The sequence below is a fragment of the Rhodamnia argentea genome, chromosome 6, assembly GCF_020921035.1.
Source record: "Rhodamnia argentea isolate NSW1041297 chromosome 6, ASM2092103v1, whole genome shotgun sequence".
In the NCBI taxonomy this organism is placed as follows: Eukaryota; Viridiplantae; Streptophyta; class Magnoliopsida; order Myrtales; family Myrtaceae; genus Rhodamnia; species Rhodamnia argentea.
In genome coordinates this window covers 25894485-26005870 of record NC_063155.1, presented here as the reverse complement: position 1 = coordinate 26005870, position 111386 = coordinate 25894485, and the positions used below count along the sequence as shown (strand labels likewise).

General features: G+C 41.4%; 14 protein-coding genes, 1 non-coding gene and 2 pseudogenes across 25 annotated transcripts; 8 read left to right on the top strand and 9 right to left on the bottom strand.

The window, feature by feature from the left end:
* Positions 1–3873: 3873 nt before the first annotated feature.
* On the top strand, positions 3874–7283 carry LOC115727594. Of its 2 annotated transcripts, none has more exons than XM_030657837.2 (8): positions 3874–4041; positions 4289–4533; positions 5319–5390; positions 5745–5806; positions 6046–6199; positions 6356–6439; positions 6534–6623; positions 6872–7283. In XM_030657837.2, the coding sequence occupies exons 2-8, from the start codon at positions 4306–4308 to the stop codon at positions 6989–6991; spliced, it is 810 nt and encodes a 269-aa protein (XP_030513697.1). In that variant the 5' UTR covers positions 3874–4041; positions 4289–4305; the 3' UTR covers positions 6992–7283. The 2 variants fall into 2 exon arrangements, with proteins under 2 accessions (XP_030513697.1, XP_048136754.1); XM_048280797.1 differs by lacking the exon at positions 3874–4041 and adding an exon at positions 4056–4191.
* A 6656-nt stretch (positions 7284–13939) lies between these two features.
* Positions 13940–17545, bottom strand: LOC115727565 (TATA box-binding protein-associated factor RNA polymerase I subunit B). Of its 2 annotated transcripts, none has more exons than XM_030657802.2 (4): positions 16838–17545; positions 14990–15835; positions 14713–14846; positions 13940–14573 (listed from the first exon to the last, which is right to left on the bottom strand). In XM_030657802.2, the coding sequence occupies exons 1-4, from the start codon at positions 17433–17435 to the stop codon at positions 13965–13967; spliced, it is 2187 nt and encodes a 728-aa protein (XP_030513662.1). In that variant the 5' UTR covers positions 17436–17545; the 3' UTR covers positions 13940–13964. The 2 variants fall into 2 exon arrangements, with proteins under 2 accessions (XP_030513662.1, XP_030513668.1); XM_030657808.2 differs by having other exon boundaries at positions 14990–15829.
* Positions 17546–35248: 17703 nt separating this feature from the next.
* Positions 35249–39704, top strand: LOC115755372. The gene is made up of 5 exons (XM_030694743.2): positions 35249–35916; positions 36016–37301; positions 38200–38589; positions 38866–39083; positions 39176–39704. The coding sequence occupies exons 1-5, from the start codon at positions 35747–35749 to the stop codon at positions 39422–39424; spliced, it is 2313 nt and encodes a 770-aa protein (XP_030550603.1). The 5' UTR covers positions 35249–35746; the 3' UTR covers positions 39425–39704.
* Positions 39705–40970: 1266 nt separating this feature from the next.
* LOC115755472 (60S ribosomal protein L34) lies at positions 40971–42621 on the top strand. The gene is made up of 4 exons (XM_030694887.2): positions 40971–41138; positions 41261–41340; positions 42066–42175; positions 42278–42621. Exons 1-4 carry the CDS (start codon positions 41060–41062, stop codon positions 42369–42371), a joined length of 363 nt encoding a protein of 120 aa, XP_030550747.1. The 5' UTR covers positions 40971–41059; the 3' UTR covers positions 42372–42621.
* A 746-nt stretch (positions 42622–43367) lies between these two features.
* LOC125315641 lies at positions 43368–44155 on the bottom strand (annotated as a pseudogene).
* Positions 44156–44796: 641 nt separating this feature from the next.
* LOC115756306 (protein FEZ) lies at positions 44797–46387 on the bottom strand. Its single transcript, XM_030696021.2, has 3 exons — positions 46067–46387; positions 45433–45782; positions 44797–45231 (listed from the first exon to the last, which is right to left on the bottom strand). Exons 1-3 carry the CDS (start codon positions 46245–46247, stop codon positions 44797–44799), a joined length of 966 nt encoding a protein of 321 aa, XP_030551881.1. The 5' UTR covers positions 46248–46387.
* Positions 46388–49294: 2907 nt separating this feature from the next.
* On the bottom strand, positions 49295–53430 carry LOC115755423. Of its 3 annotated transcripts, none has more exons than XM_048281257.1 (10): positions 52854–53429; positions 52676–52767; positions 52325–52432; positions 51853–51935; positions 51516–51649; positions 51187–51236; positions 51023–51115; positions 49886–49977; positions 49654–49754; positions 49295–49533 (listed from the first exon to the last, which is right to left on the bottom strand). In XM_048281257.1, exons 1-10 carry the CDS (start codon positions 53211–53213, stop codon positions 49492–49494), a joined length of 1155 nt encoding a protein of 384 aa, XP_048137214.1. In that variant the 5' UTR covers positions 53214–53429; the 3' UTR covers positions 49295–49491. The 3 variants fall into 3 exon arrangements, with proteins under 3 accessions (XP_048137214.1, XP_030550685.1, XP_048137215.1); XM_030694825.2 differs by having other exon boundaries at positions 49654–49760; positions 52854–53421; XM_048281258.1 differs by lacking the exons at positions 49295–49533; positions 49654–49754; positions 49886–49977 and adding an exon at positions 50757–50919 and having other exon boundaries at positions 52854–53430.
* Positions 53431–54389: 959 nt separating this feature from the next.
* On the top strand, positions 54390–58380 carry LOC115755431 (aspartate-semialdehyde dehydrogenase). The gene is made up of 7 exons (XM_030694837.2): positions 54390–55131; positions 55630–55716; positions 55810–55854; positions 55948–56043; positions 56194–56295; positions 57764–57918; positions 58024–58380. Exons 1-7 carry the CDS (start codon positions 54565–54567, stop codon positions 58103–58105), a joined length of 1134 nt encoding a protein of 377 aa, XP_030550697.1. The 5' UTR covers positions 54390–54564; the 3' UTR covers positions 58106–58380.
* Positions 58381–59334: 954 nt separating this feature from the next.
* LOC115755458 (sphinganine C4-monooxygenase 1-like) lies at positions 59335–61536 on the bottom strand. Its single transcript, XM_030694867.2, has 2 exons — positions 61139–61536; positions 59335–60073 (listed from the first exon to the last, which is right to left on the bottom strand). Exons 1-2 carry the CDS (start codon positions 61358–61360, stop codon positions 59519–59521), a joined length of 777 nt encoding a protein of 258 aa, XP_030550727.1. The 5' UTR covers positions 61361–61536; the 3' UTR covers positions 59335–59518.
* Positions 61537–61562: 26 nt separating this feature from the next.
* Positions 61563–84678, top strand: LOC115755449 (haloacid dehalogenase-like hydrolase domain-containing protein 3). Of its 2 annotated transcripts, none has more exons than XM_048280397.1 (9): positions 61563–61602; positions 81476–81839; positions 82076–82158; positions 82304–82387; positions 82702–82777; positions 82872–82944; positions 83073–83146; positions 84093–84186; positions 84324–84678. In XM_048280397.1, exons 2-9 carry the CDS (start codon positions 81482–81484, stop codon positions 84385–84387), a joined length of 906 nt encoding a protein of 301 aa, XP_048136354.1. In that variant the 5' UTR covers positions 61563–61602; positions 81476–81481; the 3' UTR covers positions 84388–84678. The 2 variants fall into 2 exon arrangements, with proteins under 2 accessions (XP_048136354.1, XP_048136355.1); XM_048280398.1 differs by lacking the exon at positions 82702–82777 and having other exon boundaries at positions 61575–61597; positions 81467–81596; positions 81720–81839; positions 82840–82944.
* Positions 63828–67156, bottom strand: LOC115755439 (origin of replication complex subunit 6). Its single transcript, XM_030694848.2, has 10 exons — positions 66895–67156; positions 66756–66802; positions 66525–66629; positions 66354–66434; positions 65870–65981; positions 65705–65767; positions 65514–65601; positions 65273–65343; positions 64224–64314; positions 63828–64137 (listed from the first exon to the last, which is right to left on the bottom strand). Exons 1-10 carry the CDS (start codon positions 67012–67014, stop codon positions 64058–64060), a joined length of 858 nt encoding a protein of 285 aa, XP_030550708.1. The 5' UTR covers positions 67015–67156; the 3' UTR covers positions 63828–64057.
* Positions 71033–77132, top strand: LOC115755389 (probable hexosyltransferase MUCI70). Of its 4 annotated transcripts, XR_007198693.1 has the most exons (9): positions 71033–71787; positions 72543–72695; positions 73107–73444; positions 74105–74316; positions 74417–74673; positions 74760–74938; positions 75847–75938; positions 76182–76329; positions 76677–77132. XR_007198693.1 is itself a non-coding variant. In XM_030694782.2 (8 exons), exons 1-7 carry the CDS (start codon positions 71574–71576, stop codon positions 75913–75915), a joined length of 1422 nt encoding a protein of 473 aa, XP_030550642.1. In that variant the 5' UTR covers positions 71033–71573; the 3' UTR covers positions 75916–75937; positions 76180–76485. The 4 variants fall into 4 exon arrangements, 3 of the variants coding, with proteins under 3 accessions (XP_030550642.1, XP_030550634.1, XP_030550648.1); XM_030694782.2 differs by lacking the exon at positions 76677–77132 and having other exon boundaries at positions 75847–75937; positions 76180–76485; XM_030694774.2 differs by lacking the exon at positions 76677–77132 and having other exon boundaries at positions 75847–75939; positions 76166–76485.
* Positions 78803–81239, bottom strand: LOC115755480 (60S ribosomal protein L34). The gene is made up of 5 exons (XM_048280400.1): positions 81121–81239; positions 80935–81090; positions 80720–80799; positions 79273–79382; positions 78803–79175 (listed from the first exon to the last, which is right to left on the bottom strand). Exons 2-5 carry the CDS (start codon positions 81011–81013, stop codon positions 79082–79084), a joined length of 363 nt encoding a protein of 120 aa, XP_048136357.1. The 5' UTR covers positions 81014–81090; positions 81121–81239; the 3' UTR covers positions 78803–79081.
* Positions 84679–85693: 1015 nt separating the features above from the next.
* On the bottom strand, positions 85694–107280 carry LOC115755380 (cullin-3A). Of its 2 annotated transcripts, XM_048280396.1 has the most exons (3): positions 107259–107280; positions 98109–98114; positions 85694–87909 (listed from the first exon to the last, which is right to left on the bottom strand). In XM_048280396.1, exon 3 carries the CDS (start codon positions 87854–87856, stop codon positions 85832–85834), a length of 2025 nt encoding a protein of 674 aa, XP_048136353.1. In that variant the 5' UTR covers positions 87857–87909; positions 98109–98114; positions 107259–107280; the 3' UTR covers positions 85694–85831. The 2 variants fall into 2 exon arrangements, with proteins under 2 accessions (XP_048136353.1, XP_030550614.1); XM_030694754.2 differs by lacking the exons at positions 98109–98114; positions 107259–107280 and adding an exon at positions 88667–89181 and having other exon boundaries at positions 85694–87869.
* On the top strand, positions 97734–97805 carry TRNAM-CAU. Its single transcript has one exon. It is a non-coding gene; the product is annotated as a tRNA-Met (tRNA).
* LOC115755466 (ran guanine nucleotide release factor) lies at positions 97916–101146 on the top strand. 2 transcript variants are annotated; one of them, XM_030694879.2, is made up of 8 exons: positions 97916–98065; positions 98293–98409; positions 98501–98536; positions 98639–98776; positions 99240–99326; positions 99684–99731; positions 99817–99893; positions 100904–101146. In XM_030694879.2, the coding sequence occupies exons 2-8, from the start codon at positions 98335–98337 to the stop codon at positions 101049–101051; spliced, it is 609 nt and encodes a 202-aa protein (XP_030550739.1). In that variant the 5' UTR covers positions 97916–98065; positions 98293–98334; the 3' UTR covers positions 101052–101146. The 2 variants fall into 2 exon arrangements, with proteins under 2 accessions (XP_030550739.1, XP_048136356.1); XM_048280399.1 differs by having other exon boundaries at positions 97994–98059; positions 98287–98409; positions 100904–101124.
* Positions 106212–107264, bottom strand: LOC125315546 (annotated as a pseudogene).
* Positions 107281–111386: the final 4106 nt, after the last annotated feature.

The following is a 111386-nucleotide window of genomic DNA, read 5'->3' as shown; positions in this document are numbered from 1 at the left end:
GCATCCATATTTTCTTTGACCATACCGTTGACCGATCATTTTTGACAACCTAAACGCGTGAGAGTCGAGAAAATTATTTGGCGAAAAATTCTTTTACTTGAATAAAAACACCGTGAAAAAAGTCCTGCAAAAAGTAGCCGGGCCTAGTTTCTCTTTCCTCTCCATCTTATCTCCACAAAGCTTTTATCTTTCATGTCCACGAAGGAAGATTTGAGCTAGATCTCTCCCTCCCCTCCCTTTGTTCCTTTTTTAAAGCTATTTTGGTTCTCTATTTCATTTTCTTGCTTTCCTCCCACTTGAAATTTTTTCTCTTTCGATTTAATCATGCGAAAGCTTCTCTCTCTCATTTTAGGAATATTTCTATCCCAATTTAATATAGATTTGAGATTTTTTGCATGTACATTTTCAAGGTTTTGCTTTTCTCGGGTTTCGTTGGTGAGGAAATCCAGTTTCAAAGGAAATTAGAGAAATTTTGCGAAGGATTCACTCTCACATGTGTTGGAACTATGATAGTTCAACTTTTTTACTCTGCTCGACGATGGTATTAGGTACACCAAATGTAGACACGCATCATCGAAAGGCAAAGCCATAGTAACAGATGTCGATCTTAATGTGTGCTCATCACTAAAGAGTGATTCGATGATTGGTTGCCGATTTTGGTGTGAAGAAGTCATAGATGTACTCTTTGAGTGTGTGACCCATAATCTTATTCTAATGATTCCTCTTATTATTCGAAGCATGTTTTGTTTTGAAATTGTATGGAATTTGTCTTGATTTTTTGCTGACCAGCGATGTTTTTTTTTTTTTTTTTGGTAAGGTAAGTATGAAACGATGTTTCTCTCTTGTATTTTGAAGACGTGAATGAAATATTATTTATTTCGACAAAAATAAAGTCTTGCCAAAGCAAATACGAATATAAAAAAGGAAGAAAACATAAAAGTGTTTGTTTGTTGATCTAGATTAGACAAATTGGTTTGCAGCTACTCAGGGAACAAATGACAACCATTCTCTTTCTGGCTCTATTTCTAACAAGAAATAAAATTTTTTATTGCTATTTCATAGACGAGTTTCTAAGTAGAGACGCACGTTTGGTAACGATACAAAATTTAAGTTCCTATAACATAAATTTGTTTGATAATAACATAGAATTTCTATGGTTGAGTGACCGACGGATCAAAGATCAAAGACTAGTGAAGAGTGGAGGGCGGCCAGAGATTGATGGAAGCAGACTGGCGGCGGGCGAATGGCAGCCGAGGACGGCGATCGGCGAACGGTGACTGACGAACGGCAATCGGGATGAGAGATCGGCAACCAACGAACGACTACCAGCCAACGGTGACTAGCATCGTTTGGCCTGTTCAGCACGTCCTAGGCTGGCCTTGAGTGGTCCTCATGACTAGTGGTCATGTCAGGATAGTTCATGCTTGCTTCGGGATCGAATTTGAGTTCGAGAAAGGGACGAATGCCTGTTATCTAGGCTGAACAGTAGGCATCCAAGCTTTGCTGTAGATCTCATGGTGCACCGTGAGTGATCCTAGACTCTTCTAGTTTTCCATTTTTGAAAATAAGTTTAGATCAGAAATCTATTCAGTGATGTAATTTGATTTTTTTATTTACAGGACGAATTTTTTGCTCAAAAATAAATTTGAAATAAAAATACTTTCTACTTTTCTATTTCCGGAATAGAAACAGAAATAATAATTCTTCTCAATGGTCGTTCCCTCCTAGTATCTCTCTCTCTCTCTTACGTCCCTGCCGCTATTGGTCAGCCACTAGCCGCCGGTTGCGATCCGCCGGTCTCTAGCCACCCTCCGTCGGCCGCCGGTTGCTAGCCGAGACCACGGTAGAAATTTATCCCGTTATTACGCGAACTTCTATTTCATAAATAGATATTTTGCATCGTTATCAAACTTATGTATCTGTTCAAAAACTCGTTTAGAAAATAGAAATAAATATTAAAAAGCAAATGGTTGTCATTCGTGCCGATTCTCTCAAAAAAATTCTTGGTTAGATGATCCCCATCGTCAATTGACTCGCAACTTCTTGAATCATGCCAGGTCTGTCGGGTGTTTTATCTTCAGAAGAGATCCGAAGAAATCATGTTCCATCGTGGTCAAAACACCATCTCTAGATTCAACCGAAGATAGACCTCGCAAATTCAGCCATTTTATCCTCAAACTTTGGGTTATGGCCAACCCCCAACTCCTTGGATTTGCAATCTATTTTGTCCCCATTTCGGCCAACTCCCGCAGCCTTGGAGTCCGATTCAGTTCCAACAATATGACCGGCTCCCGCAATCTTGGAGCCGTGTCGGATCCTACGTCCCTGGAGTTGAAGCCAGTCCGACAATCTTGGAGTCGCAACCGAAATCGTGTTCAAATGACTCGTAGTTTTTGGCCGATGTAAGGGAAAAGGAAAGGGTCCGAAATTTCCAAAGAGGCCAAACTCATGTGAGAGCAGTCCTAGAAATTCAAATGAGTTTAAGGCCCCATCGCCTTTGGCGCGTCGAGCCACCTATTGGGTTAATGAAGATGAAATTCGTAGCATGACACTATGTTCTATTTGGTGGGAATCCAAATGCAGTAAGAAATGCAAATGCGAGACTAGAGGGTCAAATTTTGTCGATATTGAAGAGTTCTTTTTTTTTTTTTTTTTTGTCGAACGAAAGAGTTCAATCCCTAGCTTTCTTACATAATAAATGAAAAAGTTTTCAAGCGAAAATTTAGGTCGCGACAGAATGTTTATGTCATATGTTATGTGATGATTTTTTTTATTGACTAAAAGCTTGAATAAGAGAAGCTCTGTATCGGAACTTTCATTAGAAGATCTTGTTAATCCATTTAGTCATTTTTCTCTCTTTCAATGAAATTACGAGAATCGAAATTGATTATACTAAGAAAGAGTTATTTCCTTAGCTCATTTAGCTTCAGGGAACAGGGTTTTTCTCTTAAGTGATAAAAGCGCCCTTCAAGCTTTGTTTAGAAGTAGAGGCGAGAGAAAAAAATCGACCGGATCGGATCGATTATTTCTTTAATTTCCATTTATATATTTTTACAAATCTTTAAAAAAAATCACCTAAACTCTTAATTATTATGGGTATTTCTGCATAATTAAAATTACATGTGCATTTCAAGCACATAGAACTGATTCCGCTGAAATGAAATGTCCGATCCGTTCCGGGCACCTTCGATCCAATCCCCAATTCAAACGCATGCAATCGATTCTGCTGGATTGTCTGATCCGTTCCAGGCACTCCGGTCCAATCCCTGATTTCAAGGCGGGATCGGACCATCTGTGCAAGGGCCCGACAGAACCTCGTGCATCGTCGGTGGAGACTCCAGGACATAATGGACAGCTGATGAGTGGCTCGTTACCCATACTCGGGATCAGTGTCCCGAGCTTTTAAGTTCACAGTCCGAACATGGGAGTAATGGCGCGGCCGCGGCGGCGGCGGAAGGATCCGACCTTAGGAACCGGAAAAGTCGTCGGACTTTCTGGGTTTAAGACAAAGGCTGGACGATTTGATTTGTATTTCCTCCTTTTTTTTTTTTTTTTTACAAAGCTGGTAGACAGAAATTAAAAAAAAGAAATGGGAAAAGAAAAGAAAAATGTGTACTTTTTAAGAGCGAAACAGCATTCACGATAGCGACCGAACGCGGTGCGACCAGGACCCGAAAAAGGCGAAGCGGTCAAGTGAAACTGGAAGCGCGCCGTGACGTGACGGGGATTGCGAAAGGACGGAAATACCCTCTCCCTCCGGTATCAGAATTCAATTGGAGCCGTTGGACGGACGTCACCGAACACGTCAAGGGATTGTTTTGACGGGGTCCGTATTCTTCACAGAGAAGCGCTCTCTCTCTTTCTCTCTCTCTCCCTCCCTCTAAATTTCCGCTGGAAAAATCATATCATTGCAATCGTCTTCGCTGTTCAATCTCTCTCTCTCTCTCTCAAAGAAGAAAAGCGCGTCCGTCACCTGCTCAGGCGAAAAATCTTCTTTCTCCGGCTGAAGCGACCACCACCGTCCACCCACCGATCTGCGCGGTAGGATTCTGACTCTCTCTCTCTCTCGCGCCCTCTTCTTTTCCATTTTTGTCTGTATAATCCGGATGGGAGATCGATTGCCTGCTTTTCCCGGTGATCTCTGGTTTTGGATCTGCTCTTTCCCCTTTTGGTCGAGGGTCTCGTTCCGCGGTTAGAGCGACTCCCAGGCGTTTTTGCTCAGTTAGGTTTCCCGGGCATTTGTGCGGTGGAATGAGGGTTTTCCGTTTTTTCTTGCTTTTGGTTGCAGTTTGATTTTGGAGGACGATGAGCGATCACGTGGTGCTGTCCGTGGACCGGCTCGTGCGGCCGGTGCCGGCGAGGGATGAGGCCGAGGCTTCGTCGTCGTCGTCGTCGAGCGGGGGCGGCGATGCGGCCGAGGTGGAGGGGAATGAGGCGGAGCCTCTGATTCAGACGGCCGAGTGTCGCATTTGCCAGGATGAGGACAGCGTGAGCAACTTGGAGTCTCCCTGTGCCTGCAGCGGCAGTCTCAAGGTACAATGCTCATGTTTTGTTCGGAGGTCTTTTTGTTGAAGACGTATTGTTGGTGTACATGAATTTTCGTCTTTGCGCGGGAGGCATGCTTCGTGCTGCTTTTCTTCCCTCTCTTCAGCTCGATTTCAAGTTTGTGGAATTTTCTCCGCTGTTTCCCAGAACAAAAATTTACAGTTTTCTTTCCACCCCACCCACAACACCCCACCCCCCCTGGGGGGAAGGGATTAGGGTTGTCGCATTTTCTGCCTTGATTTGAGAAGGGAAAAATTTGAGGTGATCAACTGTTGTAGAAAGTTTAGGCCGTGTTTGGTTTGCAGAAGTTTTTCAATTTCTCTTTTTCTGCTTTCCTTTTCATTTGAGAATGAAGATGGCCTAGAAAATGCGTTTGTAAATAATGCAAAATATTTTTCAATCAGGAAAAAAGACCACAGTAAATAAAGTTCTTTCGGAAAAACCTGCCTGTGGAGGAAGACTTCCGAGGGATAAGAGAACATAGGGCTAAAGAGAGGGCCGAAAAGCATCTTTCTCGTCCAATCCTGTATAAATCTCAAATTCTGTCTGTTAATTTTAAAAGCAGAAGTTATGAGCTGAAAATTACCTGGTGATGTTCTCATTCTATTCATTCTGATGAGAATAGGGAGGTTTGGAATGTCAAGAGCAAAACATCTTTTGCAAATTTGCTGGATCACGGACATATTTTTATTATTTTCATTATTGTAGGATGTGATTTTGTGTGTCGTGCAATATGCTAGATTTCTTTTAGTAACAGTGAATGTGATTTCCAGTATGCTCATAGGAAGTGTGTCCAGCACTGGTGCAACGAGAAAGGCGATATAACATGTGAGATTTGTCATAAGGTACGCTTCAGGTCCACATTGCTTGTTGCCATGCTATGAATTTGGTGAAATTTATGCTATTAATTGCACAGCTAATATCCCACTAAAGGACATCATACATCTGTTCGTGATGCATTCAACTGGAAGGGTTTATTTCGACAATTGGGCAGTGTAAGCTGTCATCTTGTTATTCAGAAAGATCTGATAGAACAGATTCACATTCAGTCAGTCATATGCTTTTCTGTGTTCAAAGAACTTGTTTCGAATATTTGTAATCCCAACTTAAGGACAAGATAAATATTGCTCGAGTTTTGCCTTTTGTCTGTCTGTGTCATCATAGATGGAATCTAACCCCTTTTTGCATCTGTTAAACAGCAATTTCAGCCCAATTATACTGCCCCACCTCGTCCACCTGAAGACGCCACAATCGATATTGGGTAAGTTAGAGCTGTTTTGTAATTTTCTCTGCAAACGCATTCGGGGCTAGATTCCATTTCTCTAAGCTTCTGAAAAAGCAACAAAAAAAAAAATGTATTTCTTTAAAATTTAAAAAATGAAATTATTTAGCGCAATGAAGGACTTTTTGAAGCTAATACAGACCATTCTCTTAGAAATTTACTTCTTGCACTTCTGCGAGTCCTTTTTTTATTTTACTATCTGTGGACTTTCTTTTCAGTGAAGTCTGGACAATATCTGGAGCTTCACTGGACCTGCGAGATCCTCGTCTCGCACTTGCAGAGGCAGAGCGTCACTTTTTGGAAACTGATTATGATGAGTATGCTGCCTCAAATGCCAGTGGAGCTGCATTCTGCCGCTCAGCTGCTTTAATTGTAAGCACTTAAATTTTTTTGTCATGTAGACTATATATTTGCTTCCTCAGATTCTCATCCTGTACAACTATATTACTGATATTTTGGGAAGAACATAGGTCTTATTAGTGCTTGCTCTGAAGTCCGTCATAATTTTGTGACTGTGGTTTTTGGCAGTTAATGGCCCTTCTGCTTCTGCGGCATGCATTGACCATTCCCGATGATGATGGTGGAGATGACAATGCATCGGTTTATTTCTCTGTAAGCTAATCTTAAACACTCTTATAGCTTCTTGATTCCTCTTGTAGTTATAGCCACAAAATGACATTTGGCTTGACCAATTCATCCTTTTCAGCTCTTCTTACTCCGGGCTGCTGGCTTTCTTTTGCCCTGCTACATAATGGCGTGGGCTATCAGTATCTTGCAGCGCCGCAGGCAGAGACAGGCAAGTCTCTTCTTCATACTCTTGTTTTGTTGGTTTTCTGCAGGATTTAACTCTCTTTAACTTATTAGTATGTTGTCACCTGGGAGTATAGTTAAGCAGAACAAATGATCCGGTAAATCCTTAAGATGATGGTTATCCCGGGGTAGACATGGCAGACTGTAGTAGAACTTGGCAATGTTCAAAGATGCAACTAGTTAATGTTGAGCTAGTTTTTTCATATTGCATTGTTGTATTCTGTGGTGAAGCAGGAGGCTGCAGCATTGGCAGCAAGGCAAGTTGCTTTTGTACTCCAATCCGGCCAACATAGGGGACTGCATTTCACGATAGCACCAGTAACCCCAGTAACGGCTCATGAAGAACCTCTTTGATCTGTATTGTGAATTGCGGCACTATTGGCTTCCAATTCACGTGCAGTGAAGAATGTAAAGGAGCTTCTCCATCCCATCGAATGTGTATGCATATGTTTTTCACTAATTTCTGGAAGTGATTATATACTGGGAAAGCCCTGTTAGATACGATGCCTCTCTCGGTTTCTCCTCCTTGTAATTATACTTTTTTATTTTGCATTGTTTTGGCATCAGCCTTTAGTGGTTCATGGAAAACTTCTCAGGTTGTGTACCAAAATATTGGTTTCCCATTGACGAGGCATCCATTTCTTTAGGATGTTATGTTGGCGGATCTGATTGTGGCTCATTTCTATTTTAAGCGCCATCTTTGAAGCTTTTAGAACTACTGTTTCACTGTATTGCTGCTGTAAACTAACTCTTTTAACTTAAAGAAGGGGCAAAATAAGGGTGATGAGACTCAGTCACACGTCCTTCTACGTGCAAACATAGGCGAGACATGGGCGGGTCGCCGGGGCATGGGGTGTCTTATGTAAAAGCAACTAGAAGTACTTAGTCGAATCAATTGGAGAAATGCTGTGAGGCAGGACTTATGCATGGCTTCCCTCAAAAGAGAGGGAGAGAAGAGATTGCCGCCGAGATATTCATGATGGGTCGCCCTTTGCAATTGCAGTTTATCGAGACCGATGTGTTTGAAGCTATAGGACGAACAAACTGGGAGTAAGCATAGGATGGACGAAGTTGAAATGTGCTTTATCGACATGGGAGCATGACTTGTCGTCCTTTCCTTGTAAGCAAGCATGCACCCCAAAGTTTGAACTCCATCAGCATTTTTCGGACTCTGAAAGAGGGCGTTCAAAGATTTTTGGGGGGGAATGTGACAGCCGACTCAGATTTTGACTCTCTGTTTCTTCTCTTCTTTTGATAGCGTTGTGACGCTTTTCTTCTTCGTTTTCCTCTTCCGGCAGATTCGGTCATTGCATTTGCAGTCAAGACTGTCTCGGGTGGACCAACTCAAGTCAATAAGCTCTAGAATAGTCCCCCTCTTTACGACCGACCTACCTCGTGAATCTACAGATGCTACGGCCTTGTCCTTTTCATTTCTCATTTTGCATTCCTGTAGAGTCGATTGAAATGATTTCGAAATACCAAGATTGAACCAGATGGGTAAGTGGGTTACAGGCGCAGGAAGGCCACATCAATAACGGAGATTGATATGGTCTGTGATGTAATCATAAGTAAAGCAAGAAGCTCGCTCAAAGTGAGTGATCCTTTTCAATTTTAGCCTCGGAAAGAAAATAACGGCCCATGTTTAAGAAAAGCGGGATAACTATCAAAAAAGTTATGAACTATTGTGCTTATAACAGTTCATTTCTAAACCTTTCAATTATGTCATTTTAGTCTTAAACATCTTCACGCCTTGTCAATTGAGTTTTTTTTTTTTTTTGTCGGACTTGTCAATTGAGTTCATCCAATCAAATTTGGTTGGAAATCGCTCATTATGAACGCCGATCGTCCTACGTGACATGACAGATGCTAACTTGGACATTTTTATTCTATTTTCTTTTCTTTTCTTTACTTTTTTTTTTTTTACCGAGGGCTGGCAAGGGTTGTCAATCAGCCCAACCGGCATTAGGCGAGGGCGTCACGACCCTCGCTATGGGTTGTGATGCCCTCGCCATTTCTGGAAGATGCAAGGGCACCGCGGCCCTCGTAGGCTCAAGCGAGGGCATTGTTCTGGGGAGGGTCGTCGGCCCTCACCTGTTGTCGGCGACCCTTGCTGACCCTCGGTCCAAAAAGAAAAGTAAATAGACAAGGGAAAAAAAAAATCCACCACATCAATGCCAATCGTGCCACGCAAAATGGCTAGTTTTCACGTTAGCGATTTCCAGCCACAATTGGCGGGATCAACTCAATTAGCAAAACTTGAAAATATTTAGGACTACATTGACTCATTTAAAAGATTTATGATTGAATTGATACAAATGCAATAGTTTTAAAATTTTTTTGGTAATTTCCCCCAGGGAAGTCTCTTCACTTTTCACCTTCTCTTCTCTTGACAATAACAAGAGGAACGTCAACATTGGCTTCTAGTTGAACTAACGGGAGCATCACGAGGTGAAGTTTTAGTCCCGTTAGACTACGATGAGATGATAATCCAGTACCATTCCAATGAATTCAAACCCCACAAGGGTGTGCGACAGCGGAACGTAGCTGTGAAATAGTTAACGCGCGCCCCCGTCCTACCATCATATATATCGCGGAAAGATCTACAGTTTCTCCCTAATTAAGCTGGCGACATGCAGATTATTGGGCATTGCTAGTTTATGGAACTCTTATGGCTGGTTGGCATTCACAACAGATGACTCCAGGCCCCAAACAGAAGAGGAATCACAAGATATGAGTCGAACAGCCAAAAAAATTCTTATTCCTCTATGTGGGGAGATCACCACAGCCCCCTCAAAGCACTAAAATGTTGAGATTGGTGATGGGATTTCGATACATAAAATATCGAAACGAGTCACTTGGACTCTTTCTACGTCAATTGGTGAAGGAAAAGCAGAGAGAATCAGAACATAAGAGACCCATTTAGGAGGTGCTGGTGTTGGTTGGACCAGAACTATTCACCTTTCACCCTTCCCCCTTTGCATGAAATCCTGCAGCCCACATTCAGGAAAAGTGGGGCTACTTATGCTTTCGAATGTTCCCGGTTGCATGTGACACAGAATATCATATTCAAAGTATTGCCAACAGTACAGGAGGAACATATAAAGAGATTGCATCGATCATTGATGTGTCAACAGGAAGAGAAATGGAGGAAACAGAGTAGGAACTTTGTGTTGCAATATGTTTCCAAGCAGTCTAGAAACCAGAGCATAAGGAATTTTCGTTTCTTTTCACTGCTGTTCCATCTCCCTGTGCCATCCCATTTTGATTCTCAATAATGTCTTGCTTGACGTTGCAGTATGACCCCACTTCATCAGATATAAACATAACACACTACCCTTGATGGGGCTAACAACACAACTTAGAGGGGGCTGAATAGGTTGCTTGAGAACTTTGAAAAATATTTTGCGGAAAAAAACAAGTTCAATTTCAAGCAACGGGTCAAACATCTGCAGAGATATTGTAGAGATTAGGTCAACAGATGTTTGAAATACTGTGAAAAGATTGTGTGCTGAAGTGTATGAAAATCACAAGAAATAAGAGCGCACAAAACAGTAGATGATGTAAAAAAATATGGTAAGCAGATGTTTCACAGAACATTTTCTGAACGTGTGCAAGATCGAGTAAAAGATCAAATAAAATGCAAGCATACAAGATATATAGTGGTTCGGCTTTATCCCCAAGCCTACATCCACTCTCAAGACTAATAGCCACAACTTGGGCTAGAATTCACTAGTAATCTGCTCAATAAATTGCAATTGACAAGCACTAATCCTTTTGCTTGATGGATCACACTATCGGGACTCAGCTGCTGCTCTTACTCTTATATACTTGACCTTTAGCACATTTAAAACATCGAAAGATTATCAGAAAAGATCTTTCGGGAGAACCAAGAAACAACAAGAGAAACCTAGCTCATAACAAGTATGCATTTTACATTATGTTCTCTCTCTCACTCTCTTACATTTTGGCCTAAAAAGTCTTTCATTATATAGACAACTCCAATCTATCCGTTGGAGGTGCTGCTGAAGAGAAACTAGCCGTTAGAGACCCATTGAAATTGCTGTAGCTTCTGTTTCGATACTCGTTCTGAAAAATCTGCTGTTCTCACACTGTTGTGAAAAAATTGATAGATGCCAACGGCTATATTTTACCCAATAGACTTCCTAATCTTTCTATGCGGATCTTTTACCCGCCAACGGCTATATTTCTTTCCCAACAAACATTCGCACATGCTTGCTATTCAAACATACCAAGATTTGATATCGACATAAACATTGTCTCACCCGATCTTTTGGTCCTTTGATCCTATTTATAGAAAAACCGTGGAAAAATCTCGTGATCAATTATTCAATGATCCTCTTGAGTATCCCAGCTTCCAAAGACGTTACCTTGATGATAGATCGACTATGGTACCTTCAAGTCATTATAAACACCCGTCATCTTTGACTTGTTTTCGCTGAACTCGGGTAATTTATATCATCACAATATTTGTATCGGTTATGTTCTTCTTAATCAAAGATCCGGTCGATTGATCAAGTGACCGTCACCTTTAAGGAGTAAACATTTGCATGATCCCTTATCTATAATCGGGACGTCCGGATCTTTACTAATCTGTTGATGTTGTTCACCCGATCTATATAAGGCACATTCTCTTTGCTAAAGATTTGATGCTTCGATAATAATCCAATGACCCGATCTTTCTTTTGGTCCTACCAAGCATATTGGCAATTTTAACTCCACCAAGCTGTTCATCTTCGTAGTCCTTCCAAACTTTACCGAACATCACAATTCTAGACTTGTTCACCATCACTACGTCCATCCATTGTTCACCCGATTTTTGTATATCCAAGCTATCACAAACATTCCCATTCTTCTCGGCTTGTTCACCTTGATTAAGGTCATTCCAAATGTTCACCTTATCCGAAGATCATTCCAGCTTGCAGACATCTTCACTACCCAATATCTTGCTCCACTTAGAGATCGGCTACCAATCCAAAAGATCGGCATAACACTCTAAACATTGACAGAGTAGATCTTTGTCTCAAGAGCATATTGTGCTCTTTATCAAATCATCTGCATTTTGACTTGTGCATATATAACCTGGTACAACTCAACCAATACACATATTAGTAGCATTTGATTGTCTTTGTAATCATCAAAATAATATTGAGGATTTTCCAACAATCACCACATTAGTGACATTCCCAACAACCCTTCCTTGGTAAAAAGATATTTCAATCACCAGAAAACATCATCAGCAACCTATGAAAACAGATCCAAGATATGACTCTTATGTCAGCTAATGTCAACCTCAGTGTTTACAAACACATGCTCTTCATCCTAAGAAAAAACATTCCAAGATGTGAGTCTGTATCAGCAAATATATCAACCTGAGCGTTCTTTAAGACATGCTTTTGTAAGAGAGAAAAAGAAACCCTTAGATACAGATTTCGAGCAGATTTGAGTTCCCTCTTTATAAAAATTCCCCGGCGCACCTTACCTGTGTGGCAAAGATGAGTGCTGTCTAAGAGGCATTTGGCCCTTCGCGAAAACATCAAATCAAAGAGAATGACAGATAGATTAGGAAATAATGAAGAAAGATGCTTGGCTTCTCCAGGGTAATGTTCCAAGAGGCTTTATTCATACTTACCCGGATTCCCCATATAGCAGACTTAAATATGCTTATTTGCTTCGATTGCAGGCATGCTAAAAGATTTTTAAGTGATATGAATTCCCTCTAGCTGTTAGGGGGCCCTCCGTACTTTATGCTATTAAGTGCAATATCAAGTCCACTGCTAGATAAACCAAAGGCTTGTATCCGCAGGAGTTGCAGCAGAAAGAAGAGGACTAGGGGTCTCCAAATCACCTACGCTCTTGATATTAGAGGAAGCAAAAAAAGTTTTCGAGCCGTTCTTTCTTCTCCTTCCGCAAACCGCAGTCATGGGCTTCATCTTAAACAGAGCCCTCATACTGCTCGTATTCATCTTCTTCTTAGCATTGGACCCCGATAAAGTCCATGGCGTAAGAACTGGAGAGCTCGGTTTCAAGAGGGAGCAAGAAGATCAGGGAAAACCACCTCAGAGTCGACGCAGTTTGAAGACTACTAGCACAGTGGGCATGAACACAGAGAAATCTACGAGCGTGACGACGACATCTGATGATCCTAACATGTCAAGCAAAAGACAGGTCCGAAGAGGAGCGGATCCCATCCACAACAGGCCCTAAAATCTTTTCAAGTTTGCTCCTTATGACCAGAAGAAACAGTCGAGCAAGTTAATTTGACTAGTTTCCTCGGAGATGTGAAGGCTAGGATTTAAAATTATCCTGGCTTTAAAGGGAGGCTTTGTGAAGGTTGATTTGTTTCTCGGAATATTTTCTTTTTGTCATATATTGTCATAAAGCGACTTGTACAGGCAAGCTAAGCTTTTGTAGGATTTGTATTGAGAGTACAACATCACATTTCAGTTCTGCAAGCATCATAGACCCAAGAGAGGGTCCAGCTTAGAACATGGTGCAAATTCTTCTTCTTCCTTCTTTTTCTTCTTCTCTAAGCAGGGGATGGTGAGAGATAGACAAAGGGAATATGGCAAGCTCTGTTCCTTAAGATGTTTCGAGCCTGAGGAGAGAACCTAGTTTTTTCCGATTAGTTCCTTATATCTGGTTTTTCTGCTAGAAGAATGACATTATATCTAGGAGGAAAAAACTTTCTGCTCAATTAGCAGTACCTCTTAACAGGAGTTCCTTGAAGAGCCTAGCTGAGCTTTTGTTTTAACTTGGGTTATGTCATCCAAGAGGACCACATCGAGGCAATTATACAACATCTAATTTGAACTTCCTCTTGTCATCTCAGTCAACGATCTGAGTCCCTTCCGAATTAACTGTCACAGCTCTTGCAACAGGTAATCATATTCTAAAATTTACCACTATTCCAAGTAACTCCTCCACCTCATAAACTCGGTAAATTTGGCTTCGCTCTGCGCTTTTGTTCGATTATGAGAAATAACCACTTTGCTGGAGATTTATAGCATTACTCAAGTAAATACTGAACGAGATCGTAGAAACATTAGCTTGTGATGGTGAAAAATCACAAGATGAGGTTGATGAGAAAAGACCAGGGCACCTGCTAAAGCAACTCCTATCAGCAATAAGTAAACCATCTCAGCCCCGTAAATTCAAGGAAAGGGGTGCCTCCTCACAAAGGGGGTCGCATGGTCCAAAACCTATGCACAAAATGTCCCATAAACAGTATAATATTCGCTTTGTAAACATAGTAGCCAGGCCGCAATCCACTCTTGAGACGTATGAGACAGCAAATGTTAAATATCTTTTATATATTCAGACTAGAAAGTTTAATCACATCGTCCGCATCTTCTTGAGTCTCATCACTACAGAACTCGCAAGATAATTTAGGAGGAGTTAAATGCAGGCAGTATTCTGTTCTATTTTCCATCCAGGCTAATCTCCTCTCAAAATTCAATACACCCATGTGCATACATCTAATCTCAACCTGAGCTACTCTAGCACAAGCACGAAGCAATATGTAATAATCAGCATGGGCAACATAAGCTAATGCACCATGGTCCCTCTTCCTAACATAATGAAGATAATCAAGTCTCTTGATCTTTACCCTTGGTGGAATGTAGAAGAACCTATTCTCTTCCATGTCTAATTTCAGCTGTCTAATGGCTCTGTCTTGGTAACTTTCCGATGATGCGTGATTGCTAGGTTTCATGTTATCATCTGCTAATGAATTCTGTGAAGAAGCATCGTCATCTGTGCTGTCCAAAAGGTTTTTATTGGTGTCAGAAGTTCCACTATTAAGCCTTTTGTTGCCTATAAAAGAATTCTTTGAACATCCATTAACATTATGTCTAGGCCTCTTTTGGTTCAAAGCACCATCGAAGTCAAGGCCCGGCCATTCCATTTGTCCACCATCCTGAAATCAATCACAAATCCCCATGGATAAGATTAAAGATAAGAGTATCAAATACCAGGACAGGCTTCTATCATGGATCTGTAAAAATTAACTTCACAATCAAAGGAATAATTGATGATGCAATTATATCGTATTTTACCTTGTTTTTCTGATAAAAATCCCATAACTGCTTCATAACTTCTTCTTCCCCGCAGTCCTCAAAAGATGGTTCTAGACCAGCAAAAACAACATCTTTGCAATATTGGAGATAGGTGGGCAAGTCTTTGCAGTACTCTGTTCACATGAAAAGATACAACACAAAAGTACACTAATTATTCATTCATCCAGATCAAAGCCCAAAAAACCTTTCAAACCGTGTTGTGATAGATAAAACATTTTAAAAAATTATCTTAAGTTATCAAAATGCAATTAGGTACCATATGAGTCAGTGAAGTCATTGTATCGAGCATTGAGCTTTTGTAGAAGCTCCGTAGCATCAAGGTCAGACTTATCACCATCTGAGACTTCCGCTTCCAATCTTGTATCAAAATCATCCCCAGCACCAGAACAAAAACCAGAACCATTTCCAACATCTTCCTTCATTCCGGAACTGCCTGTGGTTTTGGATCCAACCTGATCACTTGATGTTGAAGTCATATCTTGCTGATCAGTCAAGCTCTTCTCCCATTCTCCGAAACCATGTATATTATACAGAATTCTTATTGCTACCACGAGTATTGACATAACACATACACGAGTAGGAAGCCTCAACTCATTTGCCGACAACCATAGATCAGGAGGCATCGACCATTCCTGTATTCGGCATGCATGTGGAAAAATCTTCGCTGCTGGTAGGCATAACTGATTGAGATAGCGGGAACAAATTGCGTAGAAATTCACAGGCGGCAATTCCAAACCTAACGACAGAGCAATGGACGCTGCCATAGCTTCTACCTTCTGTGATGGAACTGCTTGAGAAGGCCTAAACATAAGATTGGAACTCAAAGGACAAGCAGCTGATGGTGGACCAATGTTCTTTTCTATGTCAAGGAAAGCAGCGAAATATGGAAGCTTTCCTTCAACTGACCACTTGATTATGTCAGTAGGGAGGATTGGTTCCCTAGCAACATGACAAGCCAGGAAACAAATAGCTAAAGAACAAGATAATGGTATCTTTTTTCTCAAGGTCCTATACCATATTATCACTGCTCGTTTGCCTTGCATATTGTGTGGTTCTGCACTGAACTTAGCACGAGGCCTAAAATCTTTTGGTTCCCCTGTGGCCAAATAGACAAGCATTAAAATTCAGAATCAATTTAAGAGAATAGGGTAATTGAAACTTGAGAATCTGCAGATGAAGGTGTTTCCTCCAAAATGGACATTTTCTCGTGCCAACACCATCCACAATTAGAGGTGTACATATGAAAGAGAGAGCTGATTTTCAAAGTAAATCCAGCTAGCATGAATTTAATTGTCATTCACTCAATTTTACTGGAATTCTATGTTGCAATCCAAATGGGTACTAATGCTAGCAGATGGCCATTAACTGAACTACAGGCTACCAAGTAAAGAGAGTGGTCGCTAAGCAAATAGACAAGTATCTCCATATTTCGCATCCTCTGACCAGTTTGAACTTTTTAATCATCTAGAGTAGGGAAGCCTGTCTATGAGCGATTGAAATCCAACAACCATATCCACTTAGCAGCCAAAAGGAAAGCTCTTTGAACATGAATGAAAATGAACATAAAACAAAAAGGTCTCCGGTGGAAAATTCATTTCTAATTCAAGCAAATTGTTTACAGCAAGATATCCATGCTTACATGACACTATTGATATGAAGAAATATCTTAAAGGGCCATCCAAAGTATGCATCTGCTAAAAAGAAGGCATCCGGACCACTTTCATACTGGATTTCATACTTTCATTCAGTGCTTCCAAGTAGATGCTGTGTCAACGGTCAATGGAATAAAACTAATCACTTCGCTGCTTAATAGAATAAGCAAATGGACACTAAAGTTTCTCTGCACAACATTTTTCCACAAATACTTTCATTCCGCCAAATTTCAATTTTTAGCCAGCCTAAGCTTTGCCACTCCCCCTCGACCATTAGATTATGTGAACGGTAAATTTTCTCAGATTCATGCTCCACACAAACTATCCATGCTAAATTACAGAGCCACGAAAGATTACAATGCAATGTTAAAGCCACAAGTCAATGATCATAGCTTGGATGACACGAATTCTTCAGGGCATGATTAAAATACAGAAAGATGAAATCAGCGCACCTTCTGTCTGCATTTCGGACTCGTTAACGGTCTCGTCCGCCCACTCGTCTGAGAAAACCCGAGTGCTTGCTACGAACCTCAGCCAAATCGGCCCAGCAATCCCACAAATCAGCGGTGTTGCGCCGAACTCCCTCACGAGAGCCTCACACTGGAGCTGCACCATCGTCTGCAGCCCCATCACATACCTGATCCTCACCTCATTGTAGTAATCCTCATAGCCAAGCGCCCTCGGCCTGGCCGACCCCGAATCCCCAAAGTCCCGGGGGCCCGTCGGCCCGATTTCATCATAAGCCACGTCTTCCTCCTTCGTGGGCGTCTTGAGATGAGGAGTTAGGGTTAGCTGGGACCACAGCTGGAATTGGGAGAGATTGGGCTCGGGCTTGACGGCGCGGTGGCGGCGGTGGCTGGCCTGGTAGAGGGCGCCGCGGGCGTCGCCGCCCTTGTCGACGAAATCCCCGTCGGCGACGCCGGTGTCGACGATGTCGTCGGCCTGGGAGCCGCAGTGGACGCAGTAGAAGAAGCCGTCGGAGCCGTCGGCAAAGCCGATGCCGCCGCAACCGTGGCACATGAAGTTGAGCCTCTCGCCTTCTTCTTCCATGGGCGGACTCCGGCTTGACCGCTCGGCGACTAGAACGCGGGAAGGGGTCGAGAACTTCTTCCAACTGATCAAGGCGAAGGCGGCGGGAACCAACGAGAAAAGAAGGAATGGAGGCAAGGCATCATTGATTTCTTATAAGTTCTATTGAAATTCGATAAGTCCTCCTTTTATTTTCTATTTTCTTTCCCTTTTTAAAATTGGGTCTTTCAATGATGTGCATTTTTTTTTTTTAAGATTAGCATAAATATAATGTGGTCCTTTCGGACTTGGATATTACAAGTTCGAAATTTTAACAAGCGTGACCTAAAAATTTCGGACTTGTTTGGTTTATGCTAGGCTTAGCTTTAAACTTTTTCTCAAACAAGGATCCGAAGTGGATCGTGTTTTAAAGAAGGGTTTGAAGTGCCCGGATTATTTCAAAGAAAGGCATGAAGTGTCCTCATTATTTTAAAAAAGGGCTTGACCAAGGGTATTTTCATTATTCTACATTTTCTAATTTTTTTTCTTTTCATTTTTGCTATTTCTTTTTCTTTCCCATTGGGGCCGCCAAGAGCTCGACCACCCTCACCGGCCACTGGGTGAGGCTGGCCCTCGATGGCCAAGGAAGGCCTTGCTTAGGTGAGGCCGCTGAAAAGGAAGGGAAAAAAAAAACGAAAGAGAAAAAGAATAAAAAAGGGAAAATTTCAGAAAATATAAAATGACAAAAATACTCTTGATTAGGCCGTTGCTTGAAATTTTTCCAAAATTTTTAATATTAAATAAGTAACTTTTTCACTTTATTTTTTTGTAGGAAGTAACTTTTTCACTTGTAAAGTTTCGTGTTTTCAAGAATAACATAATTAACTCAAGCGCATAACAAAATAAATAACTCACTTGCAAAATGTTCACTTTTTTCTTTTATGATAGAAAGAATTAATGACACATTGTAAGAAATATAAGAAACTACGCGAAAACTGCAAATTTTAGGCCGGGCAGGGCTTTCGAATTTCCAATTTAAGCCCAACCCCATGTTTTGAAAAATTACACATTACTCCCTTGAATTTTAACATCGTTGCACAGTAACCCTGAACTTTAAAAAGTTACCAATTGCCCTCCTGAACTGTAATTTTTCTTGCAGTATCTAATTCTCTTTTTTTTTTCTTATTTAGAAACTCACCTCTAGGGCCACGACTTTATATGAGCTCGAGTAGGGGATGTTAGATCTCTCTATTATTTTAGAGAGACGTAGAGGTTGCGTGCTAGTTGGGAGCAGACGAGTTGTAGTGGCCCTCGATGAAGACAGCGATGGGTCGGGGCCGAGGCGGTGATGGCATGATGTGGCATTGGGCCGAGTGTGGCGGTGGGCACACACGACGATGAAGGCAGGGGTTTTCCACCTCAGTTTGAAGAAGAAGAGAAAATAAGGATCTGTTTGATGACGATTTGATTCTGTGATTCTGTTCTTCGAAACATAAAAAGATGAAAAGCTTGTGTTTGTGATTATTCTGATTCTCAAATTTTCTGATTTTGTTCTGGAGAATAGATTTGAGGCAGAAATGAGAATAAAAATATTTTGATTCTTTGTTCTAGAATTGCTTTTGAAAAACAAGACCAACGAAGTGAGAATTCTGAAGAAAGGCTTTCACTTTGTTCACTTAACCCAAACAAAAAGAACGAAGCCTCCGAGAAGAACACTCGACCAATCGGCTCCCTTTGCTCGTCTGCCGCTCCCGTTGCTCGACCGCCCAATTCCACCACCGCCGTACGCCGTCGATCGCCGTTGTCGCCGTTGACCATCGACCGCCGTTCGTCGCCAATCGCTGTCTCTAGCTGTCGGAGAAAAAAGAAAATAACATAGAAAATGAAATTAAAATAAGAAAATACATTTTTAATAAATAAAAAAATTATTTTTAAAATTTATTAAAATGAAAATTAAAAAATTAAAAAATTCACTAGAATTGTATTACATGAAAGTGTTTTAGTAATATCATTTTTCTTAACAAATTTTAACAAAACAAATATTCCATTAGTTGGTTAGATATAAAAGTGTTTAAGTAATACGGGTTAGGTCAGATATGAATCGGGTATCGACTAGGTCGGGTATGAATTGTTTGATTTATACTGCATCAAAATGGGTCAATATGGGTAGAACCATATTTAACTCGATTCGACCCAATCATTTGACATCTCCGATCGTCGTTCAATTACATGACTTTGTGCTTTCTACTTTTGTAATCTTGTTTTTTTTAAATACTTTGCAACATTTCCATCTATCATAGCAAGTAATTTAAGTGCAAATTTCGTGTAGCGGCACCATTGAGCTTATGTTTAATCCATCTATACATGATCAGCACCATCGTGGAGCAATCTAGGGGTTATTCAAACTTCTTTTATAAGATAATTTAAGTGCAAATTTTGTGGCAAAAATGTAAGTGCAAATTGCCTATTGAGCTTATATTATCTTACACATGTCTTTATGCTCCACGAAATAAATAAACTAATTATAAACTATGCATTATTTGTATTCATTTTATCAATGATGCTATAGCGATCGACTTTATAGTGATAAGACGTAATTATTCAACTTAAATAAAAAAATAGAAAAAGAAATTGTTTCCGAGAGCATAAATTTTTTGCGCAATTACGAAACTTATTTTCTCCATGATAATAGAAATTATGTACAGTTATAAAAAACGTTCCGATTCTTTAAAACTCGTCTAGAGTATAGAATCAGAAAAAATCAATTCCGAATAGAATTGATTTTTTAGATTAGAATCATTGCCAAACGCACACTAAGGGGGCCAGAGGAGATAAAGAGAAGAATTGATGGCGGGGTGTATTAATTTGAGAAATTTACAGGGTGTTGTAGGATGCACAAATGAACTAATGAAGTGCTAATAAATTGGCACGACCCGACGAGCAGCGGCTAATTCTCGCCCTATTTTTAAAACAATAAAACTCATTTTCAAAATACTCTAAGAATTTATTTTTTGTACAGTCCGAACGTGTATCTACAAAACATATCATCTCTTGAGCAACATTCGAGGGTGTCAATGCCTAAATCTCAAATCAAACCTCGCGAATTTCCAAAGGAAAGGCTTTGATCTCCAAAAAAAATCACTTCGCTCACTTTCAATATGTCTCTAATGTATCGTTACGGCGATGGTGATGAGGAAGTTGAATCTAGACACCCATCGGAAGCCGTTAAGAATAGAGTGGGAGATTTTAGCGTGCGCTGAATTTGAATTTGGTGATCGGCCGTCGAAGTTTTACGGCGACAAATTTGTTATTGAGAGATGAGAGCGTGCTTCTAGCTACAAACCATGCTTTGTTATTTGTTTTATGGCTTTTACTTTGTTGTGCAGTTATTTGGGATTTGCTAGCATTTGACTCTCGAGTATCATTGATTTACGAGTGGCATCTTTTCCATCCACTACTTACGATTAAACAAAAATATCCTATCCGTTTCAAATTGTTAATGGATTTTGGACAAAATTGAGGTTGAAAAGTCGGAATAGCTGAAGATGAAGTTGATTGTTCCGCTATGCAAAAACCGCATAATCGAACGGCATCCAGTCGGACTAGCAAATTGTTTTGATCGACTCGGCTCTCGATTAGATCGCGCGGGGACAACAAACTTTTCTCGTGCGGAGGAAGGAGGATCACGGCACGATCGCTAGTTATTCCTTCCAACCGAACACGAACGCGCCCGACCCCGAACGCGGACCGTGAAGTGGTGGTCCACTCCCCGTCCAAGGCCGGAGTTTTGGATTCCTCGAAAGAGTGTAAGCGCAGCAAAGGCAAAGGCAGGTAGTGGTTGAAGTTGACCCGCCCGTCGTCTACGTAACTGAGGCAAGTCGTCTTTCCCGTCCAAGGATTGAAACGCCCACAACGTGTTTGTCTCTATGTCTCACTCAATCTTTCCAAAGATCCAAAGTATATATAGGACATCGTCGACATGGAATACGTCCTGCCAATCTCTCTGTCCTTTTACCCACGTCACGCCACGAAGCTCGTCCAGAAGCCTTCCTGTGTACAGTTTAGTCCTCCCACTCATCACGGCACGGTTTTGGCCGACCGCAATTTTGGGACGTCCAATCAGATTCCGGCTCAAGGAGAAAGCTTGGTGTATTGATGCGATGTTGTGGAGTCGACTGAGGGCCGCACAAAGGAAATGGTTTCCAATTGGCCATAAGAATGAATACCGCCAAAAACCGGGTTTTTTTCCAATTTAATTTTTTTAAATTAAATATTTACGAAAATATTTTTTAAAAATAAATATTTACCGATTTGGGTCTCGCTCGGCGGTTGGGGTGCCGAGCGAGACCCGCTCAGCCAGCCTAGGCCGCCGAGCAAGGGATCGCTCGGCAGCCTGGGCCGCGAGCTAGGGCGGTGGTGGGCCCCCGCCGGGGCCGCTCGGCGGTTGAACTGCCGAGCGGACGGGTGGGGGGGCCTCGGGCCGGCTCGCCGGCCAGCCACTGGCGAGCGGGCCGGGGCCCCTACCTCCCCGCTCGGCGGACCAGTGCCGCGGGTGCCCGCCCCCCTCCCCCCACGTGTCGCCCCCCCCTTCCCCTCTCTTCCGTGCCCCCCTCCCCCTCTCCTCCGTGCCGCTGTCCCCATTTTCCGTGTGGCGGTCTCCTCGCGTGAGTTTGTGCCGCGAAAGAGTAGGGGCTCTCCTCTCCCCCGCATTTTGCGTCTTGCGGCGTCAGACGCTACAAGACGCAAAATACTCCAGATTTTCTGCTGCTCTTCTCTTCACTTCTTTAAATTCTTTCTTCCTCTCCTTCTCTCATTTCTTCTCTTTTTGGAAACGCTTTGTCGCTCTCCCTCTCTTTCAAACGTTTTTCGTCCGTCTCAAAACATTCTCTCATTTCTTCCCTCTTTCAAACTGTCTCTCTCTTAGACGCTCTTCCTGTCCCGCAAACGCTCTTCCTTAGACACATTTCTTTATAGTTAAGTATGAATTTTTATTTATATGTTGTTAGTACTACGTTTTTATATTAATATTTAAATTAATTCGGTACTTTTTCTTGACAGTTTGAGCTCCTCATTCGGTGCGTGCGCTCTCTCGATAATTTGAGGTAAATTTCTTTTTATTATTTTTTACGAGTTTCGTAAGTGTAGATTTATTTATGTGATTGTTATTTATATCTGAATCATGTATGTTACATATAGGTTATTAGTAAATTTTTTTAAATTGTTGTGAATGTAAATTTTGTTTTAAAAGTTTAAAATAAATTTTTAGGAAAATAACTTAAAAAAGGGTTATCGATAGCCAATACGAGAAGTGTGGACCGCATTTGACCCGATTAAAAAAAAATCAACGAGATTAGGGCGAATTTTTTTATTTACCCTATGTCGAAGTATGTTATCGTGTTCTCCTTCATGATTTTTTGTAGCGCTCTATTTAAAAAAAAAATTAATAGGTAGAGCCGTACTTGGAGACAGGGAAAATAAAAAAGTTTCGCCTAATGTGGTTAAATTTTTTTTGGACTCATTTTCACAATTATGTCCATATTCATTTTTAGGTTATCGAGTGACCCGAGAATTGCATTCCGAATTTGACCCAAGTGCAAAAAAATAATTTTTTAAAATAATTTGAAAATTCGGAAAAAGAAAATAAAAAAATTAAAAATTGATAAAAAAGCATAGAAAAGAAAACAATAGGAAAAAATCATTGAAAATTTGAAGAATTCAATGCTGCAATGGTCACAATGAAATGCCATGGAATATTATGGATATTTGGCCCCCGATTTTAAAAAAAATAAGAATTTTGCGGGTTTCTTTCCAATTTAATTTTTGTAAAAAAGTATTTAGTAAATCAATTTATAAAAAAATATTTACAAATTTGGGCCTCGTTCGGCCGTGGAAGAGTAAATGGCCACAATCAATTTTTTTTAAAATAATTTAGTATATACTTTTTTAAAAAATAAATTAGGAAAAAACCCCAATTTTGCCATTCGGGAAAATCTCTCCCAAAAAAATGAATAAAATTTAGAGAAATCCTGAAAAAGAGTAAATGGCCACAATCTACTGGTGATGGACTATTATTGATATTCGGCTCCCGATTTAAAAGAAAATAACAATTTTGGCATTTTGGGAAAATATGTCCCAAAAAAATAGGTAAAATTTCGAGAAATCCCGAAAAATAGTAAATGGAAAAATCAACTGGCCATGGAATATTATGGATATTTGGCCCCCGATTTTAAAAAAAATAAGAATTTTGCAGGTTTTTTTCCAAATTAATTTTTTTTTTAAAGTATTTACTAAATTAATTTATAAAAAAAATATTTACAAATTTGGGCCTCGCTCGGCCGTGGAAGAGTAAATGGCCACAATCAAATTTTTTTAAAATAATTTAGTAAATACTTTTTTAAAAAAATAAATTAGGAAAAAATCTCAATTTTGCAATTCCGGGAAAATCTCTCCCAAAAAAATGAATAAAATTTCGAGAAATCCTGAAAAAGAGTAAATGGCCACAATCTACTGGTCATGAACTATTATTGATATTCGGCCCCCGATTTAAAAGAAAATAACAATTTTGGCATTTTGGGAAAATATGTCTCAAAAAAATAGGTAAAATTTCGAGAAATCCCGAAAAATAGTAAATGGCAAAATCAATCGGCCATGGACTATTATTGATGTTGGGCTGCCGATTTTAATAAAATAACAATTTTTCTCTTATGGGAAAATTTCTCCAAAAAAAAAAAGGGTAAAATATCGAGAAATCCTGAAAAATAGTAAACGGCCACAATTAACTAGGCAAATCCTTATTTCGGTAATTTGACTGTCCGTGCTTTTGAAAATGAAGATTTTTCCCTTTTTGACAAATTGGCTCTGAATTTTTTTTTTATTTCCCCATGCAAATCATTAGGAATATATGATACATTTATTTCATTTCATTTGATATATTAATTGTTATAATATTAATTTGTTAATGAGCTCGGGACAATGTTTACTGAATTGTATGTGCGAAATAATTTGTAATTTTTTTATTTAGCAGAATGTCATCTTCATTAGTTGCGATTGTATACTTGGGAGGTAGAATAGTGCAAACAGAATATGGACATGATTACGAAGGCGGACAATCTATCATGTTCGAGTTTGCAAACATATCAACATTTGATGAGTTACGTGCTACGATAGAGAGCGCGTTGAATATAACACCCAACCAGTATATTCATAAGCTGATATATAGATTCCCGATTTTAACATCGAATTGTGTCATATACGACATAACGGATGTGCGTGATGATGGTACCGTTAGGATGATCAAGCAATTTGCACTTGAGACCGGTGCTACGGGGTTTTTACAGTTTTATGCAACTATAGCTGAAAACCAAGTGATAAATGATTCAGCTGAGGAAGGTTGTAATATCGATAAAGATGAAGTTGGCGTGCATAATCAGTACTTGGACCCTTATCATAATGATGATAATGATGGAGATGATAATGATGATAATGATGGAGATGATAACGATGAAGAAGATGATGAATGGATAGATAGTGATGACAATGATGAGGAAGATATCGAAGGTGACAATATGGAGGCTTACTACAACACCCATTGTAGTAATCCCATATTGCCGTTGGTACATCCGCCGCCATATTCAGAGATCGACTTTGATATGATGCAAGTCGATATAAGAGCCAAGCCGGGACGTATGTTATTTGATCCATCAAAAGAATTTGATGTTGGCATGTTATTTCCATCACGGGACGCGTTACGGTTGGCTGCGAAAGAGTACTCTCCGATAAGAAATCAGAGCTTTCGCAGCGATGTCACAAATAAGTCCCAATATGTGATAAGGTGCGGTAATTTGAATGGACCATGTGATTGGAGGCTCCGCGCGTCTAATAAAGCGGGTACCCTATTTTGGAAAATAGTTAAGTACAATGGGCCACACACATGTAGTCATCCTCAAATGTCACGGGATCATCGACAACTTGATCAGAGATACATATGCAGCCAGATAAAAGCAATGGTTACCGCCCAACCGGATATCAGAATCAAGGCACTCATGGCGGAGATTCAAGACAAGCTGCATTTCGAACCTACTTATCGTAAAACCCGGGCAGCTAAACAAATGGCGATTGCCGAAGCTTTTGGAGGATGGGATGAGTCGTACGGTATGTTGAGAAAGTTCATGACCGAAATGATGGTAAGGAATCCAGGTTCTTATTTTGTGATCGATGATCACATGAACGTAGATCAAAGCTGCACCGTTTTCAACCGGATGTTTTGGACTTTCAAGCAAACGATTGAAGGCTTCGCAAGTTGTCGGCCCGTGATATTTGTTGATGGTACTCATTTGTACGGGAAATACCGAGGAACACTCATTGTAGCGGCCTCACTTGATGGCGACAACCATATATTCCCGTTGGCATTTGTTGTAGTCGATCGGGAAGATATTGATAATTGGAGTTGGTTTATGACTTTGTTGCGGACATATGTTACTAGTAGGGATAATATTTGTGTAATATCGACAGACATATGGGGATTAAAAGAGCAATGGAGACAAGCAGAGTGGCGTCCTCCATATGGCTACCACGAATATTGCGTTCGTCATCTTGTAAGCAACTATAACAGACAATTCAAAAATGCCGAAGGCAAAGCCCTTATTGAAGCGGCAGGTGAATTTTGAAATTTTAAAATTTGATGAAAATACGTATTGACAATATTTGAGAAGGAAATACTAATTATTATTGTAATATACAGCTTACGCGAATCAACAACGAAAGTTCGTGAGTATCATGAACGAAATTAGGGGTATGGATGCACGCACACCTGCATGGTGTGACCAGATTCCAAGGGACAAATGGACGAAGGCTTATGATGAAGGGAGAAGATATGGAGCGATGACAACAAATTTAGTTGAATCGATCAATGGCATGTTGAAGGGTTATCGTGGTCCGCCAATAAAAGCTATGGTGGAGAAGATATTCTATCGGTTGGTCCACTATTTTGATACAAGAAGAACAAAGTACAGGATGCGAAAGGACCAACAACATGTATTTACACATTTTGCTGGTCAAACACTCGGGGAAAACAGTCAACGTGCAAATAGGCACGAAGTTACATGTTTCGACTACGATGGAGGGATTTTCGAAGTTAAAACTGGACGTGACGGATCAAGAGGATCAGGGGGCCATAAACAGATAGTGCGCCTAGACCTGCGAACGTGCACATGTGGAAAATTTCAAGAGATTAAAATTCCATGTTCCCACGTAATTGCAAGATGTCAAGCATATGGAATTGATTACGAGCTATACGTAGATGAGTGCTACACGCTGGATAAAACTCTTCAGTGCTATCGGTATATGTTTTATCCGTTGGGGCATGTTGAGTACTGGTCCGAACCTGACGCACCGCCATTAGTACCGGACCCGAGACGCATTAGGAATAAAGGAAGGCCCCGTGCATCACGTATACGTAATGAGATGGACTGGAGGACACCGAGTTGTAGCAATTCCCGCATCCATTGCTCGATATGTGGGAAATCGGGGCATAATAGGAGTACTTGTACACACAGGTCGTGTTAACACGCGGGCCCGCCCATCGAGTTGAGAATCTCTGTGACTATCCTAACATTTTATATTATGAACTTATGAAAGTGCGTATTTTAAGCCCGATGCGTGGTTACGCGGGCTAGATGTTTGAGAGGATGTGTTATGAGCCCGAAGCGTTGATACGCGGGCCCGAAAATGGACTACTTGATGTTGATACCACGTGTGATCGAATTGCGGTAATGCCCGAAGTCCAAAGTACCATAGTATAGAAGTTTGACTGCGGGATTAAGAGAGTGTGTGTCGTCAGTTTTGAATTGATTTCATATTGATTTGGGTTGTTTGTGTGTCTTGGATTATATATCTTGGTTTGATTAGCTCGGAGGTACTATACCCTAGGGTCGGCTTAGATCCACCTTCATCGGGATTTTTATCTCACCCCTTCGTGGGACCCACTTTTCGGACCACCGACCACGAAGATGCCGCCGCCGCTTTTTGGGATACCGAGACGGATCGATCGCATAGTGACAAAATATGTATTAGGTGATGGTAGGGTGTACTATAGGAATCTTAGCACCGTGTGGATAGACGTAAGAGGTGGAGCTTGGGAAGAGTCTACCTTTTTGGCCCGGACTAAGGGAGCAGAAGAAGGAATGGGTGGACCCCTTCAAATTTATGGCGTGCCCTATGACGAGGACGAGCAAGGAGACCCCATGGAGTTGGACCCTACCGAGTGCTTGCCCCGAAATGGAGAAGTCGAGAACCCGGACACCGAATCGATGGAGGAGGAGGACGCCGAAGAACCAATGGAGTCCGACCCGGAGCCGATAGAGGAGACCCAAGCAGTAGAGGTTGTAGATGGCGATGCAGAGTCGGAGGAGCCCACCGAGTTCGAGCAGGCATTGATGGACGAGTTCAACGAGCCACTGGATTCCGAGTCAGAGCCCGAGCCCGAGCCCGAGATGGAGCACGAGTCCGACCCTGAAGAAGCTGAAGAGTGAGACGCATTTACGGATTACGACCCGCTAGGCGATGAGGACTTATCCGAGAATAGTGGCCCGACCTCGTTGTGTAGCTATATTATCTACCTTTTTATGCCCTCGTAGGATTGCGTTCGTATTTGGACACGTCTGTGGGATTTCTTTTGGTAGTTTTTTGTTGTAAGCTTCGAACCTCGTACTTCTGTATCCCTTTTCGTTGAACTCGTTGTGTAATTTGGTTTTCGGTTATGTGATGTTTGTTTTTATGATATCCTGGATCATCTTGCTTCGTTGCATTCGAGTTTTGTTTAGGCGTCCGCATGTGCATTTCATTTCGCAATTTCGGATTTTTATATATTAATTTATTGTGATGTTATAATATCACGGTTGCACGATATTTATTCATTGCTTCTGTTCCATATGTACATTAGATATGTCAATTTAATGATGGAGATAATATGACAATTGTAGATATGGCACAAAGGACTCATATTCAGCCGGGACCTCGGGATGATTCACTACTTACACGACAGGCCCGACATAGATCAGAGACCGTATGGAACGCTCGGGTAATTGAGAAATTTAGTAGTTCATTTGCCATTCGTAACCCCAATATCAAAATTGCTACTAACAGTTCATATCACATTTCACAGGCAGATGAAAATGCACTCCTTAGATGTCAGCGATCCATGTTGCACGTAGATGAACTTGATGAACGCATACTCCCGTACCTTCAAGCTTCGAGATTTTATGGAGTTTATATGATGGGGTATTTTCAGTTAGATTGGCATTTGATTACTGCGTTGGTCGAGCGGTGGAGACCCGAGACCCACACCTTCCATATGCCGGAAGGTGAATGTACGATTACGCTTGAGGATATAGCGGTGATCACGGGGCTGCCCATAGATGGACGTGCGATTCATGGCCGTACCGATTTTAACCGGGGCACTCTCTGTGATGATCTACTTGGTGCTCGCCCGCCTAATTTGCGTGGGACGCAGATAAACTTAAGTTGGCTGAGAGAACACTTTGATGATCTCCCTCCGGATGCCGATGACATTATGATAGTACAACATGCTAGGGCGTTCATTCTCCGTTTAATTGGAGGATGCATTTTTTCGGATAAATCAGGGGCACGAGCTAGTTTACTATTTCTTCCACTGTTGGCGGACCTCAACAACCCTACGCAAGTACAGGTTGGGGTTCAGCAGCGCTTGCATGGTTATATCGGGAGCTATGTAGTGCAACCGATCCATCAAAACATCAAATTGGAGGTGCCCTACATGTATTGCGAGATTTGGGCATGCGAGCGCTTCGATGTGTCGCCCCATCCTTGGCGATCGTGATCCTTTAGAAGATGCACCTCTCGGTAGTCGGTAAGTGATCTATTATTTTTTTAGTTCATCAGTCATTAATTTTTTCCAAAGGCGTATAATATATGAAAATCTCATATTTTTTTTTTATGCAATGGAGTCAAGGCCTACCGACAACGGAGGTCCCTACACATACGTTGCCACATTTACGCTATTAACTTGATAGAATGGGATCAGAAGACGTAAGTAATGATAGAAACCAACAAGTTTAATATAATTTTAGCTTATAAATTGATTATTGATTTAATTTAATATGTTTTATTACCATACCAGATTATTTGGGAGCCATACCCCAATGACATTCGGAGGCTCTACCATATTACCGCCGGCGGGGACAAGATAGTTGGAGGGCTCGTGTCCCACTCATCTCATTCTTGGATAGTTGAGTGGTATTATCCAGATCGGGTACTTCGTCGGTTCGGTATGCAGCAGCCAATACCTCGCTCGTCCGCGTGATCATACCGCGTTGCATGATATTGAATTAAGGCCGGTTGGCAAGGATTGGGTAGGTAAACACAGACGGTGCATTGATATGTGGGACCGTCGTGTCGATTACATTGTCAATGGTGATCCCGCAACGGAGGCACTTCACTATCATTCAGGATATATGGAGTGGTACCGTAGACATACCCGGAGGTGGATTTCTATTCCGGGGCCGCAATGGGTGTAACGGTTCGTGCAAATGCTTTCAATTTGATTCGTTAATTATTTTTTAGTAACGTGATCTATTATCATTTCATAACTTTTGATATCATTATCGGGGTGATGGCGTTGAACAAATTTTGCATATCATACATAATGTCAACCCATCTCGTCAATCCTGGGCAGTAGGGGGAATATAGCTAGGGCAATGCTATACGCTCGTAATGAGGAAAGACGGCTAACAATGATGCCACCGCCCCAACCAAGCAACTACAAGAAGACCCGTTGGACCGCAGGATGATGACCCTCCCGAGACCTGTTCAGCCAATGCGGAGGGCTACTCGAGATCATCCAGGTGGTCATGTCGTCCCCTATCCCTTGGAGTATCATACGACGATTTCACTCCGGGGTTCACTCCGGGGTTTGGCGATCAGATTTCACTCCGGGGGTTCACTCCAGGGATTTCGCCGTCGAATTTCACTCCGGGGTTCTCACGGTTTGCAGGCCCATCTCACGGGGGATCCGATTTTCAATATCCCGACAATACACTGCTGCAGACTCCAGCTACTTCTGCCGAGCCTTATGGATCCGATTTCTCTCCTTTTTCTCAATACCCTCATACAGTAGGATATGTACCATCCGGACGGGGCATATTTGCAGAAGATATTCCTTCGTCATCCACACATCCTAGTCATCCGGATTCTCGTCCTCGACGTCCGTACAATACTAGACTTCCCGAACAACGGAGACGACCTACTTGCGGAACAGGAGGTCATAGAGGAGGACAACATCATTAGTATATGTAATTACGGTTGACGATTGTTATATATTATGAAAATCTCATTTTTTTCATATATCTTACCAATTTTATTTTATGAATACTTTCAATTAATTACATAATTACAATATTGTTTATTAATTATATATTTTAATAAATTTTAACATTAATTACAACATATTTTTTTTATATATCTTACCAACTTTTTTTCATTTCGTATTTTTTTAATTATTGATACTTATATTAAGTATTGAGATTTTCATAATTTCTAAAAATCCAAAATTACAAAGCTGCAATTAAAAAATCCCCAAAATACTAAAAAAATAGAAAAACCCATCTAGACAATCCCCAATCGCAAAAATCCATCGTTCATCACCGCCAACGGCAATGTATATTGATTAAGACGCCGTTTCCCTTCAGTCGACCGAATTTGAGCCCGATCTGATATCGTCGACCCTATCCGCCGGTTGTTGACACATCACCATTTCACCTTCCGGTTGGATTTATGTCTGTCCAATATATGAATATATTATGAAAATCTCATTTTTTTTTCATATATCTTACCAATTTCATTTTATGAATATTTTAAATTAATTACATAATTACAAGAAAAACGGCGTTTTTTTAGGAAAAAGCCGGGCTTTTCTTTTTGTGTGGGAAAAAGGCTGTTTTCCTTGTCAATTTTGCATTTTTCTCCCATCGGTGCTACTTCTTGATATCAAATGAACCCTCTTTTCCCTCTTTCCTCTTCTTTCAATCTTTTTAGCCGACTGAATTGCATAATTACAATATTATTTATATGAATATTTTACCAATTTTATATTATGAATATTTTCAATTAATTTCATATATTGTTAAATATGTCTTGAATTTTATGTACCCGGTCCGGTTTATCACCCGACTCGACATATTTTTGTGCGGCCCATAAAGTGGAGGAAAAATTGAGATTTACTTCATCATGCGGAGAATTGGGCCGATAGGCTCAACTCGAGCAAGCGAACAAATCTCCTTTGCGGTGCGAACATATTTGCGTGCGGGTTCGGGGCAACGCCCCGAGAAATTCTTTTTGTGCCCTATTTTTTATACTTTGCAGGTAGAGTTTCTTTTCGTTTGCTATTGAAGATTTTCCTTATGTGAGAGACGAGTGAGCCGTGTACTTTTGTTCGATCGAAAATCGACTTCGTAATCTATACTCTCCTTGATCATAGTGCAATTTCGTTTTGCCTCATCCGTGGACGTAGATCACCTTAATCGAACGACATAAATCCTTGTGTTCCGTGTTCGTTTTCGCATTTGTTTTTTCAACATATATCTTACCAATTTTTTTTATGAATATTTTCAATTAATTACATAATTACAACATTATTTATGAATTATAGATCTTAACAATTTTTTCTATTAATTATTACTAATATAACATGTTAAAAAATATACGATATAAACTAAATATTATAAATATAAATAATTAAAACACTTAAAAAAGGAAAACAAAAAAAAAAAAAGCCGCCGGGGGCGGGGCCCGCCGCACAGCCGCTCGGGTATGGGCTCGCCGAGCGGGCAAAGGGCCCACCGCCCAGCCGCTCGGCGGTTGGGCTGCTGAGCGGGCAGGCCGGGCCCACTCCCGGCCGCTCGGCAAACCCACCGCCGAGCGAGACCCAAATCGGTAAATATTTATTTTTAAAAAATATTTTCGTAAATATTTAATTTAAAAAAATTAAATTGAAAAAAAACCCCCAAAAACCCAAATTTATACACGTATCACATTTACTCGAAACTAATTATCGTGTTACGAAAAATCACAAATCAAAATACTCATGCCACATTTTGCTTCGGGCGTGTCCTTCTCGTTCCATTTGTACATGATTTCTCCTATAAATTCAAGTGGCGTTTTATCATTAGTTCGCATCTAATTTAATAACAAGGTTCCATTTCAAAGTGCTCAAGCTAAACCGAATTATTCTAACGAAGACAAAATCGGACACGAAAGGCGAAGGCGACCTTTGCCTGCGACGACGTCGGAGATGTGAAGATAAGAATTGGAGGGAAATATTCAAGTTCTTCATATGGAGAATCCTAAATTTGAGATCAGCAACTGACATAGGTCCTCAATGTCGAAGTTCCCCGAGCTCCTGAATTGGAACCCAATCTCCATTGCCCTCGAGATCATGAAGATTTGCGCAATTGAAGAAGCAATTGTGATTCAAACGAGGGAGAGAGAGAGAGAGAGAGAGAGAGAGAGAGAGAGAGAGAGAAGTAGTAGCGAAGGTATGATGAAAGTTTTTCAAAAGTTTTAACAAGTAAAAATCAAAGAGCGAGAAAATGGTAGATTTATCAAGGGTGTCTTAATTTGACATTTGGTACATGGAAGTCGGTACGGGGGCAATTATGGCACGGATGCATCAGCTCAAAATTAACCAAGGTTATCATTACAGGCGAGACGGATGAAATCTAGTGATCGATACGATATTTTTCCATTTTGCGGTGGAAACATGAGCAGAATGTCATTTCAGTTTCTATCGCCAAATTAGGACAACTACCAACCGCCCAATCTCTCCATCTCAATGCGGTGGCATGTCCCATCTGGGCAAGCACGATCCATGATGTCTCCATCTTTCATTTCAGGCCCGCGTTTGTGGCCTTAAATCGACTCGCACCAACAAATTCAGACATAAGAAGCAAATTATTTCAAGGCGGAATTACGACCTGGGGGGAAAAAAATTGATTAGCGAGCTTAAACAACCCCATTTTTCTTAACACTCGAAATTAGTCAATTAGGTTAAGGCGCCGCGGCATGATCCGTGACATGTGTTCAATAATGAACGAAGGGGACTAAAGAACCCATCGCGCATGCAATTAATCACACATATTCCTTCTTCTAAACAATATGAAATTGGCTACTTCGAATTAATTTAAAAGTACACGAGCAAGTACGTATGTTAATTTAAGTAGTGGCTAGGTGATGGACGCATGGGGCCACCATGCCGAAAGGACGATGGTCCACGCGCTTCAGTGGGATATGGACGGTAGCCCCATAAGGAAAATGTGAGCTCCCCTTTGTACCAAACTCGTCCTTCCAAACTTGCTATTCGCATCCGACCGAAGGACATTTCGAGTATAGTAATAGACTCTTTTTATTTTTATTTTTATGACATTGTATACATTTTATGTAGCGATCAAGTCGTACTTCGAATCGATTTTCATACGCCCGACTAAGTCTGTCCCTTTGGCGCAAATCAAAGATGGATCATCCACGTCGGAATTAGAGAATTCCAAGAGAGCTACTTCGTGTTATGATAATAGTCTCGAGAGATTGCCTTGAGCACGGATGTAATTCGAGATCTCAATCTTATGAAGGTACAAGGTCCCCATCGTTCACTTGCTTGGCCGAATACGATCTCGAAATAACTTAACGTAACGCATCAAAAGTTTTATCAGCATTAGGTAGGAGTTGTTGAGATGCATGGGTAAATTATGTTAGAGAAGTCCCCACATCGAAGAATTAACATGGTGGGTATTGATTAGTATATCCTAATTGATCCCGCAATTCATTGACTTAGATTTTTGAGTGAAAGCTGGTTTACCTAGATATATTAAACTCGAACTTGTGCTCCCCGATAGCGATCTAGACTTCTGTTGTTGCGCTCCCAACGAGATAGTATCGAGTTGATAGCTTGATATTCAAACTCACAATATGAGGGAGAGATTGTTGAGATAAATGTAAGATGGTGTTGGAACCTATTCCTCAAATTTTTTGAAATCTGAAACTTACCATATATATCTTAAAATTAGACGTGTGAATTTTTCGATTCTCGATTCCATCGTGAAACTATGTTCACTCTTAGCATTAGGCATAGACACAATTAAAAGTTGCTCGATGTGGAGCCTAAAAATCTAACAGGTAAAGATGTAGAACAGTGTCCCTCTTGCCATTAGTGGGAATTCACAACCATCAGTTTGCCTTGGGAAAAAAACCTGAACCACGAACTGGGTTGAGTTGACTCTTTCAATCAAGACCAGAAGATTCGGTGGTTTTGCGCCTAATTTGTTTTGGTTTGTGACGGCATCGCGCTTCCCCATATGTACAGAGAACAATAATTATACGAATATGTCCCTCGTCGACTTTTAAGATGTTGGACCCCCCAAAAAAAAAACTTTTAGGACGTTTAACACGTTTTTGAATTTTAGCCTAATTTACAGTATCATCTTTAGATTTTTAATTTATTCAATATGATTCCTGAACTTTTAGTAAATATTCAGTTTAGTCCCCATATAGTATGAATATTATCCATTAATTTATGCTAACGGGATTTCCTGATTTAGTTTCTACTTCAATAAGTTTAAATGGTGAACAAAAAAAAAAAAAAAACGTCTATCCAACTCAAATTCGGATATAACATTGAACATGTACCGAAAGTCGACGATGGTATTGATTAAATTAAAATTTTAGGAATTACATTATATATTAGATCAAAATTCGTGGAATATTCATGTCGATTTTTACGACATGTATTACATATGCAATTCATTCAATGCAAAGGTAAAAGCCATGGAGCACCCAACACCGACCAGGTCACAGGCAAAGTGCGCATTGCCTTAACTCCCAACCAACACAGTGCAAAAATGCAACCGACATTTCTGACGCTCCCTCGTCCCCATCACTGAAACGTGTCGCTCCCCATCGAATCTTTCCGATCCCCCCCCCGGGAAAAATCCCATTATTCTTTGTTCCTCTTCTTCGGTTGCAAATGCAAAGCGACCCGAAGGAGAAAAGGAGAGGAGGCGCAGAGAGTCCGCGTTTATTTATTCTCTGTTCCTGGGCGAACGGTCCGGGAGTTGAATTGTCCTCCTCTTCTTCTCCCACTGTCTCGCCCAGTTCGGTGGCCTGAAATTCTCGGCGTAAATTTCGCTGTCTGCAAGTGGGGAGTCCACTTCGTTCCACGGAATAAGTAAATGAATTGTAATGGAGAAAGAACCGAGGGGCTTGAGAGTCACTCTTAACTTTGCTTGCGATCGAGAAAAGATGAGAACAACCCGCAGAGGTTGATCGAGTTGATGGGTACCCGAGAGTTGTCTTTCTTGAAAGCCCAAGTGAATTTGTTTGGTAGAGGATTGCTCAACCCGTTCCTGCGCGGAAACATGTCCGGGGTCGTGGCCTCTTTCTGGGTCTTGCTCTCCAACTTCTTGCTCTTCGTCTTTGGATCAGTGGGCGGATACATCTCCAGGTTCGTTCTCGGTTGGTTCTTTTTTTTTGGTGAGTTCTCGAAGTAGGTAATGGTTGAGATAGTTTGTATTAAACTTTGGCCCTTTTTTTGTGTGTTTAGATTTCAAGCAGCTGAAAAGTCCGAGAAGAACGAAGAAAGTTCCTGTTTTGCTGGTTCACAGGAAGACGATGGGATGGATTCGGAGAGTGGAGAGATTGAAAACAGAGAGCACAATGAAAATGTTATTGGAAGTGATGGAGACGAAGAGGGCTCTGTTCTTGTGGAAACTGCGTCGAGCATGTATCAGTTCTGTACTGGGAGAGACATCAGCGGATTTGTGGAGCAACCAGAAATCATGAGTTTCGCTGTCCAAGAGGTGCATGTGGATTCAAGCGATGATTACACAATCCTTAGTAAAGATATTGATGCTGGAAATTGTGGCAGCAAAGAGTTTGGTGAAGAGGAGACTGAAGTTCAAGAGCAAATAGAGGATTCTCTTGAGAAATATGGCTCTGTTCAAAGCAACGCAATGGATGAAGTCCTTGGTGACAAGGTAAGGGAACAATTGATGGATCACCAGCTTACCGGAAAGGCAGAGGTTCTTGAATCAGAAGATGATTTTTTGGATGACGATGCTTTTCTCGATGAAGAGGAAATGATTTTGGATGATATCTCGTCTCAAGCTGATCAAGTTGATCCAGAGTTAGAATCGGTTTGCTCAGATGATGGAATTGCTTTTGGGGCTGATTCAGCCAATACTTTCGATGACCGTGGACAACAGCACTTGGAAAATTCCGAGGTCGACGCTGCCGTAGACTTGAATGGAGATGGAAGAATTCCAAGTTCCGAAGAAGATGAAATGCTCAGTGAAACTACATTAGACGCAGAAGCAGCCTTCGTTGCAGATCAACCTAGTGATAGTGAAACGGAATCTGATGAGGACTACATAGAAGTTAAGTTGCAGAAAACGAATTTCTCCAACATGAATGGGTTGTCCTGCAAAAATTCAGTCGAGGACAATCACAAAGGGGAGGATCCGGCATATGACGACATGGAACCAACAACGGCTAATTCAGAAAATTCCCCAGAACTTGGGCATTTTCCAGGGAATTTATCAGCTTCGGATTCCGATGATAACTGGGACTGGGGGCATGATGACATAGTAGAGCAGCTAAAGATGGAGCTTAAAAATGTCAGGACCGGAGGACTACCCACGATCTTAGAAGAGTCCGAGACGGAGTCTCCAACGATGGTGGGGGACGACGATCTCAAGCTGAAGCCGCTGAAGATCGATCAGAAGCTGGAGCCCAAAGATCTGCTTCAGGAGATTCAGAAAGTGTACAAGAGCTATGCCGAGAAAATACGGAAATTGGACATCTTGAACTACCAGACTCTACATGCTATCGGTAAGTTACTCGACAAAATCTTGATCCTTTCACTCTTGTTTTGCTACAGTTCCCATTCACATAGCAAACAGAACGGGAAAGAGCAAATATTAGCAGTAAGTCACTTTGATTAACCAGTTAATAATTCGGAAGAATCTCGATCCTTTCCCTCTGATTTTAGTACAGTTTTGTTGTTGATACGGTAGGCATGTACAGAGCAGAAGTAAATTTGATTGACCAGTTGATCATAGGATTGAATTTGATTCCTATATCTGCAGTTCCTGATTTTCTATTCTTGGGAATCTATGTGACAATAATGAGAAGCTAATAATGGAAGACTTTTGTCACTGGTGGGATCTGGTGACTTTTTTCCGACTCCGCAATGATCGCCTTTTTTTTCATATTTGAGGTGTAAAAATGGCGACTCTCTTGGCATGAACAAATCTAATTTTGATAAAGTAGGAGCTGAAAAGACCAAAGATGTGCAAATCCTGTGAGGAAGATCTTTTAAAAGAAGCATAGTGGACGGTGGGTCTCCATCCCCTGTTTTGAAATCTTTATTCCGTCTCTGAGTTCTTTCAAATGAACTGATGCTCGTGTAAAGCAGCAGCCCAATCTGCTGTCCACTCTTTAAACCACAAAAGCCACTAATTAGTTAGGAGTCCTTGCCACACACTCTCTCTCTCTCTCTCTCTCTCTCTCTCTCTCTCTCAAATGTCATTTTTCTTCTTTCCCCTCCATTAAATTTTCATGATTCACTTGAATTCCTCTTCATAATGATGCACCATCCTCGTGTAGCAACCTTAATCTTATCGACAGACATCTTGGTCGTAATTAGTATTGCTTGGCTGCAATTTTGACAAGAGGCTTTTTTACTAGTTTCTGGGTTTAGTTAAGATTGTGTCATGATGATCTGCAGGGCTACTCCAACTGAAAGATCCGCTCAACTCGAATACGAACCGTAAAGCCCTCTTCTTGCAGAACTGGACAAACAGATTGAGGAGGCCCAAGGTCGACTCCATGGCGGAGTCCATGGTCGCGTTACACGGCGACCTCGAGATGGTTTATGTAGGACACGCTTGCCTCTCGTGGGGGATCCTTCAGTGGCAGTACGGGAAAGCCCGGGAGTTGAGAGAGTTTGATCACGGAGGGTTTCGCCGTTACAATCAAGTAGCAGGTGAGTTCCAACTGCTCCGAGTGCTTCTCCAGAGATTTATAGAGGACGAGCCATTTCAAGGGCCGAGGATCGAGTATTACGTCAAGAACAGATGCGTCCTGCGTGGCCTCCTCCAGGTGCCAGCCATAAGAGGTAAATTAGAGAATGTGTACCAAACATAACCGAGCCATTCCATGCCTGAATACTGAGCTGAAATCCTTTAGAAGGTTTGGTTAGGTGTGTTGAATGGAGAAACCGACAATAAATTGGAGCAAAATCAAGTTTCAAAACTGATGAAAACCAACTAAACCGCATTCCATTTGGTTCAACAGGGATCTCAGTTTCATTGCCTATACGTAAAAATCGAAATTTGCATGTAAGACTGACAGATTACTAGCTAAGTAACTATTGAACTATTGCAATATGCAGAGGACAGCTCCAGGGATAACAAGGGAAAAGCGGCTGAGGAGGATGCGGTCTCAATCGAGACACTGGTAGAGATCATAGAGGAATCTATGCGAGTATTTTGGGACTTCATCCGTGCCGACAGATATGAACCCGATGGAGGTTTAAAGCAAAGTCAGCTCGACCAACAGGACTCGGCTGATTCGGTACTTATGACAGCTCTCAGGACTCTACTCCAAAAGGTTCGTTGTATTCTGCACACGGGGGCATTTCACATACTTAACGTACATTTCTAACATATCAACTCAGCTAACCGAATCTCTTTCGCTTGCAGAAGGAAAGAAGGCTCAAGGACATAGTGAGGAGCGGGAACTGCATAGTGAAGAGGTTCCAAAAGCCTCGGGACCGGCTGGATCCCTCGATTCTGTTCGCTCAGGTCGAACTGAGACTGGTGTCGAGAGTTCTGAGCATGCGGAGGGTTGCGAGAGATCAGTTAGCGTGGTGTGGTGATAAGTTGGACAGGATCGACATCATTAGCAGGAAGATCTACGTGGAACCGTCTTTTTTGCTCTTCCCCTGTTGAGAGAGGAGGGCGACGTTTTTGCCGCGAGGGTTTCGGTCGCAGACCGGTGACATTCTACAGAAAAAAAAAGAACAGGATTAGGAACATAGGGTGGGACTAGATTGCTGTGTTGCTGGTAGCTATTTTGTGTACCATCAGGATGTATTTTGCACGGTCCCTGGGTTGCACACATGCATCTTTCTCACACTCGTGTAATAGTTAGTGATGTATGTAGAAATAATGATAAAGATGCCAAATCCAATGTACAAAGATGGAAGGGAGAGGGTGGTGCTGTGATGAGTCGTCCGCATTTTCTCGCGTCGCGGTCGGGTCTTCTCGTGCCGTGTTTAGAATTGTCATCCGTCGCTGCCCCTCCCCTCGATAAAGGAAAGATGAAATAAGAATGGAAGAATTGGTAGCAAAGCAACTCCTTTTTCACCTCGCTACTCGCTCTTCGGTCGAGAGGGCCATTTCTCAGGACGAGCTGACTAGTGTTGTTTTACTAGTAAAGCCAGTTTCGATCGACCCTTCTAAGAGATTGATTGAGTGGTCAAACGTTTGTTTCCAACGTGATGTGATGAGTTTCACATTTCTTCGTTCAAAGGGATCTTAGGATCTCGCGCGCCACTTGCTTGGATCCGTAGGGATTAGTCGAGTTGCAAGATTCAAACAACTCTGTATTGTGAAAAGAGAAGCCAATTTCGGCCAGAAAGCAAGAAGGAAAGAACAAATTTCTGAAAACTGAAGGGTTTCTTGGTAAGTAGAGATGAATATCCTTTATAATGCAAAAGGTCCCGAATTCCATGCGCATTCCACCAGACTTTTCGGCATAAAAGCACTGTGAACATTGTTAGGCATGTTGAACTCATTGCGCGATTTAGTATGCCAATTAAAGCAATGGACCGCAAGTGAATGCCGAACATGGCATGCTTCGACGTTCACTCGAAGCCCGTCATATTGCTCTTCTTCTGCACATTAAGTCAAAACCCTCAACCATCTCGTCTTCCTCGAAGTCTAACCGTAACCAGAGTCCATAACCTCGGCTGTCCTGGTCCATAGAGCACGTGTTGTCTATCATTCAATACATAAAAAAGTCAACACACATGCGTCGTCGCATCGGAAGAAGCTAAGACATTTTTTTCTTTTTCTAGATCAATGGCCAATCGGATGTCCCCGACGAATGGCATGCCGACATGTGGGCGAGTGAAGACTACAAGTGAAAAACTAGGTATAATAATAAGCAACGCTATGCGGGCTGTGAGAATGGGGACCATCCCATGCTTGCCCACATGATTTTATCGTTTATTTGCCATAATCTTTTTCCGCATATTGACTACTTCCTAGAAATTTTGATTGATATGAGGGAGAAGCTAAGTTAGAAGTCCGTGAAATGGGCCAGGCTCAGGCCCAGTGAGCTAAATCCATCCAGTAGGCAATGCAGGCCCATGTCATCCACCAACGCATTGCCGTCAGATGCAAAGACGAAGAGTTCATTCCCAGCCGTCGGATCTAGGGCGTCTGTCCATCATCGCTGAGCGAGAGGCTCTCTCATATATCTGCAAACCCTAGCGCACACCGCGACCCCTCTCTGCTGCAACTGGAAGCCGAACTCTCTGCAAAACCCTAAAGGTAATAAAGAGGGAAGAAAAAAAAAAAATGGTGCAGCGTCTCACGTATCGGAAGCGGCACAGCTACGCCACCAAGTCGAACCAGCACAGGGTCGTCAAAACCCCAGGTAATCTCCTCCATTTCCTCTCCTTCCTTTTGTTTTGTTTTGGGTTGTCGTCTCGCGCTGAGAGTTTGATTCGTTCGGGACTGTGAGTTTGAATGGAGTTGCTTGTGATTTTGGGAATGTAGGTGGGAAGCTAGTGTATCAGACCACCAAGAAGAGAGCCAGTGGCCCCAAATGTCCCGTTACTGGCAAGAGGATTCAAGGGGTGCGCTTTCTCTCCCCTTCCTCTTCTTCATTTTCCAATGAACTAATTAGTTTATTGTTGAAATTAGCTGCGGACAGTTTGTATGTAGAGAGGATTTTGTGTTGTGGTACTATGTTTGGGATGATTGTGGTGCACTTGCTGTTACTGTCGGATCAAATTGATGCTCTCGCGAGGTGTTTCTTTGCGTATACGGTCTCTCGACTTAGGGACATTCTTATTGCTAGGTGGGAGTATTGTGGCTGGTTGAGTCGAAAGTGTTTAGTGTGCATCTAGAAGTTCGTTTCGACCATGGATTTTTCCTGGTTTGGTGCTGGGATTACCGAGACCATGGGAGCTGCCATTTGATTAATAAGGCGTGTAGACAATGAGGAAAATGCGAACGCCTGGATCAGGCTGTTGATTATACGTGCTTGACGCAGTTCTGAACTGTTGCATTCTCTACGAGCTGGTGTTACTGGCGAGAGCTCTATGCTCTGGAAATCATTGGCAATGTTTTACCTGATACCATTATTCATGGGTTGTACTTGATCTAGATTCTTGTTCAATGAGGGTGAAGCTGGTGCTTTTAGAAATTCATTCCTTCAATTTGCATCTGTGGTAGTCTAATTTCCTGCTTGCTTTTAAGTCTCGTGTCTTGTAAACATTGTCGATGATTTGTTCAGATAGTCGTCATGTGTTGGGGTCCCTTATGTCACATTCATGGTAGGCCTTGATCATTTGCACAGATTCCTCATTTGAGACCAGCTGAATATAAGAGGTCGAGATTATCGAGAAATCGTCGTACTGTGAACCGTGCCTACGGTGGTGTATTGTCAGGAGGAGCTGTTCGTGAGAGGTCTTTATTCTAACCCCATATCAGTGGATCTTTTTTTTTTTTGGAAATTATCTTCGAAGTTGTGCTTAGGAATGCTTATCTGAGTTTGAATGTTTTTTTTAGGATTATCCGGGCCTTTTTGGTGGAAGAGCAAAAGATTGTGAAGAAGGTGTTGAAGATTCAGAAGGCTAAGGAAAAGCTAGCCTCCAAGAGCTGAGATTTGTAAAACCACAGTGAGTTTGGCGCTTTTGAGAGTAATTTTGGCTTTGAATTCTTGGTAGTAATATGAGTTGCTGGGTTCAAATTTGCTTCTTGGGCTTCTTGGAACATCATATGTAGCGCTCCTTTCATCACTTTGTCGACAAGTCAACTACTTGAATTTTGTCTTTTCCATTTGAATGCTTGCTGATGGCACTGAAAACATCATTTATGATATTCATGATGTAATATTAGATCACGGTTTGACATATTGGTTCAGTTGGAGCTTGGATATCCTTGAGGGTATCTTCCAGTTCGTTTGTGCAATCTGTTCAAAATCTATTATCAACTAAGGAGAATGCATAGCCTCATCTTAAAGTCCGTTAAAATTTAGGTTTCATTCAGAGTATATCCAGAATCTGCTTATTAGTTCAGCTTTCTTTTCTTAGACTCAAGCCCAATTACATCAATTTGTACTTGAGGAGACCCTCAAATCATATTTTAAAGTAAAACTATGTTGCATGACTTATTTTCCCATGAAGTAATGGAGCGATTTACATCAGAAGAAGCTGATTGTCATGCATTTCCTACCCAAAGGAAGACGATCTTTCACTGGTTGAGTTTTGTGTTTCATCACAATGTCATTTGGTTGTACGGATAAGTGGAGCGACAAATCGTGAGATAGATTATGTGCATTTCGCATGAACTGTCGTCTAATGTGTGGAGAGTTTAATATTGTCTTGTGGGAATAATCAATATGCTGAAGTATAATAAAAAGAGGGTGGTTTGGGATGATTTGAAATCTTTCTGCTTGGGAATAGTTCCATTTGCAGAAGATGCACAGGTAGACTTCTGGAAATAGGGTCCCAAGCTAGTTATGATGGCCGCGATTTGTTATGACTATGTCGGGAAACAATACACAATGTAGTATGACTGTCGGGAAACAATACAACAAATCATGCTGCGTAGACTTGTATTCTAGTTTCGACCAAAAAAAAAAAAAAAGACTTGCATTCTAGACCTTTTGAGTTCGGAAGAACTTAGCCTTAAATTTGGCAGCCAGCTCGTCATGAGGTGGGAGATTGTCTCTCATCAAAGGGTGTGCCTTCAACTCATCCACCCAAGAGAAGAACAATGCATTGCTCTCTGGTCGGTGATCTTTCCAATGGCCTCTTCAAAGGCTTGGCAGTTGCAGGCATTTGTACCGACCACTATGCCTAAAAAGCTCAAGTTCTCACCATTGAAGGATGGAGATTTCATGGGAAGTCCCTCTGAATGCCCTCCTCGAGCACCCTCAGTAGGTCGATGAGGTCTTCTCGTGCCTTAGCTTGATCCTTCCCTTTGGTCTTGAGCGATTGCTCGCCTCGTGCTTCTTATGACAGAAATCGTGGTTATTGAGTTTTTGAGTCATGCGATTAGAGAGTAAAGTTCCCAGTACTTTGGTTAGAATCATTAGAGCTTGTGTTTTCCTTTGGTGATTGCCGGATTTAGCCTACCGCTGATCGTAGAAGTCTGCCCAAAAGCGGATTGGCCACCTGGTGTAGGGATCCTCAGGGAGGAGTTTGGGGCTGTGGCTCCAGTACTCGTCGATGTATTCGAGGATGAGAAGCGACTCGCAGATCAGATGACCATCGTGCTTTCTGGTGGACGGGGTTGGAGCGGAGCAGCAAGTCACTCTTGTTCGTCAAGTCTACCTGCACGTGCGCGAAAGCAATGCCCTGAAGTTTTGAGGGCGAGCTCGACCCGCTTGCAGTAGCAACTTCCAAACGTCCCTAGCAATACAACCTCGCTACTCTCTCCCATCTCTCTCTCTCGGTGTGTTATGCCTAGAGCAGATGCAGCAATTTATATTCTGAGCGAACTCTTCCTTCTAAGGTGAAAAAAAAACCAGGTGATACAAATTTGATTCGGTCAAAGCTCAAAAGTGATGGTGGGATAGGATAAAAGACTATTCAGTTTAAAAAAAATTGTAGATTTGGTGGGAAACTGAGCTGGAATAGAGTTTCACAGGTCAGAAGACTTTGAAAAAATTTTGAAAAAATTTCAAATGAGGGTCTGAAATGTTTTCATTATTTCAAAGAAGGGCCTTCATTTTATATTCTATTGGTAGAGGATTACGACTGAAGCTAAAAACAAACGGTTGCTTGGATAGCATGTCGAAGACCAAAGACTTCTGGTTTGTTGATTGGACAAGAAAATCTTATCAGAACCATGGCTCGGTAAATTAATGGAGGGAAGGGTGGCGAGCTTTCGTTTGCTCTTTTCGTTCACCTGCATGTGGACTTTGGTCTTAAATGAGTACATAAACACAACACATTGCAGAATCAGTTTGCAAATTGGTTTTCCAATCGTCATTTCGAGAAACTGAAAAATTGAAAAAGGAAAATCTCCGCGTTTCGTTGTGGATTTCAGACTCCTAATGCTATGCTTCATCAAGAAACCTCTCAGGCACACCTACTGAAGAAATTACTCCAAGCCGAAGTGAAGCACCGCTCCATCAGAAGCGAGCTTGACGACGACGCCCGCCAATCCTCGACATTCTTCTGCGCCGCCATCTGTCCTCCATTCGCTCCGATCCTCTGCACGGGCCCTGTTTGTAGACTGACGAATGAGAAGGCCCGATCTCCGAGCATCGAGGAAGGAACGTCGAATGCGGCGGAAGCGAGGTCAAGTGTTCCGTCACCGGGCGCTGATAGTGATGCCGACGAACGGGTTTCGTCGGAAGAACGCATGAACATGTCTTTCGGACTTTGGCTAGGAATGTGATGATCTGATGGAGGTTGGGTTGCTGTCGAGGGAGAGAGGCAGAGTGAATGGGAGAGGGCTTTTTGAGTAGTGGACTTGGGCTTCTTGAATATCCTGCATATGGCCCATAACTCCTGCAAACCTCCCCCATAAACATAAAAATTCAATTAGCAAAAACTGAGTTTATGCCATAAACCGACCTGAGTTTGATAACTTCATCTTCTAATGTACGGAGCGCTCGTGTCGGATTGGATTAGTCATGAGAATTTGTCGGAAAAAGGAGAGAAGGCAACGAACACAACAAGAGCACCTCAAGGGAAAAAACAATAACTTACATGGGTGGGGAGGCTCTTCTTTGATGGGAGTGAGGTTGCTGCTAAATCAGAGAGAGAAGGCAGCCGGAACTCGTGCATCATCCAGTCGGTCTTCACCCCTTTCCCGGCTCTGCCTCTGTAGAACACGAGCGATTTCTTCAAACCTATTATATTACCGCGGCGCTTCGTGCTGCCACCGATGCTGGCATTGTCGTCGAGCTGATGAGACGTGGAGTAAATGGGTCGATCGGTGCCCGTGGCTTTCCAAAAGCCGCCTCCGGTCACCCTGTTGGGCCTCGCGCTGTTTCTGTATTTCCTGTCCCTAGGGCAGTAGAAGTACCACTCCTTCTCCCCGAGAGTCGTGGCCAACTCTACAATGGAAAAAAAAACAATTGCAGAGGAACAGGTCAGTTTCCAATCTAGTCACAGAAAAGTCAAGCATCCATGGAGTGTTGAGTTGCAGACAGTGTCCAGGAAAGACTAACAACTAAAATTTTCTTCAAGTAGAAACTCGAGATTATGGCGAATATGATCCGAAACAAAAGCAAAACCCTTGGTCTTTTTAAACCGTGACCATCATGTCTTTGAACGAGTTCACTGACGTACTAAATCCGGTCGTTCGGACATGCATGCAAATGATCAAACTCTATCTTACTTGGGAGATCCCACGGATCGTGTTTGTAGATGTCAAGTTGCTTGATGATCTCAACGCAGATGGCTTGCTTCTGAACCTTCCTCCTCAGGTAAAACCCCACAAGCTCCTCATCCGTGGGGTGGAACCTGAACCCCGGCATTATCAACTCCTCCGTCGTCTCGCCTCCGTTTCTCTCCTCCATCTTTTCTCTCTCTTTAGACTGACTCTGAAGGAAAGATACGAAAGCCGATGCGAGAACTTCAAGCTGCGGTTTCCGGAAACCCTAGAAGTTATGTTGAAAAAAAATGAGGAACACTAAACCAGTAGGTCAAGTTTGAAGAAGTGAAGCTTCACCTATGTGAAGTACAAAAAATCTGAAAATACAACTAAGTGTTCACTGACCGAGGACCGAAGGATGAGCCGCCAATCGTGGTGGGGGTGTGTGACTTTGAGAAGCAAGTTGTTTTTGCGAGGAACGTGGTGGATCCTCCGATTCCGTGAAGCTCTCAAGCTAAGCAAGTGAAGAGGGAACTACTACCAAGAAATTTACTGTCTTCTTTTAAAAGAATCTGAAATTTTCCTTTTCATTTTTTTTTCTTTTTGGTGAGTAATTCTAATTGATGCATCAAAGAGCATTTAATCCTCTAATAGTTTGATTTGAAGGCCAATCTCATAGAGCCATCCTCTAGACGAGCATTTCGTGGAAGGCCCGTTAAAAGAGAATACGTATTGTGAAATTTTTCAAGGCGCGTCAGCTTAATAAGTCCTCAAGAACGCAACCTTGTCCATTTTGTCATGTCGAAGAAAAACGAATAAGTGTTCACAACATTACACACCACATGATGAGGTTTCAAGGCAGATTGGCAATTTTTCCGGCCCCAAAAAAAGATCGAGAAAGCAAGCATTTTCATCTCGCGGCATCAAGTCGTCACTTCTCTTATAACGAAATTTGCTAGGAGCCGGCCCGATTCTACATTCAAATTTAAATGGGTGCAAGGAAACGAAGAGGACCCATTAATTGTTGCCTCCCTCTAAATCAATTCATCAGGCAAGGGGCTTGTCTGGTCTGGTCCAAATTGAGGAATCTCAAGAACTGCAACATCAATGTGTTATGGGGATAAGGAAACAAAAGCTTTGAAAAAAAGGAAAAAAAAAAGAGCAGGGTCAGCTCGAGACGAGCTCTGCTCAATTGATTATTTTAAGGTTTTCCGGATCATGGGAATCAGGAAATTGCAGTTTCTATTCCATTCCTCCAAGCTTCTATTCCACTGGACTGTCTGGTTTGGAAATGCATTTAAAATTGGTCGGAAGATGCCATCGACATTGAGAGAAACCGTGCATTATATCTTTGCTTGTGTTGGACTTTATTGCAAAGATTCGTTGACCTTAATGAATTGCATTGATCGTTGCAACGAAGGTCCTCTTGGGTTTCCTAAATAGAGCAAAAATAGTCAGGGGCTAATTACCATTTGGATTTGTCGTTTTTTGACTTTCTCTTTTTTTTTTTCACGAGGGACATAAAAAAGAAGGATAATTTATGCAGAAGAGTAGGTTCCAAATGGTGCAGATAGTCAATGTCATTACAGGGTAGTCAAGAAAAAGGAGCCCGTGTCACGAAATTGCCAAACAGGCCAAAGTGAGGATGAAGGGAAACTGAGTTATATCCATATCCCATTGCCACTCTAAAAAATGTTTGGGAAGTTTGAGGAGAGAATCCAAGATTGCGTTTAGGGTCCTCTTTGGTTCGGCTTTGCCAAAGCTCTTTTGGGGGGCGGCCCCAAGGCCTTTAGGTAAATGCAAATGGTGTTTAACAAATTTCTTGGAGAGTTTTGAAAAAAATATAATCATTTCCAAAGGCTTTTAGCTTAAGACAAGTGTGGAGGTGCTTTGAAATGTTCCATTTTCAAAATGCAATTTTTTTTTCCCCTTCCAACTTAATCAATTTTGGGCTAGAAACCTTGAGAATTCCGGAATGCAAGCCAATCTGGCATTTGTCAACCATGCCTGGGGTTGCGCAACCCTCGCCTGGGTTGGGTGACCTTAGGCGATGCTAGCCGACGGTTAGATTTGGCTACCGACTAACTATGGCGGCCGAATCCGTTGGCAAATAGCTTGAGAGTTTTTTTAAGAAAAAAATTAGCAAAAGTCCATTAGAAAGTGTAGTTTTTACTAAACGACATTTAAATCAAAGTTGCTTCACAATGTGTTGTTAAAATATACTTTACCAAATGCTAGTTGCATTTTGAGAAACCCATTTAACCCAAAAGCGTTTGCATTTTCCCAAAAAGGCTTTCCCCCAAAGTGGAACCAAACTCATTAGGCTCTATCACCAATAATTTCCAAATATCCAACGGTTTGTTATTGTGGAAATCGATTCTGTAAATCGTCATGAGCAATCCTGGAAATTTCTGAATTCACGTTAGATGCATTTTCTTGAAGAAGGCTAGTGCATTTTTCTAAATAATTCGGGTTGCTAAGTTGAGTTATGCCAAGTAAATCTAATAGAATTAAGTCCCTATGTCACGCACTTACGAGTTGCCAACCAGTATGAACAGGCGAAAGATCAGTAGGGATCTGTTTTGATAAAATCATCATAATCCAACAATGTTTTTTTTAACTTTTTTGCCGCAGAACAAGGCAAATGAGGTCCCTGGCATCAAAAGTCTTAAATTTTGGGTGCATTTGTGTACCAAAAAATGCATTAATTGAAAAGCATTTTTCAAATAATAATTGATCGTATCGCTTATAAAACTGAATCTAACGAGAAATACATTCATCGTCCATAAAAATATTTAAACACAAATTGTTATTGGTGATAAAAAAATATTTTCCATCGATTAATTATTTCAAATGATAATTTTTAGTTAAATATTTTTTGAATCATTCATTTTCTGCAACACAAACGGACACATTTTTATGTGGGAAGGGGGATGAAGAAGAAGGTTTCCTGTGGGAAGATAACATGTAAGAGATCATGCATTACATCTCGCTTGTGTTCAACTTGATTACAGAGAGTACGTGAACTGTCCCAGTGAGACATAGTAGTGACAGACATGGTTTTCGTCTTTGTCGCCTGCGAATATCGCCAGCAAGTAAAGCACATATAATCATGTCATGATCTCACTAGCTGTTACAGGACACATAAATCAGCTCATGTATACAACTGTAGATATGATATCTACGTAAACACCCGACACCTGAATGGCTTCAGCGCTTTCTTGCCGAGGAAACATGGAAGCCTACATTTCAGCTCTTTGCATAAACTACCGAGTCCTTTTTCACGGCTAACCTGCTCTGCATTAGTTGGCTACAATGTTGCCTTGCTCCACATAATGACTTAGTTTTTCACAGAAAGAAGGAAATGAATAGAAGTTGCCAATGGAGCACTTAAGAGGAAACGGCGCGAAGAAATTATATGGCTTCACGGTCTTAAGAAGAAAACTCTATCAACTCGTCTGCAACAATTCCTTTATATCGTATCCTTGCAGCTATAGAAGAAGAACGGCCCAGGAAAACAGTTTTAGCATGTCGAAAAAGACGGAACAGGCCACTTAAAACATCAGAGCCACAGCAAGCATACATGTGCAGTACAGACATAAATGTGTTACCTGAAGGAAGGTAAGAAGTAGAATGACTCCTGAATTCCAGAGAGAATGGATCGTGATGGGTGTGACGAGGTTGCGAGTCTGAGCATAGGAAAATCCTAAAGCCATCCCTGTCACACCATGTACATAACTTAAGAGAGCAAGATGAAGGAGATTGAGGAAAGTGATACTGATCATATTTGAGGACCAATGGTACCATTTCTTTTGGCCATAGCATAGAATATCAAATCACTACCTAGAACAAAGAGTTGAGGAAACTCTCCAGGAGTGAGGTGTGCAAGCGCAAACACAGCAGCACTTATTAGGACAGCCACTGGAGTAGGAACCCTGTGGAAGAAGCGAGGGCAGTTCAAAGTTAAAATTACTTCCACAATAAAGAGAATAAATGTTTAGTTTGATTAATTTTGCACCTGAAAAAACGAGCATAAGAAATGCTTGTGAACTAGCAAGAAATCATGCATCATTATATAAAAATAACCACAGAAGTAAGGAGAGATTTAACAAAATAAGGATGAACTGTTAACAGACAAACCAGAAGAAAACACAAAATTAGACAATCAGAACTAAGAAGAGACATGGCCATTTCCACTTTGACACATAAGCAAGCATTATTGAGCTTTTAGTCACATGAATGATGAGAAGTTTCAGAGATGATAGGACCATAAAATTTAAAAGAAAAAAAAGAGAGGCAAGCTCTATATTCTATAATCTAACAAACTACATGCAAACCCTGTACATATTTTTGCATGGGTACATACCGAACAGAAAACTAATAAGATTTGGCCCAACAAACTTTCCAAGGTACTTCACCAGCCACGGTGAAACTTGTTAGGACCACAATGCATGAGACATTACTGTTAGCTAAATACAACACGCGTCTCTCCACTAGACTGGGAAAAACCCACCTGAGTCTTTTTAGGAATGTGTTAACGAGCATCTTCAGCTGCAAATCTCATACTCATTCTGCCTTTGCTGTTATAGACCCTTAAGTTGCCACACCAGCAGTATGAAGCTTTACAAATGATTTTCTGCACGGCCCTCTACAATGATATTTAAAGTGGTGACTTTTAATTTATAGGAATTCTTTGCGTGCGACTTTTTTTTCGAAGGGAAACAGAACGAGATAGAAATGATGACAGCGTAACACACAAAAAATCCAAGAATCCAAGTCCTACGCCTTAAGTATATAAAAAAAAAAAAAAGTTGTTCCTCCTCCTCTGTGGCATGATTGTCTCACAACACATGATCTCTCATGAAACTCAAAGAGAACTGAGAAATGAATACAGAACATAGAACAAGTTATGGAATTGCAAAACCAAAATACAGTACTTTCAAAGAATAAAACAAGGTAATAAGGATTGAGAAGCAATACCATTTTGTTAGGGACACCATAAAAAATCCTCGGAATATGGTCTCTTCAAGGAATGGAGCAAGGACGGCCGTGATTCCCAACAGGCAAGCGGTGCTACAGAATTGAATGAAATTAGCAAATTCCCAAAGTGCATTAAGGAATCTACCAGTTTATTCTGAAAGTACCTGACACTTGATGAACCAATCAACGGAAGCAAGCGAACCAAAGCATCCGTCTGAAACCATGTATACATGGATGCACCAACTCTCAAATTAAAAAGGAACGTGACTGGAAGGAGAGACCAAGAACTTATGAAGAAGGTCAACCAATTTTTCTCACATTAATGAACCTTAATATAAGAGGTTCCTTTCGATTAAGTTATCTAATGGAGGAAACAAAGCTAACTTATCCACACTCTAGCATGGTATACTTAAACTTGATCTGCAAGTATATTGTCCTCTGCATCTTGATACATATTATTTGCAAAAAAAAAAAGGTTTATTCAGATTCTAACCTCTCTTTGAGGGGTCTCTCCACTAAACAAGGACAGAGCATACCCTGTTACTGCTATAGCAAGTAGGGCACCAATAAGACCAATTACAGCCCACAAGAGCCAACCTCTCTGTAAATTAAAAGGCTCCTTCAAATCTGAAGCAGCAACATAAATGCCAGTCAGTATTCACCTCCGAGGACATGTATTAGAGACTCAGAAAAGTAGTAAAGCTTCAAAAAATAAATCCAATGTACAAGTGGTCAGGCATGGCTGTTTGTTTAATCAGTGAATCTAAGCCTTGTAACATCAGATAATAGATGAAGATGACGGATGCCCGCAGTGTATCTTGGAACAATACCATAGCGGAAAAGATCTTCAGGAACCGGTTGAAAGGTCCGAGTGATGCCATAAAGAACTCCAAGTACTGCTGCAGTTGTAATACTGCCAAACCAAAATATTTAAAAGTAAACCTCCAAACCACATTTGTAATTAACAACAACAAAAAATTCACGTTTGATTCGGCCCTCTTATGCAAAACAAGAGCATGGATCGGATACTCTGACAAGCAAGACTAAATGAAAGTAATTTTCTCTCATGTTTTGGAAACAGAATGGTTGATGATGCCAATTTATCAGTCAATGGGCTCAATTATTTCCATGAATTATTCATCCCCTTTATCATAAAGACAATTGCAAGCATGATCGCTAGAGCACCACAAACACGCAGAGATCGTGAAATATTCATCACGACATTTGTTTTTCCCTTATCTCCTTTTATCATCTCACTAACAGTTACCAGAAACAAAAGGATCACAAAGAACGAATCTGTACCTTTGATCGAGAAAGAGAATTTCTGCTTTCTCATCTAAGCTCAGCTCCTCGAGGCGAAGTCCGAGATAAGGTATCGCCGCAGCCTCCACCAATCCTGTCAAAACAAAACTGCCTGGGGAAAAAGATCAAATTCACTTTCCTACCAGCTCCTGCAACATTTTATCAACTGTATCATAGAACAGAAAATTCTTGCACTCTAGAGCAAAGTTCAATTGACCGAATGAACTAGTGAAAAACATAAATTTGGTATTAATGATACCTCTACCAATGTCTGGCTTATATCCCAGCATACAAAGGAACCAATAAAGCCACAATCTCATAAAAGACAAACGAAAAAAACAGAGCAGACACCTTACTCCACAGGCGAGCGAGGTGAGAGAAACAGTCTGCCATTGCCACGGCACGTCCCACCGCTTAAGTATTGGCCAGTCCGAACCACTTCCCTGCGCAGAAACCAAAACATGAGGATTTTCACCGCTTGTCGCAAACTGGAACGGAATCGGAAACTTACACTCCGCAGTCTTATTACCTCTTCTCGAGAACTGCCTCCGGGCTCGTCTCTGGCATCCTGAGAGCGAACCGGAGAGAGCCTCTTGCGGTCCGAGAGTCCGTTCCGATGACGGCGAGGAGAGAGGAAGAGGCGAGAGTTGGCGAGGAACGAGCGGGTTTGGTTGAGCCGAGATGGCTCCGGACAGTTGGAGAAGAAACGGAGTGGAGATTGAGCCAATGAGCTGAGAATAACCATCGAGGCCATTTCGAGGTGGAGGCTCTTCTGGGGCACGTCGCTGACGCTGAGCTTTGAGGATAAGGCTTTGAGTTGCGGAAATCGCCGGTGGTAGAGGAAGAAGAAGCAGCAGCAGCAGGAGGGGCGTCGGTTTCGGGCCTCCATTTATCATGGGCCGGACCAAAAGTTGGAGTCCGATTAGATTGAATTGAACTTCAATTTTGCTTACTCTCGGATTTCGCCTTTTAAATCAGTGGATTTATGCAATCAAGTCCTTGTGCCAAAATTTGGAGGGACAGGGAATGAAGAGACAAAGGCGATCGGAGTAGCAGTGGCAGAAGACATAAGCACCGGGGCTCCCCTTGTCGACGGCGGCTTCGACCACCGCATTTCCCTTTTATGGTGGATTGAAGTTCTTCCGTCTATCGAACCTTCGATTCCTTATTGTTACAAAATGCGTGAAAGCTTATTGAATTTGATGCAAAAATGTAGACGATTCAATTTACCTCCCCCTTTCACCAACAAGTGCGAAAGAGCATTTGTTATCAAGATCCTTATAATTATTATTAATGCCGTGTTAACATATGCCTCAAAGGCATTTCTCAAACATATTTAATTAAAGAAAGTTCAATTTTTTTCAACACCCCGATTATAACTCTGCCCGAAAAAGATTTTCGACTGTCACGATTCTCACTCAATTTAGTTAAGGACATTCTCCGGAAAGAAAATGTCTCTCTCGTTGTTGCTATTTTAGTTTCATTAGCAGACTTGATCTTGAATCTAGCTAGATGCGAACTTTCACGGGGTAAAAAGAGCTCGAAGGTCGACTTTTTCATGGATTTGGAAAAGATAAGTCATAGAAGCTCGACACGACCCGATTGGGCACAAACCGAGCTTCACTCGACCAAAAGGACAAACGTTGGCTTGGCTCGAGCCCCGTCAATGATGTTAGACATTCATTACCAAACGACCCACGACCGTGATAGCTCTAGAAAACAACGTGCTTCCGCTGGGAAAGCAAGAACCGGCGGCGCCAGCCCTCGTCCATCTTCAAATCAAGCACATCCCTTTGGCTAATTGTTTTTTGACTTTCCATTCGTCTGCAGTAAAATGTTTTCGATTTGTTCTCAGGGCTTTGTTAAGGACGTTAAATAAAAAGAAAAATTTGTCTTTTTTAAGCTACTGATTTTTCATGTGAAGACACTTACTCGACGATCGTTATAACCAGATGATGCGAGAAAAGGGAGAAAAAGATTTGTCCGTCCTCCAAAGCTACGGTCTGTACTGCCCCTGCGGTGCACTGCACACGCTCCCCTCCTACCTAGCCTTCAAGAACCGAAACCTCTTCTGTCCCGATAAGCCTAACCCCCCGCCGCCGCCGCGGCTGGATACCTGTCATAACTTCAAAAGCAATACCCAACTGCCCAACCCATTTCCCTTCGTATTCTCCCCCTCGAGTTAAAAGAGACCTTGAAAGATCTCCGAATCTCAGAAGCTACTCGGACGCTCATCCGCAATGGCGGCGCTCGCTCGCATCACCCACAAAGCCCACCTCCCGTTTCCCGCCTCCACGACGACCACCACCCCCAGCAAGCCGCGCGCCGCCAGAATCTGCATGTCTCTCCAGGAGAACGGCCCCTCCCTCGCCGTCGTCGGCGTCACCGGCGCCGTCGGCCAGGAGTTCCTCTCCGTCCTCTCCGACCGCGACTTCCCCTACCGTTCCATCAAGATGCTCGCCTCCAAGCGCTCCGCTGGCAAGCACATGACCTTCCAGGACCGGGACTACGTCGTCGAGGAGCTCAAAGTTGATAGCTTTGAGGGCGTCGACATCGCTCTGTTCAGTGCGGGCGGCTCGATAAGCAAGGAGTTCGGGCCCATCGCCGTCGAGAAGGGGACGATCGTGGTGGACAATAGCTCCGCCTTCAGGATGGTCGAGGGCGTGCCTTTGGTCATACCCGAGGTGAATCCTGAAGCCATGGAGGGTGTTAGGCTCGGGACGGGAAAGGGGGCTCTCATTGCGAACCCCAATTGCTCGACCATCATTTGCTTGATGGCTGCCACACCGCTGCATCGGAGCGCCAAGGTGAGGCAAAACTCTTGTTTTCAACTTGAGTGCGGGGGACGTGTCACCTGAAAGTTTTGATCTTCTGCATTGTTTTTGAGTTCTAGGTGTACAGGAAGTTGTGGTTTGCATTGTGAGGGTACTGCATTTGGTGTCTTGATATTGTTTTTCTAGCCGTGAGGCAGAGTAGATGTGTGTGAATGCCCTCTTATCTTCAAAGACAGGAATAAAGGAGCTTTGAGCGAGGAAATCGTTGGGTACCTAAATGAATTTGATGTCATGGAGATTGTTATTAGTCTTGGTAGAATTTATAATTTCAAATGGTTGTTTATTAGCTAAGACGAAGCATGATGATTGCTGCTCGTCGTGTGCTAATGTCCCCTTTTCAAATTGAAGGGTACATGGCATAAGTAGTATAATTCTGCTCATGCCTTTGAGGTTTGTATAGCAGTATATCCCTACATATCAGGCTATGCCTAGAAGGGGAATAAGACTGATATTGTTCGTGGCCTGTTGCAGGTGATTCGCATGGTTGTTAGCACGTACCAAGCAGCTAGTGGTGCTGGAGCTGCTGCAATGGAAGAGCTTGAGCTTCAGACGCGTGAGGTCATCTGTTTTTACGGAACTGCTCTTAATCGTTGCAGTGCATACATATACCCATGTCCTCTGGGAATTTACCTTCTCTTGTTCTGTCATCAGGTTCTTGAGGGGAAGCCACCAACTTGTAAAATCTTTGGGCAACAGGTTCAGACGACATGTTTTCTATTATTGGAATTACTTTGTGCTCCATTTGGTTGCTGGGATCATTTCGTTAAGAGCTGTTTCTCGATTTTGTAGTATGCCTTCAATTTGTTCTCTCACAATGCTCCTGTTCTCTCGAATGGGTACAACGAAGAGGAAATGAAACTCGTGAAGGAAACTAGAAAAATCTGGGTAAGTGCTTGACCCAGTCCTTTTGTAGGTATTTCAGTTGATCATAAACATTTATTGTCCTCTTCATAGTAGTTAACAGTAGAAAATGCTATCAAGAATGGCATTCACTTCATTCTAACATAATTTTTCTTCCAACCAATTACCTTGTAGAATGACTCAAATGTCAAAGTGACTGCTACTTGCATACGAGTTCCGGTCATGCGTGCTCACGCTGAGAGCGTTAATCTCCAGTTTGAGAATCCACTAGATGAGGTAAGTTTCATATTCAGAGTAGTTTAACCACTGAGTCCCATGTTAGGCACAATGCAGCATGAGTTTGGCTTTACAAGGCTGGATTTGTTATAATGATCATTTTTGTGCGAGGATAAGAAGTTCTTGTCACCTATTCTGTTGATGGAAGCTATTCAAGAAAATTGACCGTTGGATAATTAACTTCTTAAAGCACCTAGTCTATGTTTACAAACTATGACATGGAGTTATGTGTGTGAACATCATTTAGATTATTTGAAGGGAAGAAGAGGAGGTGAGAACTCCTAATAAGTTAGCATAAATGCTCAAGTTTGCAGGTCATTGTTAAAAAACCCCTCTTTGACATCACATGCATCATCCCGGCAGGAAACCTCCGGTGTGGTAGGGCTATTTCATACAACTTGCATGTGTTAAGCATATATCTAGTGTTTCTTCTGAGCCAAAATTCTTCTTTTGTTTTGTCTTATTCTTTTACTCTACATGACAGTATCTTGCTTTTACATTTGATATTGGGGCCAGCAATTTGATTCAAGATGTATGATTAAGCCGAATAAACAAAATTACACTTTCTTCATTCCCATTTTTACATCGTCATCTAGAAACTACTGAAAATCTGTTTGTTAAGAATATGCAGTTTGTGACCCAAGGAAGTTCTACTCAAGCGGAATATATTAGTGTTAACAATAACACTTAAGTTAGGATAGTAATTTTCCGAGATTGCGGGGCTTTCAGTACTAGTTATGGATATTCTTCGAAATATGCTACTTTTACATTCTTCTTTCCAATTGAGTCATGTATCTCTTTTGGCTCATTGATATTCATCGGTGATCGGCTTAGAGATGAACAGCTCGTATACTCACGAATGACTTGATTGTGTTCATTTTTGCTAAAAGCTATTTTGGCACATTCAAAAAGCCAGCATTAGATCAAAGTTCATCCAATTAGTAAGATTTCCTTACGTATGTGTCTATAGTACTTTTAAGTCAGGATTTGGCTACATCAGTTAATTTACATATATTAATTGTACTTGAGACTGTTTTGGGTGAGTTCAGGTCACACATGGCAGTAATTCAGCATTTTCTACTCTGACAGATGCACGCCAAGATTTAAAATATTCTTTGTAACAATGTTGGACTTGTAATACAAAGCAATTCTTGTAACGGTTTGGTAACTAATTCCAATTTGCAAATTTTCAATTGTCTCCTTCAGTCACACTAAGCTGAATTCTGCACATTCTCTTAGTCTTTGGTTATAACCATATCAAGTATGCATATATTGTGTGCTCATGGCTTCTCCCTGTAAAATGAGGAGCTAGATTCAAGCTTGAATCAGGAGTTCTTCTGACATTGTAACTTATTCTAGCAAACGAGGTTATTCAGGACTAGGGCGCTAACCTCTTCCATATTCGTGGGGAGTTTCTTGAGTTGACTTAGTCGTTCATGGTTCATACTCACGTCTATTTCTTACGCAGGAGACCGCAAAGGATATACTCAAGAATGCTCCTGGTGTTGTAGTTATCGATGATCGGGCAGCCAATCACTTCCCTACACCATTGGAGGTGTCGAATAAAGATGATGTTGCAGTTGGGAGGATACGTCGCGACGTTTCGCAAGACGGGAATTATGGGTGAGTTGGTTTTGCGTCAGTTACTCTTTTGCAAATTCATCTCATTTTTTTGTTGCTGTCCCAATTTTCTTAGAGTTGAGTCCTCAACTGGCAAACTCTGTACAGGTTGGATATCTTTGTCTGCGGTGATCAAATACGCAAGGGAGCAGCACTCAATGCCGTTCAAATTGCTGAGTTGCTCTTATAATTTGGCTTTCACAAGGCTTTAGATCTTTGGTTTTTCAAGTACTCAGGTGGAAATTTTTCCATGCGACATGTCACCATCGTGAGAGTGCTGTTCATTCTTAGAGTGGAGTAGAATGAGCAGGAGGAGGAGTTTGATCTTGCTCAGTACGAACAGATAGGCTCATTAGATGGTATTTAAAAGCTCCCTTTGGGAATTTTTGCTGTCACTGGCCTGGTTGTTTATTTGGAATTCTTGTCAACCTTGAGTTCTAAAAGCTATATTTTGTCATTCGCCTGTCGGCTGCATATTCTTAACGGGCACCTCGTGCTTGGTAATCAACAACCTTCTTGTTCCTCCTTTTGCTCCTCTTTTAGCCCTAGCTGGTTGTCATCCGGAGTATTCATACATTGACAAGCATTCTGGGTATGTTTCCCCCTGTTATTATGAATCTTTGTACTTTTCAGGCAGTTTATGCTACTGCATGGATTTCAAGGTTAGTGTGCTAAATGCCTACACTTATTCGCGAGAATTGACAATAATACGGTCACATGAGTCCCCCTCAGAGTGAGATGATTTTCCCTCATTAGCTGATTCGTTGGATAGGGTTGACGATTTAGGATCCAAGGTGAAATATGATCACATATGATTCGCCGGTTCGGACACAACGTGAAAGACGGATTATATATGATTTGAGCACAAGGCAGTTTATTGCGAGAAATATGATTCCAGCAAGATAGGAATAGTTCCTCTTGAAAGGTTAGAGATAATGTGATAACAAGGCAAGACGGATTGAATTGGAGATGAATCTTCCACGAAGAAATGACAAAAGTATCTTATTTTACACTCAAAACAGCAAAGAAATATGGGTACGATCTGCATCTTCATCACCTGTAATTTAATCTGCGAAGCTGAGTAGCTCGCTCGGCGGATAAAAGAATGTTCCAGATCTCGATTTCTTGAGGTTGCCAGTTTTGCAAGAAAGCTTCAAATGGGGGTACACTTCTTGAGGTTGCCAGTTATGCAAGAAAGCTTCAAATGGGGGGACACGAACAGATGCTGGCGTTGCGACGAACTCCTTCTATCCCTTGAAATGGAAATCTCCCCTTGGACATCTCCTATGTTCCATTCTTCTTTCAGCATAAGAGTTGGTTAAGAGAAGATAGGAATAGATACAAATTGAGAGAGGGTACCATTTGGGCAGCCCATTCTTTTAACTTAACCCTCGTACAACTTAGGACAACCAAAGCAAGGGATCTCAAGCTTTCCAGAGTATTTCCATTATCCAAAAAAAAATTCATACAGTAGTAGAACAGTGAGACCGAAGATACAGCTCACAGCAGTATATATACACCAACTATATCAGAAAAGTGGCACCATAGAGGCGGAAAACATGGAACAACTCGTTACAAAACAAAGCGCCTGGATCAGGAAATTTCAATCATCCTTGTACTCCTTAGTCGGCCGCGCCTCAAAGCCGCCACCTTTTCTCTTCTCTAATGTGTATGGCATATAGGTGCCAAGAATTCTATCCCATACGATGAAAAATGGCTGCGAGAAGTTGTACTTGCTACCGTATAGTTGGTGGTGGACATCATGATAAGCTGTGTTGTTCTTGAAGAAAACATGAAATAGATTCCCGGGAAGCCACAAACCACAGTGGTCATCAACAGTTTTTATGGTGGCGAAAGAGAAGAAGAAAATGGATGCTCGAGGGGTCATCCCAGAAAACAGGAAAGACAATGCACCCCCGATTGTGTCCAGAAGAAGCCCCTCCAAGGGATGATTGTAGAGAGCTCCAAAGGCATAGGGCACAACGAGCCGGTGATGTTGAGAATGGATGTGCTTATAGAGGAACTTGTTGTGGTGCATATATCTATGCATGAAGTATTGCCAAGTATCCAATACCACCATTGCAGTGATAAATTGCCTTGCTAACACAATCACGGAATTGTTCGAACCTGCAGAAGCGCCTGCATCATCTCCAGTAACCTACACCATCTCAAAATGACGAGACAATCAGAAACTATCCAACTATGGAAATGTTTTTGTAAAGAGGTAAACATCTTATAAACCATGAACAAATCAAATAAACTGAGCACGGAACTGGGAGAACAAACTACACAACTTGTGTCGGAACTAACATGTGCCCATTCCATCTTAGAATCAGAATTCAATTCACATGGGAAATTGATAATAGCCAATGAAGCGATATCTCTGCAGAAAGGGGATTTACTTCCTTTTCCGGACTCCAATAACCAGAAGCAACCTATTAAATGACATGAGCACTGCCACTCACGGCAATGACGAGTGCATAAGATTTGCACTACACTAGTCAGGCACAAATGCATGATTAATCTGTTACTGCAGCAACAAGCTGTACTTTACAGCTTTCACGTTGATGGAAATCTGACAAGCCTTTATACTAATAACTTTCTTTGTCAATCACGTTACAAGAACCAACGTCTCAGATCATACGCTATGTTCACATGTATGTAAGTCAAGAGAAAATAGAAAGGACGACATTTCATTGTGGATTATTTGTGTCAGTATCAAGCATGATCGAAACAAATTACGGCAGAAACAAGACCCGTCATTTCCAATCATCTTTAAGTTCCTTGACCTATCAGATTTTGCTTATAGGCGATAAAGAATAAAGCAAGCATTCACAACCGAATAAGGCAAATGAAGAACAAATTATTAATAGCTCGCAGAGGAAAGGACAATCTCAAAGTAGACATCATCCGCCAGATTTAGGCAAAACCAATACTCCCCAAGCCTATAACATACCTCGGAAGATGTCTAAACAAAAAGATTCACAAGGTGGCAGGCAAACGTATGCACAACCTCTCTCAGGGTCTAGAGCCAGCACATGCCGACAGAAAATAAAGAACAGAACAAGCAGGTGACACGACCACAATCATCCCTGAGAATTCCCTAGTAAGACACCTCAAGCTAACAAAAACTCTCAATCAATCGAATTAACCAATCGCAGGCGACTAACAACGAATTCACCAAACGATAAAGCTCCCTTCTTTTCCTGCAAAACCCACATACCGTGAACAAGAGGATGGCAACGACAGCCTGAACCGCCTGTTGGAGAAAAACCCCTTTGACCACCGTCCCTTTGGACACCAAATTCTTGTCGTCCTCCTCCTTCTTCGAGTGCAACCGGTAATTCTCGAACGATCCCAGCGGAATATATATCCCGGAATACACCCAATACACTATGATCGGAACAAACGTCCCCAGCAACTCATCCGACGGAGCAAAGCCCATGTTTTTTTTTTTTTTAAACCCCTCGAAGAAAATCGCGAGCTAGACGCAAAATCACAGAGATCGCATGAGAGGAAACCTGGCCTTCAAGACAACAAAGACGACGACGTCCCACTCCCCGCCGAACCCCCTCTGTCCTGGATCTCGATGAAGAACTCTCCCCCTTCCTAATATAGAGACGACAAGGTCGGCAATAATTAAATCCAACGAAGAAGAGATGGAGAGAGGGAGGGAGAGAGAGTTAGGTCAAAGAAAGGAAATTAGGGCTCGCGAGGACGAAGATTCGCCGCAATCGGAGATAGAGAGAAGGAGGGAGGGTGGGGGGAGGCCGGGCTTGGGCAGGACGCGGTTGACGATAGGGACGCAGAAAAATCAAACTAACTCTCTCTTTTCCAAAACTCGGAGAGGGCCGGAACCCTCTGCGGGCGCGCTTACGTTCCGTTATCTGTCTCGCCACGCGGGCTTCTTTGATCAGGCGGGTCCCGTACTCAACGGACGGCGGAGGTTTCACGTGGTGGGGAGGGGGGTGGTGGGGATCGCAGCTCGGGTTGACCTGTTGTTGTTGGCACTGGTGGGGCCCGCGGGCCGATGCGCCCACAGAAATATCGCCGGTCGCGTCGCGCTGTTGTGTTTTTCCGGGCTTTGTGTCGTCGTCCGCTCGGTCGGGGATCCCAAAGACGACGACGGTCCCACGGGTGGCACGCGCCTGCGCGTGGGCGGGGCTAGCATGGAGTTTCCTGACACGCGGGGCGAAGGCGTTGTCGTGAGCCACGTAGTCCCACGGAGCAGAGGATTTCCTCTCCTCTCCTCTCTCTCTCTCTCTCTCTTGACGCCCATCGAAGAATCGTCGAGGCACGTTGAAGAATCAAAATTTAGCCCCCCGCGTTGAGCTCGTGGTATTTTTTATTTATTTGCTTGAAAACCAGTATTTTCAGTATTTGCAGTGCTATACTTACAGCTTATCAAAAGAATTGGGGATATGCTTATTAAAAAGTCCTAAAACTTGTCATCAAAGTATAATTGAATTCTAAAACTTTTAAAAAATACAATCGAGTCCTAAAATTTATCAAATTAGTACAATCGAATCATTCTGTTAATTCCGTCTAATTTGGCTAATGAAAAATGCTGACGTGGGATTTTTATTACTTTATATCTCCTACGTGGCACCGATGTGAGTGAAACCATAAAGATAAGTATAAAATGACGTCATTTTGATCCAAATTTGATTTTTAATATAGACATTAATTAATTAAATTAAACATTTAAAAAAAGAAGAAGCAAAACTAGCGAGGGCCCTTGCTAGCCCTTGCCGCCGCCCCCACCAACGCCGAAAGGGCCGGCGAGGGTTGACCTAGGTTGTCGGGCCCGGGCAGTGGTCGGCGACCCTAGCCGACCGCAAGCAAGGGCCTCCAGATTAGGTCGAGGTCGCCACCCACCCCCACCCCCACCCCAACTAGCAGTAGCCCTTGCTTGCCTTCTGCTAGGGTCAGGCGACCCTAGCCAACCCTTGCCCCTTCTAGTGATGGTGGGGGGCAGCTGTAGCAAGGGCTTTGTAGGGGCTCTTGCTACTTTTGCCTTTAAAAAACAATGTTTATTCGTAATTTAGTTTAACTAATATTTATATAAAAAAATCAAATTTTAACCAATTTTTTTGATTGATTTGCCGTACGTGCTATCTGTGTGCGCAGTTTACAAAACCATACTCTCTTTTCATGCGTCTCCACCCCAACTCCTCCCCCCGAAAGTGGAGATTTGAACCCCCCACCTCCCCATTCCCACCTCCCAAGTGAAAAGAGTGGTTACTGGGACAAATCTCTAGTGTTTAAACAATGTCATTTTGTACTTATCTTTTTTGTTTTCACCACGTATGACAGAAAATGTAATAAAAAAAATCACATCAACATTTTCATTATCCAAATTGAAAAAAATTAACGAAAAGACTCAATTGCATCAATTTAACAACTTTTTGAATTTAATTGCATATCCCAAACAATTAAGTAGGCAACATGCGTGTAATTTGTCTGCATCCAAAGCAAGGCATTGATCTCTCACTCTATCATCTATTCTTCATTCTGGGATTAGTCTTTTGCTGTGGTGGTTTCACCTACGTGCAATTTGCCTATGTCCCCTGTATGTGAAGATCCGATCGATCCGAGATAACTAATCTCATTATACCAAACAAGTGAGCTAATTCGGTATTTTCATCCCTCAAGCATCGGAGAACTCTCTAATACTTTTGTGCGAGAAAGGAACGCTCTTTGCCCTATATGACATGCCATGCCAGGAGAACTGGAGGAAGCAGAAGCATTGAGGATTAGAGAAACCGGGGAAGATGTGGGAAGTCGGATTGAGGCAAGCAGGTTCAATCATTGCGGACACAGTCGGACGCCTCCTTTTCAGGGGTACCTATAGAAACATCTTCTGGACAGAATGTTTTAACATGCGAAAGGATAGAGGTGCCCTAGAGAAAGGAGCAGAAGATATGAATCAGCTCAATGAATTTGATGATTCATGTAAATTTTATACACAATTTGATGATTCATAGAGTAAACTATGATCTCTGTATCATGGACTACTTTCCAATTGAGAACCTTCCGTTTCCCAGAGTTTTCATAGTCGGTCGTTCCAGCTTATGCAACTGATAATTTTAGCATTACTTGGCAGAGCCGTTGACAAAAGTCAAGAGTGCTTGTATGATACTCACGATGCCTCCAGCTCCTGGGCTTCAGGGACCTTTTTGACAAAGTTGATTTGCGCTTGCTTGGTCCGCTTGCATGAAGCTAAGGAGCAAACGACGGATGATCTGATAAGACAGCCTACGAGTTTCAAAGGGGAAGGGAGAAAGCTAAAAGATAATCCGCCAAACCTTTTGTCCTTTCGTTAGATGCGAGGACGGAGGATTTCCACTGATCGTAATCCCGCTTCTCCATTTTCTTGCGCTTCTTGTAGCATGAAGACTGAACATAAAGGCGTACATCTGGTTAGCAAACTCATCATGTACGAGCTCAGCTTCACATATAGCATTGCAAACAACAAGCATGAATTTTGAGCGGCTTAAAGCCGGAGATCTCATCACTTAGCAACAAATGGAACATCAAGCATTGAACCCTCATATGCGTACTGGAAGATTTCATGTCGGCACCTTTCTTGCTACAGAAGTCGGGATTTCTGGGTACTAGCACCTACAGGGTACTTAGAGGTTCCACTTTTTCATTGCAGCAGTTGGTTCGCTTTCACTTAAAACCAAAACCAGATGAGCATGACATGTGATTAACAGCAAGTGTTAGCAAAAAACAGAGGTTCTATCTCACGAAAAGTCAGGGGCCTCGACGTGGCTCAGCAATTTGTCAGACAGGTGTAAAGTTGGTTGTGAATGTTCATGTCCCTATGATACATAAAAGAGTCCTACGTGCTAAAGCTTATAGACGATCGTCAATCTATACATTGAAATGGTTCGGTCAGCCATAAGCTTAAAACATAATATACGCAATTCCTCTTAATTTAACTCAACAGACGTGGATTAATAAAAGGTGACTCCATCGTTTGAAGTCCATAGGCGAAAATTCAGTGACAGGAAAGCTGCACGTGCTAACAGATTTTAAGAACTGGTAGTTGCTACGGACAGGCGAATTAAAGAACCCCAAAAGATACGACTTTTCTATGCAGCCTGGAGATTGAAATAATATAGAAGCCAGTCCTTCAAACATGCAAACAAATGCACTAATGTTTTTTATGTGGTTTTTCTTTTGGCCCTGAATCAGATAAGGTTAAATACCGACATGACAAAGAGTAGATCAGATTGAGCATAAAGGAGCTATGGCTGAAACAGTCATAATCGACACACACTCATCTGAACTCTGAAATCATAAAGAAATCTTCCAGGAAACAAAAAGAAGAGGTATGCCAATATCGTACCTCCGGTCCCTCATCAGATAGATGCCCCCCATCCTCCAGCTGCCTTTTCTCAGGTATTACGTCAAGCAGATCTAGATGCCAAATGATAGTCAGTCAGGAAAAGCTCACAAATTATGACACAGTGAAGAACTAATCATCAAGAACATTCTAGTTCTTCAGACCAGGAAATTAATTGGAAGGACTGGAGATGGGTACAAAGAAATGGAGTGTCCTAAGAATGTTGAGCCGTCACATTATTCACCTCGGTTCCCTTTGACCTCCCGTGGATCTTTCTTTTCCTTTGAGTCACCAAAAGTGTCGTAGCATAGATCCTTCATTGAATTGGCGACCTGAAAGAAGCAGTTGAGCGTCACCGCATGTAGTAACAGCAAAAAGCTGGTGTCATTAGATTGTTCTAGAGGACAAGGCATAGCAAGAATGCAGCTATCTTACAGAAGCGAACTCAGTTTCGGATGTCCCACAGAGTTCGATTAACTTGATCTTGTCTACCTTGAGCTGCAAAATCAATTTAATGCTTCACTAGAATGTTTAAGATGCGCTAGCCCAATGCACAACAAAAGATAGTAGGCATATATAATAGAACACTGGTGCAAATACCTTTTGTTTCTTCGCACATAAGTAGAATGCTACGGCAACAAAAACAGGTCGAGTGAAATCAGCAGTTGCCCTTCGTGAAGCAGGCAATGATGCGAGGAACCTGTCCTTGTAGCTGGTAAAGATGGACATCGTGGTTACATCTCAATTCACAAAACATCATTCTAGGCCGAAGAAATTGATAATCCTACTAAAGCAGAGTTGAGGCTCCATTAAAACATGACAACTCGTGACTTTTTGAGCGCCGGAGAAATCACACAGTAAATCTTTTGTACATCATCAATAATCAGTGTAACACCAACCGAAAAATAAACAAGGATGACTCTTTTGTGGCGATACGCGGATTAACCTCTTACGGGCAATCCAGCCCACATTCGGTAATGGAAAAATCAACTAGTCTCCAAAAACCCAATCAAGAGCAATGACAAGATAACCGAGCCTCGTAGCCTATAGGTGTAATATGATGGGAAAGGAAACCGAGCCTTACAGAGATAGGCCCTTCTTCACGAACGGAATAAGCCTGACGCAGCCGAACTGAATCGCAAGTTCTCTTATATCCAGCGTATTCCTAATAACACCATGCATCGTGCTCGTTAAAAATCTGAACAAATCACACCAGGCAAAAATCAGCTCCTAAAGAGAATGAAGCGTAACCTACTTGAGGCCCAGTCCGTTCTGCATTGAAATGAAAGATCTATTGTACGCTTTCTCCGACATTCCGCTCTGCTTCACCGCGGCCTGCCTATCGAACATGACCTGCAGTCTGCAGAATTCCATAGCATCCTATCAACACCGCGGATCACTTCTACCCCGACAAGAAACAAAAAAAGCCCCCACAATCGAAGATTGACAACAACAAAAAGATAGAGAGAGAGAGAGTCTGAGCAACCTGTTCGCAGCGATTTCCAAGCAGATTATGGCCTTGCAAACCTCTCCCTGTGAGAAACAAAATTCGAATCCTCAGAGATCGACCGTGAACGAACGCCTCTAACATCGCGGTCCCGTGAAAAAAAGAGAGGAGAATATACCACGCCGATGATCGAGGAATCGAACTGGACGTCGGAGAGGCGACGGAGCTCGGCCGCTTTGCGGAGGAGGTGCTTGGATTCCGACAGGCCGAGCTTCCTGGCGATCTCGGAGAGGTCCATTCCGCGACGGCGTTCCCTTCGAGCGAGAGGCCGCTTCGAGAAGTCGCGATTGGGTGGGTTTGGAGAGATGGAGTTGAGATTTAATTTGCCCGTGAAAATGGCGGGAACAAAAGTCGGTAATTTTTCAGTTTCGCGCTGTTCCCCTTTGCCTGTCTCTCCTCCTTTGTCATTCCTTTTTAAATTATTCCTTTTTAAATTATTCCTTTCTTGGTTTTTCGAAATCGATTGGCGCGTAAAAACGGTTTGCTTTTTCCCGGGAAATAAAACTGGAGTGGCGCCAGCGAAAACAAAAAAGAAAGATAAAAAGGCACGAAATTAAATATACCCCCGCATGGTGGGAAGATCGAGAAAATTAGGGGGTTTTTTCCAATTCATTTTTTAAAATATTTAAGAAATTATTTTTTTTTTTAAATATTAACTAGTTTGGACCTCGCTCGGCAGCCCAACCGCCAAGCAGCCCACTTGCTCGACAATTTGGGTTTTTTTTTTTTTAATTTCGTTTTTTAAGTGTTTTAATTATTTATATTTATAATATTTAGTTTATTTCATATTTTTTTAACATGTTTATATTTATTTTATTTATATTTTTTTCTTGTGAAGCTTATCTTTATAACATAATTAGTAATAATTAATATAAAAATTATTAAGATCTATAATTAATAACTAATGTTGTAATTATGTAATTAATTAAAAATATTCATAAAATAAAATTTGTAAGATATATGAAATTAATGAACCCCTTTCTTACTTCAATATCTTTATAACATAATCAATCGAAAAACCATTTAGACGATCACGAATTGCAAAAATTGTCATTAATAAATCTCGAAAATACTAAAACAAATAGGAAAACACATCTAGACGATCTCAAATCACAAAAATCCATCGTTCTTCATCGCCAACAGCGGTGAATATTGATTAGGATGCCGTTTCGCTTCAACAGACCAAATTTGAACCCGATCCGATGTCGTCGACCCGATCCGCCGATTCTTAATACATCACTGTTTCGTCTTCCGATTTGATTTCTATCTGTCCAATCCATCTAGAAACGTACTACTAATACATTCTGCATCACTCTAGCAAAACTACAAAAGCTAATAAAATTTGTCATTTATGAAATGTAGGAAAAGGGCAAAAGAAGGGTTTTTTTCCAATTTAATTTTAAAAATATATTTACGAATGACATCTAGATCCTCGTTCTCCTTAATTTCATATATCTTACCAATTTTATTTTATGAATATTCCAATTAATTACATAATTACAACATTATTTATGAATTATAGATCTTAATAATTTTTTATATTAATTATTACTAATTATGTTATAAAGATAAGCTTCGCAAAAAAAAAAATATAAATAAAATAAATATAAACATGTTAAAAAAATATGAAATAAACTAAATATTATAAATATAAATAATTAAAACACTTAAAAAAAAATTTTTTAAAAAAAAACCCAGCTTGCTCGGCAGCTGGGCTACCGAGCAATTGTGCTGGGCCAGCAGCATAGTTGCTTGGCGGTTGGGCTGCCGAGCGAGGCCCAAACTAGTAAATATTTTTTTTAAGTAATTTCGTAAATATTTTTAAAAAAATAAATTGGAAAAAAAAACCCGAAAATTAGATGGGCGATGGAAATATCCAATTTGCGAGAAACCAAATTAAATGCTGCGGTGAGTTTCCAAGCGGGAACTATCTGAAAAATATTTGTATAAAAATCATCGCTCGCGTCGATTATAAAATAAAAATAAAAATGAATGAACGAAAAAAATAAATTTTCACCGTCCCGAAAAACATTTAGGCGTTAATCGTCGGTGATTAAAACATTTTTCATCGCTGATTATTTCGAGCTATACGATCGGTCGTTTTTCGGAAAGTTATTTTTCCAAATCATTCGTTTTTCCTATGAAACGAATGAAGCCCGAGGGGTGCGTTTGTTCTGTATAAAAATTTGTTACGAAGGAAAATTGCTTCCGAAAAATGATTTTCGAGGAAATTTTATTTTTCATTTGAGGTTAGGTAAATCTTTTTCCTAATTTTAAGCATGCGCGTTTTCTCCGGCTGTAAATATTTTTGCATCGACTGATCGTTTTTAGCTAGCTAAATCCATGAAAGCCCGGAAAACTAATTTGCAGCAAAATTCTTTCGCTCAGATAAACACGCCCTAAAAGGCCATTTGAAAAAGGACGCAGAAAGAGTATTGAATAGAGGTGGAAATGAAGGGACTGATTTGTTTGGTGTAGATGCGGCAGTGACTAATCGCGTAGGCACGATAGAAGTTCAATATATTCACTTGGGAGATTACTAAGAGGGAGATCAAGTTTTAGTCTGTCGGCATATTTAGTTGGACCCACCTCCATTCAAAAGCTTAAGCCATTGAAGTATACTAATTGCTTTGCACTATACTATTTTGCTCGATGTGAAACTTTTCTAATACAACGCATGTGTGCATTTAAACAATCTCTCCCTCACATGTGAGTTCGGTGTTAAGTCTGCTTCTCTTGATATAGGTATCCTTATGCATGCAATACATCTCAACTCGAATCTCTATTAATGCCAAACTTCATCCTACATATCTTTCTTTAGAGCGAATCATAAAGTCTGCTATTAGGCCGCATTGCTACATCACAATGCCCACCGACGGGAAATCGCGTTGTTCACCATATTCTTTCATTGAGATATTCACCAAATGTCGAAATAAATTAGGCCTGCACTAATTGACTACCGGCTCCGATACCATTTGTCGGGATCACGCAACAAAATCCAATACCTTCACCCAATAAGATCACTAAGAAGGAGATAAAGTCTAAGCCTGTTTTGCATATCTAGAGGGACCCACACTTGCTAAAAAAACTAAAGCCATTGAATTATGGACCAACTATTGTATATTAATAGCCACATCACACCAATTTTTCGATATACGGCTCTTCTTACATAACCCCCGCCCCCCAACCCCCCCCGGGCATTTCACTAAATCACTAGCATATTTACACGTGCGCGTGAATTTGTGTTCACGTGCTCTAATATTATAAAAAAGAAGTGGAAAAAGACAAGTAGAATGAAGCTAAAACAGAGAGGGAGGGATATGCATTTTTTCTATATATGTATAATAATAAAATGCCTCCATATTTTTATAAATATACGATGCATCGGTGGTTTATGGTCATGTCCATGCGACATGTTTCACACGCCCCCTTAATCTGAAGTTGGCGCCGAAGATGCTAACTTTTGAGTTCGCAAGAAAGATCCGAGAAGAACCACGCTGGTTTGCAAAGCTCTTCGGATTAGATGCTGCATTGCCATGACACATTGGGAAGCCGGTACTGTTGAAATTAGCTTTTGATTAGACGACATCGAGATGCAATAACGCCGTCCGGGAAGAGCAAGCGAGGCTCGCTTCCGATAATCTCCGAGTTGAGATGAAAAGGAAGATACGGTACAGGGTGAGGCCCTTTGCAATGGACCGTAAATTGTCTATAGAGGAAGAAAGCGATTCCAAGGCGGTTAATATATGCGTGTGAACTGGTACCTGCACCTAGCGCACCTAAAGACACTATATACTACGAAACATCTTACTACGATACCGGTTGAAAATACGGGAGAAAAGTATTAAAAAAATTATAAATTCATTGTATTGGTACGAATTCAGCTTTAAAACGTTTCACACGGCACGACCGACGTACGAGTTAGTGATTTTCGGTCTAAATTGATCGAATGGACTGAATTGATATCAATATAAAAAGGTTTAGGATTGAATTGGTCCAATTAAAAATTTTGGGACTGCATTGGTACAAATACAATAAGTTTAGAACTTTTTCGGTTCTTTCTCCAAAATGACGTAGACAAGTATCTCAATCGTTTAATTTCAATATTACAATCCATGGCCTATTTATAGGTCTCAAAAACAGAATTTCGGTTTCTCTTGGGGGTACAAATCGCATTTGCTAAAGTACGCGACCAGATTTGCAAAAGAGGAAGAAATTGTAGATTTGCTAAATGCTCCCCTCAGATTTTTGACACTCACTTCTTCAGTTGCCAAAAACAGGGAGAAGGAAACCGACCGACAGAAGAACAAAATTTCCATGCGAAAGGGAAAGGGAAATCGAACCAATTAGGATCCAAATCGCCTTTCCCGCTTCGGAACGCTCGGTTCGCGAGATCTATCAAGCTCGGATAAAGCCTCGCCGCCGCGGCGCCGGGAATCGTATGATCGACTCGGACGTTGTTGATTTCGCCATCTTCATTTGCATTTGCGCGAGTTAGCTGGACGAAAGCTCGACTCCACGCGCACGCGGCGATTTAGCTAGAATCGTGGTGCGCAGAGAGAGCCTCCGATTTCTCGAGCCGGGGGCGAAGACGGTGAATCCTGGCGCCGCGTTGCTGAATTATTGTGATGGGGGATTGCGACAGCTTGCGAGCGTGATTCGGCAGGTTAGGAACAATGGCCGTGGACGAGGACAGCGACGAGCTAGCCGTTAGCCGAAAGGAGGAGTTTGCGATTGCTGAAACCACGAGGGAGAGGAGATAGTTCGTTGTTGTGATTCGGGAAGGGTTTTGCGAAAATGGGTCTGGATAAGCACGGCAGTGAGATGTTTATCGAGAGAAGGGGTGTGATTGGCGCGTTCCTGCATTGGTTGAGGCGAGGCAGGGATCGACTCCGAGCTGCTCGTCGAGGGAGGAGGACTAATAAGCAGAGATTCTCGCGCTTGGCGTTTCTGTTGGCCGCTATCTTCCTGTTTTGCGTGGTGGCATTAGGCCTGAACATGTTCCTGCACGGTGAGATATCTGCACTGGAGTTTCTGATCACAAGGAACCGTCGTGTAACTCGTTTCATTTGTTGAATCTATGATGGCGACAGATTGGTTTGACTTTATTTGGTTTGGCTTCAAGCTTTGTTATCCTGCGAGCACCAATCTAAGCATACGAACGCTTGTGCTCGTGACATTTTTATCGCACAGAACATATGGCATGATGCTTTTTCTTTCTTTTTCTTCTTTTTGATGTTGGGTTTTTGTTTTTTCTCTCGAGGGAGGAGTAGATTTAGTTATTAACGACAAGGTGTTCATACTTCATGCACATTGTTATTCATATGTCATCGTTTTCCAGCCCCTTGTCCTTTCCAGCGTATTCATACCGAAATACCAATGTTTCTTCTCCATTCAGTGGGCTAACCTTGCGATTTAGATTGGAGAGACTTTTCATGGTTGATGCGTTTTGAAAAGTAGTTTCTCGAGGCAGCTTCTTTGTATTTTACTACGAAACTCCTCTTGTAGTTACTATAGGTACTTTAAAATTATCTTCCATAGTCGCTGTTGTTCCCATTTGCCATGCTTCTAGAGTTTGCAAGAGACCGTCTTTATGAACTTCATTCTTCACTAAATAAGATCTTCTCTACCCTATTGTCATTATCTGTCACATTTGATTAGACTACGATACCCTCTCTGGTCAAAGAGGGGGTGGGTGATATTTGTTGCTTTTCTTGTTTTCTTGTCCATATTATTTCCTTAACTTTAGCATGGCACGCAATGCAGGAAAGATGGAAGGCAGAGCTTCATCTACCCTGGCAGTAAAAGTGGCAGACACAGCAAAAGGAGCAGACACAGTAAAAGAAGTAAACTCAGTACAGGAAGCAAGCATAGTGTCTGGTGTTGGAAAAAAACCAACAACCAAGCATCGCAAGCGGCGTAAGTAAATTGTTCGCATAGCTTAATCCTCTATTTCAGCCCTTACTCCGGCCTTTTCATGATTAGATTATGGATGTGTATGTGTCGCCTTGTGTTAGCAGACATATTAAACTAAACTGTGCCCCTGCTTGTTCTAAGGAAAGCAGAAGATACTCAAACAAATACCTTTTGACATCTACAGATTCACTCTCAGCAGCTGTGGAATTTTTGCACCTTTATTGACATCATAAATTGAGTCTTGTAAACTTTTCAAGCCTAAGTTTGATTTGCTGCTTGTTAGCTGCCTTCATTTAAATATTGCACTGTATTCGAACCTGTGCAAAGATGAAGATTGCTTGTTCATTTTCCTGTCACATGCTTATTATGTGTACTTAGATATATACCTTCATCTTTTCTATGTTGATATTTCAGATCTTCCTTGTGAAATAACTTTATCAGACTCAGTCAAGAATCTAGTTGAACCCAGCAGTTTCATCAATTTCACGCAGTTTTCACTGCATTACATTGAAAAGGAGGAACATTCCATCCCTAGATTTGGCGGACATCAGAACCTTGGTGAAAGAGAGAAATCCTTTCATGCAAGAAGCCAAAAACTTCATTGTGGTTTTGTCAAGGGGCCAGCAAGATTCCCGAGCACTGGATTCGATTTGGACGAAAAGGACAAATTATATATGAACACATGTAAAGTTGTAGTGTCTTCTTGCATTTTCGGAAGTTCTGATTTTCTGAGGCGGCCAACAAGCAAGCGGGTACATATACCTGATCGATTCTCTTTGCTACATACTAGAAAGCAAAACTTATTAACAACTTTAGTTAAGACATTCTGTTGAAATTAGTGGTTCTTTAACTCTGAAGTTAGTGCCCAAAAAAAAAAAAAAAAAAACTCTGAAGTTGATCTCTAAATCTGCAAAATTTGATTGATCAGTGGTGTTTCTTCAAGTTTACCCTTATGTAAATGTTAACATTGATTGAATGAGGCATAGGCAAGATCCCTCATCCAATATTTTTAATTCATGTAATGTCCTACCAGACATGGAAGTTCTTGTGTCGCAGACAGTAATCTGACAATATTACTTAGGGATCTTTTCCCATGAAATATCTGAATTCTAGTGGCTATCTCCTGCTGAGGAAAAACCAGTCATACTTTGCATGATGTTGAGGTCTCAATCTATGAATGGAAGCTGCAAGCCAGGAATTGTGAAATATATTCAGGTCTAGGGCCTGAGTTTTGCAAACTTTGGATCTTTAAGTCTTAAGGCGAATATATATTTGTGCACTTAAAAACAATGTTGCCATTTGAATAGGCAATTTATTTGAACTATCTAAGATTTTTAAAGGAAGTATGTTGGCAAATCTAAGTTGCTTGCTATCTTCCAAGTGATCTTATGTAACACACACATGTACTGCAGATCACTGAGTATTCCAAGAAAAATGTCTGCTTTGTTATGTTTGTGGATGAGGAGACACTAGCAACTCTGTCATCAGAAGGGAATATTCCTGATGATACAGGTCATATTGGGCTATGGAAAATAGTTGTCGTCAAGAACCTACCATACAAAGACATGCGTCGAACTGGTAAAGTGCCAAAACTCCTGTCTCATCGGCTCTTCCCTTCTTCCAGGTAATGTAGATTATTTATTCAAGCGTTCTCTGCTGGAGGCATCTATCGGTTTGTCTAAATCGCAACCTTGTAATTGCATTTTCCTCCTCCTTTTTACTAGGTATTCAATATGGCTTGACAGCAAAATGCGTCTGTACACTGATCCAATGCTTATCATCGAGTACTTTTTGTGGCGAACGAGGTCAGAGTTTGCCATTTCAAACCACTATGATCGTCATTGTGTCTGGGAGGAGGTACTCCAAAACAAACGCCTGAACAAGTACAATCACACAGCCATTGATGAACAGTTTCTGGTTTACCAGTCTGATGGCCTCACCAAGTTTGATCCTGCTGACCCAAATACTCCTCTTCCTAGTTGTGCGTGCAATTCCAGTTTTCCGATTTTGACATTTGCATCCACCATCTCCCTTGAATTCACGATATTTATGCCTCTCTTTTTACAGATGTGCCTGAAGGCTCCTTCATTGTGCGGGCCCATACACCAATGTCAAACTTATTTTCATGTCTTTGGTTCAATGAGGTTGATCGATTCACGTCACGTGATCAACTAAGCTTTGCATACACTTACCTCAAATTGAGGAGATTAAATCCCGACAGACAGTTCCGTTTACATATGTTCAAGGTGATGCATAATCTTCTCTTATTCCTTTGCACTTATGTGAGTTACTATTATGTACTTGGAAGAAGTATATGACTAGCAATTCGAGATTATTCTTTTCTTTTCTCTTTTTCGAGCATATAATTCAATATGATTGATTCAGGGCTTCCTCTCCCCTAACACTAGTCATTGTAGCTCAAAATCCCTTCTTTATCAGATGATTCGATTCTTGTGGTACACCTGATTTAGCAGCAATGCTTCTGTTCATTACTGTTGGAAAACATTGCAAGCTGAAATGAGGCTACTTTCCAAGATCTCCTACCGACTTTAGGAAATAAGGAGTCATGGTTCTACTGTCCTTAAATGACCCTTAGATCCTTAGATCCAAGATTGTAAATATGCAGCTTCTTGACTGTCCGTGGGAGCTGTAGAGCACATTGGTATTTCCTGGGGCAGCAAAACTTTTCGAGTCTGGCAATTTGGTAGACTAAATTCATCTGATGCCCATAGTGACTTCCAAAATCTGTCTTAACCCCACTATGGCATCACTTGGACATCATTGAGTTGATGTAACCAGCATACTGGTTCCAGCGACTTTTCAAGGTTCTGCTTCACAAAATTAGCTGCATGAAGAGACAAATAGCTGTATGGCAATAACTGGGAGAAAAATAACGACGCTAAATAGTATGCAGAGTGTCTGTGTCTAGGGCTTCCTTTTATCTTGATCTATAATTGCATCAACGAGCAGACAGTGTTTAGGGGTCAATTGTTGGTATATGATGGTGAAGAATTTTGTGCAATGTAGTTGTCCTGTGTAATGGCATAATCAGCCCAAAGTTCCACCAGCAAATGCTGACTATCATATCAATTGAAACTCATACACATAATAAGTTGGACTACTTTAATCTTATTACTAAATATCTTTTCTCCAGGATTGTGAGCGCAGAGCGATAGCAAAGCTATTCCATCACAGGGAGCTTCCCGTTCCAGCTTCACCTTGAGTTTCTTTGGTGTTTCTACCTGGTAAGGTAGATCTGACTTATGCAAACTTGTCATCGTTGTCTTTCCACCGTCAGAGTATATGAATTTGTCAAGCTCCCAGAATTTACTTCGAAATGAGAATTTTCACGGATCTATGCATCCACCCTAGCACTCTGTTGGAATTGCAATTGAATTTTAATAATTGGAGTCGGACCAGTATTAGTATTCTTATAATAGAGCTGTTCCAGGTTTTGACAGTTTATCTGTCTGGTTTGTGATGGCAGGTTCTACCAAATGGTACCTGGCTCATCGCCCTATTTTGAATTTGTGGTTGGATGAAGATACACTCATCATTCTAGACTGAATCATCAAATTAGGAATTGATTTCAAAGTCAATATGTAGGTTCACCAAGGGATCTCCAAAATCTTGTCTGGTGAGTTGAGTATATGATTTATGGTAATTCTTTATGGGGTTCCTGGATCTGCATCAGCTTTGGCTTTTTTTTAAGCACTGGTCGATTTGCTCCCTAGTCAGTTGTGTAATTCAGAAATTATCTTTCTTTCACCAATCAGATGCTAAGACTGGTTCATTTCTTGTATAGCTGGCATTTCTTTCAAACAATTAGTCTCTGTCATCTTTAATAAAAATTTAGCAAGGACAGCCAATGAAATTAAGGAAATTGAAGGAGTTAAAAAAAGGTAGAATGGGGTTGCGAAAGTAGAGATTCCTAGCGACTCTCACTTTATCCGTTCTTGCCTGAAGGTGGTGATGCTTGAACAGCTTCTGCAGGAAATATTGGATCCTTGTAGTCAGATCTACATAAGTGCTCTCGGGTGATCTTGAGACAGGAAGAAATTAGTGGACCTCCTTCACTTGCTCAGATCAAATGTATTGCGGTATGTAAGCTGTCGAGAGTGAGCAAGGCTAGGTGACTTGAGAGTGAATCTCCCGTTGAAGGTGGGTTTACTTATGAATCGTCATATGAGTCGGTTCGCTGATTAGACGAAACGGCTGCCCTTTGAAGTGAACAGGATGGCTTTTTTATTTTTTCTTCTATTTCCCGGAGAGGGAAAAGCTCATTTTAGTTCAGCTTCTTGTCTCTCCCTTGGTAAGTAGAAGACTATACTGTCTTGATAATCTTCTTAGTAGCAACAGTGAAAAGGCCATTTTACGGCTATGATTTTGTCATTCTTTTTTCGATTTTGTCATTCTTAAGACACAGACGAGTATGTGCTTATATTCTGTGGTGAAGTGAACTTCAGCTGGCATATGGAATTTTACCCTTTCGTTTTGATCCCTGGCTCTTGACTCGCAGTTCTTCCAACCTTATGAGTAAGAAGGATGCTCCTATGGATTAGCCCCCTTTTACCGTACAACTAGAATTATTATTATTATTATTATTATTATTATTATTTTTTGCCAAAGTACCACTAGGAGAAATTGCTATAGACAGAAAATATGTTATCATATCGAAAAAGAGGCAAATGTCGATGAAAATTGGGAGAACTGCTCGGTCCAGGTGAGAAATCATGGTCAAAGAGTCGAGCGAGGAGGCATAAGAAAGTATAATGCTGAGCGGCTATCAAATGGTTCGATCACTGGTGGTAAGCGGAATTCGACAATTCACTTTTGTTTTTCCTCCCCAACAACAAATGTGCACCCGAGTTGTTGCCATGGGCGCGCCGGCGAAGCAGATGGGCATGCTTCTCAAAGACCCATGCAGAGTGTGTGCATTTCTTTTCCGATTCTAGATCCTTAGTGAAACGAGATAAATCAACTTCCGACAGTAACATGATGAATGGAACAGGATGGAATGAGTAACATCCATATAACTGATAATTGATAAAAAAAAAAAACGACAACGTGGAAATCCAAGGATGCGCTACAGTGAAATTGTCGAAATATTCGTACGAGAGATGAAAGTAATTAGGTGCGCTTTTGCAGGCATTCGATCCAAATTGAAACATCTTAACCGAAAGTAAGAAAAGGAATGAAGGCCGAAACTGGCATTCCCTTGGGGTCTCCGTTCAGTACTAAACGTGGCGTCAATCCAACTGTTTTTTTTTTTTTTTGGGGGGTGTGTGTGTGTGTGTGTGTGTGTGTGTGTGTGTGTGTGTGTGTGTGTGTGACTCTAAAGGCAAAAGGCCTATGTTCATGAATTGAAGAAATTGATCGATTCTGTAGTATGAAAATTGGAAAGGGGAATTCGTACAAAACATCAACAACTCCGCCTAAAAACTGGTAAATCAAACATAAATACTGAGGGACCACAAGACTTATGGGTAAGAAACTAGAACCTTTACAGGGTAGATTTTCCGATTCGATATCTCCTGATGCGGCTTCCAATTCCATACTTTCATCTAAGTGGAAAATTTTCTTTTCAGAAGCGTAGCGGGATTATTACGTGCGTCTCAGTAGCAAGTATTTCTCGAGTCTCGGCTCCCAACGCCATTTGTGGAAAGAACTTTTCCACAGTGCTCCTACAAGAATCCATGAAAAAGTCGTGGGCAAAACCTCGATATCCAAACTTGGGTTTAGCTAAATTTTAAGAGGTTATAATGGTGAAAAAACGAATAGCATTTGGCAACTCAGTAGCTGCTCCCTGTAGATTCTCCCACAGAAGTTCCATACTCGGCACGAAGTCACTTAAGCGATAACTAGAGGACTCGCCCTTGTATCCTAGTTTGCTCTTAAACCCCATAAGACTAACCTAGTTTGCTTTAAATTGGGATTGAAGAATTGCAAATCCGGGTTGATGTGTTCAGAGTTGAGTCCCAAAACAATGAATCAAATTAATCCACAGATGCTGCATTCACAGATTCTGCTTACTCACCCAACTTCTACCACATTTTGGGACCTTTATCCTCCACCATAAGTGTAGATGACGAACAGAATAGCCCCAGAGATACCTTCATGACATCCAAACTCGAATAATACAAACATGTCGCAGGCTGATCTGATATTACATGCCAAACAAGGAAAAATGATGTTCTCGCTACCATCAGCAACCATTTAAACGGAAACACAAAATCGTCAGACTTGTTGAAAAGTGATGAAAGGAGCACTAGATGTATGTTTCAACCAGCCTAAGAAAAGGCAAACTTAAATCCAACAACTCATTACTGTCAAGAATCCAAACGCCAAAATTACTCTCAAAGTGCCCAAAGCACTGTGGTATAACAATCTCAGCTCTTAGAGGCTAGCTTCTCCTTTGCCTTCTGAATCTTCAAAACCTTCTTCACGATCTTTTGCTCTTCCACCAAAAAGGCACGAATGATCCTACATAACATATCATAATCAGGATGTGCTAACCCAACCATAGCATGGAAGATAGAATTGGAAATAGTATCCCCTAGACATGATGAAAGATGCAGACCTCTCACGGACAGCTCCCCCAGATAATACTCCACCATATGCACGGTTGACAGTTCGACGATTTCTTGATAATCTTGATCTCTTGTATTCAGCAGGTCTCAAATGAGGAATCTGCACATAAATGAGGATGTATCATGCTAATGCAATTCATAACTAAATGAAGACTATTGCATAAACATATACATTGTTTACCAACATAAGACCTCAAACTGACCAAGAAGTTAAGACTCTGACAGATGCAAGTGAAGTGAAGAGAACTGCATATGTTGGATCATCATCCTTCACACTCCCTCAACTTTTACCATCCCCTTCAGCCGAGGGTTAAAAAAAAAAAGGAATCCTCCAACAACTTAAAAGAAGCCTTCATGAGGCCAGATGCCAACAGCACAAATTCTCAAGTGGTCAGGAAGTTAACAAAATGACATCTAGATCACATTACTAACATCACAAATAGGACCGTCTCAGAAAACCTATGCACTGTTTTGCCCGAGCCAACCTATTTATTACTGGCTATCCCACATAGGAAACCGGCAATGGACCTACGAGAGAGATAAAAAATTTAGGATCACCTGAGACTGGATCACCTAAGACTGGATCACTTCTAACTCGCAAGAGTTTGGTTCAACATAAGAGTCATCCTTAACTAGCAATTCAATTAAAGTTGGACTTGGCCATTTAAGTGAGAAGTGAAAGCAACACTACTGAAACGAACTGATGAATACTACAATCTGCAAAAATGCAAAATACTCATGGCTGCAACTTATTTCCAGCAATGTACTTTCCCTAAAGGTACCAAATTGTGATGCCCCAGAATTTCTATCTGGGGGATCAGAAAACACATTTCATATTGGCACTAAATCTTTCTCAGATTGTTCTAGCTTAACTTATATAATCACTTAGGAAACTTGCAATCAATCCTGAAACAATAACCGGACGACATTTAGTTGTCCTCCCCACTGGAAAAAAGAATCCAGCATGAATACAGCGCCCAATAGCAACATGACAAGGAATCGGAACAAAAAAATGCTAGAGTACTTCCCAACTTGCTTGTAGAGAACATAAAAGTCAAAATATGCCGCAGCAAGTAATGTCGAGCCCGTCTAATCAATGCTTTATCTCATTACATACAATTCTCTCAATATCAAACCACATTAGCAATCCAATGCAACTCCAAGAAGAAATTTCTCCCGTTCGCTATAAATCAGTGGCCTCAAGCAGCAACGCTAGCTGCTGCAACTCTTGTACACCTCGATAAAAGTGCAGAAAAAAACAACTTGCTCAAGCATGAACTTGATTCAACAGTGACCGCAGGTGGACGCAATTATCCGATACCATCATGTAATATAAAACTGCAAAACACCTCATCTCTACATAACGTAGTTCGCCGCTAATTCCAACGAAACCCGAATCGATTAAAAAGATGATGATGGAGAAAAAAGAAAGCGTACCCCTTGAATCCTCTTGCCAGTGACGGGACATTTGGGGCCACTGGCCCTCTTCTTCGTGGTCTGGTACACTAGCTTCCCACCTGCAGCACCAGAACCACAAAGCCACACAAATTCAAACTCCCACTCCGGACACACAAAAAATCCTCACCTGACGAATCAAATCTCAGTACGACAAGAAGAAGAAGAAGAAGAAGAAGAAATGGAGGAAGAAATACCAGGGGTTTTGACGACCCTGTGCTGGTTGGACTTGGTGGCGTAGCTGTGCCGCTTCCTGTACGTGAGACGCTGCACCATTGCTCCCCAATTCTCTCTCTCTCTCTCTGCCTTCTCTTTCTAGGGTTTTCTTCTCATTCACCGAGATCGGCTTCCACCTTTTTGCAGAGAGAGAGAGAGAGGATAGCCTCCTAGGGTTTGGGTTTTGGCTTTGGAGAGAGACGGAGGGGCATTTCACGGTGATTAGATCCGACGGCTGAAAAATGAGTTCAATATCAATGGGTCGGACCCACATCATGAACTTTGTACATAATAATGGTATGGGCCAAAGCCCACCATCATTAGCCCTTACTGGACGGGCCATCTCCATTTACGATTTAACCCGACCCGACCCGCCTCCGATCTCACTCTCAAGCACAAAGTTATATTATATATTTTTTTTTCCCGTTGTTTTTTTGTGAGTTAGTTGGAAACGCCGTGACGAGGCTTCGACGACGTCGACACGAGAGAGCAGGGGAAACGAAGCAGAACTCCGAGGGAGAGAAAAGCATGGAAGCTCGCTTGGCGAAGTTCGCTCGATCCGACCTCCTCTTCACCGCTCGAAGAAGCATCGCTCTCAATCGCTCCAAGCGAGTTCAATTCCCTTCCATGCTTCTCCATTCAGGTGCCGGTCCTCTGTGTGCTCGACAGGCAATCGCTCAATTTCCGCTTCCGTCGTCGCGCGATCCCGATCTCAATCGCCCAGGCTTGATGCCAATCTTTTTTTCCGCGACTTCGCGGCTTGCAGATGCAGCAGGAAGGGATGCGAGGAGGGCGTACGACGCGCTGCTGCTCGACGCGGGAGGCACTCTACTTCAGCTGGCGAAGCCGGTGGAGGAGACTTACGCGTCCATCGGAACCAAATACGGTCGGTCTCTCGACTCCGTCGTTCTTGTCGGCTCGCGGTTCTCATCCTTTTCCTCCCGTTGGTTATATGTGTGACTAAAAGTGTGCGTGTTCGTGTGCTGAAGTTCGGTAATGTCCGCGAAATGTTTCTCTCAGCTTCTAGGAATGCCGGCAAATCATGCTTGATTGTACTTTTCAATTTCTAGGTGAGAATGCGTATGATGCGGTGATGAGCGAACGATTATGTTTGCTTCACAGGTCTTACTGCGACTCCTGCCGATATCAAGCGAGGATTCAAGAGGGCCTTTTCTGCTCCCTGGCCTGAGAAACTTCGTTACCAGGTACATATGGTTCTTTTCTGATGAGCTATGCATTTGAATTTCTCTTCTCCTTTTTCCCAGGTTTTTAACATGCTCTTGCTCCAAGAGAACCCTTCTTCGTACTTAGGTGTATGTGCATTCTTACTGACTTTGTTCTGTTTGTCAGGGAGATGGGAGGCCGTTCTGGAGACTTGTCGTGTCGGAAGCTACCGGTTGTGCCAATCATGACTATTTTGAAGAAGTTTACCAGGTAAAGTTTTTAGAGACAAGAATGTCCACCGTGTTTTCTTTTAGTGTTTCCTTCTTTCGTAGCATCTTCAATAGATACTCGAAAGACGAACGACGTAGTCCACCCACACCACATTGCACTCGTTTTAAGGAAGAGAAAGTTAACTTACTTTCAAAATTTGTTGAGAGCAAGAAAGAGTTGACTCTCTGTAAAAAAGCATACTAGAGAGATTTCTGGATAGATTAAACAGCTTTCGACTTGTGTGGGAATTACCTTCTTTTTGTATGTCAGATTTTGGTCCTTGTGGGCGATATCTAATTAAACTTGCTTCTCAGTACTATGCAGATGGTCATGCATGGCGCCTTCCTGCTGGAGCTTATGAGACAATCAGTACTCTGAAAGATGCTGGAGGTCATACTCATCAAGTATTCTTCTTCATCTTTTGCTAAGATAAGAACCATTGGCCACGAAGCCTCCTTCACTAATGTGGTCAGTGGAATTACAGTTAAGTTGGCTGTTGTGTCCAACTTTGACATCCGGTTGAGGAAGTTATTGAAGGACTTAAACATTGTGGATCTGTGAGCATTAATCTTCCCCCAAGGCTTCTCTTCATCTCCTGATTTTGCAATTATTTATTAAACCAGGGTGGTTCTTATGGTTTGGTTTTGTACTACTGTAAGCATTTATTTGGTTGATTCTGTTTCAGGTTTGATGCTGTAATTGTATCCTCAGAAGTTGGATATGAGAAGCCAGATCCTGGAATATTCAAATCTGCTCTAGGTATGTATCTAGTTGGAGAGTTTTTATTCCTAGTGGGATTATGAAAGCAAAAATTCATAATCTCGAGTAACAGTTGCATAATCTTCTGTTTCCTTCTTTAGTCTTGACCTTGAAACTGCGCACGCAAGTCTTACCTGGACATTTTCATTCATCTACTTTGCATCATGACCTTTCCTTGCCATCACATGATGTCTTAGTTCAGAGTAATTATTGTCTAAATTGAGTTGAAGCAATCAAATATCTTATTGAACAGGAAGAAAATATCAATTTTTGTTATGTTTTGTTTTCTTTTTGGGCCTTATGAAGTGACAGTTCGTGAATATCAGTGCAGCATGAATTGCATGGAGTTTCTGCTTGATTGGTAGTACTATGCCATCGTGACAGTATTTAGTATGTTGATTCAGTTTTTGGTTTCTTGGCCTTTTGGTTTCAGACTAATGTTTGGCATGATATTCTTTTAAAAGAAAGAAGTTTAATTCTAAAATTGAATCATTCTGGGTTATCTTCTCGAGGATGTCAAGGGTAATAATTTATTCTGGCGTGGATGGCCGGGGGGTCTATTCTTCTTGGTTTCAGCAGGACTCTTACGAGCATTAAATCTATGCTATAGACCTTTTTTGTGTATGAATCTCCTTTTTTTGCTAATCTAGAAGGGCAGGGAGTGGCGAGTAGCAGTAGCTACCCCTTTTAGGCATATAGCTTTTTATGAAAAATTGCATGTACTGAAAGTGGTAAAGAGTTTTAAAGATTTGAACTTTGTTATAGTCATTCAATCAACTTTCCTTACTCCTTACGACATGTGTGTGCTGTAATTTTCTGTATGAATCTCTTGGACGTTAGGCTTTCATGAAACTCATAGGCATTGTATATGCTGGGATTATTCTCTCTTACAGTGTTTTGAGAAGGTGTGCATCTGGAATCCTTATATTGCCTGATGATCTTTCAGATCAACTTCAAGTGGAACCTAATAGAGCAGTACATATTGGGGATGATGAAAAAGCTGACAAATATGGTGCTGCTGTTGTGGGGATTGAGTGCTGGTGAGCCTTTTGTTACTCAATACGGATTCCATCACGCATCGTTCTCAAACATTTTCTATCCCTTTGTTAGCAGTTTAGTTTACTTACCTATGAAACTAATGCTTATGGATTAAGAAGTTAACTGCTTCCTTGATCAGGTTGTGGGGCAGAGATGTGAAGACATTCTCAGATATACTAAAGCGCATACTCATCCATGTCTAAACTATATCAAGGAATTAATCGCTCTTCAACATTGTTCGAGTTCATGCAAATTTTTTCTGTGCTTTTGACTGATGAAATGTTCCCATAATGAAGATGACCATCTTGTCATTGGGAAATTGAAATATTTTAGGAGCACGAGTGATGGAAGCATTGAAAGCTTGAGATTTTGTGGAATGACTTCGTATAATTACGTGACTTTTTGTCACTTCCAGCTGCCAATGGTCCTTTTAACATTTTATGCAAAGGTGTCTTCTTTGGTGATTATGAATAAAAAGTTCAATGGCCTTCGGGCTTGTCTCTCGCTTTAGATATGCATTCCGACTTTGAATGTTTGAGAAACATAACGTTATGCAAATTAAGATGCAGATAATTATTCTTTCATATTCATGCGGTTGAAACATTCTATTAGCTTCTTATCATTTTGATACTGTTGGACGGAGTGAAGCTCAGGTCGAGACTGCAGCATGTGCCATGAGAAAGGCCAAAATTCGAAGTTATTTTAGCCGGATGTGATTAATTTCTTCTCAATTTATTCAGCCAATCGTATGTCTATGATCCTCTTCATTTCAAGGCGACTCTCTCTCAAAACTGACTATTATCGGCCGACTGGACTGTGAAGACATTCAGCGTTATCCTCAACTTCAGACTTAGATTTTTCCTGTTACTGAGTAACCCACGTAAACTTGACCGTGTCGCCGGCTCTATGAAGCACAAAAGCCTGGAGTTGAGTATTTAGCAGCAGACAATACTGGACATTGCCGTGATCAGAGACTTGGTGCCCATTAATACGAATGGCAGAACATGCGGACTTGCATTAGTGGATGCTAAGAAAGTTAGTAGCGTATTAGGGAAGGGGTGCCCAAAAACATGCTCTTTGGGAACAAGAAAATTCAACCGAAATTAATCTCGAGGCATTCACATCGAGATGTGACAGCCAGTGCACATCAGGCAGCAATATATAACACGAATGAGCACTGATAGAGCACGCCAGAACAGATCGATAGTCTGCTGAGAAGCAGAACTCAAATCTCTCGACGGAATATCAGCATAATTCTCCCCGTTCTTGTCCTTCAGAACTTGGTTCAAAATTATAGTAGTGCAAGTCAAAGCAAAAAGGCAAAACTAGGCATTCACCAATAAACTTATCCTCTTGGATGGGGCTGCGACCTGCTTTAGATGTCACAGGAAGCAAAGTATTGCAGTGAAAATGCATTCTTTTTCTTTTCTACTCCAGGAGGAGAGAGAGAGAGGGAGGGAGAGAGAGGGAGAGAGAGGGAGAGGGGGTCCTAAAGTAGTCTAACCAAACTGAGCAATTCAAATTTTGCAACTAAATGGAACCTCTTGAAGTTCAAAAATAATTTTTCCACTGAGCGAATAGAGTACAAACCATTTGCAATTCCAGCATTCCCACAAGCGAAAACGTAATCTGCTCAAACCACTTCATCTAAGCCAAGTAGCGGTACAGCTTCCTATCCACATTATCTCTCTCCAAGAAATCACGCTCAATGAGAGACTCGATCCGCTTCTTTATCTCTGTGGGATTGGCCAAAAACCTCGACTGCAGCTGCTTTGTTACCTCCATTATTATATTATTATGATCCAACACCCTCCTTGATTTCATGATTCTCACTACTGCAGCCTCAATTTGGGGCTTCCGGTCCTCCTCCACTCTTTGCCGGGTTTCCTGTTTCTCAGGTTCTGACTCTTTCTGTGCAACAACAGTTCCTATCTTGACCTTGTAAAACTTACTTGTAAACTTATCATTGACGAAGAACGCGTCATCCTCACCGATATCTTTACTCATAGGCTCCTTTCTTAGAACATTCTTTCCCTTGACGCATGCCAAAGATTGCAGGCACCGCTTTAAGTCTGAAGCAGGGATCTCTGTAGCTTGTTCGATTTCTTTATAGCTCAGTCGGTCAGAATTGTTGAATAACATCAGCACACACATTTGGTATGTGGAAACATTCAACTCATGCTTCTGCCCTTTCCCAAAAGTTGCTTTTATGTCTGCAGTTCCCATATTTGTTTGCCAAGACAATCTCCGACCAGTGTGTGTCCCAAGGTAATATGAGCGGAACTTCTCACAGAGAGCCGACATCTCAGCTGGCAAGTTACACGTCACACTAGGTTGAGTAGGCCACGAGCCTGTTGTTAGAACCTGAACGGTTAATGTTGGGCCCTCTCCTAGCTCGGGGTGGCTTGCGTAGAACCCCTGCATTGTATCTTGGGAGGTTTTCATATCAGTGAACATGCCTTCTAGCTTTGAAGTGAATTGATATCCACATTCAGTCTTGAGCTTAACAATGAGACTCCTTTCTGCATCATCAGAAACAGTTTTTCCAGACAGAAGCCTTTTTGCCAAATGCTGTTTATAATACTTCTCGAACACATCCTTTTCTTGCAAGTAGCGGAACAACATCATCACCTTATCAAGAATAACCTCCACATCCTCCTCACTGACACCCTTCAAGCCTTTGCGTAATTTATCATCAACAAACAATGAAATGAATTCGGGAGAACGAGCATTCAAGTTGATGAAATATTCAAAGGACGAATTTAAAGCATTCTGAAACGTCTTATCATTGTTAAATGCAGAACTTATGATCTTATCATACTTATCCTTTTCATCCAAAAGCCGCTGAACAAATTCAACAGGGTCTTTCAACCTCTCAGGATCGGTAACTAACTGCTTGCCAATCTCCCTTATATGAGAAGTCATCACATCTCGAACGGTTGAGAGACCATTGGAAACCCGACGAAACAAGTTGTACATCCTTCCTAAGTCTTCATACTTATCGTCGAGAAGCATGTTCACCAAGCCCGAATTCTCCATGTGCACCAATGCCAGCATGTGATTTGCGATCATCTCCTTCTCCACGACATTTGTGATCTTAGCTTCACTCTTGGCGTCCAAGTAGTGTGTTACTCTCTCCATTTCTTCATTAAGACGCCTCTCAGCTTTCTTCAGATACTCACCACAATCACAACACTCAATAAACTTCTGGGATTCGCCTTTGTAAAACTCGGCCGACACCTCCAGAAATGGCTGTTCGAATTCTTCTTGATAAACTGAAGAACCTAAATCCATCAGCATTTTAATTATGTTCCTCATCAAACCCCGATTGATGACCTCGCCAGTCCGTTCTCTAAGTACTAGTTCTAGTAATGTATCTAGAAGCCTAGTGCGGATCTTGCTGGAGTAGATAACATTATCCCTCCAAAGAATCAACCCAAGCTCATGAACTGGGGTTTTGCGGGTACTTTGGATGAAAGTTCTATCCATGTACATGAGAATGTCCCTGATCATTTGCAGTGCTTTATTATGATCGTTCCATTTCCTGTTTAGTTCCTCCAGAAACAAACCTCCTTGGGCATCTTCGATGGATTTCGATATATCCTTTAGGTGAGCAGTCATGGTTGCAACCAATCCAGTGTACAGCTTCTCACCATACTTGTGCAGAACCATGTTGTAGGCATTCCTATATAACAAGGCACATCACAATATTACAACCGTCACAACTCAATACCAATGCATAAAAGAGGAAGAGTGCGGATGCATTGTCACCTTGATGCTTCTTACAGAACACCAAACCAATTGGCATTACACCAATACAAAAGGGAGCTTCATATCCAGTCAAAAGGCCGCAGCCCATAGGGGAGGCGGAACAAAGAGTTGGGCCCCGACTGTACCAGACTCAATAAAGGATAACGTTACTATGTCTATGTCTCCTTTCAAAGTGCAACTTAGCAGATCATAAACCAAAGAAGCACTTCCTAAATGGTACAACTAGAACAAACCAAAGACATAACTCTGTTTTAAGGAGCTTAATCTTTTAGAGATGTCTAGCCCGGAAAAGAACGCTACGTAGAACAAACAAAGGTCAAATGAACGAGGCAAAATACCGAACACAAGGACACGAGTGTGTCGTGGGAAAAATAGCAGAATCAAAGTCAATACTGCATCAATGAGTAAACCGACTTATCTACCGCAACCGGCCATGAAGGGCTTGCAAGAACACGTCTTTGGTCAAGCTCGCGAACTAGGGAATCCCCACCTCCAAGAAAAATAAACCAAGATAGCCTAAATCGTTCAATCAACCAATACACATATCCGATTAACAAATCTTGAGTCACCGACCGAACATCGGATGCAGAGACAGCGCACGGGGTATCCTTAGCCGCGCAATCGACACGGTATCCTTAGCCGCGCAATCGACACAAAACACAATCGCAAAAATGGACAGGTAAATCAAAAGGCGCGCGCGAGAGAGAGAACCTGTAGAGCTCTTCAAAGCTAAGACCACTGGCATTATGATTGTAAATCTCGTGAATAGCGTGCTCCAGGATCTTCCACGTCTTGTCGGCGTACTTGGGATCCACCACCACCTTGTGCTTGAACGCCTCTATCTGGAAGTTCCTCTTCCTCTGCGGGTTGCTCATCTTTCCCGACCCGGAGAGAAGCCGACAATCGCGACCCGAAAGACGGACGTGAGCCCCCGCGCGCTAATCCCAGCGAGAACGAGGAGAGGACCGGACCAAATCGCGAGATTGGACGGCCGAGCCCTAAATTTGAGAATAGTCCCAATTTGAACAGAGGATTCGATTGGGGATTGCGAGAGAATCAGAGTTAGAGAAAGAGAGAGAGAGAGAGAGAGAGAGAGAACGCGAAGGTTTGAACGGAGAGAAGCTATGGTGGTTTTGGGTTTCCCCGAGAGTGATGAAATCGAATCAATGGAGGATTTTGGGGGGTCTTGATTGAGAGGAGGAGGAGGAGGAGGAGGAGAAGAATAAGGGGAAAGAGTGAAGCCAAGGAAGAAATGAAAATGCATATTTATTTATTCTTTAGAGATAGTTTGGCGATAGCAATTTTGGGAGCGTGGAAAATAGAAACCGAGACTGCTCCCATAGTTCGTATTTACATACATGATTGGTTATTTATGGAAAAATATATAAAAAAAATCATAAATCAATTGCATTTGTATCAATTCAATCTTAAACTTTTCATCTGGACTAATCTATTCCTAAATTTTTTCTCATTTATATCAATTTAGTCCATCCTGTTAATTTTGATCGGAAATCGCCGAGGTGGAGGTCGGCCATCTCACATGACATGATCGGCGTGAAGTTTTTTTTACGAATTTTATTATCTTTTCTTTTTCACTTTCTTTTTTTTCCTTTTATTTAGGGCGGCGAGGGCCCCGACCCTCACTAGCCGCGGGCGAGGGCCCGAAGGCTCTCGCCCAAATCTAAAGGAAACGGATGAAAAGAAATTATCAAAAAAAAATATTATAATATTATTTAAAATATCCATGCTAGCATCGGTTTGCGACATAGGATGATGATGGATATCCACGTCAATGATTTTTTGCTAAAATTAGCTGAAATAACTTAATTGGTATCGGTGAAAAAAGGGTTAATACATTGGAAAACCCCAAAGTGGTACACGTGTGGTAAATTTATCTCGTATCGTTTTTTTTATCACAAAAAATTCCAAACCGATATACTTGTGATAAATTTATCATAGATTGATACACCTGTAATAAATTTATCATTCGTTAGTTTTTGTTCAATCTAACTCACAAAATGTTGAGTTGGATTACGTGGCGGTTGATGAATGTATCGGTTTGGGATTTTTACTTATCTTTGTCACGAGTGTATCAATTTGGAGTTTTTTATGATATGGGTAAATTTATCATAGGTGCACAAATTTGCGATTTTTCGTGGTAAAAAAGTAGTTCGGGGTTAATTTATTACAAATGTATCGGTTTGAGATTTTTCATGGTTAATAAAATATTTTGGGATAAATTTGTCATATGTATACCGATTTAGGATTTTTCTTGGTATTAACCCATGAAAAAGGTTTAGAATTAAATTAGTCCAATTAAAATGTTTATGACTGAATTAATATCAAAGTATCAATGCAATATGTTTATGACTTTTTAATACTTTTCATGGTCATTTGTGATTCTCATTTCAACCATAATTGAACTTGCAAATAAACCCTGCCAATGGGTTGAAATGTAAGTATCCCAATGTCGGCGCGTATGACTCGCTAGAGGTGAGCGGTTCTAGATTCTTAGAACTTGGAACCTACCCCTCAAAATCACTTCCATGTTTTTTGGAATCTAGAACCTACCCCGTATACCATGTAACCCGAAACCTACCATGTCGGTTTCATGATTTACATAAGTTCTACCTATATTCTTAATTAAACGATTGTGGTAAATTATCATCTTTAGTGACCACCACTTATTGCCATCGCTCATATTTAAACACATGAAGACTATGAAACATTAATCAAATAAAAGTCTTAGTCATGAATATCGTTAGAAATGGAAGTTCAAACTAATGGTTTCGGATTACATACTACTCATCCGTTACCATGTAATATATTGAGATCACGTGAAAACATATATTAAGAAAAACATAAAGGCTCGTTACAAATTTCAGGTTCAAAGTTATGGGTTCCTCCTCCCGGAACCTGAAATTTACCCGTCGGAAACGATTCCCAAATTTTTAAAACGTGAAAGTTACCCTACACACCTTGAAACCGATTTATCATAATCTGTTTGGCAACATATAACTCCTTTCTTTAACCATACTTATACTTTCTCTATTATCAACGGACCACCTCACTTTTTTGTGTTATAACTTTCCTGCCTACAATTAAGCTACTTGGATGCAAAAAATAGGTAAAAAGACACATAGAGTGTCAATATTTGTGTAAGGCGATCACTTTAGTATCAATATTTTTTTGGATTACTTAAGTACCAAATCGGAGAAAAAGCAATCACTTAAATGCCAATTCAGGCAAAAAAACATTCACTTAAGTTGCAATTCCGGCTAAACAGTACACATGTCATTTTTCATTTGTTTTTAATATTATGTGATTTAAAAAAAATTCAGTTCACATGGCGTCTACATAGCAATCTTTTTTTGTTAAAAAAGCAGTCAATGTGGACGCCACGTGTAATATTTTTTTTACAAAATAAGCTAAAATATTTTTAAAATATTAAAATAAATTTTAAAAATTAGCTAAATAACTAAAAAAAAAAGAAATCGATCCATTGCGGTGGCAAGCCCGGTGGCCGGCGACCTCCGCCGGCCGCAAACAAGGCCTCCCCAAAGTTGGAGAGGCCTCGCCCGGATCTGAAATGGCGAGGCCCTGCCGTCCTTGGCGCGGCCTCGCTTGTGACAGATGGTGGTTGCCGGCCATCCCCCACCATCGCCGGCGATGGTGGGCGATGGTGGCGAGGGCTTTCAAGCCCTAGTCGCTGCAACATAGAGTTTTTATTTTTCATTTTTTTAGTTTTATAAGCTTATTTTTTAGTTTTTCAATTTTTAAAACTTTTGGCTTTTTTTTTTATTGCTAACTTGAACGGGTGAGCCATGTAGATGCCATGTTAGATTTTCGGCGAAGCTTACCAAAGTTGGCACTGAAATAACCCTTTTTCAAAAAAATTGTTACTTAAGTGATCCAAAAAAATATTGGCATTAAATTGAGTGTTGTACACAAATGTTGGCGCTTCTAGTGCTCTTATAGTAGGTAGGTTCCAGATCTAGCACCGAAAACCTACCTTTTTATAACTAGTTCTCAGCTTTTTGAACCTGGAACCTATTTTTTTGTCTTGGAACCTATTTGGAACCTACCCTGTTTTTCGGTCCGATTCAAGGGTCTAACCGAGAACCTGTTTTTCTTTTGTTTCTTTTTCTCATTTTATTTTTCAGCAAAATAACATGAGTAACAATGAAATGATTCAAAATAAAAGATGAATAATAAAACTTACTATCCGCCAAAAGCAACAATTACTAATATGAGCAATATAAATTACAATCCACCAAAAATAGAGGAGGTGACGCTAGCGAGACTAGGTTTTTTTTTTTAACAGTAGCTAAAAATCGGTTCCAAAATCAATCTGATTCCCGGGTGGATCTTCACTTGGAATTGGGAAGCGGGCTGATTCCAATCGGTTCCAAAAAATTAGAACCTGTTCTTAAATTGATTTGAATTGGAACCGATTCTCAAACCTGTTTTTCGAGCGATCCGATCCAATTTTCGGGTAAATCCGATCCGGTTGCATACTCCTTGAGGAAATAAATCCCTTCTAATACCTGGTTCTAAATAACTGATTTTTTTGTTGTTGTTGCTAATCTCCATGTTTGTTTACCAAACATTGCTTTGCTAAAAGAGATGAAGTCCTAAAGCATAATCTGCAGTTGCCTTTTCTTATTTTTAACACTTCCCAATTTCTCCGGTGCATACTGCTCTAGATTCACTTTTTTTCACCATAAGGATGCAACTTCCTTTTTCACAGTTTTCCAAATGAAAATAGGAATTTTGAATATCGACATTGTATATTAGGACAAAAAAGCCTACACCACTGTTTTATGCTCCAATTCCTTTTATTGACATAGTTTGTTCTCTAATGAGGAAAGAAAAAAGACATGGTTTGTTCAATGTGCCATAGTACAATAATTTTATGTTGCTCGATGTCGACTCAATTTATTATGATTTATCTTGATATCTTTTTATACTATTATAGCTGTGTTGTTCGTGTTAAGCAAATAAGGTTACGTTTGGTAGGCGTGATAAAAGTTAGGTTAAAGATTTGTTCTTACTCGTATTTGGTTGCAGTTAAAGACAAGATAAATTCGAATATAAGAGAGATATAACTTCGAATTTCCATGTGGGAAGCAGGATAAATGTGGATAAAGTTTTTATGTCCATAGTATAAGCTGTTCTTCTCCTCGGTAAATCTAATTCACATCGAAACTTCACGAAAATTGTTACGCCTCGATCCCCGGATACGCAACAACCTTACCAAACGCCTCATGTCATTAAAGGACGGCGTCTCGGGCACATTATCGACCCATTCATTTTATATTTTGATTTATCGCATGCGGGACGTGTTACTTTTCCGGACAATGATATAAATAGTGGGAATAGAAAAGTAGGCCATCAAATCACACATCAGCAAAAGACTATTTTCATTCATAGATATTTATTAATCCTTGGGAAGCTACAATATCTATAAGCCCGCTCTTCAGGGCTGCTCCGTACGACCGCCAAAAAGATATAGGGTCAGGGCGGGGTTAACTCCATATGTACAACTCCACACAAGGGGCTAACGTCACCCTCCTCAACTACCACAAAAGGTCTCCACTCCAACACCCACTCAGAGACAGTAGCCGGGCAGTATCTCAAGGTCCTCTTCCTCCGGGTCCTCCACTTCCCCGTCCGCAGTGTCTATGTCCATTGGATCCCAAGTTTGGACCTTAGGGAACGAGGTCGGTGGCCCTTCAAAGCCGAGGATCGGCCCGAAGAGGTAGTCCCCGTGACGCACGAATCGGGCTTTGAAGTGGTGGGGTACTAGGTACCCCAACCCCTCCTCTACCCAAAAGGTTGTCACATGATGTTCACGGACCCGATCCGAACCTAGAATCGGATGGTACGCGACATCGAAAGACCGGTCGAGTGGGACCCGAAACCTAACTGGACGAACTTCCATCTCTACGGTCTTGAAAACATTCAACAATAATGAGTGAGATATAAAATCTCTGCGAGTCAACGCTTAAGTCAGAGCAGGACACTAATTCGCTCGGGCGGCCTAAACAAGCGAGATCAATCTCGATAACGGATCAATACCGTGCGACTCTCGCAACGCTCTAGTTACCTCATGATCGGGCACAATTCAACAGTCAATCATCAATCACATGCAAGCTTACCCCGCATTGGTCCACACATTATACAATACGTATCATGTCATTCAATTGCACACAAATCAATTCACACAACCAGAACACTCATCACAACTTTCATGCACAATACATCACACGTTTTTCGGTTACTAACGGTCACTCGGCCCAACACACTAGACAGTTGGTGCTCTTCTGGCATGATCGGGCTTCGTTTCATTCCTTCGGCAACGGCGACCGATAAGCCATGTGGTTCTAAATACCCTCGGCATGGACTAACAATCGGGCATTCATGTAGAGAGTGTCGATCCGCACCTTACCTCAACCCGCATCCGATAAGCTATGTGATTTCAAGTACCCTTTGTACGAACATACCAGGCTTGACCCCAAGTATCCAAGGGTGTCGGCTTCGTCCCCAAGTATCCAAGGGTGACGGTAACCATCATGTGAGAACATAAGCATGCTAAGCACCCAAGCCGTTTTATATCTTTGCATTTAGTCCAATGCACACACGATCGTACTTAAAACTCAGCTTGAGGCCATTTTTCATGTTCAAAACTTGGGTCACACATAGTCATATGAATACGCATTATCCATCGGGCTTTGCGTTTCATTAAGAGTGATCAATCATCATATCCATATAGATATACACAATTAAAGCATATAGCAATCACCAGACAATCACATAATAATAATAATAATAATAATAATAATAATAATAATAATAATAATAATAATAATAATAATAATAAATTATTAATTAATTAATTTTTCCGACCTGGGTTAATTAGCAGCACTGTAATTAATTAACCAACTGTAATTAATTAACTCAATTATAATTAATTAAAACAGATTTAATTAATTAGGTCCACTTCGATTAATTAGCCCCATAATAATTAGCTAATTCAATCTCAGTAGATTATTCCAATAATGATTAAAATAAAGTAACCCAGGTTAAATACACTAATCACGATCAACCATAAAGTAACTATAGTTAACTTATAACTAACCAGGGTTAACTAAACTAATCGCGGTCGATTAACCTAACCATGGTTACGATGTAGAATAGTCGGCGTGTGATTTTTTGGAAAAACGTGATCGTCAGAAATCGGGTAGATTTCATCGATTTGGGATCGCCGACCTTAGATTGCGCTCAAATTTGGTCGGTTGAAGCGAAATGGCCTTCTGATGAATACTTAGTGCTTTGCTGTGACGTACAATGGATTTTCATATTTCGGAGTCGTTTAGATAGGTTTTCGAGCGCTTTTCTATTTTAGGCAACTTTGCTATATATCCGATCACAATATTTGATTTAAATTCTGTTGATTTAGATTTGATTTTTATTTGATTAGGATTAGATTTGATTCGTATGTAATCTCTTAAGGGGTCCTATCTATACAAAGGACACCCACCTTATGTAATCGGCATAATTTTCAATCAATTTTCAGTATATCCTTTGGGAAAGAGTTTCCTGTTATTATTCCTCTGCGTCGGGTTACTAATCTAACTCAACAATGGTTAACTAACTAAACCACAATTAACACTAATTAATCTATTTCTAAATGCAATTAACGTCCTAATTAGAGATAAAGGGTCATCTCACGACTAAACGACGGTTGGCAACGACGGCGGCGACTCGGGCGATGACAACGACCTCGGGTGGCGTGGCAAGTCGCGGCGGCAAGGCTTAGCCGGAGGGTGACGAAGTGACGACAAGTCGGCGGAGCTCGAGTTCATGGCGCTCGGGGGTCGGCGGCTCGCGGCGGCATGGGGCGACGGAGGGCTTGGATTGCGGGTTCACGGGTTACACGGTTTCGGAGGGGGTTGCTTGGCGATGGCTGGTGGGTGCTCGACCGGGGGTGGTAGAGGTGTAGGCGGCTTGGGCGACGGGGTAGCGGTCGGGGCTGGTTTGGGTAGGGGTCGCGGGCTCATTGAGGGAGACATGGGTAGAGGATGAGCGGCGACGAGCGGGCAGCGCACGATGACGATGGTTGATGGAGGTGGTGGCGGTGAGGTGGTGGTCGGCCAAAAGAAAAAGAGAGGGGGAGAGAGAGGTGTGGTTGCCGGTTGGGGGGGCGATGAGTGAGAAGAGAGGAGAGAGAAAAGGGAAGAGAGAGAGTGTGAGATGATAGGGGTGAGGCAAGGGTGATGTGACAAGGGGGCCTGCTTGTCTAGTCAACTATTAACTATTTCGTCATATATGCATAATATCTAGAGGCATTTGGATAATTTGGTAAATAAGGACAGGTTAGTCATTTGGCACAATCGACTAAAGGCATTTTGGTATTTTCTCAACTAGGGTTCGGTCAAGGCTAGGCTCGGAGGCAAAACCGTTTCAAGACTACGATACGATGGCTCAACTACCCGGACTTGATTTTCTCGGACCGATGTCTTAGGATAATCTGATTATTGTTTCTTGATCCTTAGAAAATTCAATATTATTTACTAGGCTAGAATTCGTAGTTAAAATCCATCGAATCTAATTGTTTTACAAATTTCGAAGTCCGGGACGTCACAAAAATAGCAAGAAAGTAGAAGCTCTTTCTCCTTTATAGCTCTTCGTTTCATGTGGAAACTTCACGAAAATAGCAAGGCATCCTTTACAACTCTCCAGCTCTCATCGAAATTTCACGAAAGTAGCGAGCGAGTCTAAGTACTGTATTTTTCGGAATCATGAAGATGAATTATCATGCCTTTTCTCTTTTACTAGATTTGTCGGTATTTAGCCAATCGATCTCGTCGATATCAGTGTAACGTGTTTACATATTTTGCCATACTCATTTTCGTGGCTTTGAAATGTTGTAACGAGCTCCTTCGTGGTTTAAGCTTTAGATTGTACAATAATTATGGGATTGATTAACGGAGATTGTTTCTGCAAAATCTCCACTTTCATATCTTATCCTACATAATTGTATTTCTGTTACCAATCTTTCAGCCGCTTTCAATCCGACGCAAATCAACAACACGAACATGGATAATGGAATCTTGATTCCTTTCCTAATACAGCACAATGGTCATACCGCACATGAGAAAAAAAAATCGATTTAACAAGAAACCAAAACTCCAAAATCCAAACATGAAAGCTTCTTCAGATGCATATTACATGGTCAATGCAACCGATCCACCACACTATTCCAACTTTCCACAAGCTTGAAAAAATTGATTTTGAGGTCAAAAATTTCACTCGATAGTTCCATAACGGTCTGCATGTGTTATAACATCTTTTCCTTTTATGCCGAAAACATGGCCTAATTGCATCAACTACAAGACGCGCCGTTTAAAATAAAGAGCCGAGCCTCAATTGAAAAGTGAAATCGAGTAAAAATTCTTACACCGATGCAATCAAGCTTAAAAGATAGTTTATCAAAAAAAAAAAAAAAACGTGATCGAATCCCCAACCCACATCGTAAAACTAATAGTATTATTCACCGAAAAAATTTGGGGATCGATTATTTATTTCCTTGATTAAAGTAGGAGTACCATTTCAACATGTCAAGATAGTCGTCAGTATTTTATTATCAATCTACGGAGGCATCATCCTCATCGGCCTCATTTCCAATCATCAAAATCTAAGAACGAGGAATAAAGCCGAATTACCGGGTATTTTAGGTATATGTATAAATAATTTGACCATCACTGCAGCAACAATCAGAGTGGCGCAGCGGAAGCGTGGTGGGCCCATAACCCACAGGTCCCAGGATCGAAACCTGGCTCTGATAAGATTTCAGAAGTGGCTTCCACACTCTTCACTTTTTCGTTTTCATTTATTTATTGAATTTTCTTCAGGGAAACTGCCGATTTTGCCCTCGCCTTCTTCATGCGAATTTACGAAGATGACCCCGGCCTCTTTCTCTTCTCAGTAGAGTTAGCTTCGCTATCAAGCGGGCGCGAGGCATAAATAAACCGCGAAGCCTCAGAAACTTCGATTTCGCCATGGCTCGCTCTCTCTCGCTCGCCTGTCTCTCTGAAGCAGGTTCAGGTACGGTTTGGATTCCCGTGTCGATCTAGGGTTCGATTCGCACGTTTATCTACGTATATTCACCTGCGAGGCTGAGACGGCTCCTCCAGCGTTTCCATTCGGTCGGGGTGTGCGGGTGTGTATGTTTTTTTTTGCCTTTTTGGTCGGAGTTTGTGGGTGTTTTCGTGTGGCAGCTTCTTGTTTTTTGCTCGCGCCTTTAGTCGGTCGGCTATTTTGATGTGGTTCAGGTCTCTGCGCTTTCCTGGCAAAGTGATTTTTAGTGGTTCGAAATGCCGGAGGAGTTGTCCACGGAGCGACCTTTGTTCGGGGGCGCAATCAGTAGCAGATTTCCTAATAGATTCGAGGTCTTTCAATTTCTGCAATCATCTTTGCTTTCGATTTTTTTTTTTTTGAGAATTTGAATGCGGAATGAAACGTCTTTGCTGAAACGTGTAGGATGTGAGCAACGTTAGGCAAGTCCCTGATCACCAGGTTCAGATTCACTCAGCATATGAACTTGTCTTACTGTCGGGTTTAAGTTTCCCTGTTGATAATGTTAGAGTGATTTTATGTTGTCGGGTTGTGTTTTTAAAGGAGGTGTTCGTGGACCCTTCGAGGGATGAGAGCTTGATTTTCGAGCTTTTGGATTTCAAGCATGAAGTGGGAGATAGCGGGAGTGCGGTGTGGTTTCTACAAGACCTTGCCACCGAACAAGATGCGGAACAACGCATGGTATGAGGCTTCATGTGCTTAATTTTTGTATTTTTGCCCTCTTGTGCACTTGGTTGATTATATATTGGGATCATAACGTGCTGCAAGTAATGACATTCTGTTTGTTTCTCTTTTTCCCTGTGCCACTCAATCATAGTTCTTGGTCTTACAGTCATACTTTATTCACGTCATAATCATTTGTCATATGTTAGAGAGAGCGCATGATACTTTTGGTTCATACAGATCTTAGCATGAAGTTTCTCTTGGACTTTTTGTGCAAGTGTGCGTGTGCGTGTGTGTTTGTGGTGTTAATGTGCTCTATGCCTGGAAAATTCAAGTTCAAACTTGTTTTCATCATCGTCTTCCTTGTCTATATTAATTCAGACTAGTCAGTTGTTGTCTTCCATCATGCTAGTGCATTTTAGTAGTCATAATGCAGAACATTCTCATTTAACTGCAGTTTTTCCTCTTCAATGTTCATCAGGGGATCGAACAGTCGGCAGTGGTTGAGGCCCCTGGATTGACTTACAGAAACATACCTGCCATCATTACCACAGCAGTTGGACAGATGGTATAGGTGTAGAGCTCAAATTTGTTTCTTATAACTCACTTCCTTTATAGTCAAACTTGATAAGGGCCTAATGTGTATTGAATATCACAAGTTCCCATTGGAACATCTCCTCTCTTCCGCATGGTTTTTTGATGATAGGAAATTTTTTGTGGAACTATTTTCTGCATGAATTGTCAAGTCTTGGAATCACAATTATTCAATTGTTTGCCATAGTCTTTGTTTGCTTTTCTGTAAATCATTAGTCGAGTAAACATTAAGGGCTTGTTTTCTGCTTTTGTCTATGTAAGGTGGCTTTTCCTTTTGTCTAAGAATTGTTTCATCTTGCTTTTGTCCTCTAACTTGTGAAAATTCGTACAGGCTATTTCCAAGGGACGGCAAGGAAGGGAAGCACAAAATATAGTGAGGGTCAGTCACTTATCTTCCTTATTCTAGTGCGATGTCATTTAAGTCTCCCAGAGGGGGTTGCATTGATGCGATGATCTTTATACAGGTCTATCTGGCCAATTTGCGTCTGAAGGAAGTTGGGACGGATGTACTAATTGCTGCATACGAGCCTATATTAATAAAGTAAGTATTAGAAAAGACTGCTATCAGTATGATCATTTTCCTGATATTTTTGTTGAGAGTGTAGTTAAAAGCACTAACATTTAATACATTATGTACCTAGGAAACTTGCCATTCACTTCTTCTAAATAAGCATCCTGTACTGTGGATACTCTGGGCATCTCAATTAGTTTTTTTTATGCTAGAGTTTAAGAGAAAACTGGAGGATGATATTTGTCCCATCCGCTTATTATTTTACTTGCTTCTTGTTGTCTTGATATGGAGATTTTAAGATCCTCTGCCAGAAAGGCAGGAATGAAAGAAACTGGGTTTAGAACGGAAGGCTGTGGAGATGTTGCTTGAGGAGTGATTCCAACCTAGGATTATGTGGATCTAGTGAGATGTGCTTTTGAATTTGCCTGCTGGCTTAGCTGGAAATCTATCACTCATGCGATGGGAATGCATTGTGACCTTGAGCTGTCTCTATTACCTCCTCAGACCTTGGGTGTCCAGATAAATCCCTGAAAATGGTTTTGGGTGGTGGTCTTCTACTCCGTGTATATTTCAAAATTTTGTTCTGAATTCTGGCGATCTCCAGACAGGAATATTCTCACTTTGCAATGTACTATATAATTGTTCCCTAGATCTCCTTATTTCTTGTATTTAAACTTGACCTATTACTTAACTCTAGTCTGTAGTTGCATAGTCTAGGCAATATTGGATTTAGACGTAAAATTGCTTTGGCTCAGTTTTCCTTGGAAAACTTTTGCTGATGCACTAGCTTTAGCAGGAAGAATACCTAAAGCTGGCTGAATCCTTTCATTAATGGGTCATTTTGTGCTTGTGCTAGTTGATTGTGTACGTAACCTTTCCCCTTATTTCTTGCTGTGGGTTCGTTGTTGGAAAATCTGACATGTCATTCCACCCACATTTTGGGGCCAAGTGTCTAATGCATCTGCATAAGCATGAATAAATAATACTCAATTTATGCTTAAAGTTATCCTGGTTAACCCAAAAATTCAATTTGCTTGCAGCCCTTTGAGTGAAAGTGCAAGAACAGTTGGTGCTGGATTAACTGCCCCTGCGTCTCAATCTGGATACATACCCATGGCTGAGGTCTTTAAACTTGCAGTCTCTAGCTTCAAAGTCAATGATTGGAGCCTGTTTGGTGGTTCTGCTTGAATTCATATCTATGCATGGTTTGTATCGAATCGGCATTCCTGGCAATAAGGTCGATAAATTGCAGGTCCCAGTACTTCTTGGGAGTCTCCTGACTTTTTTTTTTTTTTTTGGTCAAAGGGAGTCTCCCGACTTAATGGCGAGTTTTGTCAGGAATATGGGTCCATCAACTTATGGCTAAAATCTCTCAAATGCATCTGTCAGAAGGGTTTGCGACAAACATTTGTCTATGATTTTCCTGCTGAGGCTAGTTGGCCTTGTTGGTTTTTCTTTCATCTGATCGAGTTCCGTTACGAGGCATGCAATTCTGGTCAATGCATGTTGAGGACAACTCAATCTTGCGTGCTAAACATAACACTACATTTTCGAGTTGCACTCTGCGGCGGTGGAACAATTCGTTTCTCAAGAGAATTGTTGAGCTTATGACATCATCTCCTGAGGACCCATATTTTGATAGAATAACTGAAAAACATCCTTAGGCTAACCCTTATGGCATCTGAAGTGGCTAAAAACGATGGAACTTAGTCCTAGACTCGTGGTTCAGAATACGGTATGGAATCAGTGCATCTCCTGGTTATATGTCAACTGAATCGTAATAGATCTGCAGAAAGCGTCAGAATAACCGAGAATGTTCTTGGCCCCTCTCTCTAGAGACCTAACTGTTCATAATAACTATCATGATGTCTGAACAATCCACACTTCATGCCATAAGGTCGTCATGTATCCGTTTTGAGCGTCACGAGTTCTGAAACCTGTGATGCCCATTGCCCATGTTGCTTGTTTGACTAATAATGTTCGAGTCTTTTATGGGCCCAAGACTTAAATAGTTTGGTTGGCCGTTGTTCCTGCATGTCAAACTTCGCATATTGAATTCCCCGTCATTCTTTCGTTCATACTCTAGTTTTGAGACAAATAAGACCGCGAAATTATCGTAGAAAAAGCACATCCATTCTGTTAAATTCTGTCTATCGGGACGATCTCTTCTTTAATTATTATCATGATTATCATTATTATCATTGTTATTTAGGTAGCAAGAGGATCTAATCAGCTTAACCTTCTTGCGGGGAATGTTGGCCCAACTAATTTAAGGCTAGCGGGGGAAACTACTTAAGTGGGAGTAGATGACCATGCAGGTACCTAATCTTGTCACGGAAACTACTCCGGCGACACGCTATTGGATCGGTGGAGGAGCTAGATTTGAGTAGATACAATCGATAATAGAATGGATTTCATAATGAGGAGATTAATTATGGTTCTTTGGCAAAGTATATTCTTTGAGATAGTTTGCACACATTTTTTGGCATAGTTTCCGGCAGAGGAAACTGTTGTTTGTGTACTTAACAACCTAATTAGACAAACCGGTCAATTTCTTCATTAGGGAAGGAATCGTTGATGGGGTTGTTGGTATTGAATGCCAGGGTAATTCACAGGTTATTGTCACCTCTCTATTCATTTTCATTATTGAAATGGCCAGGTCTTCCCGTATTGAACCTAATTTCAAGAACTGTCTATAATTGTTCGAATCCAAGAGGAACCGGAAGATCCTTCGCTGTATGACGACAACCTATTCTTGACCCTCTGGAGATGGTGGGGTCGTGAAAGATGCTATACACATATTATATAATTATAGATAGAGCACATACATCATTACAAATATTTGCATTTTCACAAGATCTTTCTCCACTTACGTTATTTGATGAGGACTGCCGTTTTGGTACGCCGTTCACATCATAATCGTGATCCCCAATATCTTGATAACCAGTTCCACGATGGAGACACCAAATTCTTATTTGAATATCCAACCCAATCTGAAGCAATTGACCTTTGGGTTCTCCACTTTTCCGTCATTTATGGCCACACAACCCGATTCTTCATACAAGATAATCTGAATTCTTGGGTTCTTTTCCTTTACTATCTTAAATGGTAAAGAGGAAATTGTCCCAAAGGGTCGATTTGTCTTTACACAGACAATCATGTGTTTCATTGTCAAGCCCATCATTGCCGAATCGGGCTTTGATTTCATTGTCGTTGTTTTGCTATCGGTTGAGAGTTGTGGTGTCGGGACTTTCGGGATCTTAGCTACTCTCCTGGCTGTTACTCCGAGATCAGGCATCATATCGTGGAGCTTCGACGTGACAAAACCTATGTTCAATCAGGGGTGATGGCGAAAGTGCCAAAACAGTTTGAAGACTCGGACACAAATGCTCTTCAACATTTTAAAGAAATGCAGTGGAAGATGCCATGGCTCTTTGGAGTGAAAGGTTGTTTTCAAGGCCATAGTACCAATACTTTTGCCCCGTGGAATCATTTTTGGGTAGCTACTCAATAGTAGGCCGTCCCTCTAGTTGAGAGAACATTTTTTTTCTTCCCTTCATCTTAAGGAAGTACTCCCGAATTTTACGTCCCATAATTCAGACGAAACAGTTTTAGGACTTACTCGGGTCCATACGTAAGTGTATATTGTCGAGTCTTTTTAGGGAAGAGTTCAATAAAAAGCCATAAACCTATTGCGTCGGTACCAATGTCGTCTTAAACCTTTTAATTGGGCCAATTTAGTTATAAACCTTTTTGTATTGGCCGGTTGGACTGAATTAATATAAATGCAAAAAGATTTAGGACTAAATTGGTCTAATTGAAAGGTTTGAGACTGAATTGATGTCAATGTAATAGGTTTAGGATTTTTGTTGGTACTTTTTTCAATCTTTTTGGGATGAATGAGATCATCTTCTCCTTGCATATGAGACACTTCTTCATGTTATGCTTGGGAACCATGATGCATTTGCTTCATTGCTAAGTTCACTTCTCTAATTCTATCAAAGGGAATCGATGGAGAAAATTATAAAAAAAAAAATATTAAACCTATTACAATTATGTTAATTCAATTTGAAACTTTTTTTTTTGCTAATTGAGTTTTAAACCTTTTGTGTTTGTGTTAATTTAATCTATTGGCCGGCCGGTGTTGATATGGACAATTTTTAATAGTATCTAAATATTTTTCAAACATATTTTTTTTCTTAGTAATTTTTTCTTGTCTTTTTTTTCTTTTCGTATTTTTTATGTTAGGGTCGGGGGCCAACGACCTCTTCCCGCTATCGAAAGCCCTCGCTTACAACCGTGCGACCCTCACCGTGGCTGGCGAGGACTCATGTCGTGGCCCTCACCCGGTGGCGGCGGCCTCCTACTAGCCCTAACAAAAAAGAAAAAGAAAAAAAAAGAATAGGAAAGAAAGTATTAAAAGATAAAGCATTTAAAAATATTAAAATATTATTAAAAATTATCGGCGTCGGCGCCGTCCGATCAGATGGATTGAATTCACAAAAATGCAAAATTTTTAAGGCTCAATTGACCAAAAAAAAAAAAGGTTTAGGACTGAATTGACACAATTACAATTGGTTTAGAATTTTTTTGGTAATTTTTTCAGAGTCAATCCATATAGGAATATCGGTAAAATTGTCCAAACAGTCATAAACCTATTATTTGGATGTTAATTCAGTTATAAATTTTTCAATTTTGCCGGTTTAGTCCCAAATGTTTACGTGAAAATCTAATGTAGTTCTTTTGATCAATGTTCGGCGAAAATCGCTAATGTGACGGTGTCTCGAGTAGGACGGCTGTCAATAACTGGACTGCCACGTCATCGCTTACCTACAATAAAGAAGAATTCCATTGCTTTCTTTTTTTTTTTTTAATTTTTTTGGTACCCAGACCATTTGGATCCTTCCTTGTCAGTTGGACTGAACCTTCGGTGGATCTTCTTTGGTTTTGCTTGCTCATCTCGACATTCATCATGTTCATTGCAGCTGGAGGAGTTAATCAACTTTCTACCGACAGATCTAGTAATGTTTCTTATATAATAATTCTTTTAAAGATAAACAGGAGGTTTCCATCTACTTCTTCTTTTGATATTGGAAAAGGATAAGGTCGAGAAACACAACCCAAACTACTATCATCTGCTTCTTCATTCCCCTGGTATCATCATTTTTTAATCAATCACCTTTGGCCACCAAACCTCTGAATGCCTTTCAATGTGCAATACTAACCCTCTCTCTCTCTCTACTATGAAGACATGTATATGTGCATCCAAACCTGTCACTCTTTTTATCTTATCATCTTCTGGGTCTGATCTGGCTATGGAGTATAAGCACTGATCTTCATGCCATTTGGGAAGGTGAGAATTTCTCTCTCTTGTCATTTGGGTGGAGATAATTCATCTGGAGTCGTTGAAAACAAGGAAATTCGCAATTTTGCAAGCAAAACCTATTGATGGTTAGAATTTTTGGACATTAGATGCACCTAAAGTTAACTGAAAAGTACAAGTGAGTAGCGTCCACGCTCGCAATTTACCAGTTAGAGGTATGGCTCGGTGAAGGTTGCCTTCAATTAGGGATTGAGAAAATCATTGCCGCTTTTATTGGGGTGTGGTTCATACTCTCTGTCGACAGAAAAGCCCGAGTTCCCGCTCAGTAATTTAAGCTTGGACACATGAATAACTACTGCTATACATTATCTCTTTCGCTTGTAATTGAGTAAAGTAATAAAAATATGCGATGTGTTAGCTATAGAGAAATCATTTACTAGATGTAGCTCCAGTTTAAAAGTGAACCACGATAAACTATGTGTCTCGATTTTTCTTTCTCGCTTTTACACTTTATTTCGTTGTGGTTGTGCGCCAAATCCTAACAACTGATGATTTAAATTACCTCGAGTACTCTCTTTGATGGTTGTTCCACCGCATAACGTATGTTGCGCTTGGTGGCCTGGATTTAAAGTCTGAATATGATATTATCGTCGCCTCGGGCGCTTGCTCTCCCTCTTTTCCCATTTTACTATGCATTTTAATTACTGTTTCTGATAGCAGATGTGTGGGTAGATTCGAGTTGGGATATTGATGTTCGACATGGCATATGTTGATGTCATTCACGCTTCTGTTTAACTTGGGATGCGAAATTTTAGAGCGAATTGTGGTAGCAGACATGCACACGATTTATCTGTAATTACAACGGTTCGATCTCGAATATGCATAGAAATCCATCTTTAAAATCATGGAAAATATGGAGGGGAAGCAGGAAAACTATAGAGTTCATTATAGACGATGAATGTTGCAAGGATTTGATTATCAAGCCGACATATCGTCTCGGGCGAGGGACAGCGGTGGGCGTGAGCTCATCGGCTTCCGAAGAGCCGCTGCATTGTATCTTGTGAGATTTTCAGATCAGTGAGCATGCCCTCTAGCTTTGAAGTGAATTGACATCCACATTCAGTCTTGAGCTCAGCAATGAGACTCCTTTCTGCGTCACCAGAAACAGTTTTTCCAGACAGAAAGCCTTTCCGCCAGGTGCTGTTCATAGTACTTCACGAGCACATCCTCTTCTCGCAAGTAGAGGAACAACATCATCGCCTTGTCAAGAATAACCTCCTCATCCTCCTCACCGATGCCCTCCAACCCTTTGCGTAGCTTATCTCCGACAAATGACGCGATGAATTCGGGGAGAACGAGCATCCAAGTTGATGAAGTATTCCAAGGATGAACTCAAAGCATTCTGGAACGTCTGATCGTTGTTAAATGCAGCGCTTATGATCTTATTATACTTATCTTTCTCATCCTATAGCCGCTGAACAAATTCGACGGGGTCTTTCAACTTCCCGGGACCGGTAACTAACTGCTTGCCGATCTCCTTTATATGAGAAGTCATCCCGTCTTGAACAGTCGAGAGGCCACTGGGGACCTGACGAAACAAGTTGTACATCCTTCCTAAGCCTTCATACTTATGTCGAGAAGCATGTTCACCAAGCCCGAATTTTCCATGTGCAACAATGCCAGCATGGGATTTGGGCGATCATCTCCTTCTCCACGACATCTGTGATCTTAGCTTCGCTTTTGGCGTCCAAGTAGCATGTTACTCTCTCCATTTCTTCATTGAGGCGTCTCTCGGTTTTCTTCAGATACACGCCACAATCGCAACACTCAGATCAACTTCTGGGATTCGCCTTTGTAAAACTCGGCTGAAACCTCCAGAAATGGCTGTTCGAATTCTTCTTGATAAACTGAAGAACTAACTCCATCAGCATTTATGTTATGCTCGTCATCAACCCCTGATCAATGACCTCGCCAGTCAGTTCTCTAAGTACCAGTTCTAGTAATGTACTGAGAAGCCTAGTGCGGATCTTGCTGCAGTAGCACATCAAAACATTATGATCCCCCAACCCTACGACCATCACCCACTGACAATGCAACTCAATACCGACGCGTAAAAGAGGACGAGCGCAGATGCATCATCCACTCGATGCTTTTTATGAAACAACACAAGACCAATTGGCGCCGCAGCATCGACTGGAAACGCCATTGCCAATCTTACTCGATAGAGGATATAACACGACTTATTCTATACATCCTTTCCAAAGGGCAAACTCAGTGACCATAAACCAGAGTACTTCCCCAACAGAGCAGCTGAAACAAACGAAAAACATAGTTCTCTGTTCTAAGGGCCTTAATTGTTGAAGATTTCTAACCAAGGAAAGAAACACCATGAAGAACAACCAAAAGGCCAAATAAACTAGGCGAAAATAGCCTTGATCGTTCAACCAGGCGCCGATACACTGGTCAGATTAGTAAGTGTTGTGTCACAAACTGAACATCAGATACAGCGACAGGATACGACATAGTATTAGGAGCACAAAAGACATCAAACACCCAGTTATGACAGCACAAAATGGACAGATGAATCGTCAAAAGAGGGAGAAAATTCAAGAGAGAGGGAGAGAGAGAGAGAGACTGTAGAGCTCTTCCATGCTGAGGCCGCTGGTGTTGTGATTGTAAATCTCGTGAATAGCGTGTTCCAGGATCTCCCTCGTCTCGCAACTCCCACCTAGGCTGAACAGAACCCGCAAGAAAGCCTGTCGGTGATGAGCTATCGGTTTCCAAGCATACCTGCAGATCAATTCTAGCTTCAGAGTAGTACTTCAGCTACTCCAGCAAACTTGGGGCTCCAGCATGAACTGCAGAGGAAGCCATCGACCAAGGTTCCTGAAGAATCTCGACAAATACTCGCCATTGCAACTTCCACCGTCCCTCCAACGAACGATCCATCCAAAATTTATCTTCAGGGAGCCTCTCGTGAGGTTCACAGTCCACATGAACACTCCGATCTTCGGGTAGGTATTCAGTTTCCGTGTTCATGTCCGTAAGAGCCCTAGGAGTCTGGTAAGAAGATGAAGCTCGATTGGCATTCTGTTGCTGCTCTGTATCTTGGATTCGATTACACCCATCAGGAAACAACATCGAGTCATCTGCAAACAGAAGATTAGACAAAGTTACGCAATGCCTGTTCAATTTGATTCTTGTAATATTTCCTTCTTCCACTGCTTTGTTCAAGAGATGAGATTAAACAAAAAAAAACAAAAAAAAAAACAGCCATGCTTCTTGAAGGCTGGAAAAAATAAGGCAAAGAGTCACCACTAACTTGACACCGAAGGAGGCTGGGGTGACACGACCCATAATTAATGAAACCTATCTTTAACATATAAGCCCTCAAAAAATCACATCCCACCTTGTCATAAGCCTTCTGAATATCCAATTTCAGACCGGGAATTTGTTCTTTCTCTTTACAACTCTCAGCAATACGACACCTCTTGAACAATCAAGATGCTATCTTGAATCATTTTGCCAGTCACAAAGGCACTTTGTTCTAACGCAATCAACTCGGGAAGCCAAGGTTCAAGGCGATTAACAATTTGCCTCGGAAATGATCCCATTATCGAAGTTGCAAAAATCGATTGGTCTGAACTGGGTCAAGTTTTTCTGGGGTTTGGCACTTTTGAAATAAGGGAGATGTGAGTTCTAAACTGGAATGAAAAGTACCAAAATCAAATAAGCTTCTCGCCATATTGGATACATCTTGCTGGATTCCATTCCAGCCATAATGATAAAACTGGCCCTTAAGTCCATCCGTTGCTACTACTTATTCTTTGGGTAGTGAGAGAGTAAATCAGCTTAAAGTACGAGATAATATTGTTCTTGCGTCGAACGTTCGTTCAATGGATTGAAGGCCAGTGAGGGCGGCAACTTAAGTAGGCTTGTTGCGGAAGCTACTGAGCTAGATTTGAGTAGACACGGACTATAATAGAACAGATTTCATAACGAGGAGATTAATTTTGATTAACGTCGTGACGACGTAGTATGTTCTTTGAGAGAGTTTGCACACATTTTGTAACATAGCTTCCTATAGAGGAAACTCTTGGTCATGTGCTTAACAATCTTAATTAGACAAACGGGTCAATTTCTTCGTTAGGGAAGGAATCGACAATGGGGTTGTTGGTATTGAAAGCCAAGGTAATTCACAGGTTATTGTCACCTCTCTATCCATTTTCATTATTGAAGCGACCATGTCTTCCCATGTTGAATCCCAATCTTCTCTCTCTCTCTCTCTCTCTCTCTCCAAAGTATGGTGTTTGAACCTAATTTCACCCACTGTCTATTATAGTTCGAATCCAAGATGTACTGGAAGATCCTACGCTGGATGACAACGACCTATTCTTGACCCTATGGAGATGGTGGGGTCATGAAAGATGCTATATGCATATTATATGATCATAGATAATGCACATACATTATACAAATATTTGCATTTTTGTAAGATCTTTTCCCACTTGCAATATTGATGAGGACAGCCGTTTTGGTACGCCATTCACATCATAATCACGATCGCCATGTCTTGATAACAAAGTTCCATGATGGGGACACCAAATTCCTATTCGAGTGTCCAACCCAATCTGAGGTAATTGACCTGTGCTTCCTTCACTTTACAATGCTCATGGCCACCCAACCTAATTTCTTCACATACAGTAGACTGAATTCTTGGGATTTCTTTCTACATCATCTTACCGCGGATCCTTTGGTCCTAAAGGGTCGATTTATCTTTACACGACGACAACGAATCGTTCCATTGTCAATCCCGTCGTTCTTGAATCGGACTTTGATATTGTTGTTGTTGCTTTGCTATCGATTCATAGTTGGTGTGTCGGGGCTGTCTTGATCTAGGAACTCTCTTGGCTACTGCTCCGAGACCAGACATGGATATCCATGGAGCTTTTATGTGACAAAACCTATATTGGACCAGAGGCGATGGCGAAGAGTGCCAAAACAGTTTGAAGTTTCAGATACACTTTGTTCTCCACACATTGAAAGAAATGCAGCGGAAGATGCCATGGCTCTTTGGATTTGACTGGTCGTTTTTCAAGGCCATGGAACCAATAATTTTGACACGTGGAGTCGTTCTTGGCTAGCTAACCAACGGTGGGCTGTACGTACGTGATTATTGTCAGGTGTTTTTAGGATGTGCGAGGTCATCCTGTTCTTGTACACGAGACGCCTCTTCGTGTTCTGTTTGGGAACCATCAAGCAACAATTTTACGCATCATTGCTGAGTTCACTTCTCTAATTCAATCAAAGGGAGTCGATCCGTAAAAGGAAATTGAAATATAAGTTACTTCTCTTTTGTCTACTAAGTACCAAAACTTTCGAATCGAAATAATTTTAGTATTAATATATACTGGTAAATGTTCTGTAATGATCACACTAGAGAAATAGCTAAACACTTTGCCGTGGCATAGTTTTCTTTCGATATCCTTCATTACGTGCCTTTCTTTTTTTACAATGCGGGACATAGTACTGATAATAAGGTCGAGCTACGTAACCCATATAGCTGATCAGTTGGGGGACCATAGACAGGTTGTGGTATACCGTTCCCACATCATGTAACAATGTCCAATCCCAACTTGATAGGCCATTTTCAACCAAAAAAAAAAAAAAACTTGATGGGCTGTTGAATTTGCACCACCTATCCATCAAGCATTAGGCCCAAAAAAAGGAATCTCTCTCTTCTGGCTTTCGGTCTCACACCTAACCAAACCAAAATACAGAACCCCGACGGCCACCATTTCAATTATGTCAATTTAATTTTTAAACTTTTTGATGTGTCAATTTAGTTTTAAATATTTTTATAAATAGTCAATTTAATTAGTTCTAAACTTCTTAACGATTTGCCAACTTAACCCCTTTGCCAAGCCTTAGCAACGGCCGGCGACCCTCCACTAGAGAGAGAGTTGGCGAGAGTCGAGTCTCACTGGCCACTAGCGAGGTTGGGCGAGGCTCGCCCGTGGCAGCCCCTAGTGAGGCTCGACCTCACTCAAGGCGGAACGTTCACTACAAATATGGCTGGTTACATCCTATAGTTCTTGTACTGCCGATCATGAGCTGTAGTTTCATGATTGCCTCGCATTAAATACGTCGAACCCCTCAAGGTAGGGGCAGTTCCCAATCGTCCTCTCTCTTTCAGTCTC

Bases quoted from the DNA above. Each gene is read 5' to 3' on its own strand.
- LOC115727594 (XM_030657837.2), top strand. From the start codon at position 4,306: ATGAGCGATCACGTGGTGCTGTCCGTGGACCGGCTCGTGCGGCCGGTG. The intron at 4,534-5,318 runs GTACAATGCTCA...TGTGATTTCCAG, and splicing joins CCTGCAGCGGCAGTCTCAAG to TATGCTCATAGGAAGTGTGT. The intron at 6,624-6,871 runs GCAAGTCTCTTC...GTGGTGAAGCAG, and splicing joins AGCGCCGCAGGCAGAGACAG to GAGGCTGCAGCATTGGCAGC.
- LOC115727565 (XM_030657802.2), bottom strand. From the start codon at position 17,435: ATGGAAGAAGAAGGCGAGAGGCTCAACTTCATGTGCCACGGTTGCGGC. The intron at 15,836-16,837 runs GTGCGCTGATTT...TTGTCTATTTGG, and splicing joins GTCCGAAATGCAGACAGAAG to CCACAGGGGAACCAAAAGAT. The intron at 14,847-14,989 runs GTACCTAATTGC...TCATGTGAACAG, and splicing joins TGACTTCACTGACTCATATG to AGTACTGCAAAGACTTGCCC.
- LOC115755372 (XM_030694743.2), top strand. From the start codon at position 35,747: ATGGGTACCCGAGAGTTGTCTTTCTTGAAAGCCCAAGTGAATTTGTTT. The intron at 37,302-38,199 runs GTAAGTTACTCG...GATGATCTGCAG, and splicing joins CCAGACTCTACATGCTATCG to GGCTACTCCAACTGAAAGAT. The intron at 38,590-38,865 runs GTAAATTAGAGA...TGCAATATGCAG, and splicing joins CCAGGTGCCAGCCATAAGAG to AGGACAGCTCCAGGGATAAC.
- LOC115755472 (XM_030694887.2), top strand. From the start codon at position 41,060: ATGGTGCAGCGTCTCACGTATCGGAAGCGGCACAGCTACGCCACCAAG. The intron at 41,139-41,260 runs GTAATCTCCTCC...TTGGGAATGTAG, and splicing joins CAGGGTCGTCAAAACCCCAG to GTGGGAAGCTAGTGTATCAG. The intron at 41,341-42,065 runs GTGCGCTTTCTC...TCATTTGCACAG, and splicing joins CTGGCAAGAGGATTCAAGGG to ATTCCTCATTTGAGACCAGC.
- LOC115756306 (XM_030696021.2), bottom strand. From the start codon at position 46,247: ATGGAGGAGAGAAACGGAGGCGAGACGACGGAGGAGTTGATAATGCCG. The intron at 45,783-46,066 runs GTAAGATAGAGT...TTTCCATTGTAG, and splicing joins CGATCCGTGGGATCTCCCAA to AGTTGGCCACGACTCTCGGG. The intron at 45,232-45,432 runs GTAAGTTATTGT...GGAGGTTTGCAG, and splicing joins AGAAGAGCCTCCCCACCCAT to GAGTTATGGGCCATATGCAG.
- LOC115755423 (XM_030694825.2), bottom strand. From the start codon at position 53,213: ATGGAGGCCCGAAACCGACGCCCCTCCTGCTGCTGCTGCTTCTTCTTC. The intron at 52,433-52,675 runs GTGTCTGCTCTG...TTCCCCAGGCAG, and splicing joins TCGCTCGCCTGTGGAGTAAG to TTTTGTTTTGACAGGATTGG. The intron at 51,237-51,515 runs GTTAGAATCTGA...ACATGGTTTCAG, and splicing joins GAGAGACCCCTCAAAGAGAG to ACGGATGCTTTGGTTCGCTT.
- LOC115755431 (XM_030694837.2), top strand. From the start codon at position 54,565: ATGGCGGCGCTCGCTCGCATCACCCACAAAGCCCACCTCCCGTTTCCC. The intron at 55,717-55,809 runs GTCATCTGTTTT...TTCTGTCATCAG, and splicing joins TTGAGCTTCAGACGCGTGAG to GTTCTTGAGGGGAAGCCACC. The intron at 56,296-57,763 runs GTAAGTTTCATA...TTTCTTACGCAG, and splicing joins TTGAGAATCCACTAGATGAG to GAGACCGCAAAGGATATACT.
- LOC115755458 (XM_030694867.2), bottom strand. From the start codon at position 61,360: ATGGGCTTTGCTCCGTCGGATGAGTTGCTGGGGACGTTTGTTCCGATC. The intron at 60,074-61,138 runs GTATGTGGGTTT...GAGATGGTGTAG, and splicing joins TTGCCATCCTCTTGTTCACG to GTTACTGGAGATGATGCAGG.
- LOC115755439 (XM_030694848.2), bottom strand. From the start codon at position 67,014: ATGGACCTCTCCGAGATCGCCAGGAAGCTCGGCCTGTCGGAATCCAAG. The intron at 66,803-66,894 runs GTATATTCTCCT...TGTTTCTCACAG, and splicing joins ATTCCTCGATCATCGGCGTG to GGAGAGGTTTGCAAGGCCAT. The intron at 65,602-65,704 runs GTAAGATAGCTG...TGCTTCTTTCAG, and splicing joins CCGAAACTGAGTTCGCTTCT to GTCGCCAATTCAATGAAGGA.
- LOC115755389 (XM_030694782.2), top strand. From the start codon at position 71,574: ATGGGTCTGGATAAGCACGGCAGTGAGATGTTTATCGAGAGAAGGGGT. The intron at 72,696-73,106 runs GTAAGTAAATTG...TTGATATTTCAG, and splicing joins AACCAAGCATCGCAAGCGGC to ATCTTCCTTGTGAAATAACT. The intron at 74,317-74,416 runs GTAATGTAGATT...CCTTTTTACTAG, and splicing joins CGGCTCTTCCCTTCTTCCAG to GTATTCAATATGGCTTGACA.
- LOC115755480 (XM_048280400.1), bottom strand. From the start codon at position 81,013: ATGGTGCAGCGTCTCACGTACAGGAAGCGGCACAGCTACGCCACCAAG. The intron at 80,800-80,934 runs GTATTTCTTCCT...CTGGTGCTGCAG, and splicing joins CAGGGTCGTCAAAACCCCTG to GTGGGAAGCTAGTGTACCAG. The intron at 79,383-80,719 runs GTACGCTTTCTT...ATTTATGTGCAG, and splicing joins CTGGCAAGAGGATTCAAGGG to ATTCCTCATTTGAGACCTGC.
- LOC115755449 (XM_048280397.1), top strand. From the start codon at position 81,482: ATGGAAGCTCGCTTGGCGAAGTTCGCTCGATCCGACCTCCTCTTCACC. The intron at 82,945-83,072 runs GTGAGCATTAAT...ATTCTGTTTCAG, and splicing joins GACTTAAACATTGTGGATCT to GTTTGATGCTGTAATTGTAT. The intron at 84,187-84,323 runs GTGAGCCTTTTG...TTCCTTGATCAG, and splicing joins GTTGTGGGGATTGAGTGCTG to GTTGTGGGGCAGAGATGTGA.
- LOC115755380 (XM_030694754.2), bottom strand. From the start codon at position 88,830: ATGAGCAACCCGCAGAGGAAGAGGAACTTCCAGATAGAGGCGTTCAAG. The intron at 87,870-88,666 runs GTTCTCTCTCTC...CTTGTTATATAG, and splicing joins AGCTTTGAAGAGCTCTACAG to GAATGCCTACAACATGGTTC.
- LOC115755466 (XM_030694879.2), top strand. From the start codon at position 98,335: ATGCCGGAGGAGTTGTCCACGGAGCGACCTTTGTTCGGGGGCGCAATC. The intron at 99,327-99,683 runs GTATAGGTGTAG...AAATTCGTACAG, and splicing joins CCACAGCAGTTGGACAGATG to GCTATTTCCAAGGGACGGCA. The intron at 99,732-99,816 runs GTCAGTCACTTA...ATCTTTATACAG, and splicing joins AAGCACAAAATATAGTGAGG to GTCTATCTGGCCAATTTGCG.